The following is a 140705-nucleotide window of genomic DNA, read 5'->3' on the forward strand; positions in this document are numbered from 1 at the left end:
GTGATCAAAATGACTCAAAATCAACATGCACACCAACTCCTCCGGATCCCAATCTTAATTGATCATACCAATAATTTTGAACTCATCAAAATGCTACCAAAATCTTATGAATGCGCCTAATATAATTCTGTCTGCTTGCTTTTGACTCATTGTGCACGCAATCATATGATGAGCTTCAGAGCTTGACACAGACCACCCCCCCTCTTTATCTCTTCACTCTATTCTATATATATATCCTTAGCTCAACAATATGTCACATTTTATGAGAGCCATATGTTGAAAACTTTTATTCATCAAAGTCCCTTTCCATCCCTCCATTATTAGTGGGTAGAAAGAGAAAATTCTCACCGTGTGGAAGACGATAAATAAACCCCACCCCCAAACCAAACCATCCAAAATTCCTAATAATCCCCACCCTAGCTACTACAGCTCCACCAATTTTAGCTACATCCATCTAGTAGGAGGTTTGCAGCTAAAATGATTAACAGTATTTATCAATGCATCTAAGATCTTAAGTTCGATTCTCCCCTGCCTATCCTAATATCATTTGTGCATTTCTTTTATAAACCCACGAAGCCCATGTAGGCCCCATTCACCAACCTTCCTAAGTGGGACCACTCGTAAATAATGGAAGCAACATTTCATCACATTCAATATAACTGTATTACTACTGATTAATCTATGTTTCATATTCTTCTCCTTTTCCTTACTCATCCCATGTGAGAGAAGAAAAAAAAGTTGAATTCTATAAAAGTTATAAGTTTATAAATTTTAAATTGATGACGAAGACTTCTCCAGCTAAGTGCTACAACTAAATAATGAAGGGGGAGGACGGATGAAGTCCATATAGCTTGAGGAATACGAAATTGACATCATTTATTTAAGTAATTCCTCAAAAGAAAATAAAATTATTAGATGAGAGAGAAAAAGAAAACTATAAATTGAAAGAAAATGACACCCCAACCTCCACTATAAATTTAAATTATACAATTTAAAATCAATTAGCACCGACCGACTGCAATTTTGCTATACGTTGTATCATAATCCTCCGTTTTTATTCTATAGCAAAATGTACAATTCCAAACACCAAAGCGTATATATAATTATATAACCAGACGCAAAGACTCCGACTAAAAATTCAAATTAAGAAGAAAAAAGAAGAAGAAATTTGAGAAAAATTAAAGAAAATGAAGTAACGGCGTTACTTAATGGTAACATTTAGCCTCCAGTTCCCGTCCATCATCTTCTTCACACGCTCACTTTGCAATGCTGCAGCAGCTGGTACTTGATGGCGTTATTTCCGACCACAACCCCGTTGTTCTTCGGACCCAAAGGGATAAAAGCGGGGCACCGAACGTAGAAATGGTACCTGCCCGAGATAAAAGTCCCGACCTTCCACCTCACCCGGCCGTCCATCTTCAGCAGCAAAAAAACCGACCCGGCATTCTTGTCCTGGTCCAGCGCCAGGGAATTGTACGGCGCGATGGGGACTTCGGTGCCGTAGATGAACGGCGACCAGACGTTGACGTCCTTGTGACCCTGGTACACCGGCGGGATGAGCGTGATGAAGGTGATCTGCTGGTTACGGTATGTCGCGTAGATGTTGAGCTTGTCGTAGTAGATGCCGATCTTGTCGTTGGGATTGCGGGAGGACACGGTGACCTGGAAGCTGGAGGAGAAGACGTTGGGTACGGAGTTGTTGAAGTTGAAGACGGTGACGTCTTGGAGGACGAAGCGGGGTTTGGAGGGCTGGAGGATGGCCCACACGATGAGGATGGTGACGAGCAGGATGAAGTTGAAGATTAGGAGCCCGGCGCAGCAGCGGCGAAACCTCTTCCGCCACTTGTTGTGTCTATGTTGGCCGCAGTCCTTGGACGACATGGCGGCGGCCGCGGTAGTTTGCGGTGGAGAGAGAGAGAGAGAGGAAGGATGGTTGGAGTTGAGTTAGAGTTGGGTTGGAGAGTTGACCCTCTAGTAAATGAGCTTTGGTTGGGGATGTGTGGGGGGTATATATATATTACATGGTTTTTAACGAAGATGATGATGATCTATGTGATCATGTATGTATGGTGGAAAAGCAAGTATGCTAAAGTAGGTGTAATGTGTTTAGGGTCATTTCATAGTACCTTCACTAATTATGAGGAAAATTAGTTTTTTATTCGCGTAAAAAAAATATTTAATACTAGATTACGGTCTAATTCCAAAATTACTCTGAATCTCTATTTTTTATATGAGCAACTGTCTATTGAAGTTAATATTTGTAATATAAATAAGATAATTGACAATGAATCAAATGCTGTAAATCTTTAGTCAGCACTAACCAATAACTTTATTTTTGAGAGAGCTTTTTGGTTGCTTTTGAATTGTTTGGTGGTAGTGTAGCAAGGTAGTGGAAATTGGTGACCTATCAATTTTCAGTACCAAGGCATTATTTGGGTTTTCTTATTACTCAATCATAACCATGGGCATTAACCGATTAAATTACACAAATACCTTATGTCATCATGTGCCACTTGACAAGGCTCATCAATTATATCTACTGATTGGGTTTATTATTTATATGATTTGATCTAAATAACTTAGATGAAATTTGTTGGGTTTTTGTTCACTGCATGATGTGTCCTAGTTAAGATGCCCATATGGTGTGATGGGTTAAGACCAATCGCTTTCTATGCTTGGCTTTATTCAACAAACAGGGTTCAAATTGTTTGTCGAGCTCACCCACATGTTATCTCAATGCTTGGTTCATATCTTTTCTTCATAATTCTCTCCCAAAACCTCATGTGTTTCAGTATTTCAAAACAAGTAATTAATCTTCTTTAAACTAATCAAAATAAAGTCCATTGAATAAACTATATGTCACTAAGCGACATCTTGTTGCTCAAACCCTAATTCTTTTCAAAACCTGATCCAAGTAATACGCTCTTGGCACTAGCTTCAAGATATATATAATAAAATATGATTCATATTGTCTGCCATCGATCTTCATTGTTAATATAAGTGAGTTTTAGTATACATGAGCTTACTGTCAGCATTCGAGTTTGAATACCCGTTCATGTAGTTTAGATTAAATTAAAGTAGAATATCGTTTGTATAAAAAAATAATATAAATGAGTTCTAATGAGTAAGATTGTATTAATCCATGACCCCCAGTTGTATTGTGCTCGCTTAGTCAAAAAGTGGAGCTCACTGATTTTTCTTAATCAACTCAGAAAGACAAAAAGCCTAAAGAAAATAACATATTTTTTTATTTCTTTCTATACTAGAATTTAGAATGTGAACGGGCCGATGGTGACTTGAATAAAGTGTTTGGAAAAGCAAGACTCTTCACCACCGTCCGATTGAATATGGATACATGGGAAAAGTCTAAATGACACGTCTCTTGCAACCACTTGGCCCCACTTATCATGACAGAGGAAACCTCTGGGTTCCAGAATATTACTTCTCCCACCAGCTAAAGCCTAAAGCCTAACAATGATGCAACAAAAAAGGAAAAAAAAAGGAAAAAAAAAGGAAAAAAAACATGATTTGGATGTGGATACTCTGATGACTGAGAAACAAGACTTTGTTTGGGTTGATTAAAAGCTTAAACCCTTTTTCATAAAGAACCCATTGCTTTCCCAGAAAGAAAATTGTTAGCCTTTCTTTCATCAGTTTTGTTTCTTTAATTATTTTGTTTTGCTTTTTAAAAATCCTAAAATGTTACTTAGAAAACAACATTGAGAAAGGTTTTTTTTACCTTTTTATTTTTTTAAAATAATTTTTAAATCAAGGAAAAGTAGGGTTAGCTGCACTTTCCCAGCAGATGGTAAAAGGGTACGTGGGCAACAAAAAAAGAGAGCAATAATTTACAAACATTAGTTAAAAGCACCAAACCAAACTATACTCCAATACATTATTGATGGTAGAAACTAGGAATTGATTATGTCGGTTGGCAAGTGTGAATATGAACTACAAGACCCTGATGTGTTCTTTCAGACATCAAGCTCTAAAAGTCTCCTCAACCACCAATGACCAAACCAATGACCAATTTTTATCTACCTCTTAATTTTATACACTTTTTTTCCTCTCTCTCCCTCTCAAATGGTGATAGAAGCTTAGATTACGTTGGATGAAAATTATTGATATGTGTACGGTCGATGAGTCGCTGAATGAGGTGAATCTCTCGTTATCAGGTCGATAATCTTAATCACTATATAAAATTTTCTCTTCCTTTAATTTTCTTTTCTGAAGGTGTTGTTCTTTTCCTTTTGTTGTTCTCTTTATCCTCTCTCTAAAATATATTACAAACACCAGCTTACTTTAAGTTCTTAACCTGGATGTTTTCCCATGAAACAATTTTCTTTTAATGAAAGTCATTGTCGTTTGCAACAGAATGACTAGATATTAACAAGTGAGAAGAAAAAACATAGGGAATCAAATTTCTTCTATGCACCATCAATTTGCTCAAAGTTAAGCAATTCACAAAAGTTGAATAAAAGTTGTCTTATTTCTTGGCTTAAAGCCACACATGGGTTAGAAATTGGTTGTTGCTGAGTCAAATTCTAGCAGAGTCTTATGAAATCAAATAACTAATTCTGACATAGGCCTCTTGCAGAAAAGTCTTGGATCAAATGAAAGAAACACAGCTAAAAAAAGACTAACTTTCTACTAATTTAGCATTATTAGATGGTGGGTGGATATAATACACTATTTGTCATTTACTTGGGTTTTCTTTAAGTGTTATAATATTAGACAAAAGAAATGCAGTATAAAATATGACTGGTGTATAAATTTGGGTGTTTTAAATGTTGTTTTTAATATTTTATTTAGTTATTAAATTAATAATATATGAAGAGTTGTCATCTATAAATCCAAAAGAGAAGAAAATAACATCCAGATGAGACTTGAGATCAAACCATGGAAAGATAATATTAGTTGGCACACCTAAAAGCACATGACTCTTTTGTTCTTCATCACTCATTTGACAACTACAATGACATCCACTTTGCATACTTGGCTCATGATTCAATTGCCATGTATTTAGCTATTGAACCTCAAAGTTTATATTTTTATGTGATTGAAGCATTAAAAAAGAAAGCCTGAATTTTCCACAGAAGCCGGCTCGAAATATTTGATCTTAGGTGCATTTCCCTTTAGAATATTACTGTTTGGGTACGACCAAACCCAAAATTTGAATCATTGGAGCCTTACTCCTAGATATGTTGAAGTTCAATTATTTGGTACTTGGTGCTGTAGAGCTTATTTGATTGTTTTTTTTTTTCCTCTTGTTGCATCTCTTATGTACTGAGGCCAAAGAAACCAAGTACACTTGGTGCAGTTTCCAGAGAATGCAGAGGGCCCTTTACCAAATTCTTTGCTGCTGATTCTCTCAATTTTCTCATAAAAACAAGAAGAAAATGCCTTGGGTAAAAGCACTTTTACAAAACATGGAAGCCGCAAAAAGAAGCCAAGGATATCCCCAAATGTCCATAAAGAAGGGTGGGGTGGTTTGTGGCCTATGCTTACTAGATTCTACGCACACAAAGGTATTCTCTTCTGCACTTGCACTGACATCCATGCTGATTCTTTATCCCTACTTTGGGAATTACAAATGTCCCTACAAGATCATCTTTGAAACCACCAAATCCCAATTTCCTGTTTAAATCTCTGTTAAGTAAATCACAATTAGCTTTTAACCTAATCTTTGTGGTTAACATGAATGCCCAAAGCCAAAATTGTTCTATGCAACTTGCACCCAATGGATTGGGTGGTTGTTGTCTTCATGCGCTTTGCTGCTAAAATCTGACTAGAATCTGTGGCTATGCTCCTTTCTGGTAACCATGGGTTAATGAAAGAGACAAAAACAAAAAGTTGGTGGAATAAAGCATTGGGGGAGAGAGAAGAAAGAAACCCTTTTGATTGGTGGGTCATTCTAAGAAGGGGAAAGTTCCAAAAACAACGAGAAGAAAAACGGGGAAGAGAAGACATGGAGGTGAAGGAAAGGGATAATATTCTTGGTAGCACAAAATGATGACTATCTAATTGGGTTGATTAAGCTGTCTTGAATTGGTTTGAGGGGTAATTGATCACCCTATTAATAAAAAAGTGAAACTAATAGTGGGTGATGATGAGCCAATGAACCCTAAATAGTCATTTGGATGCATCTATGATTTATGATGGTAGAAGTATCTTGAAGAAAAGGAGTTGGAATATATATGATGGAAAATGAACTTTGAAAGCAAGTTTTGAGAAGGAAAAAAAGAAGGGGATCATCCAAGCACTTTCCTTTAAATGGAGATCAAAATTATCATAAGTAATTACGCAAGCAATCACTTTCCTTTTAAGTGTTTTCCTGCATTATGAATGAATTATGAAAAGCCTTAAGATCAAACTGACTTGCCAAGCTAACCGACTCAACATGGAAATATCTTAAAAGCCCCTAAATCTGTTTTGTTTTTTTTTTTTTGCATCAGTTCATGCACTGCTTTGAGTTTTGAATATAAATATAAAATGGTGCCTAATAGTAACGATGCAGGTGTAAACGCCACCAAGTAGAGCCTTTCGTTACGTATTTTCCACATGCCATCACATGGCCAGTGAGAAGCTTCCTATCCTTTGCACCCTCCTAGAGGACTATTTCGCCTACAAAGGAAGAAACAGATGCAATACTGTTGGGTTTGTAGCTTAGTGGTAAGTTATACCCCTAACAAAATTTAATGCTTTGCAGTGTAATTTTGTTTGTGTGAAATAATCGTTTCTTCGAGTAAATTTTGCTTCATAGTACTAGTACCTCTACCTTCACGTCCCCATCCCGATAAAAGTTATATATCCACGATCCCGCCTCAAATCCTATTGGATATCGTCTTCTTTATTGAGATTCGAATTCCACATCCCATTCATAAAAGTTTAAATTTAAGAGTCAATAAAACAATTATCATTCTTTAACATGATAGTTTTAAAACGGAATGAGGATGGAGAAAGGGCGGGAACCTCAATCCCCATCCGATTTGGGACGGATCAATGTGGAGATTGGGTGTGACAGGAAAAATTGCCATCCCCACCTTTTGGTCAAGTGAAGTCAGTCAATTGCTAGTAGGACGACTTTGTTTTCTTACTAAAATAAATCTGGATTTAGCTTTCATTGCGCGAGACTGGTAGATTTGTGTCTCTTCTTTTATTACGTAAACTTCACAACAGATAATTTGATTAGTTTCTTATGTTCAATCATCAATCAAATAGCTCCCTCTACATTCTAATTGTCCTAATCAGCAGTAGAAAATGACAAAGGACAACCATGTCTCATCCCTCACACGTTTCTAATTTGGACACAGAATTTCCATTCCAATGCTGTTTCTTCACGGGCCCATAAATTTTGCTGGAAAACAGAAAAAAAAAAAAAAAAAGAAAAAGAAAAAAAGAAGAAAAATCCCAGATATTTACACAATTACTTTTACGTGCATTAAAAATCAATGTCAATCTCTCTCAATCCACCAGCGTCCTAATCATGTCCAACTGGAAATATACAAATATGCACTCTTATCGTGTCTGAGAATCTTATCATGTTTATAAGATATCATCAAAGTATTATTAGTTTATATATAATTCCATTGCCAATGCCATCTGCATAACATAGGTTTTCATAAAGTTATTTAGGCCACCCCAAAAAGCTCTGTCGGCCAAGCAACCACTTCATCCCACTGCCTCCTTACTTAAACAACAGGTCGAACCAAAGATACCTATACAATTGCTAATACTTATATATAGGAGGGAGGATTGGACTCTTTCTAGTCCGAGTTTTTAGGGTCGTTAAGGTGTCACGTCACGATAGACACATGATTCTGTACAACCGGTGAAATAGAGAAGAAAATTTCCAAAAGTTAAACCATTTCAGCCAGCAAATCAGAGCTCTAAGCATGGACCAGCTAAATACATCTTCAACCTATCTCAAGTCAATACACCCAAGACCAAATTCTACACATCAATTGTTGAACTGATGATGGAATAGTTCAAAAGCAAAGTAGATGCAAGTAATGACGAGGAACTTGTAAGGCTTTATTTCTTCGCTGAAAACCTAATTTCGCCTAACTGAAACTGATGCCTCATACCTTGAATAATCATAACTCTTTAATAGATGAAGCCTACTGCATAAATGCCAGCAAAAGAAAACCGCAGAGTGAAGGCTTGCCTGATAACAGCTTTTAAAGAAAATTAAAGTGACGGAGGAGATGAAAGAGATGAACAAGACAGGAGAAGTATAGGGAATTAAAAGTAACAGGCTAAAAGCTAAAAGCCATTTAAATTGCTTTTTACTTTTTAGAACTTTTGAAGTATTTTTTCTCTCCTTTTTCCCTCACCTTTCTCCTAAGAACCGTCCACCTCTCCCCCTCTACCTCGTTAAAGAAAAGCTTAAAAGTTAAAAACAAAAATGCCACTAAAAGGACCTTTAAAATAAAAAGTTCTTTTAAAATTAGGAAAATATGAATCACCTGACGAGCTACAACTATTTCACCAATCATAGGAACTACAGTACCAACCAGAAATACTGAATTCAATATTTTGGAAACTGATTCTATGTTTCAAGTTTCAACCACAAACAGAAAATAAAAGAGCAGACAAACAATCTCAACACGCATTAACCTCTAACACCTATAAACATCAGAAATGAAATCATCAAAATCATAGTAAAACTAAAACCACTTCAGCATCAAGGACAAAAGGACAATGTTTGCCATCACTAGATTAATAGTTTAAAACCAGTACTAAAATTCAAGTATCATAAGAGGCTTCAGAAGCACATAATAGCTTCCCTTAAGTATTAAAAACAAGTAACATCAACGCATAGGGCAAGACGAGCAATGCCCCTTTTCGAATCACCAACCTCGCATGGCTTCTGAGCCCAAAATTCTGAATTTGTCAAAATCAAAACTTCAACAATAACAAAGCAACTACATCAGATCAGAACTATACTGAAAGTGTGAAAGCTAATACAGGCAAGTTTTGACATGGTAGTACAGAGCAACATAAAAAGTTCCCTGTTTGGCCAACTTAACAGCATATTGACACAGTTAAAATGGAGCAGAAAACATGCAATACAGTATGACGTAATTAAAATGTTGCCAGAACAAAAGTTTGGTGTTTTTTCTCCTACGAGAAGACATGCAGCTGAGTTTCAAAGGAAAAAACCTAAATGGAAAGCAGCCAGGAAGTGAGTAAATGCAAAATCAGAAAGAGAATGACTTTACATTTGACAACAGCTCTATTATTATCATATATCAAATGAACCCAAATCATAACCTACTATGAAACTTAACATTGTAGTAGAAATGGTTTGGCAACTGCAACTACATTCTTTACCTAGCCACTCCTCTTAATCGTTACTGGTACAGTAGTGTCTAAAGCACAATTCGACCATTACAAGCAAACATTCAATACCACATTTACATGAGCATAAATTCAGAGTCTGAAAAGATAAACATTATGATGTTATCCTATGAAAAGAGGGAGGGGGGAACAAATAACACCAAACTCCTATAAAAAGAATTTATCTCTAAGATGACGAAGTAAGTAGAGAGATTCATTTTAATTCTTCGAGAGCAAAACAATAAACAATTTCTCAATACATAGGTAAAATACACTACTTGCTAGTTCCTAGTAGACCAAGCTCCCCTTCCCCAGGAAAACCTTGTACTGTTCCAATACTACTGACTTGAATCACAAGAAAACAGCTTGAATCACAACCCTAGACTTACAACCAGCATTAAGCACAATCAAACAGACATCCTAACATAGAGGCTTAGTAGCCACTACCACAAATCCAATGCTTAAAAAAAAGTCTTTACCATTCTTCTCAGGCGCATAATCTTTGAAGGCATGAACAATGGTTTGATATCATTAAAAACAATAGGGATGAGTTTCTTCAAATGTTATGCTTGGAGACAGCTATGGTTGGTGCGCACTTACTTTTTTCCTTGTGACTGTGTGAATGGTAAGTGGAATTCAAGGGTGAAGGGAAAACCCTATAATCCATTCAGAATGCATTTATGCATCTCTACCAAATGAGTCAACACTCAATTAAAGCTTCACCAAGCAACACTCAATACCCTACAGTCTCTGGCTCTGGAGTTTGAATCACAATGACAAAGCCCCAGAACACTAAAAACAATCACATTGCTCTTTATTCTAACACAAATACAAAACCCAAAGTATCATCTAACCCATCTCAACACTTCAAATGCCAATTCCTACAGCATATGCAAAACAGGGAAAATGGTATTTACCTCCAAAACAAAGAAAACTAGTAGAAATCATAATATACAAAAATGAAAAAATAATAATACTATTATTAGCTAGCATAAAAGAACAGAGACAAATTGGATTCAGAAGATCACGAATTATATTCCATAACCCAAAATCATAAACAACGACTAAATATAACATTTACCAATTTGTGTTAATCCAATGGACTAATTATACTCAGTCACAAGTCAACCACACACGGACTTGACTGACCCGTCAAAGTCCCCGTCCCATTCTTCTGGGCAAACCCGAAATCGACCCGCTCGCAGAAGACCCGCAACACGCGAGGCCTCGACTGGAACACTCCAGACCTAAACCGAACCGAAGCAAAAACTCCTAGCCCGAACCTCACCGACCCACGATCCCTCTCGTCGGAGATCCGCTTGGCCACGTAATCGCCGACGTACTCCCCCACCGTCGCCAGCTTGAACCCGACACGCGTCTGGTTCCTCTTGGTCAAAACAAAGGGAGGCAACGACGTCGTGGCGATTCGGTCATCGTTGCCGTAGAAGAGTGAGGCCTGGATGCTGTCGTAGTAAATTCTGAGCTTGTGGTTGGGGTTGTTGGCGAGGAGGGTGAGGTCCCAGGTGGCGGTGAGCTCAGAGCCAGTGGCGTTGAGCGGGAAGACTGAGGCCGATTCGACCCGGAACTCGGGGAGGCGAGGGCGGAGGGCGAGCCAGGCGATGAAGAAGACGAGGGACATGATGGCGAAGACGGCGACGGCGGCAATGAGGAGGCGGCAGAGGAGGGTGGGCCTATTGGGCGAGATGGGCCCAGTGGGCTGAGGGGCGTAGTGAGGAGGTGGGCCCATGGGCCGGTAGGTGTTGGTGTGAGGAGGCGGGGGTGGGGCCACGTAGGGGTAGGCTCCGGCGGCTGGGTAGCCGGCTGCGAATTGACCCGGCTCAACTGGGTAGCCGGTCACCGTCTTGTTACGACCATCATCGGCGCCGGCGGCTGAGGTAGCCATTTGAGAGCGGATAGAGCTAATTGAGTTTTTGGTTTCCAAGAGACACAGAAATAATGAAAAAATAAAGGGTAGGCGTAGAGGTAGAGGAGGGTGTGTTTGGTCGGTCGATAGGTACTATGCGAAAAAAAAAAAGATTTCCGAGATCACAAAGTTGTCTTCAACTACAGTTTGATTGTTGATAGAATTGCTTGGCGTAATTCTGTTTTCTATTTAATTACAAGTGTTTAGGAGATAATTAATTAATTAATTGGCTAATAATAGCTGTCATCTCTGGCTCCATTTTGAGATATTTGTTTCTTTTTTGTTTTTGTATTCTTTTTTGTTTGGCAGAGGGCGTAGACTTAAGTTGAAGCGCCGTACTGAGGAATCTCTCCCGCCTTCTACGGTGGTGACACTTGTCGGATCGTCGTTGTCCCTATCTGCTTCTTATGCGAGGCGGGTTCGGGTTCGCGGTTACCCGCTCCGCGTATTTGAATCGATAAAGCCCAAATGGACATATGGGTGTTTGTTGGACTTCTATCTACTTCGTTATTATTTTTTCTGGTGGCCTTTGCTTTAAGCATAATGTTGTATCTGGCCTAACACTTTTTATTGATGTTTGTCAACTTGTTTAATGAAGCTTTTTCACGAAGAAAAAACACAATTAGTGTAATACACATCCTAATGTTGGTGATAATAGTCTAAACTACATAATTATTCTCTGTCAATATCATTTTACAGTGAGCTAGACTGTTTATCAATTGGTATTATTGGATTCAATAATAGTTGGGTCTAAAGGTTTTTTTTTCCTTTCAATTTTGATTATGAAGTGGAATTTGGAGAGACTTAATTTGCAAAGCGCCTCAAAAACAATAGACATGAAGGGACGATCGCGGATCACATTGTGCAGTGTTCTCCACATCTTTGGTCAATAACAAAAGCTAAAATTTATACAAACATATTCAACTGAATATCAACCATATATATGTTTTTATCAAAGAATGAGTAATTAACTTATGTTAAAGCTGAGAAATTTTGCATTTAGATCATCATACATGATTAATGAATGGGTTAAGAATCTTCTAACTTAGGTTAGTGTTGTGTGAAATATGAAGTAATATGATTAATGTCGTTTAATATTGAAAAGAAAAATACGATCAGACTCCGAGTTAGTCATTATGTGTCACTATATAGCTATAACGAAATTAAAATTAAATGAAGTACAAGAAATCCTAGAAAAATAGCATAAAATTTTTCTACAATAAAATTAACAGATTTAAGGGTTTCTAAAATTATGAACATATGACTCCCTATAAGTTAGCCAAATACACAATCCCCACATATGGAGGAGACATGGGAAGAAAGTCAATGAGACCGTGAGACAGATAACCAAACAAAAATATCCGACCCATTTCTCGTCTATGACTAAATAATCAGAAACCATCGGAGATATCGCATGCCTTCGAGCTCCCACTGGGCATGCTCCCAGTATTTGACCCCGCCGGCAGAGGCACCTTCAAATCTGAGCATTTCACCCGGAGGGTCCCACTTCTGTAGTTACTGTAGTGATTATAAAAAAAACCACCGGCTTTCATGTCGTACGAAAGCGTCAACCTCAAATTGAAGCTCACGTTCCCGCCCTCCTTCTGCTCCTTCTCCATGTCCTCCACCGCGCTGCTCGCCGTTGTATTGTACGTCTCCATCTTCATGTGCATGGTGCCTTTTGCCCGAGAGTCGAGATTCATGGAATGCATGACCGAGCCCATCGCGAGATAGTTGTCCTTGTGGTACAGGGAGGTCTCCCACCTGTCTATGTCCAACTTCATCCTGTAGCTGGGGTTGTCCACGTAGATGGAGGCCTCCCATTTCCCGGAGAGCACTTTGCTTCCTGGGACGAGGTTGAAGTTGGAGACGCTGAAGGACTCGACCTTGAAGGCCGGGGTTTCGGGGCGGACCACGACAAACATGACGATGCTGGCGAGGAGGGTGAAGATGACGAGGAGGAACATGATGATGCAGAAGCACCGGAAGCAGCTGCTGGCGGCCTCGTCAGCTTGGTTGTAGGAGGTGGTGGTGTAGTAGGGGTCCTGGTAATAAGGGTTGTAGGCACTCGCATGGTACCCGTGGTAGGGGGGCGCTACGGTGGGGTATCCTTGTGGGTGCGCGTAGCTCATGTTGGATGGCGGATAGGTGCCCCCGGCGGGCGGGGGGTAGGGGTCAGTGGGGGCTCGAGGTTGGTGGGCTTCTGATGATTGTATTGCGGGTTGGTCGGAGGAGCGGGGTTGATTGGTTTCGGTTGTGGAAGCCATATGTGTTGCTATTAATTATATATATGGAATGTTCGTTCTCTCTCTCAAGAATCTTCCGGGAGAGAGAGAAAGAAGAGAGAGAGAAGAAGGGAGTTTTGGGGGTAGGGGATTAAAATGTGAATTGGAGGGAGATTGATTATTGAAGGAAATGAGAGTGTAAAAATAGGTGGGTGTGCTGTGAAAAGCCGCGGAAAGAGCGTAGGACAAGGTAATTAATTAGGAGTTGTAATCTATGTTAAGGAAATAAGTGATGAAGACAAAAGAATTATAGCTAGCAAAATTGGCATATTAGCACCTCCATGTCAATCTTCTCACACAGCTCTCCATAATAAAACTAGCCCTATATTGTGGCCACTATACGCACACATTAAAGATCATGTGTTGCAATGCAAGCATGAGTTTATTTAGGGGAATACTTTCTGGGTGCCTATGTGTTTGCTCCCGCGTGTTAACAAATGTTCACCATACACATGTCATGAATTATAATACTATTCCCGGCTCTACCCGAAACACCGTACTTGAAATTTTTCCCAAATCCGTCACCGTATGTTCAATTGCTTATCTCCTTCATGCTCAACTATTAGAGGAGAAGCTATGTGGGGAGAATATAATTTTCCCATGGAAAATTGTACAATTTTTTCAAGTCCCTATTACATACATGAACATGACGTGACCCTCATTCCCTCACTCCCATATATGAAATTATCTCTTGATATATTTGTCGCCCCCCCATGGAAAACTAAAAATACAAGAGATTTATACTAAAAATGGTAAACTAGAATATTTAAAGGAAACAATCAAGGGAGAAAATGAAGGGATTAAGAAATTAATCGAACATGGAAATAAAAGCCAAAGAATTGTAAACAACGCATGATGAATCATGATCGTGATAATCGAGGACATTTAACATTGAAACGATGAAAGTGAGAAAATCTTGGCATTATTTGACCCTTTTCAAACTTCACTAGGGAAACAGCAAAGTCATGAAACCTCGTCTCCTTCAGTATGAATGGAGGGTGATGCTGTCAGTTTCATATTTTTCTTTCTTGTGTATTAAAAAAAAAAAAACAGAAGAGAGTGGAGACTCAAACTCTTTTCTTTGCGTCTGTCTGCTTGCTTGATGCCTAATTCTGTGAGGTAATTTAAAGGAGAAACAAAACAAAATTAAATAAAGGGGGAAGCAAAAACAAAGATTATTAGATTGGCATAAGTTGATCATAACTCAAAATTACTCAGGCAATGGAACAAAGCACCATCCTCCCTCACCAATCAGCTTCCCCTCTCCAACCGAAGACACAAACTCAACTCTCAACTCAGAACAAGATTCTTCAACACTCAATCCCCAAAGCCAGGCCCAAATTCTGGTCTTTCCAAACTGGTAAGGAACAACCAGGTCCATTTTCATTTCCAAACGAACCTCCTTCAGAGCTTCCTCTGTTGAAACCCCGGGCCCTTCCTCCCCACACTCTCTCATATCAAATCTTATGTGCAGCCCATTTGGCCTCCTGAACTCAACGTCCGCTGGCTTCACTGAGGCACACCACAGCGGTTCGAATTTTGGGTAGTACACGAAGCCCTGAAAGTGTTTGATGTGAACTTGCAGATCACTGTTTTGGCTGAACTTCAACTCTGCATCCCAAACAGCGCTCTGCAGTTCAGAGACGGGTTTCGTTGTGTTTGAGACAGAGAAAGAGTGCTGAGCAATGGCGATGGGATATGTTCGAATGCCGCCGTTCAACGACAAACATACGGTGGTGACAAATGCAAGTAATGTGATGAGGATTGTAGCAGCAGCCAATTTCAAGGACATTTCTTCTGCCAGTGCCTTGTGGCGACGAGACCACAAAGGGCCCATTTTTGTTTTTCTGCAATGAGTTAAGGTGTGAATGAGAGAGTATTGGGAGCAGCTAATATTGAAATGGCAGTCAAATTCAGAGAATCAGTGCACATTTGGGTACAAAATTTATGTCATTAATTCATGGAGGTCAAAAATGGATAAACCCAGTGTTAATGCTAATTGGCATTCTTGGGCATAAACTCAATGATTTAATGCAAGGGTGCTTAAAATTTAAAATGGGAAGAAAACCAGAAAATTAAATCACATTGATTTGTTTTCCTTTTACTTGACATCCGTTACTTGTTGAGTTAATAATTCCTTATATAGCAAAACCTGCTACTTTTAAATCACAAGAATTTCTCACAAGTTGGGCTTTGCCTACTTTTCTCAAGTGCTCTGGCCCAAGTAAAAAGGACTAAATTTTTTGAAATAAACAACTTATTTATACGAAATTTACATTAGTCGCATTTCATGAGCTTATCTTCGCCTGCTATAATCCCTTAAAATTTCAGAGTCGGCCCTTATCAGAGGTAAGAACTGCATGATCATTTAGGTAATGGAATGGTGCACTTGCGGCCCCCATTTATCTTTCCCTCCCCTTTTGCACCCTCAAACTGAACCTTCAACCCTGAACAGTTAGGATTTAACGTCACTTGGGTTCCCATTCCCAAAAGCTCCCTCATACTATAAGAAGCATCTATGCGCATTTTCAAACTAAAGCTAAGGTGACCACTCTTTCGATCTTCACTCAACTCCTTCATCACTCGATCCTCCACATACGGCTGTTCTCCTCCGCAACTTGTTGGATCAAATTTGATCTGCAGAGTTTTCTGTTTCCTTGGAGGAACATGCAGCATTGCATCCACAGAAGCACATGATAGAGCCTCACGTTCTTTATAGTACACATAACTCTCAAAGGGGTTGAGGGTAACAGTTAGGCCACCGTTTTGGTTCCCAAATGTCAACTTGGCCTCCCATTCAGATGAGAATGACGAATTCGAAACCTCGAAATTCAATAAAGAAAATGCATCCAAACGAAGCACAAGGGGGTCTGTTCCTGGGCCGGACTTTGAATCCACATAGTTGCCTAACAACCAGAGAGAACATCCGATGGCTGTTGCTAGACTCACCACTATTACAAAAAGCAGGATGTATCCACGAATTTTACTGCAATCTGGAGACTTTTTGCACCACAAAGAAGCCATGCATAACTCTTCCTGAAAGAGAGAATACAAAGTTCAAGGTGGATATGTTAGGGAAATTTTCACTGGTTATTCGGTGAAAGAGAATACTCGTGGTTCATAGTCTAGCAATATATAACACGTTAGAACATCATTTTTTTTCTTTCTAATCTATAGACCAAATTAAAGTTGCTAATTCCTCAATTTAAAATTACTATTTTACTAATTTCACCAAAAAAAAAATTAGTATCGGCCAAAGCTATAAAAAGTCTAACAAGAAATTAGAAATAAAATGTAGCATAGGTAAGTTCAATAATTTTTTTCTTTTTCAGTGCAAAAGTGATAGTTTAAACTACAGGGGGAGAGGGATTTCTCACACGCACACTACTATGATGCCGTGGGATTCGAACCTGAAACCTCTGATATGCAAGTCAATCCTTTATCACTAGGCTAGACCCCGTTGGAAATAGGTAGTTTGTTCTTAAATGCGGTACTGCAGGGTAAGATATATTTGTTGCTACAAACGTACTTGTAAGACACTCTCCAAATAGATTATTCACTTGGTATAATTAATCAAATAAGAAGCTTCAAGAGGACAAATCAAAGAGACAATTTGCGAGACTTGGATTTTATAATCGTTCACCAAATTAGATAACACTGATTTTGACAATTTAATTTCACCCAGAAGAAGTTTATAACAATTTAAAGATAGAGAAAGAAAACCGTACCTTGTGATGCTAAGTTTTCTTGGTCTTGAATCAATCCAATATGTGAAGCAAAATTCCCAGTACTAATTATAAGGATTTATACTGGATGGGAGAAAGGTGGAGATGATGAGGGAGAAGAGAGAGGAACAAATGAGGGAAGATGGCAGCGGTTAAAATCAAGTTATTTTATTTGTTTGGAAGGATATATATGTGTGGCGGTTGAAGGCCTTTTTCTGGCTTTGGTGAAACGAAGTGACGTTTGCAGTTCGTGCCCTTTCACAAGTGCAAATAGTTTGGAAAGAGTCAAGTACATCTGAAATGATAGACCCAATATTAATATTTTTTGTCTAAACTATAGAGGAAGGGGGTTTCTCGCATACTACTACGGTGCCATGAGATTCAAACTTGAGACCAATAGTCTGCAAATCAAGGCATTTTTTAACTGGACTAGACCCCATTGAGATAAATTACAATTATAACGGAAGTGGAGGATCCAACCAAAAAACAATGAGTGGAGGAAATATACAAGGACGATTAGTTGTTTTTAATGGAAAAAAAAGGAGATTTAAATTTGAGTTATGTCCTGATAATTATTTTATTTTCAGGGTGACTCTAGTCAATTAATAAAAATTCATTTGCACACCCAATATTTAATGAAATTTCTATAAGAATTTATCTACACAGCACGTGTAAATTCTAGAAATCTTCTGTTTATTTCATTTATGTAGTGAAACATTTTCTATTTACCCAGGTCCAGACAAAGATCATCAAAGAATTTCATAACATCACGTTCATATTCTCCTACGTCGATCAAATTAACAATCTAAAACTAAAAACCTCTAGATGAAAAAATAAAGAAAAAGTCTAATTTGGTCAATTAATTAATATAGGAACCGAGCATATCATAGGCCCTCCACTAATCCAACTCCCGAACCCAATTCCACGCGAGAACCCAACCTTCAAATCCATACACTGAGGGCTTATCACAACATCTTGTGTCCCCCACCAACCAGTCCTATACGTAGCCCAAACAAACATTTGCATGCTAAAATGCACAGCTCCATTCTCACGTCTCCTGCTCATCATTTCATCCAAAACCCTGTTCTTCACCACCAGCTGATGATCACGATCCTCTTCTCCCAACCCCATTGTCGATATCTTCACCCGCACCGTTCTTCGTTCCTTCAATCCCAACATGAATGGCTCGACGGAGCTTATCGCGAGGATGTTATCTTTGTACGAAATTGAACCCTTGATGTGGTTGAAACGAACCCATGTGACCAGGTTGGGGTTGTCTATTGTAAGGGTCATGTCCCAATTAGCCCCCAGTGTTGTGTTGGAGATGTTAAATTTGGACATGAAGAGCGAGTTTAGTTGGACATTTGGGGCTTTTGGATGAACTTGGGACAATAAGGACATGAAAATGCACAGCAATGCCAAGGTCCCAAATATTAATAATGTAGGTGATAATAGAATAATGGGTTGGAAGACGGATAATTTGGAAATGCGTCTTGATTTAACAGACTGCGAAACGTTGTCGTTTGACGGGCTATATGAAACTGGGAGTAGTAGAGGCATGGTGGCTGAGTGCTGATCAGCTTTTGCATTAATTTCCATGGCTGATGATAGGAAATTGAGAGAGAAAGAGAGATGGGATTGAGGGAAATGTGTGAAAGAGAGTTGGGATATAAAGTAGAAGGACATAGAAACTGTATAACCACTAGAGATTGTTAAAAAAAAAACTAAATAACTACCAAAATCGGTTAAAAACCTGAATAACTATATTCTAACAAACATGCGAAAGAAGATTTATGAACTCCATTAATTTGATAACCGATAAAACTGTTAGTTTGCTCGAATGGTGATATCCATTAAACATCATTATTTAAAGCAAATGAAATGAATTCACGGTGATTTCGCAACGGTTCACCGTAGGGGAGTGGCCGGTGGTGGCAGCAGTGTGACACTGGGACGAAATTGTTGCGGTGGCTCTTGAATTACCACAAGTACTAAATTAGAAAGTTGAGGGTGTTAAAAATAAATATGATGTGACAAGTGAAAATTGGTAAATTAATTGGTGAACGTAACATTCAATATATTATCTAATTAAATTACATATATATATTAATGAATCGATTGACTTAAAATTACTAAACATAACTTCGATTGACTTAAAATTAATCAAAATTTATTCAATCGCACGTGTATGAGAGCAAAAAAGTATGAACACAACTATATTCAACCTGCCAAAGGCCTTCAAATGATCAAAAGTGCATTTGATTGGACTGGATTAGTCAGTTTAAACATTTTGATTGGATTTTAAGCAAGAGCGGAACCATGAATTTTTCAACGGGTGGGCTAGCTAAAGTTATTAGCTTTAAAATTTAGTGATTTTTTTTTTGGTACTTACAATTTCTATAGTCTTTCTAGAAATAAAAGTAAACATTAAATCATATAAACCAAGCTAGTTCATAGCTCCATAGACTAATTTTCAATAAGTTTTAACATAAACCAAATAGGATTTAACATACTATAGTGGATTGAACATCTAATATTTTTTACCTAGATTGACCTTAGGTTCTTTCATGCATTCATATTATAGATGAAAAGTTATTTTATGTAAAAATATTGATTAAGTATGAAAAATGGGTTTTCGAAATAATCATTTTCTCAAGATAATTTTTGGCGGCTTTTATTCCTCACACATCAAATAAGAAAACTTGATTTTATGGGATTTTAGTATGAAATATATATTGACTTAATGAGCCATCATTTTTAGCCTAAATCGTATTTGGCACTAAAACCGATTTTTCATATTTTGATTTGGTGAGAATTTGGTTTTCTAGTATTTTTATTTGAATCCAAATGGGGGGTACTTCCTTATTTACATTGTAAACTTAAATAAATAGAGTAATATAAAAAATAAATAAAAGTAAAATGACAAAGACATTTACTTAAATGTTGAAAATAGAAATAAGGTAATCTGTACTGCTAATATTGAAAATAAGTTAAATATATAAGTTTTATATTTTTTCTTAAAAAACCACACTGGGCTACATCCCACTGTAGCCCTTGGTGTGGTTCCGCCCTTGATTTTAAGCAACCATAGTCATTTTAAAGCCAAATTTCTTTATGAAGTGTCCAAACTTAAGTTTCAACCTCAACTTTCTTCAAAGCTATTTACTTCCAAGTAATTCGACATCAAACTACGTCACGCGAGTATTTCCACATCTCTAGAGTGCACAACAAAACACCCCAAAAACGGTTTCATTTTGAGAGTTCATCTAAAGTTTATTGTGCCAATTTAAAACTTGAAGTGCTTATACAGAAACGAATATAATAGAATTAGATGTCCAAATTCCACAAATCCATCTGTTCCTTTTTTAAATTTTGGCATGTGTAGTGAAAGCCTCTATTTAGTTAACTATATTTTGAAGGCATCTAGTTAAAATATTTCTTAGTATGTGCATAAAAAGCATCCTCGATCATGTTTAGGTAATACATCTGCGTAGAAGAGGTTTTTCACAAGCATCTAAAAATTTCACAGAGACACGGTTTTATGCGTCTTCCATGCGAAAATATCACCAAAATATTTGTACGTATATAACTTTACTTCTACTCTGATAGATTCCCGTTGGAAGCAAAGCTCAACTCTACTTTTAATTTGCAAGATCCTTCTACATCGTAACATTACATTACAACCTCCAATTAAAAAGCTTAATTTAGGCTCCCTTGTAACTAAAACCAAAAAGCCTAACTAGGTTACTTGAAAAAGGAAAAAGAAATTCAAATTTAGTCATCAATTAGCATGGGAACTGCGCAAGTCATAGGCCCTCCACTATTATTCCAGCTTCCGAAACCAACTTTAGGCAAGAAGCCAACCCTCAAATCAAACATTGAGGGTTCATTAAAACAGACTTTGTCCCCACCAACCGGTCCTATACGTAGCCCGTGCAAACATTTCCAGGCTGAAATTCACAGCACCATCTTCACGTTGCCTATGGATTTCTTCCAAAACCCTCTCCTTCACAACCGGCTGATCTTCCTGTAATCCATTCACGGATATCTTCACACGCATCATTCTATGTTCCTTCAATCCCAGTATGAAAGGGTCCAACGAGTATGTCACGAGAGCGTTATCTTTGTAAGAAATCGAACCATCTATGCGGTCAAACCAAATCCACGAGACTAGATTAGGGTTCTCTATTGTGAAGGCCACGTCAAAGTTAGCCACTAGCTTTGTGTTTGAGACATTAATTTTCGACATGAAGAGAGAGTTGAGTTTGATTTTCAGGGGCTGTGGAACTAAGGATGTGGCCATGGCTACGCATAGCAACGTGACGATCCCTAACACGAACAACAAAATCCGGTGGAGAAGTACTAGTTTCACAGTGAATCGAGATGTGATAGACATAGACATGTGGGGGTTTGAAATTGAAGGGTTGTATGAAACTGGGAGTAGTGGCATTGTGGCTGAGCGCTGTGCTGTTCTATTAGAATCCATGGTTAATAGAAACTTATGCTTGTGATGCAATAATCAAGCTTACTAGGGTTTCGGGGAGAAAGAGAGATGGGTATGAAGAAATGGGGGAAGGAAAGTTGATATAAAGGAGAAGGGTAAAACTAATTAACTACTAGAGAATAGAAGGTTATAAACTGAAACTGAGTCCAACTAACATTTGCTAAAAGGGAGTAACGAATAACTACTGGATTTTCTAAATGTCAGTCATTTGATAACAAAAAAAATGGTTAGCTGAGCGAAAAATCTAGAAATAGAAGGTTGTTCAAGTGTCAACATACATACTTAATCATACGACGAATATATTCGTACATGATTTACCCGAGTTGCAAGGTTTGTTGAAGTATCAAGGGGGCCATCTCTGAGATTTATAAGCCGCCTTAAAAAAAAAGAAAAAAAAAAAACTTATTTTATCCCTTCAATTTATTAGACAAAATAGTGCATGGAAGATCTAAACCAAGTCAAACACATATAATTAGGAGCGAGAGAGTCTTTACCTCTAATCTGAGTAAAAAGTAGACCAAACACTATCATTAAGGTTGTTTTTCCTATCAATGTAGAAAGTTCGGCACCATTTTTTGGAAATGTTTTCACAAAATCTTTTCGAAAGTGAAAACGAAAGAATGAAATTGTGTTTCCAAAATTGGAGAATCTGTTCAGCCAAAACATTTCCCAACATCTCTCTCTCTCTCTCTCACAGATTGGTTGGTTGGGTTTGGTGAGAGTTTATCTCACATTGAAAAATTACCCAGCCAGCCTGAGTTTATAAGAGTTTATGGTGAGTTCGATTGGATGAGGTTTGACTGGGTGGTGGGGCCACCTAAGTTTTTTCGTTCGTGCATTTTTAAAATTTTATAATCTACGTCTTTTTGTTAAATTTTATAATAAAAAAGAGTTTTATATATAATATATTCTCGAAATACGGAAGTATACACCATTCTAGACATCTTATATATGTTTACTTTGTTTGTGTGTGGTGAATTTTTTTCTTATGATTTGATTACAAAAATATACAAATTTATAAATAAACCAAATCCTAGACATGTATTTATAAAAAAATCCAAACACTATTTAAACATAGAAACACACCCAAAATGAACCCCAAAATCAACAATTGTATATTTTTTGGGTGTGTTTATAAATGGGTTTTGGGTGTGTTTATAAAGTGTTTTGGGTGTTGGGTTTTTTTATAATTTCAGCCCACATTTTGGGTGTTTTAGTGATTGTGATATCCTTTTCAATTTACACATGGATAAAGATAAAAAGGAATGTTCACATTATTGTCTCCAATTTTGATGCATGCATTCCCTTGAGAAGAAAAGACAAGTTCTTCCTTGTTCATAATTTACAAGCTTCATCTACATCCATCAAATTACAGACTAAAAACCCTAGTCCTGCCTAAAAAAAAAAAATTTCAACAACTTTCCGATTTCATCAACTAGCATACGAACTAGTCGAGCAAGTCATCGGCCCTCCGCTGATCCAGCTACCGAACCCAACTTTAGGCAAGAAACCAACCCTCAAATCCAAACAGTGAGCCTCCATCATGGCATCTTCTGTTCCCCACCAACCCTTCTTATACGTAGCCCATGCAAACATTTCCATCTTCAAACTCACAACACCATCTTCACGTTGCCTATTCATTTCTTCCAAATCTGACACCTTCATCTTCGGCTGATCCTGTAATCCGGTCCTCGATATCTTCACACGCATCAATCTTTGTTCCTTCAATCCCAAGTCAAATGGCTCAACAGAGTATATAGCGAGAGGGTTGTCCTTGTACAGAATTGAACCCTCTATGCGGTCGAATTGAACCCAAGAGACCATATTGGGGTTTTCTACGGTGAAGGCCATGTCCCAGTTGGCCCCTAGTGACATGTTTGAGACGTTAAGCTTGGGCATGAAGAGTGAGTCGAGTTGGATTTTTGGGTTCTGTGTGGGCGTGAGCATGAAGACACATAACAATGTGAATGTCCCTAATGCAAGTAATAGAATGCGGTGGACGTGTACTAATCTTGCAATGGATTGGGATGCGACTGATTGGGACACGATGGGGTTTGAAGGGTTGCTTGAAATTGGGAGCAATGGCTCTGTGGTTGAGTGGTGGTGAGCTTTTGCATTAATTTCCATGGTGAATTAATCAAAGCTTGTAATGTGGTATAGAAAGTTGCCAGGGTGATTATGAGAGAGAGAGAGAGAGAGAGAGAGAGAGAGAGATGGGAATGAAGAATGGATGAAAGAGAGTTAATATAAACGAGAGGGGTAAAACTAAATAACTACTAGAGAGTAGAGGTCGTTGTAACTTGAAATTGATTTCAACTAACATTAGCTAAATGGGAGTAATGAATAACTGCTAGAATTTGATAACCAGAAAATATAACTACTAGAAGTTCTCAACAACAGTGGTTTGATAGCAGATAGAATATGATTAACTGAATGATAACAGGAACAGTCTTTCACAAAGACATTATTGAGCCTTTATAGATACTTCTTATTGCGGACCATTTTGGTGGTTTGCTCTTGTTGTGGAAACTTGTGGTACATGTTATGACTCACATTAGCATATTGCTAAAAATGGGTATGGACTATTTTGAATGTATTGCATGCTTAATGTTCTTTTGTTGAATGATAAAGCAAATTTATCATACGGACCAAGTGGGAGAATGTAAGAATATTTTTATAATATGTTATGTGGCTATGTGTTATGTGGGAATTATTTGCTATATTACAATTGTTTGATAAATATTAGTCTCTTTGCACGTGCTTCCGCGCTTGCGAGAGGTTTTTTATTATTTAATTTATTTATAAATAAATTTAAATTTATTTAAGAATTAAAAAATATAATGGGTAGTTGTGTTCCATAAAAATAGGATTCATTATCTGATTTTTCTTTTAATTTTAATTTTTTTAATATAAAAAAGTGTGAATTTACCATATTATCTTCATTTAATTAATAATTTTAATTCTTAATGTTTGGATTAACCAAGGGCATTTTTTAGTATTTTGAATGTTTCACCATTCTCTGCCTTTTGTTGTATATATATATATATATATATATAGATTATTTAGATCATTTTAAAAGGTCAAATAACAATAAGGCTTAATATCACAAAACGTCCATAAGATTTACGAAACTATCAAATTGCATCATTAAGGACGTTTTGTGATGTTAAGCCTAAAAATAATAGTAATTTCTTTTCTATTACCGTGGCTGGTGTTGGTGAGACAAGTTTCATTTTCATGTGGGTGGATTTAACTTTTTATTTTGAGGAATAAGAGATAATACTACTTAATACATTAAAAAGCATATCACACGATTTCATGGCATCATTGTGCCATCACTTTCTACGGCTCATTTGCCCACCATTTATCTATTTTCGGCATCACTTTCATGGAACTAATTCTGAAGCAATCACTTCCATGGTTGTGTGTTCGTTCCACAAATTAGTTCAAAGCCTGAGAAGGATCAACCCAAAAGCTTAGCAATCAAATATAATCAAATATGCTTGGTGGTGAAAACCTCTTTATTCAACGAATCAAATTTCATTTAATCACTGACTTTATCTGGGGGAGATTTGAAATCTCAAGTAAAGTAGCCAAACTATAGAACATAATCGAAAAATAAAGACAATCACAATAACCGTATTATATTAGTTCGAACGTTACAAATCTAGAACAAATTATCAAAATTAGGGAGAGGTAGGGGTTTTTTTTCACACGCGCACTGCTAAGGTGCCATGGGGGTTCGAACTTGAGACTACTAATATGCAAACCAAGACCTAGAACAACATAAGCTCATGGCATAACAAAATTACTTCAGTTTTAACACTTGGAAAGAACATACGTGCATACACAAGGCCTTAATCTTAATTTCTGGCCGTGGACCTAATTAAGCTATACGGATAAGATGGAGCATATGGTTTGTATGAGTGTGAGCACAAGGAGTATAATTGCTGCAATGGTGGAAGCAAGTTTCCATGGAGTGTTGAAATAGTCGCGCTTCAAATTTGCTTTCCATTTGTGCCAAGGGACCTTGCAGTAGGCACTGAGATTTTCTGAAAGGCTTAGGTAATAATCAGTTCGCCCATCGATGTAAACCCCTTGGCCAATTCGTTTAATTAGAGCTGACAATTCATCGTTAATCTCCAACAGGCTAGATATAATTTCGTGTTCAGTGAGCAAGTCCACGTCCTTTGAAGTCGTGACACCCCATGAGGACTATAAATTGTGAAATGTACCTCATGTGGTGATCGTGGCACTGTTCAAAGACGAGTAGGTTCCTGAACAGAGTTTCCGTCCAATCATCTACTCTAAAATTCGGAATTACAAGACGTCGGTTGTCGAACTGTATGTCAAGCAAGAAGGTTTTTCTTGTCCTCAAAACTTAACTCCAGCGTCGTCTAGCATTGTCACGCTTGGTGGGATAGAGAATTCATAAACCCCTTCGTGATATACATCCTCTCTAGGCGGCGGGGGCACGTAGTAGTATCGTATAAAATCAACAAAATGATATAGTCCATGGTCAACTCCAGGCACAGGTGCATGATCAGCACCAAATGCGTCGATTTTGGCGTTACACTTTAAGAACTCGTGCGTAAGCTCGACCAACTTGAGATTTCCTGTGGAGTTGCTATCAACTAGGTCATACAAACCCTCAAGAACAAAGAAGGGAATTTGGTTCTCAATCAACATGACATCATGCACAACATCGAAAATCATACACTGCTTTCTATATTGGATCGCAATCATCTACATATTCGGAAAACTGTGCCCTAAGCAAAAGCTCCAAGACAAAAATTGCATCCACCAGCATCAGCTCTGCAAACTCATCACTGCTTAGGTCAATGGGGTCGGCGTAATAACGCCTGGCTGTTCCTTCCCACGTCCTCACAAGGCCAAGGCATTGGTCTAAGCTGAGATGGTTTGGGCTCAAGAAGGCCTCTAAGTATTTGAGTTTAAAGATTTGCATTTGTGGGAAACTGCCTTGGTGAAAGTGGTAAGGTCCGATTGAGAACACCGAGGGTTTGTAGAATTCTTCATTTCCTTCGCGAAATCTCTCGGGGACTTTGTAAATACAACAATCTGACCAAAATGAGGGCATTTCTCGCACTTTACCCTCGATTAGAATCGCCACTTGATCGCGCGGTTTCTCAACTGCTGGTAGCATGTTTGCTGTATGGATATGGAGGTGCTATGAAACTAGTTCAAAAGGCTTCTTCTTCTTCCACAGCCTCAGCTGGCGCAAAACTTAGATTACCGCATCTCCTCTTTCTGTTCATCCTTCAAATTCAAAACATTTCAATTAAAGTTAAGCATTTTCTTTTTTGAAAAAATTTGGTCACAACATATATATTTCTAATATGTAGAAAGAAAATGTAGAAACAAATTTGCATACATGATTAAAATCCATAAGCCTTACCAGTTTGAGTTCACCTCTGAAGTCAAGATTAGGAAGAAGAAAACGTTAACAAAGCAATCTCCCTGTTCTCGACCCAAAAGAAGAAAAGAAAAAGAACAAAACAAGCAGCTTGGGAAGTGGGAGGAGAGGAGCAGGTGAAAGCCATTTTAAATTATTATTTATTAAAGCCACTTCGGTAAAGCTGAGTGCCCCAAATTATTGGCTTCTTTATTCATTCTCATATTCCTTCTTTTTCTTTACAGTTGCACTACTTTGTACAAAGGAAAAACTACAAAAGACCTCCGAAATTATAGGGTCACCAGTCACCACCCTCACTAGAATGCCAACAAAATCAAAAGTGGGTATAAACTTGAAAATGATACTATAATTTGGGAGGTCTTTTATAATTTGTCCAAATTAATGAAGTTTCCCTTTCTTTAATTTTTTTTATAAAAAAAGACTTATAATAAGAATCCTAACCACATCAAATATATGTTTGATGTGGGTAATAGATGAAAGTTTTGCGTCAGTGTGTGGTTAGCCTCTGCATTCCGAATAGGTGGTCTTAGTTTTTAAATCTGTTATTAATTTAAGTTAATTGAAGTTCCAGATTACAAACTTCTTAGAACCAAAATTTTATATTTAATTATTATATTTGTTATATTTATTCTTCTGCAAATCCATATCTTCTATAATGAAAGGTTTTGTGTTGTCTCTCCGCTGATTAGTGTCATGGGATTTGCCATGTGTCCCTAATATAATTTTCTACTTAGCATTATAATCAAGTTTCAGAGCAGGCTTTTAATTAGCAAGTAGCGCTGGGCATGGTCAGGTTCGATTCGTTTCTCATTCAATTTTAGAACCAAAATTGTACTGTTTATCTGGTTCGGTCCTGTTCAATTTTGATGAAAAATTAACAACTCAATCGAACCAACCCGAATGGTTTAGATCCGATTCGGTTCCAATTTTCCCAGTTTGAACCAGCAAACAATTCTAACTTTTTTTTTTTTTTTTTCAATCTTCTCCATTCTGATAATATTCTCTTATTGCAGAATTTCAATGGCAACATATATGCACACCAAAAATAAAAAAATAAAAAAATCAACCACCACAAACAACCTCTAAAAACCCAATTGTTGATACCCCAAAATACAATCAATTGATATACATAAAAACATATATAGCCACATCCCAACAAACCCAAATCTCAGCAATCAGTGAAAAAACATAATTTTTGTAGCTTCTCTGGCTGCCTTTTTCCAGCAATTAGATCCAGCAAAATGAAAAACATATCCTCCAATCTATCGAGCAAAACAAAAGGAGAAATCAGACAGAGCAAAGGAGAGGAAGAGGAGAAGAAGAGAAGAAGAAGTTGAGGCTAGGTTTTCTTTTGGAGAGAAAGAGGGAAGAAAAAAGAAAAAGAGAGAGAAGAAGGGATGGAAAAAAAAAGGAGGAAGAAGAAGAGAGAGAGAGAGAGTCGGCACATGGAAGAGAGAAAAGAAGTAGAAGAAAGAAGAAGAGAGGGATAGAAAAAAACAAAAGAAAAAGGAGGAAGAAGAAGAGAGAGAGAGAGAGAGACTGTCGGCACAGGCACAAGGAAGAGAAAAAAGAAGAAAGAAGAAAAAAGAGAGGAAGAAAGAAGAAAAAGAGGGAAGAAGAAGGGAGGGATAGAAAAAAGAAGAAGAGAGAGAGAGTGTCCGCACAAGCACATGGAAGAGAGAAAAGAAGAGAGAGAGAGAGAAGAAAGAAGAAAAAGAGAAAGGAAGAGAGAGAGAAGATGGACTTAAAGCTTTTGGATTTTGGCTGAGGTATAAGGTGTTAGGCTTCAAGTTGGAATTGGCTGAGGTAAAAATTAAAACATAAAAATTAATTATATTTAAGTCGGTTTGGTTTGGTTTGGTTCGGTTTTTGGAGGCATGGAATAGAAACTAAAACCTGTCAAATCGGTTTGGTTCGGTTTTTTTATTGGATGTTGACTTTTTGGTCAACTCGATTTTTTCTGATACGATTTGGTTCAGGTTTCTGATTTGCCGGTTTGAATGCCCACCCTATTAGCAAGTGCATAATAAGCGATTGTACAGAGCGCTACACTTAAAGGGGACTTCACATTAATTATTATATTCCATTAATATAATGTTGTAGCTTAGTAATAGTATATTAATTTAATAATCAATGCCAAACCGACATTAGGAACACAACCTGATAGTGTTATAGTCACATTAAAAGATTACTCATTGTGATGGCATTTAAACATGGGTAAAGATCAAAAGAAGGTTCCCATATTACCTTCACTTTTCATGCATTAATCCCTAGAGAAAGACACACAAGTTCCTCTTGTTCATAATTTACAAGAATCTTCTACATCGATCAAATTACAACTTCAACCCTAGTACTACCAAAAAAAAAAATTACAAATTTCCGATATAATCAACTGTCATACAAACCAGTCGAGCAAGTGATTGGCCCTACTGATCTAGCTACCGAACCCAACTTTAGGCAAGAAGCCAATCCTCAAACCCAAACAATGAGCCTCCATCATGACATCTTGTGTTCCCCACCAACCCCTTCTTATAAGTAGCCCATGCATACATTTCCATCTTCAAACCCACAACACCATCTTCACATTGCCTATTCATTTCTTCCAAATTTGACACCTTCATCGCCGGCTGATTCTGTAATCCAATCATCGATATCTTCACATGCATCATTCTTTGCTCCTTCAAACCCAAGTCAAATGGCTTGACAAAATATATCGCCAGAGGGCTATCTTTGTATAAAATTGAACCCTCTATCCGATCGAAGTGAACCCATGAGACCATGTTGGGGTTGTCTATGGTGAAGGCCACGTCCCAACTGGCACCTAGTGATGTGTTTGAGACGTCAAGCTTGGACATAAAGACGTATAACAATGTGAATGTCCCTAATGCAAGTGCTAGAATGTGGTGGACGTACTAATCTTGAAATGGATTGGGATGCAATTGACTGGGACACGATGGGGTTTGAAGGGTTGCTTGAGCAATGGCTCTGTGGTTGAGTGGTGATAACCTTTTGCATTAATTTCCATGCTTAATTAAGAGGAATTAATTAACGCAAGTAATGTAATAGAAGGTTACTAGGGTGATTGCAAGAGAGATGGGAATGAAGAAATGAATGAAAGCGAGTTAATATAAAGGGGAAGGGTAAAACTGAATAACTACTAGAGAGTAGAGGTTGTTGTAACTTGAAAGTGATTACAACTAACATTTGCTAAATGAGAGTAAAATGAATAACTAGTAGAATTTGATAATAGAAAATATAACTACTAGAAGTTCTCAACAACACTCGTTTGATAGCAGATAGAATATGGTTAAACTTCGAGAATCAGAAGTTCGTTGAAATGCCAAAAATAAATTAGGCTATAATGGTAAAATTTTCAAAAATCCAAATTGCCCATGTTTAAGAATTTTATGTTTTTGCCAATGGGGTATACCTTTGTTAGTTAAGCTTTTTTGCATCCACCTATGTGGGCAAAGGTTCGAAACCCTCAAGTACCCAATGAATATTTGTGTAAACCCCTTCCCCCAAATCGCTTGTACTGAAGAAAAATTCTTTAGGAACTTGCAATAAAGACAATGTAATTCTAACATCTGGGCCTAATTAATTAAGATAGTCCTTGGGAAGATGCATTTGAACTTTTATTTAATTTACTGTCACTGCATTTTTTTTCTTCAAAAATGAAAAATATTATAAGGGTACTAAACATAAATGGAACTAAAACACTTTGTTGTTATATATGGAGATTCATAAACAATGAGTGCTTATGAGGATGAAACTTAATGAGTATGGTGAAAAGATTGTTCTTGGTTGTCGATCTGTAATGTCTCCTCTTAGAGGGATAAGATAGAGCATATGGTTTGGATGAGTGTGAGCACAAGGAGTATAATTGCAGCAATAGTAGAAGCAAGTTTCCATGGAGTGTTGAAATAGTCGCGTTTCAGAATTGCTTTCCATCTGTGCCAAGGAGCCTTGCAGTAGGCATTGAGTCTTTGGGAAAGGATAAGGTAACGATAAGTTTGCGAATTGACTGCAACCCCTTGGCCAATGCGGTTAAATAGAGCGGACAGATCATCGTTACTCCCCAGCGTACTAGATATAATTCCATGTTCAATGAGCAAGTCCACGTCCTTTGAAGTCTTGATCATGCCCCCCATGAGGAACATAAATTGCGAAATGTACTTCATTTGGTGATCGTGGCAGTGGCCCTGCTCAAAGGCGATGAGGTTCCTGAAGAGAGTTTCCGTCCAATCGTCAACTCTAAAATTCGGAATTATGAGACTTCCGTTGTTGAATTGTATGTCTAAGAAGGTTGTTGTTCTTGTCACAAACTGAACCCCGGCATCGTCTAGCACTGTCATGCTTGGTGGGATTTCTTCAACCCTAGGATGACTATTGGGATTTTCACCCTCCACAGGCGACATGGGCAAGTAGTAGTATCGTATAAAATCAATAAAATGCTTCACTCCATGGTTAACTTGAGGCACAGGTGCATGATCAGCACCAAACTCATCGATTTTGACGTAACCCTTCAAGAACTCATGCGTAAGATCCACAAAGAAGCTGAGATTTGCTTTGTAGCTACTATCAACAAGGTCATACAAACCCTCAAGAAGAAAGAAGGGAATTTGGTTCTCATCAACAACACGACATCAAGGAAAACATCTATTATCATCCGCGGCTTATGATATATTCGATCGCTGTCGTCTATATATTGGGCATACTGATGCCTAAGCATAAGCTCCAAGACAAAATTGCGTCCACCAAAGATCAGCCGGCGAAGTCATCACTGCTAGGTCAATGGGCTCGACATAATATCTCTTGGCTTTTATCTCGCAACTTCTCACAAAGCCAAGGCATTGGTCTATGAATCCGAGCTCGTTTCGGCTGGTGAAGGCCTCTATGTATTTGAGCTTATAGCTTTGCATTTGTGGGAAACTTCCGTGGTAGGAGTGATAGGGTCCGATTGGGACCACCCGGGGTTTGTAGTGTTGTTCATTTCCATTCGCGAAATCTCTCGGGGACTTGGTAAATAGCACAATCTGGCGAAAACGGCGGCGTTCTTCGCATCTTATCCTCAATTAGAATCGCCACTTGATCGCGCGGGTTTGGGTTCTCCATCTGCTGCAGCAGCTGCTGGTCCAAGCAGCATTGGTTGATTCCTTTGGACTTGGAGCACCTCGTGTTGTTAAAGTCTCCTTGGCCGGCCCAGATAACGGCGTTTCTCGCGACGCTAAACCCTTAGATGGAATCGCGCTTGATCGCGCGGGTTTGGGTTCTCTACTTCTGGTCCAAAGATTTGTGGATGCACTTGGAACATCCGTCGTTGATGAAATTTCCTTTGGAGAAGACGACGCCTTGTGTTGCCCTTTCCATGGAAATAGTCGCGCCCATTGACATGGCCCTTTTTTAATTGTTGTCGCAGCACCCAACCTCTTTGAGTCAAGAGGACGAACGTCTGGTCCAAACCGGGTCATTAAACCTTTTAAATAATCCATAAAAAAATTATGTCGTTAAGTTGTCATCGATTACATAAAATAAATAAAAGAACATATAATTTAAAGTTGTATTTGGATCAAGACAATTGCTAGTTAAGTTATCATATTTTAAGATTTTAAGTTTAACACAAATAAATAATTTCTACCTGGTTCTTGGAAGAAAAAAGATTATTTGATGGAAAAAAAAAAAAGATTCACAAACATCAAGGGTGTGTGCAATTGCCACCCAAAGAAATTATTTTAACGTACGTATGGCACCTAAACTTCACTTTTGGTGTGAATCTATCACCTCCATCTATTTTCATCCATATTTCCATTAGAAATATTTCTAAGGACACTCTTAAAAATTCTCTAGGCACTAGCATTACTTGACTCGTTTGTTGTTGAGATAAAATACCTCTAGAATACAAGTGACGGAGTTAAGCTGAGCTGATATAAGCCTAATTTACGTAGTATCCACTAAAAGGACTTCTAGTCCTAAGCGAGCTACGATGCTTTAGGTTGATCAAGATATGTCTACTTGAAAGGAATCCTAGAACAAGGAGGACTAGGTTGTTCTTGAGTTTTACTCTTACAAGGATTGGGTCGTGTTGGATACCACAACTTATTGTGCATTTTACTCTCAAACACTAGACTTGTGGCATAAAAGATGAACCCACAAGGTGAGAGAAAGAGAATTGGTGATTTTTTATTTATTTTTAATTTTTTAAAAAAATCTATTTTTAACATTTAAATTGTCTTCTAAGTGTTTTTTTTACACACATTGCACTTAGGTGATATACATTTGAGCAAGATAATAAGCTCCATTCGTGCCACATCAATATTTGTAACAAACTTTTTTAAAAACATGATAATGGAAAGCAAAGTGAGATGCAAAACATTAGTAAGAAAGTGGATATAATTTTGTTGTAGTAAATAACATCCTTCCCCCAGTGGTTGGGTTTGATGGTTTTTGGGTTCATTTCAACATCTTATCAGAATACAAAAGAGTATGTTAAGTGATTATGTTCGGGTAGCTAAAAAGATCAAAATTTAATCATGAAATCTTTCTACACATGTAAATTTTGCATAATATATTATTAAAAAGACATTAGGCGTACCAGTTTGGGTGGATGATTTTCACTAGATGACTCCACCTCTGCAATCAAGATATATTATTTTCAGGTAGGCATTTGAGACAAGCTCTGAAAGTGGCTGATCATGATAATTAATGTGTATATAACAGAATGTAAAGTTCCATATTATTCTTTCACATTATTACAAGAAATTAACAAAGTATTATTCTTCATATTCTTTGACATTATTACAAGCAATTAACAAAGTATTATTCATCGACATTATTACAAGAAATTATAACAAAGTATTATCTAAGTTGTGGGAACACATATTTTGGCAATCAATAGATGGGTGGCATGTGGAAAGGGAATATTCCTTAAGCCAACTGATTACCCTAATTAATTCTATTTAATTAGAGAAATTATCTTTGATTTAAGATGAGAATATCACCTCAAATCAAATCTCCTTGATTAATTCCAATCTCTTATTTACGGGTAAGAATAATCTTAAACAAATAAGGATTATTCTTCAAACCCTAGCCTACAAGGGTTCATAAATACATGGCTACACAACACACAAGAGGTAATTTTGAAACTCTACACAAAAAGCTCTCTTTCTCTCACGCCACTCTTGGATCTCTCTCCCTCACGACTCCGACCACCCACATACACGGTTCTGGCCACTTGACTCTCTCCGTGAGAGAAGACCTCCATCCTTTCCGTTATCTCCACATCTTTTTTAAGATCATTTAACTGACTTAGTCATCGAATGGCCTTTGGCAGACACGCCATGAATGTGGTCTATTTACTCCAACCTTTTTCACAAGGATCAAGGAAGAAAGAGAGAAAATGAAGCTCAAAGGGTTGAAGACTCAACCCACGAAAATTCCCCATGCAGAAATTTGCTCAAACATAAGTCTTCTGTATAAAAATTTAAAAAAAGAAAAAAGAGAAAGATCCCTTGCAAGATAGCTGCTTCGTAAGGGTTGTCTATGGTGAAGGCCACGTCTTGATTGGCCCTTAGTGATGTGTTTGAGACGTTAAGCTTGGACACGAACATCTAGTAAAGATGAACTTTTAGGGTTTGTGGAAGTCTGTACATGAGGACGCATAATAATGTGATGTCCTTAATGCAAGCAATAGAATGCGGTGGACAAGTCCTAATTTCGCAATGCATCGCGATGCGAAAGACTGCAATATCATGGGGTTAAAGAGTTGCTTGCACCGCGGACCCATTAAGGCGCAATGAGGTGCAACTCACCTCCCCTCACTGGAAAAACCCAGGAGGCGCTAGATTTGCCCCTCGGCTATGCTGCCTACGAACTATATGAGTAAATGCCACAACCATGTTCTTCTTTGTTTGTTGCCCTGTGCGAAGCATGCCTTTTTTCTTTTTCTTTTTCAAAGTCCTGGGCAAAACGACTCATTTTGGACCATACCAAAAAGAAATAAATAATTAAGGGAAGGGCTAACTGTCGATTTACCCCCTGAACTTGTACGCTACTTTCAATTTGCACCATCAACTTTTTTTTCTTCCTAGAAAATTAAGTACAAGAACTAATTTTTATTTCCAATTCCCCTACCGTCGAAATCTCAACATTTCATCAAATTTTCCGTTAAATATGAGGGCAAATTGGTCATTTTAAATGTTAAAATAATATAAAATCTCAAATAAATAAATAAAAGCATTTTAATAAACAAAGGGGCTCCACCCATGCCTTCCCTTTGTTGTAATTAAAAAAACAGGAGAGAGAGAGAGAGAGAGAGAGAGAGAGAGAAAAGGTCTATTGGGAGGGAACAATGGTGGTCATGGGGAATGGGGAGAAGAAAATGTTAGATATATGCCATAGAAGCAAATATAAAATGAATAATTCTAAGGAAATAATATATAATAATAAAAAAGACAAGAACGTTGCTTTAGATACATAACGTACACAAAGTAACAAGTCCATGGATTAAGATATAAATGAAAAATGGTCTAAAGAAGTTAGATGCAAGAGACCTTATACATATGAATATCGTATCCTAAAATGTTCCTGGTCGTAGGATCACCATTGGACAACGATGACCCACAAAGACTGGTACACATTATGTCTGCTCAATTAGGAGGATGACTAGTCTCAAGAAGAGGAATAAGCTACGCGACAAACGATTGTATGATCAATTATGATTTATTTGTTTAATTGATAATTTGATATATATTTCAATTAGATTAATTGATATTGCTTTTCGCTAGGTTAATTGTTATTTGGTATGAATTTTAGTTGATCTTCCCCTGAATATTGCCCCTCCATTCAAAAATTTCTAGGTCGCCAATTGGTTGTCTGAAACTGGGAGTAGCGGCAGGGTGGCTGAGTGTTGAGTTATTGCATTAATTTCCATGGTTGATAAATTAATAGGGAATTAATGCTTGTGATGTAATATGAAGCTTTTTATGCTCCGTTTGGTGTTGTGGTGCGTTGAAAATAACTAAAGAACAGCTTATTGTAAAAATTAAGGGTCGTTAGCAGCAATTTTTGGAAGCAGATGGGAAGGTGCTTTAAGAAGTTGATGTCATGAGAAGCAAGCGGGTGCAGTTAAAGAAATTTTCAAGTTAGCCATAATGCCCTCGTGCTTTTAAATAAATGAGAGTCTTATACCCCGCTTTACTCTTCTTCTTTCTCGTTGAGAGCTGAAATCCTCAGCCCATCATCTAGGTCATCTCTAGATCTCATTATTTGAAGAACGTTTTGGGTTCTCTAAACTTTTTCGACCACAAGGCACAGTTACATTTACATCTCTCCTCATCCAAGATTCTTATTCTTTGAGAGGCTGTGTGTTTTGCTGTTCTAATCTTCTGCATCTTTTGGTTCTTGAACTTTTGATTTGGGTTTTTTGAACTTTAATTTCGTGACATTTAAAACAACAAATTGCAATTACTGAAGTTCTATTTTTGTGTACACTAAAGTTCTATTTCGTGACATTTATACAATAAAGACACTTTTAGGTCTTAGGGAGGGATAAAATAGAGCATACTGTTTGTGTGAAGGTGAGTACAAGGAGTACAATTGCAGCAATAGTAGAAGCAATCTTCCATGGAGTGTTGAAATAGTCTCGCTTTAGACTTGCCTTCCACCGGTGCCGACGGGTCTTGCAGTATGCATTTAGATTTGCACAAATCTGAAAGTAATAAAAAGGCTTTTCGAAGCCAACGTCTCTGCTGATATGGTTAAACAGAATGGAGAGGTCTTTGCCACTCCCTAGCATGCTAGATATGACTCCGTAGTCCATGAGTAAATCTGCGTCCTTTGAAGTCCTGATCATGCACATCATGAGGAACATAAACTGGGAAATGTACTTCTCCGTGCCGTGGCACTGCTCAAAAGCGATCAGGTTCTGAAGAGAGTTTCTGTCCAGTCGTCTACTACGAAATTTGGAATTTTGAGACAACCATTCTTGAAAGATATGTTCAAGCAAGGAGGCACTGCCTTTAATTGTCTCAAACTTAACTCCGGCCTCATCAAGTGCCGTCACGCTTGGTGGAATTTCATGAACCATAGCGTTATGTTTCTGCTCATCCTTTTGAGGCGGTGGCAGCGCCAAGTAGTGGCGTCGTATAAAATCAACAAAATGATTCACTTGATCAAGGTTAGCGGGACACTCATCAATTTGCAAGAAACCCTTGAAGAAGTCATGAGTTAGCTCGGTGAAAGAAAGATGATGATCTCCTGTACTCGCACCGATTTGCATGTACAAATACAAACCCTCGAGCACGAAGAAAGGAAGTTGATTTTCTATCAACAAGATGTCGTGGTAAACGTCTTCAATTATCCTCGGCTTGTGAAATATCGGATCACAATTACCTCTGTATCTAGAAAAGTGATGCCTAAGCATGAGTTCCAAAACAAAAGTTGCATCCATCAGCATTGTAAAAGTAAATTGATCACTACTTAGTTCAATAGGCTCCACATAATAGCTCCTCGCTTTTGCTTCCCATGCTCTCACTAATCTAAGACAATCGTCCAAGTTGAGCTTGTACCGGCGGAAAAAGGCGTCCACGTATTTGGTCTTGACATAGCTTGTACTCTTCCGAAGTAAGGTCCGATTCCGACTACACAAGGTTTGTAGAATTCTTCATTCCCTTTGAGAAATCTCTCCGGGACTCTGTAGATGCAACACTCAGGCGACAGATCAGGCGTGCCTTGGATACATTCCTGTATGGCAATCGCCACTAAATCACTCGAATTTCCAATTATACTTGTATGGACGTGTGGAGGAGTAGGTATCGGATGTGGAGGCATCGGAACTAGACCACGTTGTTCATGTATCGGACCACCTTGTGGAGGATCAAAATCCGCGCCAGCTGGAGCAGTCTGCTTATGTATCGGATCTATATCTCTAACGCCATTCCCATCGGATGGGGGGGGATCCCTACTACTATGTGCTTTCTGTCATCATGTGTATGGCAGAGCCAAAATTTTACTTTAGTTAGTAAGCCAGCATCAGACAGTATATGTGCTTTTTAAATTTATAATATTGCATGTCAAAAACTCTAGAGTTAATTGATAAAGTTTGTAGGTCAGAGGATGATGAAGCTTACATATTCATATCCACGGGTTAACCTGAACATGGCTCCTTCTTCGTATAAGATATTATTTTCAGGCAGGGACGTTTGACCTTGTTACAAGAAATTCACAAAATGTCATCCAAGGTATTCTTCAATATTTCCAAAAAGAAAAGTTTCCTTGCAACCTGCTTCCCATTCAAGCCCTGATTATTCAATTAAAAATGTATAGCTTCCTCTATTTCTTTTTTGGTTCCCATTAACAAAAGGGTTAATTATGGCTAAAGATATTTAATGAGTATGTTGAAAGGATTATTGACAGTTTTAGCTTAATATAATTGGTTATATTTTTGGAAGTTGATATTCCCACTCATCTTTTGTTCACTTACACTTCCTTATATGTTATAGTAAAAAGTATTTTAAAAAAACAAAAGGAAGTGTATGTGGACAAAAAGAGAGTGAAAAAATCAGCACCCATATGTTTTTATGTTTCATGTTTTCCAATAATGTATGTAAACATGTATGAGATTAGATGAATGATAACATGAACAGTCTTTGACAAAGACATTATTGGCCTTCATAGATACATCTCATTACGGACCATTTTGGTGGTTTGCTATTGTTGTTGTACATGGAGGCGACTATGTCACTCGTTGGGGTGGAGATAGAATCATAAAGTTGGGGGGCTGAAGTAGAAAATACAAGTATATAAAGCACCTAAGTATTCAATAGTTACATGTTTATAGCTAAATATTTCTAATTTGGTCATGTGTCTAATTTGTTTTAGAGAAAATTTTAACTTAAATTATAAGTTCTTTATTACAAATTCTACATGTTACATATAATTTAATAGAGGAGATACCAAAATCAGGGGAGGTAGGGCCACTCCAGGCCTAAGAATGGCTCCGCCAACCGCTATGACACATGATACATTAGCATATTGCTAAAACTTGGTTTTTTGAATGTATTGCGCATCTATGTTTCTCACATGATATGGCTATGCATTACGGAAATTATTTGCTATATTAAATTGTTTAGTAAATATTATCAAGATAATCTAAACAGGGAAATTATTACAAATAAATAAAAGGGTAATTTCTTTTCTATTAACGTGGTGAGTGAGAAAATTTTCATTTTTATGTCTTTTTTCTTTCGATGTTGTGCGACATGTGGATTGGACTAATTCTGAAACAATCACTCTAATTATTATATGAATATTGTTTACTTATTATTTCAGGTAGGTGACAAGACCAAAACTAATCATGAAATCTTTCAACAAATGTACAAAGAAATTTTGCATATTGCATATACGATTAAAAAGATACATACCAGTTTGGGTGGATGATTTGGCCACCTCTGTAATCGAGATATATTATTTTCAGGCAGGGACAAGCTGACTGATTGTTATTATAATTGATGCCTCTGTGTGTGTGTATATATATATACAAAATCAAAAGTGCCCATATTGTTCTTTGACATTGTTACAAGAAACTAACAAAGTATTATCTAATTCTTCTTCATAACAAAAGAAAAAGGTTCATTGCAAGATGCTTCCCATTAAAGGCAAGGCATGATTATCTACAATAGGAAAAGGTTTCCTCATAATATCTATTCCTTTTTCTACTTCTTTTCATGGCCACAAAATTCAACAAATCATAATTTACAAGAATCTTCTACATCCATTAAATTACAATGTCAACCTAAACACTCTAGTGCTATGTAAAAAAAATATATATTATATACAAGTTCCCGATTTAATCAACTATCATACAAACCAGTCGAGCATGTCATTGGCCCTCCGCTGATCAAGCTACCCAACCCAACCCTCAAACCCAAACGAGCCTCTATCCTGACATCTTGTGTTCCTTACCAACCGCTCTTATACATAGCCCATGCAAACATCTCCATGTTCAAACTCACACCACCATCTTCACGTTGCCTATTGATTTCTTCCAAAACCCCCTCCTTCATCTCCAGCCTCCTGTAAGTCGGTCATCAATATCTTCACACGAATCATTCTTTGTTCCTTCAACCCCAAGTCAAACGGCTCGACAGAGTATATCGCGATTTGCAAGAGGGTTGTTCTTGTACAAAATTGAAACCCGTTATGTGGTCGAATTGAACCCACAATATCATATTGGGGTTTTCTTTGTGAACGCCGCGTTCCAATTGGCCCTAATGCAAGCAATAGAACGTGGATTTTTGGGGTTTGTGGAAGTCTGGACATGAAGACTCATAACAATGTGAATGTCCCTATTGCAAGCAATAGAATGTGCGGTGATGCGATCGACTTGTGATTGAGTGGTGAGCTTTTGCATTAATCTCCATGGTTAATTATAAGAGGAATTAATTAATGCATGTTACGTAATATCTGGTTACTAGGATTTGGGCCAATAAAAAAAGGTTACTAGGCTGATTGCGAGCGAGAGATGGGAATGAAGAAACGGGTGAAAGAAAGGTAATATAAAGGAGGTCAAACTGAATAAACTAGTACTAGACTACCTCACTCTCAAACTTATTCCAACATATCATTTGCTAATGCTATAGAGTTTGATAACCAGAAAATATAACTATTTTTCCACCGCAGTCGTTTAATATAGCAGATAAAATGGTTAACTGAGCTAGACTTTGAGAACCAAAATGTTTAGGGTTTAGGAACTTGCAATGATGACAAAAATTTAAGTAATAATTCTAAGATAGTCATTAGCTAGAGCATAATAATATACCTTATAAATGAAGGTGAGCATGATGAGTATATTGCAATAGTAGACATAATCCTCCACAGAGTTTGGAAATAGTTGCTCTTGAGAGTTGTTGTCCACCTCTTCTGCCGAGGGTATGCATTGATTTCTTGTTTCTTCATTTTTCTGGGTCACATATGCATTCAAATTTTTACAGAGACTAAAGTAACAATTTGTCTCACCCAAGCCAACATCTTTTCCAATGTGGTCAAGCAGAGTTAACAGATCTCTGCTACTGCCTGGCCTGCTGGATATAATTTTGTTCTGGACGAGTAAATCCACGTCTTTTGAAGTTCTGATCATGCACCTCATAAGAAAAATAATATAATGGGAGATGTACTTCACAGCGTGTTCGTGGCAATGCTCGAAGGCGATGAGATTCAAGAATAGAGTTGTTGTCCAGTCATCCATTGCAAACCCAGGAATCCGCAAAACGCCATCTGTGAATTGTATGTCAAGGAATGATGATGAGGTGCATGTCTTGGTCACAAACTTAATTCCAGCCTCGTCAAGCGTTGTCACACTGGGGCATTCGCAAACAACATTGTTGTTATCTTTTCGCTGCTCCTCGTCAAGTGGAAGTGAGGGCAAGTAGTAGAAGTGCCGTACAAAATCAACAAAATGTTTCACTTCATGACAGACAACATGGCCAGGAAACTTTTCAATTTTCACCAACTGCTTGAAGAACTCATGTGTAAGGTCGGGAAAGGAAACATCTAGAGTTCCTCCAATCTGCGTAAACAAACCCTCAAGCACGAACAAGGGAAGCTGATTTTCAATCAAAATCATGTCATGGTAAACGTCCTCAATCATCCTCGGCTTGCCATATATGGGATCCCGCATGTCTATATAACTGGGAAAGAAATTCCTATCATCAGCTCCAACACAAAAGTTGCGTCCACTAGAAGCAAAAGTACAAAATCATTACTGCTTAGTTCAAAGGGCTGCGCATAACTACTCCTGGCCTTTGCTTCCCAGGTTCTCACTGTCTGAACACAGAGGTCTAAGTTCATCTTGTTGTACCGATCCAGAAAGGCCTTCACGTAGTTGAATTTAAAGGCTTGCATGACTTCGAGCCCTCCTCCAGCACTAAGGTGGTAAGGTCCGATAGGGACAGCCCAAGGTTTGTAGTATGATTGTTTATTTCCTTTACGAAAGCTCTTTGGGACTCTGTATATACAGCAGTTGGACTCCCCCGACGATTTTGGGATGCCTTGTAATTTACCTTGTATTAAATTTGCAACTGGATCTCTCTCACTTGTACGGACGCTTGGAGCCGGAAAATCCTTGAGCTCCCCACTTGATATGGACGATGTATCAGTCTTGTTTGTCTTTCCATCTTCTGAAGTACGTTTCTGATCATATTGTCCTCGCGGTTTAACTAACATGCGGGCCACTTGCAGAAGTATGCATATGTATCGGAGGCTTAGAATGCGCGCCAGCTGGAGCAGTATCTTCTGGAGACTTAGAAAGTGCTACAGCTGGAGCGGCATGCATATGTATCGGAGGCTTAAAATGCACGTCAGCTGGAACAGTACGTGTATGTCTGTCAAGGTAGAACTAATATGCCAACAAAGGAAACTTGTGCTAGAAATTTATTTATTCGCATCCAAAGATCCAGATCTAAGAATAATCCTTTAAATTTCCAGTTTCTAAAATCAATAGTAAATTGAGTTTAGATTCATAAAATTCATTTTTAATCATCTACAGCTCTTTCCTTTATTTTTCTATTTAAAATACCTAATTGTTCAAATAAAACCCGATGACTAGTATTCAAGTAAGCAAGTTACCTAATGTAGCTTAAAATTTAATTTTTTTTTTTTAATTTCAAAACTACCCTTATTTATAAGTTAACGTATTATGTGGGGGAGTGTAATTAATGAGACAGGTTGAATTTGGAAAGATCTCTAAATGGTTGTAATAATGGATGTAGGAATTAATTTAGAAACTTATTTCAAATTAAATATTAAATTCAAAATTAACGTATTAGTAATCTATAGGTGATTAAAGTTTTGGTTTTTATTTAATATAAAAAAATTATGTTGTTTTCCTTTTATGAATTATACAACTACTAATCTATTTTATTATAGTTTTATGAATAATAGTGTACATTCTAATTATGTTGAAAAATAATTTGATAATCTATTTATTGTTTCTTTTATGAATTTTTTTAAATGAACCTATTTTTTCTCTAAATAATATACCTATTTTTTTTCTCTAAATAGTGTACCCTTTTTTTCTTTAAAAAAAAAGTACCTATTACTTGTTTTATGAAAAATAATTTGATCATCTTTTTATTGTTCGTTTTATGAAAAAACCTTTTTTTTTTAATTAACCTATTTTTTCTCTAATAATGTACCTAGTAAAACAATTTGCCTAGTACAATGAAGCTATAGGTATTTTTTCTCTAAATTTTGTATCTATTTTTTCTCTAAATAATGTACCTATCACTTGTTTTATGAAAAAATAATTTGATAATCTATTTGTTGTTTGTTTTACGAAATTTTTTTATCTAAATAATGTACCTATTTTTTTCTCTAATAATGTACCTAGTAAAAAAAATTTACCTAATATAACGAACCTATTTTTTTCTTCTAAATAATGTACCTATTTTTATTTATGAAAAATGTGCATAAATTTCAATTATACAACATACCTATTTTCTGGGGGAAAAAAAAGTACATAAATGTCAATTACGAAAGTAACTGACTTTTTTGTGTAAATAATGTACTTATATATATATATATATATGTATATTATAGGTAAATTATTTATTGGAAAAGTAATTTTGGGATTTTTATTTTATTTTTTGGATTCAAATTTTTTTAGAAATTGCCGATGGGTTAGAGGGAGTACCAACCAAAAGAAATGAGGTGATTGATATGCAATTAATAGGGAGTATTAATCTACATATATAAAGCAAAAAACAGAGAATAGTGAAACATTCAAAATACCAGAAAATGCCGTTTGTTAATGCAAACATTAAGAATTGAAATTATTAATTAAATGAGGATAATATGGTAAATTCACACTTTTTCATATTAAAAAAATTAAAAATAAAAGAAAATCATATAATGAATCCTATTTTTATGGAATACAACTACCCATTATCTTTTTAATTCTAAAATAAATTTAAAATATTTTAAAAAAAGCCTCTCGCAGGCGCGAAAGCTCGTGCAAAGAGGCTAGTTATAATTAAGGCTTTTAATGACATGCTTGAAAATAAATATGAAAGTGTAGATGGCATTCATTGTAATTTAGTTAATAATACTAGGATACATCTATCTTACATGGCAACCTATTTTAAATTTGTGTTTGCAGTAAAGATTTAAAAGTAGGTGGGTATGTGTCTATGATATAGTAGTTATAATGGCCTATATTGGAACAACCTTTGTATCAATTATCCTTTTGGAAAAAAGGTTTAGGTGGAAATGAGGAATGCTTGCTGGATATGTAAGGTAAATGAAGAAAGAAAATCTGCAATAATGACCCTCTAATTAGCTTATGGTTATATATAATTGAAGACACAAAAAATTAGCTTACCTTGAGTATCCATCTTCCTGAGATTATCTTATCTTCAGGCACCCCTTTCGTTCGGCAAATGTGGGACTAATTGTTTTTGCTTTGCAATTTGTATTCGGTTATAAGGTTTAGCAGATTATGTTGATGCCACACGTTGAAAAGGCATCCATATTGTTCTTTGACCTTGTTACAAGAAATTAACAAAGTATCAACAAAGTATTCTCCATTGTAAAGAGTAGGTTCCGTGCAAGTTGCTTTCCATTCATGAAGCCATGATGATTATCAAATTAATTAAAAGAAAAAAAGTAACTAAAGTTTGCTCTTATTTATTCTTCCATTTTTTACTTTTTTTCCTTTTAGCTTATCCTTTTTTAAATGGAAGATATTTAACTCCTTGCACATAAGGAGTTCTTCCTTCTCTGCAAAACAAACTACAGTCTGACATGTTTAGAAATTTTTCACACACACTGTAAAGATGTCATGGGGTTCGAACTTGACCACTGGTCTGTAAGCCAATACCATTTTTCAACTGGGCTAGATCTCGTTGGCTCTTTTATAGTTTTAAATGAGTTAGTTTTGTATTTGTATCATACCGTGATTTGTTTGTAAAGAAAAAGGGCTCCTTACATGTAAAGAGCAAAGCAACTCCTTACCTGTAAAGAGTAGAGCAATATTCTTTTGCAATTGAATGAGTGGTATTGATTGTATGATTGTAGAACCACAAAAGATATAAATGCGACCGCAACCAACGCCCTTTTCACTTTTCCATGAAACTTAATCCTAGAACGCTGTTAGAGAGAGGATATAGAAAAGCCTGGACTCTGTTTTTCTCCAGTTGAATGAAAAGCCTCCTCCAAATTATGCCAAAATAACAACGGATTTCGCTGCATAAGCAACATCATGTGTAAACTGATAGAAAAGAAGTTGGGAAAGAGTACAAGTATAATAATGCACTGGGAATTGCTTGTACCTCATGATTAAAACGAATGCTCGTGGAAAAGAATGCTGAAAACATTTAGTTTTATGGTTTCACTTAGATTGGTTACAAGGGCTCTTCCCAATAATGGAAGTGCCTATTTTTGGGATCTATCCCCTCCCTCTTTGGTCACGGAGAAAAACTTAGATGCAATGCGGATAGCATTGTTTTGCTATTCCAGTCCAATAATGTTATGCTACGTGAAAGTATTATCACGTGTGTCAATGTTATTCACTGGGGATGGCAAAATACTGTTGTCTCCGTTTCATGGAAGTCTTTCTCCTTATCAGGATCCTCACATTGGATGGCCTTCCTAGTCCTCCTTCAGATAAATGAGTTTTCAAACAAAATGCATGTGGCCATGGCATTTTCAGTTTTCAAACTAGATGATGTGGTATAATTTTCAGTTTTGCTGCTGCATTTTTTTTCTTTTTCCTATAAGTTTGTTGTGGGTTTTGTTTGTATAATTTTGTTTCTTGAATAATTTTGAGTTTGGTTTGTTCTTTTCTTTTTTCTTTTTTCCTAAAACTGATGCTTCCACTTTCTAGTCCCTCTCTATAAACTGTGGAAAGACATATACAACTATGACCTTACAACAAATTATCGTTATCATTCAAGGATTCGTCATTAAAAGGGAGAGAGAGATTATCTTTGACGCTAACACTTCCCCTCCAATGATTGTTTTCTCCTAATCTTTTCATGGAGACAAAATTCTAGAAGTGAAAAACATCCTTCCAAATTACACATTTTTCTCATTTTAGTAGCTGAAAAAACAAATAGTAAAATAAATTGGAAGAAAAATGCAAGCTTTACATGGGACATATAATTTTGGACTATTATTTAACCTCATCATTGTACAAAGAATACCAATTGCAAAGCCAGACCCTAGTTTTCAAAACAGGCCTGGCAACTATATATATCTACCGCTTCGGTTCAGTCCAGGTCTTACTTTCAAAGAATTCATTCAGCATGGACTCGATAGTCTCAGGACGAAACCTTATATACTTCTGTGGGTTCTTCCCATTCTCGATCATAGGCCTGCAACACAGATCAAATCCATATTAATGCTGAAAAAAATAAGATTATGAATTTTATTTTTTGAAGGAACGTTTGCAAATGTGAGAAAAACATGCCCGAAACGCTTGACGAATGATCTGTAAGCAGGCAAGAGGACTTCAGCAACAGCCAGCCTCAAAGACTCTCGCAACTCGCTATCGGGAACCGTCCACTGAGATTGCCTTTGATGAAGCTCCTCAAATTGGACGTTAAAGGTCTTGAACCGATCTTTCACCATTGCTCTTGAAAGTGAACTACTGTCACTACCTGATGAATTTCCTCCTTGGACGGTAAGACACTGCAGAATCTGCATCTCACCAACAAAAACAAAAACAAAAAGGCCAAAAATAACAGAGCAGCTGAGAATGATTTTCAGCTAACATCCACAATCAGAAAGATTATAATGGAGAACAAGATTGATCAAATAATCAAAACCTTTGCCCAAGAAACCCTCTTGTACTGATTTGCATGCTGCTGCACGATCCTTCGGTGTATCTGCACCCAGTCATCCCCCAACAAGTCCTTCGCTTCTGACCTGTATATAATTACTTAACCGGCAATGTTAGGATGCAGATAGGATCAGAATCTATCAAAGAGCAAGACTAGTACGAACCTCCGCACAGATCTCACTATATAGTGAATGTTGTTCATGAGAAATAACTGAGTGAGTGCAGGATCTTTATACTGCTTCGATTTACCATCCAGATTGTTCTGAAGAGCCTGCATAATCCTTGTAGTTACGGCTGTTAGCTGAGACTCTGAATCACCGTCATCAAACTCTTGAAAAAGTTGCTTAAGTGTAGACTGATAACTGCAAACATTAAAACAGTCATGTGTGATTGTTGCACAGTTAATACCGACAAAGGCCAAGGTAGCTAGAAAGAAAACCAAATTTGGAACTGGGGAAAAGGAAGAAATATAAATAATAATCAAAAGTAATAACCTAGCTAATATAGAAATTATTGTAATAATGAACTTGATAAACTAAATATTACCCTCATAAATAAAGCAGATGAATTTACTATAAGATTGGATCGAGCAATTGATACCGTTTATCAGATCATCCAGAAAGACATCAGCTATCATGATTACTTCAAATTTATAAATATATTTGTGAGCTCCTCAGACTGGGGACCAAATAGCAAGAAGAAGAAAGAGCAGGAATCATTACTTACTCGAAGAGAAACTTTACATAGTTTATCACATAGCTTGTCAACGGATGGACAGTTCCATCAAGAACGGTAGTTTTTGTGGCATCTTTTTCAACAGCTTCTTCAAAGTCACCAAAGGTTTCCTGGGCTGTCTGAGCTAGACGTTTTGTCAAACTTACTGCAGATTCCCGCATTTCCATACAAGCTTTACTTCCGAAAAGTAATTCAATCTGAAAAATAAGATCTAAAATTTATATTTAAACCATCAATTTGTTTTCTTAGAAGTATTAAACCAACATTTGATCAACATAAAAAGACAAAGACGAGCCTGCTATGACACCATCAATCCATAGCATCTTGAGCTTCTACGTTTCTGTAAAAGTTCTAATTCCCTTGCAAACTAAATTAATATATGAATTCTGCTTGCCACTACTAATTATTGCCATGTTACCACTTTTCTACATTTTGGCCTTCAATTTACTCCAGTGATCATCTTATGGAATTAAACGCATGAACTTGTTAATCTGAATGCTATTCCTCAAAGAGTTTTAAGGTAACTTACACAGTTCCCCAATGATTTTAGAAAACGAACAGGAAGGTCATAACCTTGATTCATATCATCACAATAGCATAATTTTCACATTCATAATAAAACCAACACTACACTATGCATTGTATGCTGCAAGAGACTAAGATATTAATGTGAAGAGTGAACAACGGTATAGTGACAGTTCACTAAGCATATAAACAGAGCTTTTCCAAGATGACATGAACTTGATAAACTCCATGTTTTGACCCAAATTAATATAAATAGAGTAACTTCAGAAACTTTTTCTTCAACTTGAAGTGCTTTCACAAAAAAGAACTGGTGCATAAAACTAGAAACTGTTTGTGTGTGTGCGTGTAAAGTTAATTTCCCATAGGCCCCATACCTTAAATACCTGTCATGATGTCATCAATCCCTAATAAATTATCACCCAAAATATATCACAAGAAACTCTCGAAATTTAAAATTAATTAAACAACTAACCATTTCCAAACAAGTTTGGTCATGCATGAACTAGTTTTTATGTAGTTACTAAAATTTCAATACCTCTGACTGCAGTTCTCTCATTATCTCATACATGTCTAAAAGCACGAATAATTTTTCAGGTGACCTCTTGCTTCTGGCAATGGCCTCCCCAAAACTGAGAAGCACAGCCATACTGTTTGCAGTAACTTCAGCAAAACATGGATTCTTAAGTGAATCGGCACCTTCAAATATTTGATCACAGATTTTCTTTTCCCCAGCAAACAGCAGCTTCACCTGTATAAAAAGAAAATAAATAAATGTATATATTATATGATAATAATTGTAAATAAAAACGCAACAGAAAACAACAAACAAACAATTTACAATCAACCGAGTCAAAGTCAAAGAAATCCTTACAGCTATCCGCATATAATGTATCCAATTCCCAATCTTAGCCTCTAAAACCTCCCACTGCATTTTCTGAACATCATCCTTACTAAGTCTTTCCACACCTAGTTTCCTCAGGCTCTGCTCCATAACAGCTGCACGAGTATCCCTGATAGATAAATAAAATTTTGTCAGTTTATGAATAAAATGTGAAACAAAGATCACAATGGTTTAAAGCAATGAACTTACACTAGACTCAACCAAGCCTTAAATTCAAATAAGTGGGGTTGGCTACAGGAATCCTTTTTCTCCAATTTTTTCTATCTACAGTTATCCTTCATTACCTTTTTGATATTCATGTAACAAAGAAAAAGAGCAAATGGAAATAATTCGTATTCTATCTGGAGAATAAAAATAATAACTGCAAACTCTCCTCCACCATTTTCTTCTTTTTCTAACTTAAGCAATGGTGCAATATACGATTAACCACACAAAAGAAAATAAAAATCACCTGTAGATCCTAAATAGCTGTTGTTGATGGCCAGCTAGAATCATTTGTTGGGCTAAATCATGCAGTAATGGCAGAACCCTTGGAGGAATAAGCGTTAGTGGTGTGTAAATGACAGGTTGTAAGCTTTTGTTTTGGTGCTCTGAACCCTTTCCATCACTTTTCTGTCCAGCTGGATCTGATGACGGCCGTAGAGAGTCAGGAAGACAATCAAATAGACGATCAGGCTCCACAGGCTTACTGAAATACAAAAGAGATAAATTACAGAGTTAATTTGTTATCAGACCTGATTTCCTATGTTAGGATTGGCATGTCATGGTTTTCAGTTTTAAATTGCGTTTCATTTTTCATCTATTTCAAACTCTGCTTCTGTACAAAAATTAATATTTCAGATCAAACATTGCAGACAATCATCTTCTCTAAGAAGGAAAGGGATACAAAAAAACACAAACTTAATACACTTAATTAGATATAATGGAAATAGTATATAAATCTTCAGGAAAGCTGGTGCTTGCTTGTCATGTTTATTAATGCAATTCTAATACCAGAGAGAGAGAAAGAGCGAGAGGGATTAGTATGTAGACTGACAATTTCTAAGCAGGAAGTGGTAATTGGAATTTGGAAAAAGATGTTTTCTCTTACATGCCTAAAGTTCAATCAGAAAATTAAAACGAACCTGTAATTTGTAAGCAGCTGTCTAAATTCATCTTCAAGCTTTGAGATGGCTTTTGAAAGCAAGGCATTAGCATGGTTAAGCACCCCATCACCGCTCTTAACAGTCTTGTTTTTACTGAAGAACTGAATGATGCTCCTCAACTGATCAATTGCTTCCAAATAGCTCTCCAGGTCCTCATGTGGCCCTCTCAGTATTTTAGCCTCTGCCTAAACAAACACCACAGTTTCCAATCAAATTCTTCACATAAAAACAAGACCAAGTTACAAATCCTAATGCCATGAGTTGATGAAGAGAAAGAGAGCTAATTAACCTTGCGTGTGAGGTCGAATTGCCCCAATATCACCTCTGCAGCCTTCAATGTCTTATCAATGTTCTCATGGGCCCTCCGAATCGAATGCGTTCGTATCTGCCATCCACAATTACCACAAATTCACAAGGGGCACAAGGAAAAAAACAAATCGGAAGCCTAAATTTCTGTAAACTAAAGCTAAAGCGTTAAGCAGATCTCTTCAGCTCCAGCTACATATATACATATATGCGAAATGCGAAAAGCAGAGATTTTTCACCGAAAGAGAGACGTAAATTACAGGAGGCGAAACGAAACGCAGTAGATTTTGGAAACATAATGAAGAAGCGTGACATTGTCGTGAGGTTTCTCGGGAAACAAACAGAGAGAGAGAGAGAGAGGTACCTGAGTAGGACGCATGGCGGTCTCCAGAGCGGAGAGACGGTGGTCAAAGGAGCCGAGAATGGCGACCATGCTGTCGGTGATGGTCTGGCTCTTGTGCAGCGCGTCTCTTATGGACGATGCTCTCGCTTCCACGGCCGCCATTGCTTGCGGAACCCCCATCTTTTTCAAATTTTCTTTTTCTCGCCGGATTTTCTCTCTGTGTTTGGCCGGAGAGAAAATTAAAAGTGAAATCGCGAAATTCGTGTGGAGAAATCTGATCAGCGTGGCTTGCGTAAGTCATTCATAAAGAGGATCGTGTTGGTGGATGGCTATTCTATATAAATCTTGTTCCGCCATGTCTCTCTCTCTCTAATATTTTTGCATTGCACTGCATTCTGTCGCGTTACACTATACGTTGCTTAATACGCACATGCTAATCAAACTTTCTATATTTGAAAAAAGAAAAAAAAAGTAAATTTTGTCCAACCACTTAAACAAGTACATACAAGAAAAGTAATTTTTTGTCATTCCCTTTAATTAATTACTTCTAAGTTCTAACATTTTTATGTGGGTAGAAAAAAAAAAAAAAAATTAGCTCGAATACAACATTGGAATTCACAATTTATAGGGAATATAATAAATAATTGGGACTTCAATAGATGACACCTAAGCTAATAAAGAGTTTGGATTCCGAGTTTTTGCATTTAGAGCCTCTGCATTTAGTTTCATCGTAGTCATTGTAAAAATCCAACAACTCAAAACATGACATCTAAGCTAATAAAGAGTTTTCTTTTATATTTTTCTAAAACTCTAAACTCCCCTACTTCTCTCTTTGTGACGTTTCCAGTCTGTCTTTTCCGCTTTGCATTAGTTTCTTTCCATCCAAACATAGAGTGCAGCTTCTTTTCATGAATTTTGGCTGAATTCCAAATGACAACCAATTGACAGGTAGTGGCTGTAATCGATGGATATTGCAATGAATTGGGTATTTTTCATGAAAATTGAAAGTTATCAATTTGAAAAATTTTATGAAATGCGGATAAATGGAGGGGCTCGGGATCCTTATGAGTATTTGAATTGAATCGTTGGCTGACTAGATGGCTCTTTCTTGGAATAAGATAATATTTTCAGGCACGCCTAGCTCGTTCTACAACTAACTGATGAAAGACCCATATTTCTCTTTGAACTTGTTACACGAAATACACGAAGTGTGTGCTGCAAGTATTCTTCAATATTTGCAAAAAGAAAAGGTTATTTGCAAGCTGCTTCCCATTCAAGTCTTGATTATTCAATGAAAAAGGTAAATTGTAAATTGTAAATTGATGATTTTATGGCAACAAAATGACTACATAAAAGGGATTCTTCTTTGACCTTGTCATCAGAAACTAATTCGGTGCCACTTTACTTCCTCAGTTTTAACACTTTGAAAAAGCATATAAATAATGTAAAGCTATAGGGATAAGATAGAACATATCGTTTGTACGAGTGTGAGCACAAGGAGTACAATTGCAGCAATTGTAGAAACAACTTTCCATGGAGTGTTGAAATAGTCGCGCTTCAGAATAGCTTTCCATCTGTGCCAAGGGGCCTTGCAGTAGGCATTGAGTTTTTTGCAAAGACTCAAGTAATACTTTGGCTGACTGAAACCAACCCCTTGGCCAATATGGTTAAACAGAGTGGACACATCAACGTTGCTCCCCAGCATGCTAGATATAATTTCATGTTCAATGAGCAAGTCCACGTCCTTTGAAGTCTTGATCATGCACCCCATGAGGAACATCAATTCTGAAATGTACTTCACTTGGTGATCATGGCACTGTTCGAAGGCAATCAGGTTCTTGAAGACAGTTTCCGTCCAATCGTCTACCCTAAAATTCGGAATTTTGAGACATCCTCTGTTGAATTGTATGTCAAGTAAGGACCTCGTGCTTGTTGTGGCAAACTTAACTCCAGCATCCTCTAGCGCTGTCACGCTTGGTGGGATTTCATAAACCCTATGGCCATATTCATGCTTTTCGTCCTCCGTAGGCAAGTAGTAGCACCGAATAAAATCAACAAAATGCTTCACTCCGTGGTTAACTCCATGCACAGGTGCACGATCGGCACCAAACTTGTCGATTTTGACAGAAGCCTTGAAGAACTCATGCGTAAGCTCGACAAAGAATTTGAGAGTTCTTTTGGAGCCATTATCAACTAGGTTATACAAACCCTCAAGAACAAAGAAGGGAATTTGGTTCTCAATCAACAAGACATCATGGAAAACATCTTCGATCATCCGCGGCTTTCTATAAATCCGATCGCAATCGTCTACATATTCGAAAAACTGGTGCCTGATCATAAGCTCTAAGACAAAAATTGCATCCACCAGCATCAGCTCGGCAAATTCATCACTGCTTAGGTCAATGCGGTCTACATAAAAACGCCTGGCCTTTGCTTCCCACGTTCTCACAAGGCCAAGGCATTGGTCTAAGCTGAGCTCGTTTCGGCTCAAGAAGGCCTCTAAGTATTTGAGTTTAAAGATTTGCATTTCTGAGAAACTTCCTTGGTGAAAGTGATAAGGTCCGATTGAGACCACCCGGGGTTCATAGAACTCTTCATTTCCTCTGCGAAATCTCTGGGGGACTTTGTAAATACAACAATCCGGCCAAAACGACAGCGTGTCTCGCACTTTACCCTCGATTAGAATCGCCACTTCATCCCTCGGTTTCTCAACTATTACTGCTGGTGCAGCATTGGTTGATGAAGTCTCCTCTTCCTCTTCCGTAGGGGAGAAGCCAGCGCCATCCAATAACCTTCGACAAGAATTTAAAAACAAACAAAAAAAAGTCAACTCATATCCAAACAACACTAAAACATTCCAATATACATACATGTTACCATAACCAATTTCTCCGTGAAAAGCTGATGTGCCTGTCCCCAAAAAAAAAACAAACAAAAAAACAAAAAAAAAATTATCTGGTTAAGTTTTCATCGACTACATAAAAAATTAAATAAATTTGTAACTGCTAGAATGCACAGTGAGTCTCACTCTCACTCAAACTAGAGAAGTCGGTAAAAATTAATTATTAGATTTTGCCTAAGGTTGTGAAGGGGTCTAGCACTAAATCGAGTACAATGTTGTGGAGGTTTCGAACTTGGGACTTGTTTCAATATATGGGAGAAGAAGTACCATGAAACTAACTGTTAGTTGATGCAAACAGCTTGTTAGATCTGGTAATAATAAGGGAATGATATCTACTCTTAGTTATTGGAATCTCAATTATGATGAGGGATATTTGTTAAATGTCACCTGAACTTACATCAGTTTCAATTTGTCACCTTAAAGAAAAATTTAAGCAAAATGTCACTTTAAGTTTTCAAAATCCATTATTTGTCACTTGACTTTAACATCATCCAATTTTCCATCCATTTTGAAGGGTATTTTAGTCTTTCCAATATGTAAACCCTCTTTTTTATATAATATAAAGCTATGTAAACCCTCTTGCTTGGAAAAACTAAAATACCCTTCAAAATAGATGGAAAATTGGATGATGTTAAAGTCAAGTGCCAAATCATGCATTTTGAAAACTTAAGGTGACATTTCGCTTAAATTTTTCTTTAAGGCAACAAATTAAAACTGATGTATAATTTCAGGTGACATTTCTACAATTATCCCTTACGATGAATGTTGTACTCTTTCGGATTTATTCAACAAGAAAAATAAAATGTCAATATGTTAATTTATGAAACACCCTCATCACGCCTCGTACCTTTTTCGGGTTTTGGTTGGAACATCTTTGCTGTATATGAAGATGCTCAAACTATGTCCAAGGCTTCCTGCACAGCCTCAGCTATTACCGCTTCTCCTCTTTCCCTTCATCCTTCAAATTCAAAACATTTTAATAATGAAATATTTCAACAAATTAATGTACAAAGAAATTTTGCACATATAGGCTTACCAGTTTGGCTCACTAGATGAGTCCACCTCTGTAATCAAGATATATTATTTTCAGGCATGGCCTTTAGACAAGCTGTGGAAGTGACTGACCTTCTTATAATGGATGGCTACTATATATACACAACGAAAAGTTCCATATTATTCTTTGACATTGTTACAAGAAACAAAGAAAGTATTATCTCAGTCGTCTTCATAACAAAAGAGAAAGGTTCCTTGCAAGATAGCTGCCTTCGAATTTGGAACATTTTCTTCCAAAATTGTAAAGAGAAATACTGCCAGACTAGCAGAGAGTTAATTGGTTACTTCTTTGCTTTCAAATTTGGATCCATTTTGTCCAAAAAAGAAATAAAATAAAATTTGGATCCATGGAGATCGACCTATATGAACATTTTTAGCAACACTACAGTAAATCCAACACTCATCCGTGGCCGAATTCGGGTTGAACCCGGGTTATCCAAATTGATCATGTTAGGATCAAAGTTTATGTTATAATTAAGGCTAATGTGATTAGTGAACAACATAAACAAGAACTTGAATGTAAATCTCCCACTATTAACAATGTCATGTGCTTGATATTGCTTTTACAGCCCATCCGTACGTGTCCTCAGGCCCTCATGAAATGACTCATAATCACTTTAGAGGATCCTTACAATAGTATGTGCAAAAACAAACTGTATTTTGGCACATTCCTTAATGCAACTATGTAGCTCGCATCTGCTTGATTGATCAATCAGCTTATGGCACCAGTGCTCCGGGAACCACTGAGCAAGTGCCGAATTCAACTGCCCAATTAAAAGGGGGGGGAAAAAACCAATAGCTGAATTATGCAAGTTATGTAACCATGAGACCCCCTGAAATAAAGAAGAAGAAAAGAATTGAAAACAATAGGCTAATGGTGTTAAGAGAGATGGTACCTGAGACAAGAAGAAAAGGCAGGAGAAAACTGGGCTGTATTTATTTATCTGAGAGACAGAGAATCAGTTCTAAAAAAAATACCATGAATAATTACAATCAGAGAAAGATCTTCTTTTGGTAAGCAACAAACGTAAAGGTACCCATTTTCCTTCTCTCTTTTTATTTTTTATTTTGGCTACAAAACCAATTTTGCTTTGGGTGGAGAGAAAACAAAATTAACAAGAGTAATTGGAAATCAAGGTTTCTCTGTTTGAAGTTGGAACCGCAGCCCAGCGCACCTTATATTCTTTTCTTAAACCAATACATGGTAGACTTTAGATTAAATGCTTCTGATTCTATCTTATAGGGAGTTCATCTAGTGTCACATTTAATATGAATTGTCTAGTAGAAAACACCACCTTAAAAAAACAACTTTTATCCTATAACTTTGTTCAACTTTTGGCCAATTCAACAAAAATGTAGACTTGAGCCTATCAGAAATGTTGCCACGCTACAAGAATTTCTCCGAACTGGACAAAGACGATTTCTATAAACCATGGTTATGAGTTCAAATCCCATAACACGATAGAGGACGAAACATTACGGTTAAAACATGGTCTTTGGTCATGCATTCAAATCCCGTAAGACCATAGAGGGTGAAAAATTTGAACCATACATATACATTGCAAACAATGCCAGCTGAATCCAAAAATCTAAAAATTCACATAACTTACACGGAGTAAATAGTTTAAGATTTGCTCATTAATCCAAAAGAACCATTTGAATCTCAAGTTCATACTTGCATAGAAGGTAAGCAATGTAGGATTTATGAACTTTTAAAAAAATTCACATGACTTCAGACAAACCATGTGTCAGTGTTTAGATTAAGACAATTAACATAGACACGGTAGAGCCCAGAATTTAGTCCAATCTAAAACAAAATATAGGTGTAAAAGTGACTGATATAATTAAACTTCGATCATTAGAAAAACCATGAGGTGCTAATTTTTTAATGCAAAAAAAGGGCAAGGTTGAACCTGAAAAATAAGCATTTCTAAAAACCCAGCCACAGCTTTAAGCCAGCCAAGTGCTGGGAATAATCAGAAAAAACTTAAGCACAACACCACTAATAATATAGGTAATTCCAGACGATTTCCACATTCGCACAAAATTGTACTTGAAAACATCATGTATCATAAAACATTAAACTAAGCAATTTCTGCTGCAGCAGATGAAAGTACCTCAAACTAAAGAAGCACTTGAATAAACTAGACCAGTCCTTGAGGATAACCAACACAACCGTAAAATAGATCTAGTAGCCTCCTTTAAGATCATTGACGACATCATAAGGAATGGGAGTAACAGTTTCCATGACTGCCCCTTCAACCCTGAAACCTGGCTTGGGTCCCTTTGGCTGCCTCTTGGTGCTAATAACCTCACCCTTTGCCTTGGCCTCAGCCTTCAACTGATCATTCTTTATCTTCCTCAAACAGAATTCCTCAGTGCACCTTGAAGGCTGCACATGCTCCACACGCACATGGATCCTCTTCCTGATAATCCTGTTGCCAACCTGATATCATGCACAAGCATACAACTTGTAAACCTTCCAATAATCGATTGCAAAATAAAACATACAACAATCATTTAGCATCAGGGCAAAAGCAGGATAGAATTCCTCAAATCATGAGACAAAAGGAAACTAGATTTATGACAATGATCAAAATTACAGTGCTCAAATCAAAGCTCCTGATTGATCCAAGTAAAGGATTAACCTACATTATCTCCATTGTACAAAAATGGTTCTTCCTAGAATCACTAACCTACATAATCTTTTATTTCCACAAGTGAAAATAAATTAAAAACCTAATTTCCCGATCCATAAAGGAAAAACTGAATCAAACAAGTCATAACACATCCAGCAGACATGCATAAACTATATATAATCTGCACATAGCTTTCTATAGCTATTATTTCCCAATAGAAGCTGAACATTATTGACAACTTTTCTCGATCTTCCTTGCAGTGAGTTATAAACATCTGGCATACAGTAAGCCATTCTCTAACAGGGTGTATTACCCAGCTTCCCATTCAGCATAATCTAGACATCAACAGTACAATTAGCAGCTATAAACTAAAACCATCTGAAACCCACAAACCACATAAACATATACATATACATAAAATCCCCATTTCCACCTAACAACAACCACAACAATGATAGCTATAATGTACCCAGATGTCACTGAACACTGTTAAGTCGAAATCAAACCAAAAGTTTGGAAATTTCAACAAGAACCCACAAATCCAGACAACCATTCCACAGAAGCAAATCATCAAACACCATTCAAACAACAACTCAGAGTCCAAAAATGAAAATACAGAAAACCCAACGAAATGAATCACCTGCTTGTTTATCTCCACACCGATGGCGCGCTTGGTGACGTTCCAGACGCGACCAGTACGTCCATGGTAGAATTTGTGGGGCATACCCTTGTGCACGGCGCCGTTAACCTTGACATCGACATAGTCGCCGATCCTGTAGGTCTTCAGATAGGTTGAGAGAGGGATGTAACCCTTCTTCCTGAAGGCCCGCGAGAAGAGATCGCGAGTACGAGACCTGAGACCGTGTCCAGCCGGCATTTTGAGCCGCTCTCTCTCTAAGGTTTGGAGGTTTCTTTCAGAGAGTGGCTGCTAAAGCCCAAGACGATGAGAGTGTAGAGTTTTAACTCCAATTCAAAACACCGGCAAGGAGAGATGCTGGAAAGCTTAATTGTATATTGATAATGTTGAACTTAAATACAACGTTACAACTTCAGACTATGTTATCCTAAAGACTTGGTAATACAAAATAACGTGAAACATAACTCCTAATAGAATAGGATAATTAGTTTATTTAATTAAAAACAACTGCAGTAACTAGGTAAATATTTCTTGAACAATTAGTTTAGCGAGAAACCTTCAACATGCGCTACAGCTTCTGTCTTCAAGCACCATCCTTTATAGAGCAAACTCCAAACAATTTCCTTAGCTTCGAGAACACCGATAATTTGAGAGGTTTGATTAGAACACCGTTTTCATGAAGTGGTTGCAGTCCTACATTGGCTGCTTAGACAAATCTCAACTCTTTTCTCCTCTACAAAATGTTTCATATCTTATCCATGTTATCGCAGACATGAAGTACAACCCTCTCCTTTAATTGGGCTTCAAATTTCTGTCAATTGGGTCTTTCTAAAGAAGGACCACTTGGAATTTTTCTTGAGTGTTTAGAGTTTTTAATCAGTGTTAGATATTTAAAATTGAAATTTTTCAGAATTTTTTATTGTTTATAATCTAAGATTTGGGAATTTCTGAAATTTATTGGAATGGAGTAATTATATTCCGAATTTTCGGAATTGGCATCGAAATTGATTTCCAGTTTCGAACATGTTTCGGATGGAATTCGGATTGCCCGTTTCTCATCCGTTCCGGAGGAATTACAGGCCTATGAAATTTTTCATTTTGAAGTCTCATTGTGTATTGAACTTGTTTTGAAGAATATCGACTGAGAATGAACTTCTCTACACACTTTTTTCCTTCTCACTCTCTCCATTTATTTTTCATTTGAATGGTATTCAGAATCACTTTCATCAGCCTCTCACATTATGTTTTGTTCAATATGCATAATTGAACCTCATTTTGTCCAATATGGAGTGATATAAATATAAGAAAAAGAGCAAGCTTTTCATTCCCAATACAAAGTTTCTTAAACTTTTACTTATTTCAACAAAGCCCATCTTACAAAATGAGGTTTAAAAAAACCTTTCTAGGGAACCTATCTTACAAAATGAGGGGAAAAAACACAACTTTCTAGGGGACTTTCTTACATTTTCTTTAGTCCTACTGCACAAACCCCAAACGACAACTGACCTTCTATTCTTCAATGAGGCTTTTATTCTAATAACATTTCAAGAAACAAGACTCTACTTTATAGCAAAGAAAGGTGACCTCTCAGAGCTCTCAGTAAGTCCATTCTTGGGGCAAACGAACATCAGAACGAAGCTGGTTATAGCAATCCCCTCTGCCCATGCCCACGCTTTCGATAGGTTTCCTTTGCTGGGTGGCTTTAATCTGCTGGATATTTCTCAACCCTGCAACAAAAACATATAACCAATAAGGAAATCCACAACTGCAAAAAGAAAAATTGACAATTGACAGCCGTTGATCAATGGGGCTGCGGCCAGTCTTGGCTTTGTAGTTTTCTTGTAACAATGCAGCACTCAAACAGTTCAATGGATTTCTAATTTTGCTTACTAATTCCAAGCAGTGAAAACAAACATTCAACCTATCTAGAGGTCAGCACATGCAATATTACTCAGTTCATATATATATATATATATATATATATATTATATATAAGTGGACAGAACAGACCCATCAGTCCATATTCCAATAGAGATTAACATTAATGAATAGGTCCACCCAAAATATAAACAATGGGTTACTATTCTGCCTAAACAAGGTGCTTCAAGCATATGAAGAACCACTCAACAATCTTTCTCAATTAAAAACAAGATGTTCACATTTCAACTTTTAACTACAAGTGGAAATATATAGCATCAAAGAAAGGATAAAACTTCCATTTTTGTATAAAAGACACACCCTTTGTTTGGAGAAAAACTTCCATGAAAGGCTAATAATGCTATGACACGCGTGATAATACTTTCACGTGGCATAACATTATTGCTTGGTCGGAGATAACAATGCAACTAAGTTTTTCTCCTTTGTTTCAGATTGACACAAAACTTTGCAGAATTGGTACCAGAAAATATACAAAAACAAAAGTGTGCCAGAAACGCATCAATACAAATGCCGTTACGAAAGTACGAAAAGAATAAGGATAAAGTTGACGAAAATTTAAAAAAAAATCAAAATCAAAACTCCGAACAGCAGAACAAAGAAATAATAACTCACCCTGTTTCTTTTTGACCTGAGGATTACTGGTGGTGGTTGTGGTATTCAAAACCCTGGGATGAAACACACCTGTGCCTCCAGAAACCTTCTCAAAACCACCCATTGATCCAATCCCACTTCCCTGATACGTCCAAAGACGGTTTTGCTGTCTATTCAAAACCCTCTTCCTAGTTTCCAGAAAGCTACAGACCTGCCAAAAATGACAGCACATTACCATTAGCAACTCTCGAAACTCTGCCACTCCATTTATTGAAAGCTGGGAAAAAGCAAAAGGCTTGAAAAGACAGACCAAGAGTAAAAATAAATAAATAAATACATGACAGAGAAAGAAGGAAAACCCGGTTCAAGTTTTTTGGTTCATTGTTTACCTGAAGTTGAGCCGGTTTCAGAAACTGATTGTGGTAATGGAGTTCAGCCCCATACCCATGAAAGCTTGCACCTTTCTCTTCAAGACCATGACTGAGGCTGAGATTAAGAGACCTCTGAGGCAGAGAACCAAGCTGGTTGTACTGAACCGGCGGTCTGAACGGCTGCAAACCCAGTACAAGCAAAGACAAAATAGACCATGTCAGTGTTAGCTAGCTCTGTGTGTGTGTGTGTGGGAGAGAGAGAGAGAGAGAGAGAGAGAGAACCTCCATGGGTATATGTAGCAGAGATTTTGAAAGGCATTGACGTTGTCTGAGGAAAGAAAGAGCAGCCAAGTGTTGGGCGAGCTCGTCCATGGAAAGAAAATGGTGGGGGTTAAGTTTGGAGGTTGAGTTGGCTACTTCGTTGAGGAAAATGTCTGAGGGAAGCCATCGTTCACCATCATTCAGATTTGGAGGAAACCCAGCCATTTTAAGCATAACCCACCAAACTTCAATTCAAACACCCAAAAAAAAACAAGAAGAACAACAACCAAAAAAAAGCAAGTTCTTTTTGCAAGAAGAAAACAGAGAACAGAGAAAACACAGAAAACAGAGAAATAATTTATTTTTTTCAATAAAACAGAGAAAGATAGAGAAGGAAAAACAGTTTCAAGGGTCTGAAAAGCGGGACTGCCATGGTCTTACTTTCAAAACAACATTGTACTCTCTCTCTCCTCTATAAAGAAGATAGAGACAAGTGTATTATGTTGCGGCCCGTTTGGTTCTCAAGGAAAACGAGTTTTTGGAAACTGATTAATGACTCAATGAGCAGTTGTCAATTTCAAGACTCAATGGAATTGGGAAATTTAAAAAACTGGGTATTTATTACAATGTTGTCAAAAAATACTACTTTCCCAAGAATTTATTCACAAAAATAAAAAATAATTTTAAAATAGGAATATCTAGGTGCCAAACAAGCCCTTAGAGCCCAGCTTGGGCTTAGGCCCGTACTCACACAACCTCTTGAGCTTGGCCCGTACTGGTCGGCTCGTTCGCGTTCCACTACTCGGCCGTTTTGGTCTTTGTTGCACAACGCAAAACCTCCTTTCCTCTATACTCACACGCGTGGGAAAATGCGTACTACTTGCAATAGAAAGCCGACGCGTGTCCCCTGGGACACGTGGCGCTGTATTGATTTCAGGTAGATAAAAGGTCTACAGGGGAGTGAGTGTGCCGTTGCCCGGGAAAGGCTGATACGTTTTTGCAGGCACAAATCAACGCAATGGATGTCACCACCTGCTAAGACTCGTCCCTTTCGCTGAAACGTGTCTTATGAAGGATGGGATATATTGTGTGCGTGCATTCACAATAGTTATCGCGTCCCTCTCCCTTTTCTTGTACTATCATCTTCTCTTCTTCTTTCTTTTGGGTACTTCTTCTAGTCTTTTAATTTTTAAATTGTGTTTTATGTTTTTAATCTTTACAATTGTTAATTAGAATATAATATAGTAAATTCACATTTTTTTCATATTTAAAAAATTAAAAAGCAATTCTCATTATCTTTATTAATTCTAAAATAAATTTAAATTTTAGTTTCACTTATTTAAAAGTGTTTGGACAAAAATGATGTTTCCAATTTCAATTTTATTGACGAAACTGGTGGAATGAACGAAATAAAACATCTACAAGAGTACGAGAATTTCCTAGCGAAACTAGCTGAATGAACGAAAATAAAACATCAATAAGAGTAGGAGAATTGCAAGGGCATTGAAGGGCCAGCTTCAGTACAAATTCATTGGCAATTACACTTACCAATCCAGTAAACTAGTTTCCACTAATCAACATGGGAGAAATGTTGGATACCACCACAGGATTTCAGTACGCAAATTTATATGGAAAGAAATGTGTAAGAAATGTAATAAAAGGCAACAGATTTCCGCCAAACTTCTCATTTCAGATTGGTACCATAATGCGAAATCCAGGCACTTATGAACAACCACCCACACTCGCATATTGGGGGATTTGTAGGAAATTCTCAATCACTCAGCATGTAGCCAAAATTCCATCTCTTCACAAAACATGAAAAAGGAAATTTTCTTTTCCCCATTCAAGCTTGGAAACACTCAAAGATCAATCCTTTTAAGAAATCTTCAAAAGGCCCTACAACCATTCCCACTATTCTAAATTTAATTCTCACACTGCATATGTTCCCAAATTCAATTGCAGGCTTCAGACAAAAGGACCCATGCCCAAAAAATTTACCTCCAAACTTTGACAATTGCAGTTCCTAACTAAACGACATCGTTTTCTCTATTAGCCAAGCCTTCCAGCTCCAAAAGGGTATCAAAATGTGCTGTATTATATACCCATAAAGTATGCCATAGTAAGGTATACCTTCCTTAGCGTATACCAAACCGCATACTATCAATCACTATCACCATCCTCTCTCTCTGTTCACACTTTCTCTTCAAAACTTGGCCATGGAGTGGGGAAATGTTCCTGCTCACATGCCTTGAAAGCAAAGAGTTCAATAAGTGAATGTAGTGGAAGTTATTTGTCCTCTGCAGCCATCCTTCTGCGTATCTCATGAGCCGTATTGAATATGCCAAGAGTAGGCTTGTCGCACACAAAGCACTTCTTGTTCTTTGAATGATGCTGTGAATGAAAAAGCAGATTAACGTTACAAAAAGCTTAAAAGAAACTCAACATTGAAACACAATGACTATTATACTTGATCCGCAAGTCTAAAACGACATTGAATTCCATAGAGCTATCGCAGCCACAGGAATTAAGATGATACATTAAGAAAGAGAACTCACCTTTAGTGCACAGTGCTCGCAGAAGTAGTGTTGCATTTAGTCACAACAGGATCAACAAATGGTTGCCGGCAGATGAAACATGCAAACGGTAACGAGCCATCCTCATCATCATCGTCATCATCTTCCTCTGTCTGGTCCACATCATCCTCACCCAAAGCTAAATTTCTCTTCCTTATTTTCTCTGCTTCGTCCCACTCCCTTTCCATCTGCCACCCAGACTTGTAGTCTCCACGATCATGCATAAACTTGCAAGAATCTCCATACCCACAATAACCAGTCTCTTTGTAATCCTTACATATGTCTGGCTGATAATCAAATCTTGTGGTAACTCTGATGTGAGCAGAAGCCCTGAGAGGCCCATGGGAACCTCCCGCTTTCTCACTGGCCACTGTTAGCTCTCTTCGGAACCCAGCCTTGTAATCAGTATATCCATGGATCCCTTTATACAACTTTTCGTCTCCAATACCTTTGCTCTTCCCCTTCAAAGCCTCCTCTGCCAGCTTAAGAACTCTCTCACGAACTGCTCGGGCATCTCTAGAGAACTCAGTCTCAATCTCCAAAGTCGCAGTTGCTTTACTATCATGTTCAACTTGGATTTCTTTTGAAGACTTGAACTCAAATATTGCACTGCTATCAGGCGTAGAGCTCTTAGAGAGTCCACTAGAAAAATACAGCTTGCCATCAAGCTTTGAGGCTTTTCTTTGACTTGGTAATGATGTACCCCCAGATTTTGAGGAGTCTTCCTCCTCATCTTCATCAACCCTTCGCTTTCTAATGTTTTGCTTCTTCAATGGCTTCCAGAAGAAGTTGCAAACTGGAAATGCAAAAGAACAATGTCACAAAGTTACAGTGCACACAATGGAAACAGATATACAAAATTCAAACAATAGCACACATACCTGCACCAGGTTCTGCATTTCCATCCGAATCTGTTATATAGGCACAAGCAACCAAAGCAAGGGGGCGAATTCAATCACCGTTACTTGGTTATTGCAGCTGAGTTGCCGAATTAGGGTTTTGAGGGGTAATTCTTCCTTTTTTTTTGGCCACTGCTGACAAACAAAATTCACTTAATAATTTAACCAAAAAACTCATACATGGATTTATACAAGAATGTCATAAAATACAGTGAAACTCAACGAACTTAAAATTTCTCAGAAAAAAGAGAAAACAAATGTATAAATTCCATTATATTATGTGGTCGATAATAAATTTAGTGTTTGTTTCCCAAGCAACCTATGAAATAACAGAGAAAAGATCCATGAATGCTTGATCCAGATATACTGTTATTCCAAAGCTTCAATGAAAATCAGCACCAAAAAGTGATGATTTGGTGCAACCCTAGTGCTGAATTTCACCAAATTAGTTCCCTTGACATTTTACAATACTCCATTATCACATTTTAATATGTCCATTGTGCATGGGAATCTGCTTGCAATGAAGACCCAGGAAGCTAAACTTTGTAGCACTCAAATGGATTCAGGCTAACAAAGTATGAGTACATAAAATATATACACTTCACAATTCATAGGTTATTGATCATAGACCACACGACAGTCTGTTAATTTGATCAACATAATTAATCTCATAAAGAGCAATCACATTTCTTACTTTGTTAATTTGATCAACATTTCTATATATAGGTACTAATATCACAAGATTGATATATAACAGGGTATTAGAAAAATGAAAATTCTTGAGCTATAGTTGAACTCCTTTCACAGGATAGCTAGGGTTTCAACAGTGCAACATATTGCTGCTAACAATTAGAGAGCCATTCTAGTTGAAATTTAAGATAATAGTAAGATGAATCTCAAAGTTTGATTCATTTTTCAGACTAACTAATCTTGATTTGGAAAAAACTAGAAAGAGCTATAACATGCAACTCAAAACAGATTTGCAATGAGGACTTAATGTTAATATAAAGAAGATAAACATGATGTTGAAAGCATTACATTGGAAACATGATCACAATGACAGCAAGACTTGAGCCAGAACGCAACTCTTTTTTTCCCTTTGACTACTAACCTTTTATTAACATGATCACAATGACAGCAAGACTTGAGCAAGACTTGAGCCAAAACATGATCACAATGACAGCAAAATTCTTTTTTTAATGTAATAAAGCATTCACCTAATATGTCATGCTGCATCCCTTTAAGAGCGAGTAAAGTGAAATACGCAAAACATGGAAGCTATGCTACCATTCCTGCTGCCTAATCTTTATCAATGATGGGGTCATGCTTAATTCATATTTAACTCCAAACCCTTCGTTGAAAAATGGGAAAATCACTGGTTCATGTCACATAGCAAGGAAGATCCAACATTGAATTTTTTAATTTTTTTTCTCTTTTATTTTTAAAAGAGGTAAGAATTAAATTCCCAACTCGCTCCACACGCCACAAACAAATCAATTAACTCAATCTTCTCTTTTAAACCCTACCAACACATGCCATGAATGAGATCGTTCTGTCTTAAATTTCTTGTCTGTTAACTAATAAGTAGTGAATTACATAGTTACAAAATATGCATATCCATTACAAGGTTTGAAGAAAAGGAAAAACTACGTAATCTTAAGAAAAATGTGAAGAAATTTATCGGCAGTCAATGGAAACAGGTTTTGATTATCTAATGGCTTATGTTTGTGATGATATTTAAATAAGTTGAATGGTTCAAACTATTATTTTTATGAGGAAATTTGTGCAAGAAATAAAAATGGTGATGATCCATTTTGTGCAAGCATCTGCTTTAGCCTTTACAAACTACAAGCATAAATAGGGCCTCTGCATTATCATAAATAACTGGTTTGTTTGTAACATAATGCAAAGTTTAAGGATATGGTACAAGCCTATAGATGCCCTATTTCATTGTACCGTTGCCACTTGAAGGAACTCTTAACACATGTTCACAGGCACTAATCTACTGTTGCCTTATTGCACCCTCCTAGCCCACCTAGCTCTCTAGCTTTTGCTGATACATATCTATCCATCTCCTTTGTAATATTGTCACTTTACACCAGTAGTTCTGAATTTCCATCAGAAGAAAAAGCCTGAAATCTGTTAAGATCAGTCTCTTTTGCCCAATTTGACTTCCAAATTCCATTCGCTTTCTCTTTTTTCCCCTTTTGGGGATGGGAGTTTCAATCCTCCTGATCAGTCCCTTTTCATTCCCCATGTCAAGAACAAGAACCACCAACACCAATATTTAGTCAGTCCCTCACAAAATAAAAAAATAAAAGCTGAACCCTCTATTTTGTTTTCATCCTCCTACCGGTGAATTCAATGCAAACCTAGTCACTTGAAATGAATATCCAATAAGCCTCTCCTGTCTATGATTCTATCTCTATATATATTTGAAGTTAGAGAGCAACAAGGGAAATTATGAAGAGGAATTTCAGTACTCTGTAGCAGACTAGGGAACTAATTTTAGAATGCAGAGCAGAACCAAACAAACAAAAATCACAAAATACAGTAGTAGAACCAAACAACAGAATTTTTTTCCCTTTGACTACTAACCTTCACAGCAATCACCAAATCCAATCTTTGTCCAATCTCAAAGGAAATCGGAATTTTTAAACAGAACCTGCCAAATTAATTAAACACAAACAGCTGAAATCAAACCCTATCGTTCAAAAAACTTCAATGAAAAACCCACAAAAAAATTTAAAGATTTTGCAAATCAAATTCCCTAGGTTAAATAAGGGCTTCTGACTTTATTTAATTGGCGACGGCGCAGCAGCAGACGGCGTTCGCAGCCAACGGCGTCACCGACTCACCGGAACCACCAGCACACGGCGACGAATGGCAGATGAGTTACACAGCCCTAAGCTTTTGTCCGGGAGAATAGAATGCCAAAACGAGCGTTTTGTTTAAGTGAGAACTCAAAACGGTGTCGTTTTGCGAATGCCAATTGAAGAAAAAACTAGGGGTGGGCACGGTTCGGTTTGGACCGATTTTTGTCTCAATTAGAACCGATCTAATACTTTTCATTCGGTTTGGTTCGGTTTGGTTTTAATTAAAAAAATTCAAAAACTATCTGGTTCATGTTGAACCAGTTTCAGTCCGATTCGGTTTTGGTTCGGTTTGGTTTTGAATCGGATTATTAAAATTATTATTTTTTAATTATTTTTTCAACTGAAATTTTATTTTTTTGACTTGAAAATTAATAAATTATTTAATTTCATATAAAAATAAATATTAAAGTTAGAAGAGAGAGATGTTTTGAAATTGAACTTGAATAAATATTAGTTATGAAATTAAAAATATAACATTAAATATAAATAAATATTGAAATTATATATATTTTAATTTGACCGGTCCGGTTTGGTTTTTGACTATTTGGTCAACTAGATTTTGTTTCGATTTTTTTCGGTGAGATTTGGCTCGGCTTTCCGGTTTGCCGGTTTGAATGCCCACCCGTAGAAAAAACATATAGCTTCTCTCCTTCTTTGCCCTCTTTCTATTTTTTATTTTCAATTTCTCTTCGTTTACCATGAAATCAAATATGTGAAATTATTATTTTAGACCCAAAGACACTGACACACACACCTTTCATATGCTGACACGTGTCAATCTCTTTAATTTTTTTCTTATTTTTTTCTTAAGAATTCCTTGTTACACCCTAAACCTCCACAAATCTACTTTCAACTTGTAAAACCCAAAGAGATAAGAATAACTCAGCTTTGTTTATAAACAAATCAAAACAAGAATTAATGTTCTATATCCTAACACTCTTGTTTCTTTGATCCAATAATTATTATCAACTAAAAATGGTGGAATCATGATTTTATACTTCCATATAAAAGGTTATGTTGTAAGGAGTTTGTAACAATTTTTAATGTACTTTTCTAATTTTTAATTAGTTTTCTATGAATTTATTAAATTATAAACACACAAAAAGTAAAATAAAAGGACACATGGCACTATCGGAAGGCGTTATCTGTCATAAATAGTGATGGCGCACTAGTTAAAAATTATAATAAATAGTGAATTTGTTATTATATTTTCATATTTTAACTTCCAAAATTCGTAATAAATACATCCAAAAAATACAAATTCGTAGAAACTCCTTGTAACATTTTCTTCGTGATAATCCAAAATTATCATTTTGATTAATAAAAGTAATTACCCAAACTCAATTTGTTATACTAATTATAACAATAACCTAAAGATGATTAGACTTCCTCGTTACAAATCTTGTTTCAATTGGTACTTTAAAATTTCTATAACTCATAAGTTTATGTTGGCACTTTATTATCGAATATAAGATTGTAAAGAATTTGTAGTAATTTTCCATGTATTTTTCTTATTGAATACCACCGCAGGATTTAGGCAACTTTATATGGCAAAAAATGTGTACGAAATGTAATAAAAGGCAACAGATTTCCGCCAAACTTCTTCTCATCTCAGATTAGTACCATAATGAGAAATCAAGGCACTAATCATGATCAAACAACTACACTCGCATATTGGGGGCTTTGTAGGAAATTCTGCAATCACTCAGCTTGTATGACCACATCTATAACTTAATCTATATATATAATTTTTTATTTATTTAAGTATATTATATTATAATAATAGGGACAAAAGCAAAGCTTTCAACCTGGAAAAAGGAGCAAAATGGGAAAATCCAAACCCAGAAGCAAAGGAACAAAGAAAGAAAGAAATCCAGTTAGGTACTGTGGAGCCCCATCCTCCAATATCAATGAATTCATTCTGGATGGAAATTGGAAATTGGAAAATACAAAATGAGACAAAACCAAAACCACACCCAAAATTCCATCCCTTCCCCAAACATGAAAAAGGAAATTTATTTTTCCCCAATCAAGCAACTACACATTAGTTTCAATTGCAGCTTGGAAACACTCAAAGATCAACCCTTTTAAGCAATCTTCAAAAACCCTACAAACATTCCCACTACCCTTAATTTAATTCTCACACTGCATATGTTCCCAAACTCAATTGCAGGCTTCAGACTAAAAGGACCCGTATGCCCTGAAGATTCACCTCCAAACTTTGACAATGGCAGCTCCTAGCTAAACGACATCGATTTCTCTTATATACCCATAAATTATGTCATAGTAAGGTATATCTTCCTTGTCGTATACCAAACCGCATACTATCAATCACTATCACCATCTTCTCTCTCTGTTCACAATATCAACAAGTCCAGCAAATCAAAAAAGGGAAAACCCCATAAAGCCCCGATTTTCATGAGCTTTACCCTTTGGCGGGTCGGGAAATCGGACCCGCCGGAGACCTGAACCCGAAAGTCACAGCGTCGTAAGCGCACCAGTGGAATCCGACTTCTCTCCCCATCGCTTTTGCTCTTGAACACTCCTCGCACACCACCGCTACGCCACCTCCCCGGCCCAGCCCAAGCCCAAGCCCATCGGATCTTCCCAGGCCCATGTTCATCAAATACCTCTCCTTCTCCATCTGCAACTCCCTGATCCGATTCTCGTACTCGACCCGACCCGCAAACGGAAAACCCAAACCGGCAACGTTTTCGATCTCCATACCCCGCCTCAATAGCATAACGTTCTCAAGACTGAGGCTCTTGTTGACCGGATTGTGAGCTCCGAACGACGCCGTGTTGTCGTACTCGTTTTCTTGAAAATCTTGGGGGTGGTGGTGTTGAATCTGGCTATTCTTGGAACGCCGCTTCTCGCGTCTCGACCGCTTTAGCTCCACGAGAAAGAAGCAGTTCTTCTCGCGAGAAATCGCGCCGAAGTTGACCTTGCCGGTGATGGGGATTCGCCGGCGAGTATCCGGCGAGGAGAGGAAGACCGTGAACTGGTGCGGCGAGATTCCGATCTTGTTGCTCAGGAGCGACAGGAACAGCTTGAACTCTAGGGCGTCGTTAACGACGACGTTTCCGATATCGGTCTCAGTCTCGCCGTCGGAGAAGACGATCGGAAACGAGACGCCTCTTGCTCTGGGGTCCTCCACCATCTTCGCAGCGGTTTCCGGCAAGATGACGTCAGATTCCGGAGCTTGAATTCGTCAAAGTTTGAAGGTCGAAATGAAAATCAGAATAAATTTTGGTGTTTGTGGAAGGAAGAAATGAACAGGAGTAAGGGGTTTTATATAGAGGTGTGGGGTTTAGGACGGAAGTAGTAAATACGGTAAGGCGGTAGGGGTATTTGAGGAATAAAAGTTTTGATGTTTCGTGAGGAGCCAGGGTGATCGTATCTTCCCGAGCACACACATGCCTTTTATGTAATAACTGAAGGCTTGGGGCCCAAGCAATCGAAAACGGCGCGTTTCGGCTCCTGTTTCAGAAATTAACTTTTTTAGTACCTACATTTAATTTAACTCTGACAATTCCGTTTTTCTTTTTTTTATGCACTGACAATTTTTATTATTATAATAAACTAGCAGAAAAATACAATCAAAATAATCAGGTCCTGATTTTTTCTTTTTCCTTTTTCTACAACGAAAATATAAAATATATATATATATTACCATTTATTTATTTTCTTGCTTCTCCCATTTCTTTCTACCGGTCACGTCACCTCTTTCCTCGTCTCATCTCGTCTGTCTATCCTGCAAGCCAACGATGATGTACGTCATAGGTCCTAATGGCCAACATTGGTCAGTCTGATGATGATAGCAAATCTATTTTTTTTTTCTGACCCAATAAAAAAGACTATCTTTTTCAGTTTGAAGCAAATTTTAAAAATGTATGACATTGAATTAGAAGACTTAGCACCTACGGAATTCATCATCACATTCAATTTCATTTCTCAAATTTATCACAAATTTAAAATTTTACATAAGTTGTACTGATTTACTCATGATTTACTATTTTCTTATTTTATATCAGTGTTAAGAGAAGATGTCTCAAATTCAAGTGTCCTTACTATGTTGATAAAAAATGAGCTCCAATGTTACTTGCGCAAGAGCTCTTAGACTTTGAAAGTTACCATTTTACGCTTTGTGTGTTGAGTTTGGTCAAAAGTCTAACTCCAATTATTTCACCGAAATAACATGAGAGTTGAAGCAAGGTGCACCATTTAGAGGTTCTAAATTCAAGTTCCTATTGGATGAGAAGAACTTACATGTAATATGGATGCCCCTGTGGCGTTATTTCAAGCTAATCACGTATTGTCATGTTGAAAAGTTTAAATACACGACAATAAATAATTGGCTTGCGATAGCACCACAATGGTATCCCCAGTATAAGTAAGTTTTTCTTCTCTTGGATTGATTAAACAAAACTTAAGCAAGAGTGTATGTGTTGGTTCCTAACCTAATCCCCACCTTCCAACCCTTTCCATATCCATTTGCAAAACCAATTCATGCCATTTCTATACACTTCCATATCTCCACGTTCTTCTCCTGTCTGCTAGTTTAAATAGAAGAACGACAATCCTCATGTTGCCGTTGAAGTTTTGCCAACCACTGACGTTCAAATGAGACCTAAACTTGACAACAATCCTGAATTGAACAACATTGGCCAGCATGGGTCAAACGACACTTATCAGAAATTTGGCCCTAATCAATTTGTTGTTCTTGGTTTTCATCAATTACAACATAGGAAAATTTTGAAACTCCCTAAAGAAAAATTAAAATATAAAAATGAAAACTATAAGTTATAACCACCCTTTTTTCAAGAAAATATTATTTATTCTTTTATTAATCGAAAGAAATTCAAATTTGAAATTTCTAACAATAATAATAAGGAGAAATTTCACTAGACGAAGCGTTAGTTAGTCATAAAGCTGAGAGAGATAAGGCCTAGTAAGGGTCAATTGTTGTTGAAAAGTTCTATATAGATAGCTTGCACGAGTAAAAGTTACATATCTTTACCAAAGTTAGACTTTTTTTCAGTAACTTGAATGATATTTTGTTAGGCTAACCGCTTTACATTTAAACATCATTTCACGTGTTGGCCACGTGATAAATAAACAACGTTTTATTGCTTAACGGGACTTAATTGCCCTCCTAGTTTGGAAAAACGCAGGCACTTGCCCATTCATGTCAATGAAGTTGTTCAAACATCTCTTTTGGTAATTGGTCGTCATCCATGGAGGAGGCTGCTCCTCCCAATGGGTACGGAAGAAATGAGGGGAAACTTTTTTCTCATTTTTAAAAATCCCTTTGGAAACTTGTAAGGGTCTAAATTAATAAAGCTTTTTGGGCCTCTCTTTCTCTCTGTATTTGATCATAAATATGCTCAAGGTTTGCAGCCTCCAAGGCATCATGGGGTCCCTAAAACATTTAACAAATGCCTCAGGAAATATCAATGTGTAGCCTTCTCTGGGTGTTATCTAATCATTAAATATACACTATTAAAAGTAATTTGGTTTTATTATTATGAATTATTCATTCTGTATTTGAAATGTTCAAGGAGGGAGAAATCATTGTCTTTTTATCTAGCTTGACCGAGCATTTACCCCTGCATTCTAGGTCCTAGATTCGATTCCGTCAAAAAAAGATGAAAAATTGGGAATAAGTTTAATTTCGTACGTTCATAATTGAACAAGCATGTAAATTGTAATGAAGATTCATTTAAATAGAATCTGGACCTTTAAGATTGTTGGTTTTGTACACCAAAAAATATCCACCACCAATATAATTGGATGCCAAAGCCTTTCCAGCTGATGTTGGTTGAGAGAATGCCAATTGAGAGTGTTCAAGGACAAATCCCATGCAGAAACTTTTCCTGTGAGAGAGAAAGCGTAAGAAAACAGCAAAATGTTAATCAAACAAATATCAAGAAAAGCAAGCAATTCAATGTCAATTGTCCAGCAAACGGAACTTGCATTTCTGTTTAAGAAACTTGGACAAGTTATTGTGCTAAAATCTACTTAAAGTTAGCTGACATGATTTGGCTTGCAGGTTGGGATCCAAACCACAACATTACCATATCATACATTTGGTTTCCATTTGATGAGAATATAAAGAAACTACCCACCAAGAGGAAAAGCCAGAGGAAATAATACCAAGGAGTTGAAGTTACCTCAGGGCATCCAGTAACTGGGTGGCTATGTGTTTTCTTCTGTTAGCTTGAGTGACCCAAATGGCTCTGATGCCGCAGACAGCAGGCACTGCTTCCTCTTCACAAAATATAGCACCGTTGAGATTCTCGTTCAAAGCTTCAGGAACAGAAGGGGCTTTTCGCATGACTTCCCTTTGAAATCTGATATCCCCAAATTGGAGAGTGGTTAGTTTTGGTTCATTTGTAGTAGTACCATCGGAACTTCCATTAACTGCACATGAGAGGACTTTGTGTGCTTCTTTTATTGGCTCTGCAACTAGACACCCAACAATCCTTTGGGACAAAATGAACAGGTACACCTGCAAACATAAGGGTGAGATACCACACCGAAAATGGAGCTAATGGCTGAATCATACCATATATATAGATATATATATATAGAGAGAGAGAGAGAGAGAGAGAGAGAGAGAGAGAGAAAGAGATACCAAGGCATTATTGTAATCCTAAATTGTCAAAAGAGAGATGGGTTTATTACAAAACAAAATTTTGGAAAATAAATCCAAAGCATTCAACATTGTCCTGGTCCGGGAAAACATAATCATACAGACTAGCCATTTGTACTATTGTGGAATTACAAGGCCCCACTGTGTTCGTAAAAGTCCTATGGAAGTGTGAAATGAACCAACACAATGAAAAAACAAATAGTAGTTCAAGAATTTTCTAGACATTTGATGCAGCAACGATTCTGGTAGCGTTTTTCTGATTCATTAAGTAGAAGACTAAAAGTTATTGTCAGTCACCTTACACAACTTGTGCAAAATCCATCCACTTCCAAGTTCACTCTCCATCATCTTCACAACTTCCCCAACCTGCCAGTACAAAACAGCAGCTTAGTTAAGCAAATCTTTGAGTTTCCTTGAAACAGTGCCCCCATTTACATAAAGTATCAGATTCAAGAAAACGGAATGTTGAGTTTGAACCTTGTTTCTCTGAGCAGGAGGGTCACAATCTAACACCAAAACAATCCGACCTCCTTCAGCTGAAGGCGTATGAACAACCCTTTCATTGCACCATCCCTGCAAAACATAGTCAGCAACTTTGACAAAATAAGCACCCAAATGGACCTAAGAAACTCGTGGAGACACATAATCTAAAACCATTTGCACCTTGAATTGAATTCCACGGGTATAGTCCTTGTGAAATGCCTTGTGAGCCTTCTCATCCTCTTCATCTCCAGCCGTATACTTGACCCCACAGGTGGAACATGTGTGCAGATTAAAATCAGACTGACCGAACTCTAAATAGAACTGAGCATAACTTCTCTTCTTGTTCTTCACCACTGTTCTTCCCAATGTGGATGATTTTGGCTTCCCAGAATTATTATAAAAAATGGGTCTCTCCGCCAACTGGTTAACTGAACCTTTGTCACTTTCACCCCTTCATTACACAAAGAAAATATTGGAAAGGGGAAAAAAACAAATAAGAAAAAGGGTCAGTAAATCATTACTGATATTCCTACAAAATCCTAGATTTTCTGCTAGAAAAACCCCAGAAATTAAATCCACGCTAAACCCAATTCCTAATTTCTTAATTGAAGCTACTGGTGTTTTAGCTTTCGTCTTTGTAGATTCAATAACCCAGAAACGAAATATTAAAAAAGATAAACTGAAAAGCGAAAAATCCATTTTCGCCCTCTGCCTTTTCTCTCAGCCACCCAAACAACAACCAGCCCAAGTAAAAACCAAAAAACAAAATACCTTTGAAGGTTTCGATCTCTTCGCTTGTAAGTGTTGCAATATTGGTGGTGCGTCTTTTCCCAGATGGCCAATTCGTCGTCGTCTCCGTCGCTCAAAGTCGGAGGTGCGTCTGCTAATTTTATTGAAAAAGAAGGAGAGGGTTTGAAGAAGGCACTGATCTTAGATTGCATTGCATGAATTGCGTGGAATTTGATTTGGGGTTCGATCTGATTGCATTACGCCTCAATCATCATTTACTTTGATTTTGGCGCCCAGAAATTTGGTAGACTCCAGAATGAATTTAATTTTCCCTCCTAATTATTGTAGCCTCCAATTTTTTCTTGGGCCTGTCCGTTGGCGATGAACCCTAAATATTTCTTCCGTGGACCCCTACAAAGGAGGCCCAATAAGTTAATTTGATAAGTTGATTTGATTTGTGGCTTGTTTGGGAATGATTCTGCCCATAATCACTTATGGGTAGAAGTAACTTGTACGTGCTTCTCCATCTCCATATAAGTGATTTTTAGCTTATCCAAAATCACTTTTAAAGGAGCCCTAAGTTGATCTACAACAATTAATTAAATGAAAATTAAAAACATAAAACAGTTTAGAAGTCCAATTGATTAAGTAATCATATAATATATATTTTTATAAATATTAATATATTTTACATATATTCGAATATTTAACACTATCATCAACCACTATGTCTTCTTCAGCTGCCGAGTTCTAAGCCCCATACTCTCAGGACCGACAAATTCAACATTCTCCAGCACTTCCTTTTCAGATTCGTTGCTGCCATTATCTTCTCACAAAATAAAGAATATCAAAATTGGGAAAAACAACACAATTAAAACTAAAACTTTGCTCAACTTAAAAAGGAAAATAAAAACATTAAGGCCCCGTTTGGTTTATAAGAAAAGAGGCTTGAGAATGGCTTTCCCATGTTTGGTAAGTCCAGACATGGAAAATGGTTGGCTTGCACATATAAAAGTAAGAGAGAAAGTGAAGCCCTCCTCCAAACTTGGGTTTTGTTTTCCCTCCTCATGGGAAAGTTCGGGAAAATAAGCCAACATTAAATGCACATTTTTCATGACTATTTTGTCTCATTAACAATGTAGAATTACAATATATCATTAAATACATTCTTTTTTTTATTTGATTTAATATGGATATAATTAGAAAATTATACAAACTTTGTTTTCCATTCCTACTCAAAACAAACATGAGAAATGAAATAAAGTGATATCTCCCGATTACTTTCCCACCATTACCAAGCGTCGAAAAGGAATCTTCCATTTCTCATCCCTTAGGAAATGACATGGGAAGTAATTTCCTCTCAAATATGTTACGTGAACCAAATGGGGCCTAAAACTAAAATTAAACATCCGAATAGCACCTCTTCCAAGTGCAAGTGACATGCTACTGCGTGCTTCAAAATTTTGAAGCAAAATAATCATTGTATAGGGCTAGGTCAAGTCATCTCTCTTCATCATCAAATACCGACTACTCTAGGCTCATCAAGCAACGGTTCATGCAAAAGGAAATAAATAGAACCTCTTTAATTGGCTTCAAAACTTTCCTTAATTCACAAGGTTTTGGGCCTCAAGATATAACCTAATTTAAACTCTTATCAAACTTCAATAAGTTAATGACTCAGCAAAATATAACCTAGTATCTAGTGCACTGATCTAAATAGAAATATAACATTCTCCCAGTAGATCAAGCATTAGAGCACTAAGTTTCTGTAAAAGTTTGATCATCTTTATTGGCCATGAGTTTTAAACAGTTAAGTCTTTCCCTTTAAGCTACCGTGAAAAACGATTAGACAAAACGAACTATAGAAGCATTGCTCTACTTTATCAAAACATGTCATCTATAATCACATAATGCAATCTCAAATCACATGAATACTGATTCATAATCTAAATCTTTATGATTTTCAGTACATATACCTCTTTACGACTTAGCAAGAGTCAATCCACAATGTTATTAAAACAATAGTATCTCAATATAGATCATAAACTCACATGCATAAACAAAATGCATAATAAGTTTAAAGAGCTAAATAGTCAAAATGGTAAAAAATAAATAAAAATTCAACAATAACAACTGTCAACCAAAATAACACCCTTAAATGCAAATCTCTCAATACAAAAAACTGCAAAATTAAACATACTAGAAATCTATCAGAATGAGAACAAGACTCCCACTAAATTTTAGCATAAAAAAAAAGGAAATAATCTCATGCTCACAACACTGGAAAAATGAGAAAGTAACATCAAGAAGCAATATGTTAGGATATGCTTGACTTTTATTATTTACATGTCCGAGCCTAATCGAGTCCTTAGTATTCCAAAAGTGGTTTTTAGCCTCCAAACCCTAAATCCAAGTCACAACGTGATTTAATAATAAACTACTTATTGGAGTTTGAATGAAATACATGAACTTGAGCCCCATATTGGAAAAGAAGAGAAAGTCTCAACACCTATGAGTGGGAGTCTTCCCACACGTGCTAAAACTATTTTTAAAATATATTCAGAACTTAAATATAATTTTAAAGTCCAAAAAATTATTTAAGAAAGTAAATATAATTGATTAAAATACTTAAATACTAATTATTCATTCAATCAAGAATAATTAAAATATAATTAATAATTAATATAATTAAACAAGGCTAAGATATTACTTAATTGTAAATATTAAACTAAACAAACTAATTTTCTATAAAAAATAAAAAACAAAGTCCACAAAAAATAATTTAAAATAAATAATTACTATTAATTAAGTAATTTATGTAATTAGTAAAATATTTAATTAATAATTATTCTCAAAAAATTAATAAGATATTACTTAATTATAAAATATAAAACAATTTTGTGCAGTATAGCCGTGCGGCTATACTATTAAAATATTCGAATAAATTTAAATAGTACAGCCATGCGGCTATATCTTTAAATAAAAGTAATTAGGTCTAGAAATTAGGAAAATGCATTAAACCATATCATTAGCATAACGTCCACACAAGTAGATTCATGATTGTTCTCATGATGAAATATTATATAACACAACTCATTGCCAAATGGAGGAGCATAGGGACTAAGAATAGGATCTTTCTGCTTCTTGGTTAAACCAACAAGTTTCGTGTTTTCTACTATCTGATCTATTGCACACCCACTGAAACTAATAAAAGAAAAATCCAAAATAAATTATAGACTCCGGCTAGATAAGAGCTTGCCTTTCAATCGACTCCGCTACATACTCCAATTAATCACTAAGGGAAGCTAACAATATCAGTTTGTTATCATCACGAATTAAGTTATCTTAAGAGAGGCAAAGTTGAAAAATAAAGTCAATCCATAATCTTAACATTCAATGAATAAATCAATTACTTCATTCGTAAAGAGAAGCTAATCAAAATTCTTTTACTAAACAACTAAAAACAAAAGACAAGATACAAATGACATGTTGATCATTCAAGTGGAAAGAATAACTTGGAATATCAAACAACAATTGAAATACATGCTTAATAGGACGTAAATTCAATAACAAATCACTTAGTTCTAATTCAACCTCAAGATTTTCAGAATCCGAAGCATGGTACAGAAATAATAATTAAAACGTAATTACTAATTAAAGTAATTAAAAAAGCCTAAGATATTACTTAATTTAAAAAAAAACCATTTTGTGCAGTATAGCCGTGCGGCTATAGTTTTAAAATATTCGAATATATTTCATGGGTACAGCCGCACGGCTATACATTTTAAATATTAATATATGTTAACTGTACAGCCCCCTCGGCTATACTGTTAAAATATTCGCATATATTTAAGACGTACAGCCGCACGGCTATACTCTTTAAATAAGTGTACTTTATAATATATAATTTTCCATTTTAATTATGCGTTTGTCTTTAAAAAAAATATTAAATAATGAGTTGAAACATTCAAGTACATCATAGAGATGAAACTAATTTGTATATACAAATCAAAGTTATATTACCTTAGCACCAAAAAAATGTTTAGATTACCTTAGTTACTTTTAATATAAAGTTGAGTTGAGCTGGACTCCCAACTACTAGGACTTCATAATTTGTTATTTCTAAGAAATTGATTTTGTTATTTTATTAAGATAAAAAGTGAAACTATAACACTCGGATAGGGATGGCAACGGGCCAGTTCGGCCCAGTTCAGTCTCAGATAAAATTATTTCTAAACAGTTAGTCTGTTTCAAACTTTCTACAAGAAAATCTGACTCCCAACATAACCCAAAACCCCAAAAATATGCTAGGCGTCCGAGTCTCAGATAAAATTATTTCTAAACAGTTAAGTCCGTTCCAAACTTTCTACAACAAAATCTGACTCCCAACATAACCCAAAACCCCAAAAATATGCTAGGTGTTCGAGACTCTTTTTCTTCTTTTCCTTTTGATCTGCTTAGCATGATAATCATGGCTTTGCTCTAGCTCATGAGGAAGACAAGCCGGCCATCGGAGACGTGCATTCAGTTCGTTTCTTCGGGTACCTAACCTCAACCAAGTCAAGGATCGTCGACCAACATTGATCCAGAAGCCATTCCCTAAACTACTGTCAGGATCTTGATCATCTCCTTCTCTTCCCATTCCTTGCACTTCCACCACAATTAGATAGTGCTGCAATGTTGGGAATCAAAATGTAAAGAGATGTCGAAAAACATGATATAAATCATTTATCTAAAATGTCCACCTACAAAATAAAACATTTAGCTATAAACCTATAAAATTTGTCTTTTTATTTTACCACTTGTCCCCTGATGGACGATGATATCGTACCATTCTGACTTCGTATAGTCTTTGTTTCTTATAATTTAAAATGAAAATTATATATATAAAGCACACATAATTTATTTATGTATGTACCCAAGTATGTGCACCTGCAAGTATGAAAAGAACATCCCAGAAACAGGGGCTCCATATACCCTAAACAAGAATGAATTATGGGAGCCCTATCAATATATGAATGAAACAAGCACGCGAAAACTAAAGATGGTTATGAAGTAGAAGACTCACAAGGCACCTACTTAGATTAGGAACGTCCCTCTAGACTGACTGCATGCCACTGTGCAATGTCCTTAGTCGACCAAGTGCACATTGCACCATGTGCCTTTCTTCGATGGTCATGCTGATTTCTTTTGAGGACTGCATAAATAAAGTAGGAAAATACGACGGATAATAATTAAAGATCTCACTATGATGCACATAGGTATGCCGCCAAAAAAAGAAACAAGATTCTCTGGATATACAAGCCTGAGGGTGCAAATGAAAGTACCTGTAAAACGATGATGCTTTCCAAGATACAGTCAATCTCCGCCTTGAATGAAGATATGATTTGCCAAATTTTGTCATCCTTGTGCATCAATTGAAGCAAGGAAACGACTGCATCTACCCTACTTGAAATTTCTGTTGTGTAGCGGGTTTGATCAGGAGTTAAACATGCCAAACTACTTTTAGTTATCCATGACCTCAATGTTTTCAATACAACATTCAGAAGTTCGTGACTTTTATCAAATAAGACAAAGCAAGGAGTAAGATAATAACAGCATGCACTTGAACAAATGGAACCCGAGACCTTCTTATCCTCTTCAGCTGTGCACTGCATCAGAAGGCAGAAAACTGAGAGAGCGATAAAACTCAACAAGGCAAAGGACCTTAATTATTTGGAAAAGAAACACTATGCAGAGGCATTATGCAACAATTTAAAAGTTCATGCAGAGGGGGCAGAAAATGTGAGACAACTGCAAACATATAGAAATCTGCACAGCAAGATATCTTAGTAATGTCAAATTGATAATTATACAGACATCTTGTCCTCATCTCCGTCCCCTAGACCAGCCTTAGTATGCGATTAAAAACAATATATAATTTTGTTGGCTTTTTATTTATAGATCCTAATTCATCGATTCTTGTGTCACAACATGTAACCATGAGACTATGACAAGGGATCTAGCAACTTACAACACAAAGATAAGTTCAAAGGTTCTTATTTAATTTGTTTCAAACTAAAAAAGATATGCTCTATTTACTATGACGAAATAACAATGTAACATGAACCCATAAACCAAAACATCTTTGTTAGATGTCTTTTCTTTTTCCCAAGGATAACGAGTGCATGCATGAATTACCATAAGGGTTATAAAACCAGAAAGATAATAAATATCCTATATGGTAGACGAATATTGGTACCATATCTTGTTGCCTTGCATCTTCATTGCTACTGACATTTGTAAACATGATATGGTAGCAAGAAAAGAAAACAAACTTACATGCACAATGTCTATCAGATACCACGGAAGGATATTGCCTAGGCTGATAAAAGCTTGTTGAGAAATTATTGTGGCTTTAGAGTCCAGTGTAATAAGCATCCTAAGCATAGCACAAACATTGTCTAGAGGAGGAATTTGTAACTGCAACATAAACAAAACCATAATCAGGAAGAAAAAAAAAACAATTAAGTGTAAATTTCAAATAGAAAATACAGGAAAAGTATCCCAAATAATAAAAATTAGGAAGACATCCATGTAAAAAACATGAGAAATTAAGTTATTTAGTCAACTTGCCATTTGCTCAAGTATCACTTTCTCTAGCATCAGAAAAACAAGAGAATTATCACCCATCTCTGACAGGCATGACTGAACAATGCGAGTGAGTGACTTCAAAGCCTTCCGATTTAAGATAATCACATCACTCTCTTTTGAGATATTCACATCACTCTCTATAACAGGATAAATTTCTTCTGCAAGGACGAAGCCATTTTAGGTTTAGAAACCAAATAATTACAATAAAACTGTATTTAAATAATGAATTGGTTCTTCAGGAATTAATACCAAGGCATCAGATATCTTGGTAACAAAAAGAATAAATAGTTTAAAATTGTCCCGAGCAACATCTTTTTGAGTCCAAAATCTAAGAGCAAGCTAACAAGCTCTTAAGTAGAGCAAGATAATTTTTGTTCTCAATCAGCTTTTTAAAACATAAGTTAACAATATCTCACACTTCCAATTTAATTACCTTTACGATAAAGCATGCAAAAGGATAAGCATTGGTAAATGGAAAAACAAACAAATCATTAATAGAAAATCAGAAAATTGAAACTTGAGACAAGATGTGAATCAATACAAAGAGAATGCTTCCTGGTAATTAATTATATACATAACATGAATAGGCCAGACTTACTTTTGTCAGATGTACCTGGGAAAACACTGAAACTGGAGAGCAAGGTGATAAGGAAACTAATGTGATCAGCAATCTGGATATGCCCAGATTTATAAGATGAATGCAGGACCTCTATGATTCGAAATAATACATGATGTTCCAGATGCGGACCTGCAATGAATTGGCAAGAAATAAAAACGTCAATTTTAAAAAATCCAATATTGCAAGTAACTCTTCATACATAAAAAATGTTCATACATCTCCTGGAAAGCAGAAAAGAGAACATTTATATTTACTTCATATTGTTAGAAAATAATATGAATCACCCTTTGATGTTTAATGGCACATCTCACCCCTTTTATATTTTGACCAAATCACAGAATAAAAATACAATTTCGACCACAAAATAAATAAATAAAAAGACAGTTACATAGAGACTTGAATGACGAGCATCTATCCTCCAGTTGAATGAGACTCCTTTTGAGCGTTGTTTCTATCTACTATTATCTAGAAAATTGCCTTCATTCAGCCACAGTAATGTCCACCAAAATGGTTTTCTACATCAGTTTTTGAAAAATATACTTGTTCAACAAAGAAACTAAAGCAGATAGGGCGCTTTCCTGATTCTTGCAGCAAAGATAACTCTACCACCAAACAACACTACCACTGAGGAACATATTTGATACCCAAGTCTCTTCAACTCAGAATACTTTTGGAATTACAAGGTTCCTTTATGAGTGTTATAATAAAAACAAGAGTAGTTTGCATATTAAGTTGACCAATTTAGTTGTGTAGCGCATGAAACTTATAAAAAAACGTCTAAAGATGATATGAACTGCTTACAGCATACCAAACCCTAAGCTGTCAAATCGATCCAGAATCTAACCGAGGCAGACATGAGAAACTTACAAAGGCAACAATCAGCTATTGACTTCAGCAAAAGTGAATCCAAATGAGAGAAATAAAACAGGCAGCAAAGAGAGAGTTCCTGAGAATCTCTGGGAAGCTTTACAAAGGGACCATATGATATATTTCCTGCAAGAACAAAAGAGAGTACCATAAGAAGCTGAATTGTATGCTGATGGATGATTAATCCATAAAAAAGAACACAAGTGTCTCTATTGAATTGGGCTCTTTACCATCATTTTGATTGCTGAAAAATGGTTGCAGTGAGAATTGCACGTTGTCATATTCCCATGCAAAGGAAGAGTTCATTAATGAACGTTGTCCCATGCGAAGTAGAAGGTGCAACACAACCTGAAAAGGCATCTAATTTTAAAGGGGGGAAAAAGCATATGTGAATGCAAAAAATAAAACGATAAATAATGAAATATTGCAGATCAGGTCATGACACAGAGATACAAGATGCAAAAAAATTCAGGCGTTTTAATCTTTAGCACTGGCAACACCTAGTGTCTTGTTTCTGCTGTGTCGCTACTGTTGTTTTACAATGTTAAGGAAATAATCACCTGGGAACAGGATGGGTTTTTATCACCCATCAGGATCAGCAACATAGGAAGCTCTCTTATCCAGGCAATCTGAAAGTCTAATATCTCAGGAACACTAGGATCCAGGTACAGCACGTCTTGTCTCTATGATTTGTAGAAAAATATATCAAAATTCAAATTGAGAGAGATATAGATAGATAGACAGTCTGAATTTTATTTTTTTTATTTTTATTTTTGGGTAGTAAGAAATGCCAACTGGTATACTGAGAAAGAATCTTGGAGAAACTGCAAACAGAAGGTATACAATCAAGCTTACAGGAACTAGCATCTCCTCCATAATGGAAAGGCAAGCCAACTTCAAAGGGCACTCATGATTGCAGTCCTTGAATGCCTTAGTAAAAGCCTGCAATCAAAGACAATTAGATAACATCATTTTCATAATTCAAAAGAAGTTAATCAATTACCACTACCATAATGGTTTATGTATAACTTCTCTTTTTGGGTCGAAGGTTTATGTGTAATTTAGGAACCTATAATTCTTTGAAGAACAAAATCCAGAGTTACACAACCTTATAAAGAAAAAGGGCAGCTGACAGAATACGCTGATGATAAGCTCTTGGGATTCAAATTATTATTAAGCACGAGTCACACCTGAAGAAGGCGAGACTTCCAGTCATCTGGCACTTGGGAAACAAGTTTTGGAACAAAAGGAAGAAGTGAAATTAAATGCTTCTCCTGCTTCTCCTGCTTCTTCTGCTTCTCCTGCTTCTCCCGCTTCTCCCGCTTCTCCCTTCTCCCGCTTCTCCCACTTCTCCCGCTTCTCCCAAGCTTCTCCCGCTTCTCCCGCTTCTCCCAAGCTTTACCAATACGTGTGTCAGGGCAGACCTGGAAAATAACAAATTCCCAACTATTTAAAAGAAGCTTTACAAAGAGTATCTGGACGTTATAATAACCTGAAACATTGTACAGTACAATTCCACTAACTTACTGTCTATACCTCCCAAAATACTACATACAGTAACTAAAATAGGATGCATTGTGTTTTCTAAGCTATCATGGCAAGATGAGCATAAAAAATTTCCTAAAAAGATTAATACTACAAATAACAATCTCACAGTTGTATTGTTCTATCAAACACATTAACTGTAACTTTTCCTTCTGTACAATAGCGCTACAAAATGCATCAGCTCATTACATTAGAAAAAACAGAAAAACAAACCACAACTGCACTCCCTCTTTTTGGGTCAGAACTGTGTCCCTCTTTCCCATTTTTATTAAAAATAATCAAGCATAAAATGTTATCACGCCTAAATCAGTGCCTTCGAGAAAATACAGAGTGCATGACACAGAATTTTGAAGAGCAAGCAATGTAACTTCATAATAAAATATTATGGTACAAGAAATCTGACCTTTCGAAGCAGAGAATTTTCCAGAAATTCTAAAACTTTTCCCAATAAAATAGCAGGAGGGCAGATCCATTTGCTTAAGTACAAAAATATTTCTGTCAACTCAGTGTTCAAGCCAAAATATTCAACATCATCCTGCCAAACAGAATTTGGAAAGAACCAATTCAAGTTACAAAAAGAGCAAGAACATTTAGTAGAGAACTTTTAATACTGGTAATGAAAGATCCCACATGAACAGGGGTATGAGCTACTACACAGAGAGAGAGAGAGAGAGAGAGAGAGAAAGAGATTATTAAGAATCAGCCTCACATAGACACCCTGAATAGGATAATTGATGACCATATATAGCACCTGCCCAGATCCTAAACTTTGCTTTTAGTTTTTTGATATCATAGAATGGGGTTCTTATACACTTGAGTTTCAAGAATGTGAGAGCTGCCAAGGTGTTGGCTTAATATAATACTTCCATAGCACAAGACAAGACTTCTTTCTGGAAACATTCTACAACCTTCTATGAAAAGGTCAACATGTTATGATACTAATAAATTGTAATGGACTCAAGATACAGAACAGAAATGTAAAGGTCAAACACACATTATTCATGTCATTAGTACTATAGTCTATAACAAATTTATGATTTTCACAATGTATTAAACATCAATGCTAACGAAATATCCAGGGTCTGAAAATATGGATATATCGATGAAAATATGGATATATCAATGAAAATATTGAGAAAACATCAATATTGAGAGAAATTGGACGCACATGATGAAAACATTGCAGCCAAAAAGAGAAACATCAAAAATATCATTAATATTCAACAGTACAGGCCCATGTTTGCTGAAAAATTTAAACAGGAAGGCTATAAAACAGATGTAAAATAAAGTGACACCAACCATGAGTCTCTAAAGGAAGTCATTTGCAGTAACAATGATGAGTTTAAAAGTTATATTAAGGTCATACCTTTTCTGAAAGTTGATTTGTCATGTTAAGGGGAAACAAAACTAGTAACTTCTTCAATAGTGTCATAGAGATAGTCAACATAGTCACATCAAGCCCCTCTTGAGAAGGTCGTGATTCCAATTTACCCTCATCAGTCATATAGAAAAAGAACTTCACTGCAAGGTTGATACTGTGAAGTATGGACAACATACAATCAAATGATTGTTTATCAAGAAGTGAACCCATCTGAACTTCCGGAATAAAATCCTGGAAACAATTGACTAGAACTGGCACAAGGTCTTTTAGTTTTGGGATGATGACAGAACAACCTACAAAGAAAGCAAGAAGATGATAGGCCAATAAGAAAAGAAGAAAAAAAAAATTAAATAAATAAAATGGAGGTGCTTGGATTGTGGATTGCTTTGTCCCACTAAACCATAACTTATTAGCAGAATATAAAGAATAAGCTATTTGATAATATTATTATCAGAGAGAACTTTCATTTCTCCCGCTCTGAGAATACATCCAAATGCAAGGCATTTGAACCTAAGAAGTACAAAACTAATAAAATTATATAACTGAAGAAGTACTATCATGTAAAAGTTCAGGCACTTCAACTATCAAAGTCATATTGATATATGCAGTGACATGAGCCATGACTAAACAAATGGTGCCATCAGTAGAACATAACCGATAGCAGCATATACACACAAGGCACCAGTGTTTCACATACCAGCAGATTTTGCAGGCAAATCGGGCTCAAAAGCATGCAGTATCCTTTGTCCAGCATCATTCTATTAAGAACAAGAAATGATATCAGAGACAGAGAGCCATTTGCATAACAAAGGCAAAAGCACAATTCAAAACAGTTTCTCCCTGGCTACTGTGAACAACTGATCTTTCATGATGTAATTGAGGATACTAGGGCCTGAACTATTCCAAGATTATTTTTTCCTTTCCTTTTGGCCTCTGGCCACCACTTTTACCGAGTTAAAAGAAGAAGAAGAAGAAAAAATCTTTCTCCCATTCAAAATGGTTCATCCAGCTTCAGAAGTCAGATCATGCATTTTTTTTTTTTTTTTTTTGACAAGCATATCATGCATAGTATTAGTGAGTATAAAAAGAATATTTATTCAAAACTTTCACATGTCTAAAGTAACTAAGTAAAGGAAAATATAGTTTAAAATTTGGATGTGTGAGAGACACTCCCTTTTAAGTTTAACTTTACATAGACAAGTTTCTACTACACTAACGCGGTGCGCCCCCCCGGCCCCCCAAGTGCAAATCGAATCCATTGCAAACTAATACATAAATTAAGATTCACTCAATTCATGTGCATGTTCCTGGTGCCATGTATCCATCCCCTGCAACGTGACAGTCTTTATACGTCTTAAGCTAGCAACATGATTGGTGAATTATTCATTGCAAACATCATGCTTCCCCACGACTCCAGAAAAAAATATCACAAGTTCAATAACAGGACCAAAGTAAAACCAGCTAAATCATCTACATATAGAGATTTATATTGGTGAAAATTTTATGCGACCAATAAAACAATGATGATAATAACAAAATTTAGCAGCAGAAGTTCCACCAGTAAATGCAATGAAGGAATACAGATAAAGAAATCCAAGGAAACACGCAGGTTCATGCCACACAATACAATCAATAAAAGAAAACATGCAAAACAGTTAGTAGTCTTCCAAGTTTAAAAAAACTAAAAAGTACCTTTTCTAATGAGCTGACTTCTCTCTTGTTACATGGCAACAGCGAAAAGCAATGCTCCAACCCGGCAAGAGCAGTCTCGAGCTTCTTCTTGTCCTCTAAATAAAACTGGTTCCGCCGCAGAATATCCTCAAAGTTTTGAAGAATCTGTTAATAAAGCGATCATTGAAACAGCCTTAAAAGTTATCCCTAAATACAAAAGAGAACAATAACACGGAAAGAGTCTCTTTTGAGTTCATCTAAACTTTAGACTGATTAGCATCCAAAACAAAATATTTAAATCACCAAGTGACAGGAAACACACATGCACAAAGGACTAAGCCATAATTGATTGATGAGAAATAAAGCAATGACCAACGAAACAAATTAGATCACACATGCAATGGATAAAAATTCAATTAAGAATATCTGCTTATAGGGAAAAGAGGTTAAGTAATCTAAAGCTGAACATCTATATGAAAAACCCAGTAACTTGCCTAATATTGATCAAAATGTAAGCAAAGAACATACCAAGAATTACAGAAAGACAAGTTATCCATCAGTCTTGGAGAAAAAGAATGTCATTGAATAAGGCAACAATCAGTAATACATGACCACAGAGAAGTACCAAAACTCTAAGTCATTAATTTCCATTAAATATTAGTAAGGGGTTTTTAGGAGCAGTAGTCCCTGAATTATAACCCGATTTGCATTTCAGTCCTTCAATTTCCAAAATGGTTGTCATGGTCCTTCAACTCCACTTTTGATGGCATTGTTGGTCCCGACATTAGTTCTATTATCTTTTTCGTTAAACGTAAGCGTACAATGGTCTTTTTAAGTTATTTTTAGTTCCCAGCACTCTAAAACCCATATTCCCTTTTTTTTTTTTTTTTTTTTTTTTTGAGAAGAAACGAAATTTATTGAAGCAAAGGCAAAAACACAGAAGCGGATAAGGCATCCACAAGCCAACCAAACAACACAAAAACAAAAAGAAACAGCACCAACACATCCCAAACTAACAGGGAAAAGAAAACCCCAAACAACCAAATACAACACACACCAAAGCCCTTATTTAACCGCAGCTGCCATATCCCTCATAATTGTGGAGTAAGAGTAGTCTTTAAAATCTTTTGTAACAGATGCCCAAAGAGCTGCCCAGAACTTAACTCTGTCCCAAAGCTCACTCTCACTCTCACTCCCTCTCATCCCACCACCCATATTCCCATTCACCAAAAACAAAAACAAAACCCTATCTCCTCTTTCACCCGGAAAAAAAAACCCCCTTCATCCCATCGTCGCCAGAACCACTCCAACCCAACCCAACCTAAACCACAACCCACACAACTGCCAACCCCTCCCCACTGTCACCCTCACCACCCCACCCAAATCCCAATTCTCCCCAGGCTTTCTCTGCTGACCTCATTCCCCTCCCGCCCCACACCCATTCCCACATTCTTAGCTCCCACCCCATCCCCCCATCCCACCGCTAACCTTCACCCTCACTGTCTCATTTTTATTTTGAAAACAATTTGAGCACACATGGGGATGTTGGTGTTCTCCATGACCAACCACCCAATTATTGGGGATCAACCTTTTGTTTTGGGTCAGGGAATTTGGGATTAGTGAGGTTGAAAGATTCAATTCGAGGAAAGGGAGGGTGGGTATGGAGTGTTGGGTGCCTATGGAGCACTCTGGTGGAGGATCCTCATGGGTGGCTATGGCTGGTGCTCCGGTGGGGAGAACATTTTGGCAGAGGTTCAAGTCGCTGGTATCTTGCTGATTGGAAATACAGAGAGAAAGCCTGAGTTAAAAAACCAATTGAAACAAAAATAAAATACACGTGTTACCTTGTTAGTGGGCCATGTCATCCTTCAAGAGGAGACACATCATGAGCCAAGTAATTTCTGTTCTTGACCCTCAACAGTACACCATGTGCCATGTGCATTCTCAAAATTGACAGAAAAAGTTAACAAAATTGACGCCATGACCTTTATTGCTAACGAAAGTAGAGATGAAGGATCATGACAACCATTTTGGAAATTGAAGGACCAAAATGCAAATCGGGTTATAGTTTAAGGACTATTGCTCCTAAAAACTCTATTAGTAAGAGACAATGTGCAGTTTCAAAAGATGATGATGCGACATCCAAATTTTGTGACAGGTACGAGCAGATGCCCCAAACTCCACCCCACTAGAACAATAAAATAAAAGCATAGGAGAACAACAAATCATATAACAGTTCATAGTTAATGACCAAAACATAAATCAGAAATTCTTAGGTTGCATTCATCAGAAGAACACATCTAATAAAAAAAAATCCAATAAAAACATTGGATACCTTTTCAGCATACAAGAAAAAGGAAGGTGGATGATACTGGATGACAAGCTCCAAATATTTGAAAGCCATCAACCGAACATCAATTGCTAAATGTGTCATTGCATTAAATATGTAGGGCATCACCAAGGAGACGAAAAGCTCTTGATTATCCTGGACAAGAAAATAAGGAAACAAATGTCACATTAAATTCATTGGCTATAAACATCAACAAATTTAACGATAATAGAGATGATAACACCAAAATAAGTCAAACAACGTTGTAACTGAGTTGAATCCATAAGTGCAGCAAAAGAAGCAGCACAGATTTGAAACTATCAAATTGTCCTACGGTACTGAAGATCTAACTGTTCTACAGTACTGAAGATGCATAACAATAAGAAAAGAAAAGAAAAGAATAGGAAGTAAAAAGAATAAGCATTATAAAGATAATTTATGTGAAGCTCTATAAACTGAAACAGAATTAATTCCATTTCACCCAGCTAGGAACAGCTTCGCAGATCCAGAATTCTGGCCTGGCTCTTTAAAATCTTAAAATAAGTGATGTTTTACATGGCAACAATTGAAATTCGTTATTGGGAAAAACATCTATCATGAAAGTATTATGCAGAAAAACAGTATAATCAACCACCCAAATGTTTCTTTAACTGAGATTAATCAAATATAATCGTCTTTCTTTTGCATTTATACATTTAATGCAGAACCAAGTTTTCACCTGCTGCATTCAGACAAAAAAAAAAAAAACAAAAACAAAAATTACCTCCTGACAACCAGCGTCAATTGCTGACTTAAAAAGTTCATGTAGTGTTTTTTGAGCTACTCTATCATCATCACCAATGCGTTCACGCAGTTTTTCAATAACAGCATACTTGTGCAGCCTCAACTCTTCTGGATACTTTTCGAATAAATCCTTAATACCCAACAATGCCTCTTCACAAAGAAATAAAGCTTAAGAACATTAGATACAGTAGAAAAAATCACAATTGGAAACAGCTTCCAAGACAATATAATTATTGAAAAGGAAGTGACTTCTACAATTAACACATTAAAAACCCAATGAATGTGCAGAAATACATGATCAACAATTAATCTATTCAGGTTAAAAATAGATTAATGCTCATATTTTGGAAGGCACTACTAAATTTTGCATCAAACTGATATTATAAAATAACAACAAATACCTTTACGAACTTTTGAGCTGTAATGGGATGTTTGCTGAAGAAGTTCTTTCAATGTTAAACCTCTCTTATTCACTGCTAATCCTGCCTTCTCTGATGCCACACTCTGCTCAGGAAGAATAATTGCTGCTCACAGTAACCATTACTTAATATTCATTAGAGATGCTAGTTCACAACAATATTTGACAACTCAAAATAGGAGCACACAGGCTACTCATTCATTTTGGTGGGAAAAAAAAATTTAAAAACTAATTCAAATAATCAAGAGAAAGAATTTTCACCTTAATTCCTCTCATCATCCCAAAAAAAAAAAACCTTTTCAGTTTGGACCGAGCCACTTTGAGAAAAAAATAATAATAATTCTAAATGAATTCACCAACAAAAATAAAAAAATTTATGTTGAACAGGTGACAGAATTTTCCTTTTGATTAATTTAGAGTCTTGTGTAATTATCCAGGGAAACAGCAGAATCAATGAACAAATGAAACAGCTGTACAAAGAAATAATAGGAACATATGAATGCAAAAACAGATTCAGTACCTTTGGATTTAATTTCAGTATTTGTAGCATTCTTTGCTGGTGGCAATTTTTTACCAATCTTTCGCTTTATTTTCTGAGGAAAATATAAAAGAAAAATAAACAACAGATGCAAACAACGGTTTCACATGTTGAATTTCCAAAACATAGCAGACTCATAATATCAAAAAGTTTATTACTTTGAAGTCAACACCGCGCTTTTGCTGCTTCTTTCCCTTAGGGCCTGCCATTTATAACTACAGCTTACACAAAGAAAAACAACAAAACAAGTTTATTTAGTTTCTGAATAAAAACCCATTACACTGGTACTGGTAATGCTTAAACTGCAATACGGCGACGTTTCCAGGAGCACTGAATCAGCTCCTGTTTGGCAGCTGAGAAAACTAGGGGAAGTTAAAAAAAGAAAGAACAAGAACTCTACGTATCTAAGCAACATACTGTTCAGGTTTTCATGACAAGAAAATAAAAGTCGAAGTAAGCTCAAAATCAATTGAAACATGTACGCTGACAGCAAGCATTCGAGGCACAGAGAAAAATAAAAATCAATGAAATTATATTTGGTATCTACCTTTTCTCGGCAACCAAACAGACGGGTGTATCTCGGAGATGCGAGTTCTCTTGACGAGGACCAAAACGGCGTCGTGCTTGCACTGAATGGACTTGAAGAGGGGCCTATAACCTTTTCGAAGGTTTGCCGTCGGGGAGGTGGGAACTTTGGGTGGCTGCGTTTGTTCTTTTTTTTTTATTTTTTATTTTGTATATTTTTGTTAACTTTTTCTCAGGGTTTTTTTATAAATAAAATGTCATGTTTGAATGAGGCTTTTTTCACACAAGAGAGCCTTTGGTTAGAAGAAAGGGGATTTTTACTGTGATCTTACCAGCCCATCTTCGATGGGGATTTTTAAAATACAAATGTATAAATAAACTCAATTCTAGATATATATTTATAAAAAAATTTAAGTACTATTTAAACATAAAAATACACCTAAAATCAATCCCAAAGTCAACTTTTTGGGTATATTTATAAATGGGTTTTGAGTGTGTGTAATGATGGGTTTTGGGTGTGTTTATATGTTTAAATAGTGCTTGGGTTTTTTTATAATTTCAACCCCTATTTTGGGTGTTTTACTGAAACTCCCTTTTTAAAATTCGGTTCTCGATTTTTCCCGAAATCTTTTTTTATTAGAGTTGGCACTCAGCTCGACGGGTATTTATGTTAGTCACTTGGTTAAATATATTCTTTGTTCTTAAATTATATACGAAATTTCAATTTGATTATTTAAAAAAAATTAACCAAATTAATTACTGTATGACTCAGCCTTTGCAATATATTAATATTTATAAATTATAAATGTTGAGTTATATATTGACCAATTTGGTTAAGTTTTTCTACTTAGTAATTAAATTGTAATTTAATGTAAAATTCAATGACCAAATATCACATATGAGCCAGCTAACAAAAAATAATTGCATGTCTAATTGAAAATTTTAAATAATACATGATAAATGTGATAAAAAATTTTGTTCGTGACAAAATTGAAATTTTCATGTAAAATTTAAGGGAGCTAAAGGAAAATGAGAAAATCATCACCAAAAAAAAAAAAAAAGATTATATTTAATCCTAAATTATTTATTAGGGTTCTTAACAAGGCACCGGGTTTCAAAAATGAATCGGGTAAAAGAGTCAAGTAGATTGCCTAGTCGGAGTCCTGACAGAACCATCTACTTTAATTAGACTACACTTTCCTCGGCAACCAAAACGCTAGTACACCACAGAGAATGCAACAACAGCAACCGCAGGCGACGATTCAAAACCACACTCCGCCATCTTCCTCTGCAGGGCCCACCACGGCGGAGGCGCCGCCGAAGCGGGTGGCGCTGGCAATGGAGCGGCTTTCTGACGCCGGCCGCCTGATCGCTGACATAAGGCTTGGCGCCGACCGCCTCCTCGAAGCTCTATTCGTGGCGGCTCAGCCTCACCAAAGCACCAAGCCTCTCCACTTGTTCCTCAACGAAGACGCCTCCATGCGTCAACACCTCCTTGACCTCCGCTCCGTCGGTACCTTCTCTCTCTCTCTACCTAGGTTCACTGTAAGCAGGCATTGGAAAAGCCACAATTTTTTTAGGGTTTTTGTGCTAATTTTTGTTAGGAAGGCAGCTAGAAGAGTCTGGGGTTCTGAACGAGTCTCTGAGATCGCGAAGCAATTCTTGGGGATTGCACATGCCCTTGGTATGTCCAGACGGCGCCGTTGTTGCGTATGCCTGGAAGCGCCAGCTCGCCGGCCAAGCCGGTGCGTCTGCAGTTGACAGGACCAGGTTGGTGTTAAATTCATAGAATTGGTCCTCCTGCTTGTTACATTGGCTCTCTATTGCCTATACTCAACAATTATTGATTACAGGGAAGTTATTTTTAGCAATATTTTAGCTTGTGTTCCAAAGAAGTCTAAATTTTGCATAAGCATGGTTAGAATTATAGCATATCCCAACTGAGTATTGTTTTTAAGAAGCCATTTCTTGAATTCTGTTATTCAATATTATAGGTTAGCTCTCAAAGCCTTCACTGATCAGAAAAGGAGGTTTTTTCCTCACCTTGATGAGGGGTCGAGTGGTCAGTCTAATGAATCAGCTACGAAGAAGCAATGTGTTTCGCCAGTACCAGCAGCACATGATCAAGAAGAGGCTCTAGAGTGCAAAACGCTATCAGAGGTCTTGGCACGTTTGGAAAAGGTTCCTAATTTGAAAATTTTCACGTATGAGCGATTGGATTGGTTGAAAAGGGCATCTTCACTGCCAGAAAACGAGAGTCCCAGTGAAACATTAAAGGATCATAATTTTCACAGTTCAAGCAAGTTACGAGCAGGTCCTCTGGGTGATGTTGCACCAGATAAGGTTGCCGTCATTGAGCTGCTGTTTCCTTCTCTCTTTAGGGCTGTAGTATCGCTGCATCCTGCTGGTTCTACAGACCCAGATGCAGTAGCTTTCTTTTCTCCAGATGAGGTAATCTTGGCCACCACCATGCATATTGTTCCTTAATCATAATCTTTATTTTTTATATTGTTTGATTCTTTTACATAGTTGTCCCATGCTAAACTAGGCAGCTGCTACATTGTAACCTTACAGCTGAACATCATGTGTGCAGTTGTAGAACTGATACTTGCATCAAAGATCAAAATAAGACGATATATCAGAAACTCTGGTTCCTTTTTTATTAACTTGAATCATTTGTTGTAATCATTACTTGTCCAACCTTCCCATAGATCCCAATTTCATACTATTTTAGATCTGTCATGTATTATGTGTTCTGTTGTGGTGCCTTTTAGATTTTCACTGGCTTTCAGATTATAGAGACTATTCTTTCTCTTTCCATTCCCATCACATGGAGCATATTTGTATCTTTTTTCTATTTCTTGTCTTTTATTCTAAAATATGATTCTCTTTACTCTGCTACAGTTTACATTCCTCATTTCATTCTGTAACAGGGAGGCAGCTACTTACATGCAAGAGGTTTTTCAATTTATCATGTCTATAAGCATATCACGGTAAAACCTTTAATAATCCATTTAAGTTTATTATAGTTCAAATAATGGCCTTTCTATTAAATCACTTATCATTTCTTATTACAGGAACATGCTGCTATGGCTTTGCAGTATTTTATTGGAGTTCGAGCTGAAACAGCTCTCTATACTCTTTTGGTACCATCTCTAGCATGTTCATGAGAACTCACTGGATTATTAAGTTATTCACATGCATCATGTTGTACACATTTAATGTTCTAACTTTCTCTTTCTATTCCTAGCATTGGATCTGCAGCTATCAAACTCTCTTTACAAAAGTTTGCAGGTACAACCTTCTCATGTATACCTATCTGCAATTCTTTACTGGCTTCAGAGTCATTAACTTTATATATTTGGTGCAGTAAGTGTGGACGGCTGCTATCAATGGACCGACAATCAGCTTTACTTTTACCTCCAGTTTATCGTCCTTACCGGCAGTTCTCCACATCAAATATATCGTCAAATTTAAATCTTGCCCGGGCTTACCATGTAGGTTGTTATTCAGAGGAATCGTGATCTACATTGTTGACAGGTAAAAAGAATAGCACATCATTCAAAAAACCTCTCTTGAATGTTAAATTGTATGCCTTATCTGCACTTTTCTCTGAATAATTTGCTGGAGCACAAGATTTTTTTATTTTTGCTTCTGCTAACCTAGTATACAAGAATTAAGTATATCATGTTGTCTGAGTTGACCGTATGTTTTGGTAGTGCATAAGAAATATGTTGGTCACTGCTTAGAAATTGTACTTTATTTGACCCCTCCCTCTCTCTTTTTCATTTTTTGTAAGTGAAGTATCCATGCTGCCTTTCTTCCTTTTTCCTTTTTATTTTTTTATTATTCTGTTATTCACAGAAAAGTATAGGTGTAGTTGTTTTTATTTTAATATATTGTGTCCTGGTTAAATTTCACTAGAATGCGTCGTCCTTTGAATCAGGTGTTTTTATCATCAGTCAGCATAAATCTCAGCTGTGCAACGGGAAATTCCATATCTGGTGTTGCAATAGATGTTGCTTGTAGAAGAAGATGCGTGCAATGCTCACACAAAATTCGTGGAATTCCTGTATGTGATCATATTTCGAGAACAATGCCAAATGCTTTTAGTTTTTGACATCTGAGAAAAATCTCTGTTGTAATTCTATTGCTAGGAGGAAAAAAAGGAGAATTTAGTACATAAGTTCTGGGATTCTTTGTTTAGCAGGTAGGCATGCAAACCTTCTAGGGTTGATGCTACTTAGTAACTTACATGCTATTCTATGATTTTAATTGCAATAGTTGTATGAATCACCTTGAATCTAATATGATTGTAGTTTGACATTGGGATCAGATTGAAATCTTTCTGTTTTACTAGTTACAATGGTAAAACACGGGATGGAGTAACAAGTATAGATATTTAGTCATATACCTATTCTTCGCACTAATAATATAGATAAACCATACACCATTTAATTTTTATTAAAAAAAACTCAAAAAATGACAGTTGGTCCTATTGAATTTACTTTTGATTATTAAATTACTTTAATGCCCTATTGAATGCTTTGGGTTTTTTTATGTCGTTTTAGAGTTGGGTTTATTTTAAAAATCAATATCAGTTTTGCAATTTAAAAGAACTTAAAAGCCTTTTTGTTATGTTATAAATGGGTTTTGATGTGTTTCTAAAATTCATTTTATATAGGGTTTTTTATAATTTGGGCTCTCATATATGGGTATAATAGTGAATTTCCCGCAAAAATAATAATTTTGAAGAGAGTTGTTTAGCCCCAAAAGAGTAGGGTGTGCTTCTGGAAAAGATGATTTAGATTTCCATGAGGAGCCTTATGGGCTTTTGGGCAGAGAAAAGAAGATAGTAAGCGAGAGGGTTTTTGGGCTTCTAGTCTGTAATTAACCTTGACTAAGTCAGAAAGGTAGGTGAGGTTGCCTAAAGCGGAAATGCTATAATGAGAGGTTGTGGCTGACGGGTTGCCAGAGGGGTTTAATCCCACTATCCAACGTGAGAGGAAAAATATTCGACTTGAACTTTTTTAACGATTGAATGGTTCAATTGAACACCTTGAATCACTCATGGTAGAATCTCCCCAACCAAAGTAGTTAGGATTATTGCATAATGACCATCTTTGGTCAATTGATTTATAATAGAAGTCGTCTTAAAATTATTATAATATTAAAAACAAAATAATTTTATTTAATAATAACTAAAAAAAATTATGTATGCCCAATGCATGTGCAATGTCATAGTGGTTAAACTATGAAGAGAGGGAACGAAGATGAGATATATTTTCTCTTTATCATTGGATTACTTACTCATGGAGAACATGAATTTTGGCTGGATTAAAAGGAAGAAAACATAAAAGTTCCTTTTGGGGGATAGTAATGTTACGGTTGATTGCCTAATAACACTCCTTTCTCTTGTTGAATGAGGTCTCGAATTATTTATCTTAAGTACCAAAAAAGACTTGTCCGTCATGTAATTTCTTTTTATTATTTCTCTTATCACGTGACAAGATAGAATAAAGAGATGAGTTACATGAAACTGTGACAGACCAGTTTTTCTCTTCAGTTTGCATGATCTGATTGAGAATGAAGGCAGCTTCAGAATTAGGAAAGAGACATAAATAAAGAGTAGTGTATATTTTCATGTGTTTGTCTCTTTCCTTTCCTTGCGTAAAGAGCTTACCCGTTCATGGTAAGTTCTACCTCGATAATAAGACCAAACCAAACAAGACAGTGCGACCTGTAAAACAAGAAAGAGTAACCAAGTGTCATGCGGCAGCAATCATGTCACGTAGCTCCTGCCTTGGTTGGGCTCAGCACTAATAATGCTCACCACTTCTTTGGCCCTTTCAATTGAAAATGGCTTGCACGTTACAGAAAGGGACCCCTCAAAGACATATCATCTTCCTTAATGTTAGGGACACTGATAGACCCTAGGTCTCAATCGGACTGATCCACCGCTAACAAACAACACAGTGAGCAAATTGCATATGCCAATGTGTCATTGCCACTTGACAGCCCCCATGAGCAATCTATAATTGCCATCTGGACCCACAAACTTCAACAGCGTGGTGGGGTCCAAATGTTCATACATGGATCCAGGGAGTCTAATTTAAGATTGATGAATGCTGTTTGGACTTTTCTGCTTTTGTAGGAAGAAGTTGTTTGGTAGTGCACTTGTATGTGACATGCGTTTAATGGACGGTCGCAGACTCACAAGTTCAATACTATAAAAATAGAGGCTGACATTGAATCCCAAGATACTTAAAACATCTGATAGATGAGGTTGGAGGGATTTGTAGTTTCAGTGATTAAAAGCATTTATCTTTCATTTGAAACTTTAAATTCGATTATCTCCTCCTTAAATATCGCTTGTTTAAAAGAAAAATCAATATGTGTGTTATTATTATTATTATTATTTATTTTGAATTTACTTTATATATATAATTATTGACCAAATTCAATAATTTAATTTTTTGTTTTGGCTAAGAGTACCTCTCCATTTATTGGTTAGGCTAGAGACCATCCATTAAAATAGTTCTTGAAACCCAAATCAGCCATGTGGATCTGTTTTTGCTTTTTAAACTCAATCAGGCAACAATCTATCCTCATTCCCTCTACCTAACCTTCTCCATAGAAATTTGATCAAACCAGCATGTCAACACAAAACTATCATAAGCAAATTTTCCTTCATCTTATTCTCAAATGAAGCAATGTGACCCTGTATGAATATATTTATTCCTCCTGGCTTGTAATTGTTGATAAGTCAACAAAAAATTGTTTGGTGAGAACACCAACCTGAGAACTAGTTTTAAAATGGGATGACAAGAAGCTCCTTTTTCATCAACCTCAAACTGGTTCAGGCCATATATGATTTGGAAAATACTTGCATTCTTCCTGAAAGCAGGACTCCTACTTTCCTACCAATCACAATATGACATGTGTATTTTTGTGTTTTTGATGTGATTTGTAAAATGTAGGAATGCCTCCTTTCAGGAAAGCAATGTCCATATAAGTTAGATCACTTTAGTTTCAAACCTATATACATGATAGGTTTTAGGTTCATAGCTGGTACCAAAATCTGCTTTTGTTTATTCAGCCTTTGCCAAAAGAATGCGAACATTCTTATGAAACTCAGATGTGGAGTATAAAGCGCACTTGAGTAATTGGGAACCAGTTCTCATTAATAACTGCTCTTATCTACACCACTAGCATGTAAAATCTTAATGCAGAAAGTATCATAGCTTACACTTGAGATCTCTACTGAAATCTTCAACTCAAGCCAGCACAAAAACATATTGACATTGATTCCCAAGCAGAGAACACAGACATACTATCTACACCTACCAAAGAAGGAAAACAACCTCTAAAAAGGAAGGTGAAATGAAACACAAAAGCAACAGAAAAAACACTTCTTTACCGGCCATCAGCAGAAGTAAAAGACTCTGCAAACCCTGTTGGCCTTGCTGGGATACTGCCCTTGCTGTCTTCTAGGTCCAGATAACTGGAGTCCTTTCCTTCGGCTTCCTGCCAACCCTTCACCATCTGGGTAAGGGGAAGGCTGTAATCTATCCCAGAGTATTCCTCATTCTCGTCATCCAACGGTTTCCATTTTTCAACAAGCGGGGACAACACATTCACAGCATGGCCCATATCTGGTCTTTGGCTGGGTTCCCTTGCAGTGCAGTGCCCAGCTAGCTCTGCAATTGTGGCGATGCTCTCAAATGTTTCTTCTTTTTTGTCAAGGGCCGGGTCAATGGCGGCCATGAGTTTCTCCTTATTAGATTTTATGTGCCAGAACCATGCAGCCAAGTACTGGCTTTCTTCAGGCCTATCCTCATCCAGTGCCATCATTCCAGTTAATAGTTCCATTAACACAACACCAAAACTGAAGACATCTGCTTTGGTTGTAATTTTTCCCGTCACTGAATCAATCAGCATATGAGAGAGAGAGAGAGAGAGAGAGAGAGAGAGAGAGAGAGTTAGTAGTATCATTCGCAAGAATCAAAGAAAGATAACAGAAAACAAAGATGTACCATGCTGCAGAATTAAGAAAACTATCTGATTTTCATATATGTTCAGGATATGATAGATGCTCTTGTAATAGTCTAACCGGTCTAAGAACACGATTAAATCCATATTAATTCCTCTTACATGCTGTGTGTAATGCTGCTAATCTCAATGCCTATAAGCTAACAGGGGTCAGCTATGTATATGAAATTTAAACAATCTGTAATATGTTGGAAAGGTCTTAGAAAGCTTACCGGCATACTCTGGTGCTAAGTAACCAAAAGTCCCAGCAAGCCTGGTCACAACAGATTTTTCACCATCAGGAGCCAGTTTCACCAATCCGAAATCTGATACTTTTGCTTTAAAATCGTCACCAAGTAAGATATTTGATGATTTAAGATCTCTGTGTATGAAGCTTTTGTGAGCAAGATTGTGAAGATACTCCATCCCCCTAGCAACATCCAAGGCAATATTTAGCCTCCTCTTCCAAGAGAGAGGCTCTACTTTGAAGGTTTTCCAATGGAAAAGATGCCTGCTTAGAGCCCCTTGAGGCATATATTCATAGACAAGCATTCTCTCATTTCCTTCAATGCAATAACCCAAAAGTGATACCAAATGACGGTGCCGGACCTTTGAAAGAACTGCAATTTCAGCCTGGAATTCATCCAAGGCTTTGTTGCAAATCACGCCCGCCTCCATCCTTTTCACTGCTATTTTTGTCCCATCATCCAATTCTCCCTTATAAACCACCCCAAATCCACCACGGCCAAGTTCATTTTCTGGGGCAAAATTCTTTGTCACGTTCCGAAGAACTTGAACTGATATGATGAGATTTCCAGCTTCAATAACATGAGACTCACCTATCCCACTGCTGTTTCTGCTTGCAGAACCACTCCCTGTTACGGTTGAAGCGCTTCCATTGGTATTACTAGCAACAACAACCTTAACCATATTATCTGAATCAGATGGATCTCTTGGGTGAATTACAAGGGAACTTGTAGTCTGGAAGGCAGCTCTTCTCTTCTTACAGTAGTACATGGATAAAGGAATTACAAGCAACGCAGCAATAACAGCAACACTTGTGACAGGGGCTACAATTAAAACCAAGCTGGCCCGTTTCGATCCTTTTGGTTGGGTTGATTGAGAGGTACCATTGACATGAGAACCTGAGCCTGTGGATGAGGAAGATGAATTGTTTGCTGAGGAAGGGCTATTCTCTGGTGCTGCTGCCGCCGCAGATGGATTACCATGAAATAAAGGATTGTCATCAACGGCAACGTTGATAGTTTTACTGAATTTTGGCAATGGAGGGGAAATATTGTTCCCACTAAGATCCAACACAGTCAGGGATTTCAAGCTAGTCCAGTTTTCAGGAACTGAACCCCTCAAGTTGTTATTCTGAAGCCTAATTTGAACAAGAGAATCTAACTTAGCAACTGAAGGACTCAATGTACCATTCAGATTGTACTTCGGAAGATTTATAACAGAGACCTTTCCATTGTTGCCACAACTAACGCCCAACCATGAACCACAAGGATCATTACCAGACCATTTAGAAACAAGTGTGGAAGGGTAATTCAACCCATCAAGGAACTCTACAAGTGCCATAACCTCTGGGGCGCAAGGAAGCCCCGGAGTGGATTGACAAAATGAATTTGAAGTAAAAGTCACATTCTGTGCTTTAAATTTTGGGATTGGACCCATCAGATGGTTATTGTTCAAATTCAAACTGTCAAGTGCCAAATTGGCCAAGCTATCAGGAACAAGACCAACAAGTTGGTTTTGATTGAGATTAAGATCCTTCAAAGAAGTTAAATTACCAATGCTTCCTGGGATTGTGCCTGTGAACTGATTCCCATGAAGCCACACACTGTTAAGCTGTAACATTGTAGTCAGAATATCAATTGGACCAGTCAAGCCAAGGCCTGTTGGATTGTTCAACCAAAGTATCTGCAAATTCAGGCCAGTAAAACTTCCAGGAATTCCACCAGTTAAGCCATTGCCTGAGAGTTGCAAAACTGTCAGAGAGGACAAGTTCCCAAGAAAATCAGGCAATGGACCAACCAAATTGCAACTCATACAAGAAATATTCTTCAATTGTGCTGAGTTTGCCAAATGAGGAGGAAATGTCCACCCTGAAGTAGCATTCAAATTATTGCTATCCAAGGCCAAAACTTCCAAAGCATCAAGGCCATCAAAGAAGTCAACAGGAATTGAACTGAAATCATTGAAATCCAAATAAGCATACCGCAGCTTTGACAGCCCTTTGAGAGATGGTAATGGCCCACTAAATTTGTTCCTCTGGAGGCCTATGTTGGTGAGCTCAGTGAGCTGGTTGAAGTTCTGAGGCAGAGGACCCTTCAAGCCCAGATTTTGAACCTGAATCTGAGACACCCTCTGATCATCACAGAACACATGCTCCCATTTATCCCCACATGGGTCTTCACCATTCTCAGGCCACTTCAAGAGCTCTGGGTTCTCCATGTTTTTTCTGAACTGGTTGAGAATAGCCAAGTCATTAGGGTCTGTGGCACAGAGAACAACTGAAACAAGTGAGAGAAGAAGTGCTACTAGCACAAGCTTTGCACTATGGTCTTCCATGGCAGATCTGTGATGATGTCCCCTGCTTCATAAGAAACATTGAAGCCTCAAAAAGCTGTAGCAGAGAAGCTTCATAAGACCATCAATGGCGGTTTACCCTTATGAAATCTTGGACCCAACGGTGAGAGAAAACTTCGTTTTTTTTTCAGATTACTTGAAGACCACGACCAGAAAAGATGAGAGAAGAGGGAAGTGACACACAAACACTCACAGAGTCCAAGGAATTGAAAACAGTAATATAAAAAACCAAAAAGGTTTCAGCTTTTTTTTTTTTCGAGCCAAAACAAAATAAGCTTTAAGACCAAGTCACAGCCCCAAAAGGCGGATCCTTTATGAGAAAATACTCAATCAATTAGAAATTAAAGACAACGTGGGTGTTGGATACATGTCTTTAAGAACATACAATGTGGTATGCAACCGAATCCTAATTGACAATTAATGTTTCGTTATGCATGTCTCATCCATATTATGGAAGGTCACTTGACATACAACCACACTTTCCTTTCCAACTACGAAGGGTTTTATTGTCATTCAAACATGTGTTGAATGCTGGTAGCTACACAAGTACTGTGTCCACTTTTGACCAAATTATGTTGCCGCGTTCTGAAATTTTGAGCCAACCGAAAGGTTATGACTAGACTACTAAAAAGACGGAATGAATGGGATGTATACGGTCGAGAGCTCTGGCTGACCCATGAATATACGGTAGAGAGACGATGAAGGTATAATTAAATTTTAGTATATATGAATTAATAATCTAACCTACCAAACAAAATGTTCATAAATAGTTTTATTTGTTGGTTAATAAATTTTATAGCGAATATTTCTTTGGTGGGTTTAGACTGGACCGAGCCATGGCTGCTTCTGATCCCTCTGATCTGGATTTTGTCTCATGGAATGCTTGTGATTAGAAGCTACTCTACAGCTTCTGTCTGACAGAAGCAAACTTTTCTTTAATCTTATAATTTTTCTTTATATGGGAATTTTGTTTTTCATTATGGTAGTTAATATTGTTATTATTATTGTGGTGTCATTGTCAAAGGTTTCTTCTTCTTCTTCTTTTTTCTGTTTTCGTTTGAATAATTGTCAAATTTAAACGTAAGCGAGAATGAGTCATGCGAAAATTTATAGTTTTTTTATGCGGAAAATAAAATTACAAAGCAAAACTTCTTGGTCACCTAGTTACAAAAAAGTCAATAAAAAAGAAAGCGTTTGAAGTAGACAACTCTGACTCCCAAAGCCTAAAAGAAAGCTCAATAGTTGCGTATCGTGCTCAAAAATTGTGAGAAGATATTTCTTGGCTTATTGACACGTATATAATTCAATCTTGAGATGCAAGCTTAAGTAATAATAAGACGATCCAAAAGTTTTGTGTTCAATTATTATAGTTTTTTCCCCATAGTTTGTTGGGACAATAATTTTCTATATTCATTTTTTTGCTAGATTTGCGTCGACAATATTGATTGCACAATCTCTATTCAGCTGCCAACTCATAATCCATGGAAGAATTAGTGGGACAGGGAAAAAAAAAATTTCCAAAAGCATCACGTGTACAGAAGTTTGAAAAAAGTAAGACTTTCAACTCTAAAAATCACAATGAACAAAAAAAACTCATGATATCATACAAAGCTTGAGGATTTTGAGGCTTGATATTTACCAACTCTAAAAGCCAAACTTCCTTGCGTATACTTGTGAATAGCTTTTAAATTTGATATAAGCATCAATCATAGACATATCGCATGCTCAATCCGATCAAAATACAACTTTGAAAATTTATTTTCTACAAGCAAATCATGTATTCTATGTACTACATTCTCAGCACGCGCTTCTGAGCTTGTGAGAGGCTTTTTAAAAAAAATTAAATTTATTTTAGAATTAAAAAAGATAATGGGTAGTTGTGTTTTATAAAAAATAAGATTCATTATCTGATTTTTATTTTTATTTTTATTTTTATTTTAATATAAAAAAGTGTGAATTTATCATATTATCCTCATTTAATTAATAATTTCAATTATTAATGTTTTCATTAATCAATGGCATTTTATGGTATTTTGAATGTTTTACCATTCTATATCTTTTGTATATATATATATATATAAGATATAGATAATTCACTAGAGCCAAACTACTTAGGCTTGATATTTTTGTATTATTTAACTGGATACCTAGACGGCCTTAAAAAGATCATGGCTTGTTTTTAATTGATTTTGGAACATGTTTCAGCATTGGAAAAAAAAATATTATTAAACTCATAGTTAATTTGGTGTTAAAAACATGACTTATAAGCTATAATTTAGTGTGAACCGTCACATTCTGTATGTTAAATATGAATGACATAAATCAAAAGGTGGCCCTACCTGTCTCTACAACTACAATGTTTTCTTGTCAAATTACCAAGCCTAGAATTTTGCATATTACCTTCAAGACGTGTAATAGTTGAGAATTACACATGCGTCAATCAAATTATCAAAAGGAGACGTGCTATTTGGGGAAAAAAAAAAGTGCAAAAAGAAAATTACAAGAAAAAAAGAAGAAGAAGAAAAGCTAGACAAGACAAGTCAAACGCAAAATCAAAGAAAAATAATGAAATTATGTGAGACGTGGCCACGTGTATAGCGATAATTACGGAGAGAAGCTTATGCCGGTGACAAGGGTAGTGGGCACGACCGCTTTTGGCTGCCGGCTTCCTGCGGGTCTGCGACCTCCTCAAATCTTTGAATTTGCGGCGTAAATCCCGTGAGCTTTTTAAATAAATAAAGCTCTAAACGTAATAAAAAAGCAAAAGAAAAAGAAAAAGAAAAATGATGGCTTAAAGAACAACCAAAATGATCATAATGGTAATGTTTTCCCAAAAACACAGTTCAAATTTTATTTAGTTTTATAGGAAAAATCAGTTGAAATTAAATGTGAATAATCAACTGCATGGAATTTATTTATGAGTAATATTGATATTATTTTTCAATATTAGAAACAGTTTCTAAATCCTTTATCAAACGAGCCCTAAATCTAAGAAAATGTTTAAGCTAATGCTGTACATTAAACAATGTTCTTAGGGGCAATAATTAATTAATTAATTTAATCAAGCATGGCTTAACTTGCAAGCAAATCTTTGCGGTGGTCTAAAGCTCTCCATCTTTAATTTATGTTTATGTTTCGAATAGTGCTTAACAATGGATTCCAGCTACACAATAATAATATTAATCATATTAAATGTTGAGAGTCACATCGGGTAATTTTTTTATTTTTAATTCAAGCGATTTGCAGATAAGGGTTTACATAAATATTCATTGAGTGTCTGAGGGTTTCGAATTTTGCCTACATCATATTGGTAGAGGTGAAAAAGTTCAACCAACTGAGACATCATTGACCACATCATGCAATTTTAAGATAATACAAAATGTAAGAGAATTTTACTATATATACCAAAGATATTACCAACACATAGATAATATATTCTGATAGGGTGGAACTATAAATGTTTTCACGGGTGGGTTAACTAAAGTTATTAGCTTAAAATTTAATTATCACTTTTTTGGTACTTGCAGATTCTATACTCTTTCTAAAAATAAAAGTATACATTAAATCATATAAACCACACTAGTTCACCAACGAGGTTCTAGCCCAGTGGATAATGGCCTTGACTTCCAAACCATTGGTCTTAGGTCTAGCCCAATGGATGTGTCATACCATGTCAATTAACGAATGTTACCAGTGTATTATATTTTTTATTTATTCTCTGTTCAATAATTCTTTTTAAAAAATTTTAAAAAACTCTAGTGTCCAAGTGGCCTCACATATGTTCTCAACTATTTCTCGCGTCTCCAGCACCTCCAGCACTTCCTTCCTCCATTGTTGTTGCATTGTGATAGGAGTATCGCTAGAACATAGCTGCGAGTTGGAGTCCCCTCAATTACCCAATATATAACTGATGCTTTTAGCCACAGAAAGATACATTGAAATTGTAGTGATGAGGAACTTAATCTTGAAGAAACCTGAGAGAGAGAGAGAGAGAGAGAGAGAGAGGTTATGGGTAAAGAGGAGATGAAGATAATTGGTTATAAAGGAGCACCGTCCGATTTTCTTAAATCATATTCTTCCCTCCCATTTTCTTCATCCTGATCCAGATCAACTTTCCCAATAACATAAACACACACTATAAATATAAATATAAATAATTCATTCATCCAACCTAGTTAGATGATCTTCAGAACTAATCACTGTTTTGCTGGAAACCAATTATTAATTGTTAGTTCTATTACTTTGGAGGAAGGGAGTGCTGGAGGTGCTGAAGATGCGAGGAAGAGTTGAAAACAGATGTGAGGCCACTTGAAGAGACACTAGGGTTTTTATTTTATTTTAAATATATTGAAAAGAGAATAAATTCAAAATATACACATGACAACATTAATTAATTGATATGACATGACCGTATGATTTGGTTAGCTAAGATGGTCAATATTGTGTGTCTAAATAACATGTATTTAGTCTAAAACCAATTGGAAGTGTATGGAGAGGCTCAAGTGCATGCATGAACTAATATAAAGTAATATTTTTTTTAACCATATTTATGTTACATCATTATCACTAATTAGTGTCAGCAAATTGCATTGCTTAGACATGAGAAATTTTAAAAAAGTTAATCTGTCGGTGGGCAGAAGAAAAGATGGCACAAATTATTCAATGCATTTACATTATTTAGTTCCCTGATCAACTAATAATCACGATTGACTGATTGACAATGTTGAAAATCCAAGGAATCATAAGCAACGATTTTTAGGGTAAGTTCCAAAATGCAAACAGTAAAAGTTGGTTTCCTACATCTAATATAGAATTGTATGTAACAATTTTTGTTCGGATGTTAAAAAAAGTCTCGAGCTCGAATCTTCTTCTTTCACTAAATATAATGAAAAAGAAAGTACTACAAATAAAAATTTGACAACATAAAACGCTAAACCATACAAGGGGGGATCAGAGTGAGGACCACATTTTGTGAAATATGAACGTGATCCATTATCCAAGCCGAACCTCGAATGATGAAACTACATATCCATAGAAGAAATGTTTGAAGCTTGTACCCATTAGACCAATCATTATTCTTCCACAAACACGCCGACAAAAGGTGGGTTCCATGTATTCTATTCCAACCCATCTTTTACTTTTTCTAACTTTAAATTTTTTTTTTTTTTTTGGGGCCAAAAATATGCATAATTTTCTAATGTCTGTGGGGTTAACATTTACAATGATTCTATAATTTGGTGAGGCCTGGCGGTGCAAAGGCAGCTTTTGATTGAGTCACAAAGCAGAGACAAAGATAAATGGTATCTTATTCCTTACTCTTCTTTTTTATTTATTTATTATTATAGAGAGAGAAGCAACTTGGGTCGATAGAGTCGAAAAGATTAAGGCCCCTCTCTCACTTTCACCATGCCCACTTGCCTCATCAAGTATAGTGGAATAGGAGAGAAATTTTTTTACCTTTTCCTCACCCAAAAATCAAAGTCATTAGTGTTAACTCGATATACATTCAAATTTAGTGACTGCCAAAAAATACCCCGAACATCTTGTTTGAGCTCACTCGAAATACCATTTTGTTAATCAACAAAGCAATAAACTTTCGTTCATAAGATTTTGTTAACTTCTTTTAACAACTTAAACTATAGGTTCCCAATGGATAAAAATAGTTGGATATTTTTTTTTGGGTCATAAAAAAAAATTAGTTGGAATTTGTTAAAGTAGTAGAGTACAAAGCAATTCTCAGAGAGAATAATTTCCACGTTGTATTTTTCTGACAAAGCTTCTACCCTTTCTTGCTTAAGGTGCGGTAGTTTATACAGACAGGATAAAAAATAAAAAAGACCAAGAGATAAATATCTGATTTTCTTTTGAAAACTCCAACAAGGACCAAAACCACAAGTTCTTATTTTCTCAATAATCTAAAGTGACAAGTCTCATCCAGATAACATCATGTTTTGTTGTGAAGCCAGACTGCCAACCAGCAGAGGTTGCATTATGCATGGCTGTCAAACAAGGGCATCTACATATATAATAATGATTGATTATATGATTTTTGGTCTTTTCTTGGGTTTGCTCATGGAACCTGCCATGCAAGTATTATGCAATACTTCACCTGCCCTTTTGTTGTTGTTCTTCTTATTCCATAGTATCTTATGGTTCAGTCAATTTGACTAAACCTGGATTATGAAGATATTTACTAACCTAAACCAATTTTCCTATGATTTAATTGATTCCCAGAAAGTGTTACTTCAACTTTTTGAAAAGTTTGTATCTGTTTCTCTAAGATCACATGCATCCTATCCTCAACGAGTTTGAGACCTGTCAATCCTCAATCCCCACTTCTTAGGGAATCATACGTTATGCATACATGGGATCATATTGCTTGCAATTATTCCCAATCCTAAATTCATCGTGTAAATTTGGATAACGTTACCATACGAAGGTTTTATAGCTTTAGTAGTAAAATTTTTACTAATACATTCACAACAAAAGTTCGACTTTTACCTTCGCCTATGTCCTCTCCCCTACCCCCTCTCTCAAAACTTACATGTTCGAATCGGCACTAAATTTTTTAGCATGTTTAATAAGCTATAAGATCTAAATAACAAATATGAAAAAAAACCAGTTCAAATAGAGAAGTGATCAATATTGTTGAATATTGATCAGTTTCAACAACATAAAACGTTCACACTATTGCCATGATCATCTTAATGAGAGCACCAATCTACAACTAAATGCCATGAGAGCCACAAGAGTCGGACAGCTACATGCACCACCACCCTCTTTATCACTACCATCACTAACTAGACCCCTGTCATTAGGACCAGCACAAGAGTCGGATGGCTATACCAGAGTCATTGGGACCAGCTCACAACAACATTGGTAGCTGCTGTCACAATTGCCTAGTGCTTCCGCCACTATTAAATAGTAATACTACTGCCGTCGTTGTCCCGGTCCTCTTCATATCGTCATTGCAACTATGCTCGTAGACAAGGAAACTATGTATCCGGTAGCCTTCGCTGCCACCATTTTTTGCACCATTATTATCTCCGACAGTAGCTATTTTACGTTTTCTAGCATGCATTTGAAGATTTTATCAAAATACAAATACTAAAATTACTTTTTCAGCTCTTAGAAATTTAGCAATCATAAGTCAGTATTCAATGTTTAATTTTCATTTTTGTCAAACAAACTCTAAGACTTTGGTCATCTGGGACCTCTTGACATACTTTGACAGACATTTGGTGCTTACATCTACTTGTTTCGGCAGACAAACCCTGTTGTTATCCACCTAAGGCCCTTCAGAACAACCGCTCTTCAATTCTACAGGGCCCAAAGTTATTGGACCAGCAACTGCTTATGTTTTGTCTCATATTTTTTTGTATTATTGGACCACTAACTGCTTATGTTTCCTCAATTTCAACATTTGCAGCCAAGTATACCTTCATTTTCAAGCTGGCCCTAGATTTTATTTTCAACATGGAGTAAGTACATGACTCCAGTCACCAAGCTAGCATACAAAATAAAAGGAATTAATGTTTGTCCTTCAAATCCATATATCATGGTGAACATGAATGCTCTTAAAGAAAATAACAGATGTTCTCTTTTATGATAGTACTAGATTTCAGACACAACCACACATAACAACAAAGTTCAATCACATTAGGGAATAGACCATGGACCACCTTAAATAGCAGATGCATAAGTACTTAATTCAATAAAAACCTTTGCCAAAGAACTATTGAGTGACAAGGTCGGAAGAACCTATTATAGGGGCCAATACAATTTGGGCCTCCGCCACCCGGAGCAAGCCAGTTGCCAATCTGCTTGTCATATCCTCCACAGACACCTTCACTACATCCCTCCTCATGCCAATGTCCGCAGCGTACCTACTAGCGCAGTACATTGTAACGGCTGTTGCTGCCATCCCATAAACATTGGTGGTAACAAGACGCAATGGTGTGGATAAAACGGCTGCCAGAGGTCCCCCTATTATAGATACCGCTTGTCCGCTTTGACCAATTGTTCCTTTATCCAGAACAAGAAGCCCCGTTTTGCAGTAAATAGCAAAGTCTTCACAATTTTTCTTAAATACATTATAACAACCAAAGCCATTGTTGAGCAAGTATTTTGCTCGATGGACGACGACATCATCTGGATCTGAGACTGCAAGAGTGCAGGTTCCACCACGTGCCTTTGCAATAAAGAGAGCAGCGCTGACAGCATATTCAAAACGATACAAGACACCCCCTGCAAGAAAGCAGTTCAGGCACGAGGAGAGAACCCCACTTCCCTCTTCCCGTGGAGTGCAAACTTGGCAGGGCTGTTGAGGTCGGGCTGGCCCTGAGCTAACCAAGAGAGCATCCAGCATTGTCCCTGTTCCTACTTCTTGCCCACGCCTGGTGAAATGAACGACTGTGTCATCCCCTACATAGATGCCTGTTCTTGCACAAATAGGATATTTATCAACAAATAGATATAAAGAACACGTAATTAAGCAAACTGTTCATATTATAACTGAGTTGTATCAGAAAATTAGAGGTAATGGACAATTCCTGAACTCCAAATGAGTTTTGCCTACCCTTGATAAAGAAAATGGGCCCTCTTTAATAATGAATCTTTACTTGTAAACACACACAGACACCCCCTTGCACAAAACGATCCATGACAATTCTTACACACCCAATTTCTGAATGAATAACCTACTGCATCAGCCATCAGGCATTGCCCTTACTCTTCAATCTATTGAGCAAATCACTTAAAAAGATCTGACATAGCTCAAATTAAAAGAGGCAGGTAGTTGCTTGGGAAATTAAACTATTGTCACATTATCAAATCATTTATCTTTTCAAAAAATCTTTATTAGAAAGCTTATGGGGCTCAAAGTTCCCATCTTTCCCATGCTTCAGCCTTCAGCTACCCCAAAACTTGAAACTGGGACTTGGGTTACCAACTACATCTGCCATTGCAGCATATGATCATTACCTATACCTCATCTACCTCCTTTAGATATATATTGCCTTTTAATTACACAAAAGCCTTAGATTCCACAATCATTGCATATGAAGTTGAAACAAACTAATCGCTCTAACATGCAAACCAAATAATTTATATGCTTAAAAAAAAGGAAACTTGACACATTTAATCAATGAAGAAAAATGGGGTAGGTAAGGAAACGAGAGATAACCATGATGAGCATAGATATAGGCAGTCCTCCAAGAGTAGATGTGATCCCCAGGCTTCAGGCTCCCCTTATCCACTCTGCATCAAATTATTTCACAACACAAAAGCATTTCACTTCCATTTCCTACGAATTCTCAGCACCCAAAACAGAAATTGCAATCTTTACTTAAAAAAATTAAAAATTATATAAAAAAAGATGGAACATACCTGTTGGAGAGCAGACCCATCTCTCTCTTTTCCCTTCTATTTTCTCAGAAAAGCAAGAAATGAAATCCTTCCCGGGGAATTTGATTCTTCAAATCGATTGGGAGTTACAGGAGAAAAGGAAGAAGGGATAAAAACCGACACGAGTACGATCCTTTTCGAAACGAGCAACTCGAATACTTGTTAAGGTTCGAGAACGGGGACAGCTGTGGCGGGTTTTCCACGTGTCCGACACGGTCTGATGGCGCAAGCAGCCTCTGCAGCACAATCTTCGGAACAATGCCGACAGAGGCCCATGAAGGCTTTCATTTCCAGCCCAAGTTTTTTTGGTCAATTCCAGCCCAAGTTCATGTTGGGTTATTTTTTGCTGGGACTCTTTTAGGTCATTGCTTTGGGCCAATGGATCTACATCCTTAACAGCTTTTGGAAATACTCAAAAGTGTGCAAGCCACAATTGGCTAAGGTATTGTGCCTGCTCCTTGTACTCAAGCTTGATCACCTTCTCCATACATTAGAGTAGTTAGAATATCATTTTGTCAATAATATATATATATATATATATATATAGCGTTTCCATTGAGAGATCTCTCAAATAACCTTATTTGATGGACACCCTTTGTAGGACTCACTCCGAATTTTATTTCACTAATCCAAACCATCTATTTTGTAGATACTCATTCAAAGATCATCTCTACAAAAAAATCACTTGAATATGATATTATTTGACTACTCAATTGAGTTGTTGAAATTTTAGTACTTTCTTGAAGCACAGTTTTCATTGATTTTGTAGGACACAATTGGATGTCGAAACGGTTTCCGATTTGTCTAATTTTTTGCAAAGATGATCTATGAATATAGACTTAAAAAATAGATGGTTTGGATCGTTGAAAATAAATTTGTAAGGTATCCTAAAGTGTGTCCTTCAAATAAAATTATTTGAGGGATCCCTCAATAGAAGGGAATGATATATATATATATATATATCTTTATAAGATCCACTCCGTATTGTATTTCACTAATTCAAACCATCTATTTTGTAGATATTGATTCAAAGATCATCTCTACAAAAAAATCACTTGTATCCGATATCATTTGATCACTCAATTGAATTATTGAAATTTTAGTACTTTCTTGTAGTGTGTTTATTAATTTTATAGGACACAATTAGATATCGAAACGGTTTCCAATTTGTCTAAATTTTTGCAAGGATAATCTATGAATGTAGACTTAAAAAAATATGGTTTGGATCGTTAAAAAAAATTTGTAGGGAAACCTATAGGGTATCCCTCAAATAAAATTATTTGAGAGATCCCTCAAGTTAACAAACTTTAGGAGTGGGGCAATATTGTGGTGTTGGCTAAGGACATTCTAACTGTCAAGTTACAAACTTAGTAAAATTGAACTAAAACGATAGATTTAGAGCTCTAAGGCCTCATTTGGTGGCTTGACTTGGACTGGCATGGAGTTCAGGTCAGCCTAAGTCCTTATGAGTCCCACATATCTAAATGGAACTAAACACAGTATGTTGAAGTCCCAACATTTATAAGTACACGGTACAACAGCAAACCCACTTGTTCAATTTAATTGAAATAATTCACTCGAATCACACCACCAAACGTGACCTCAATATTACGTGGAACGGAAGAATCCTTGTTTAACCAAGAGATTGTATAGACTTTTCAGTTTGCACTATGAATGAGGAGTAAAAGGAGACCAATGCGGACAAGTTTCTTGCAAGAGGGGGATAAGTCCGAAACAAGTAACCTCCTCCCCTAAAGTTCCAAAATATCTTCCTTCTTTTGGTTGGGGGCTCTCAACCCTTTTACCTTGGGTCCAAAATGATGTTTAGTATGCACAAATCCAAATAAAATAGTAATTAGGTTATTTTTCTTTCCCAACCTCATTGCATCGAAAAATAACAACTTTGTCGACCTAATCTAAATCTACGGCATGAGTTGAAGTCGGCCTTGAGGTCAACAAGTGATGATCAGGTCCACAAGTGATGGATTATGGAACATCCACGATATTATGACATCATTGACATGGGTGGTGAAGAACACAGGGGACAAATAATGGTGGGTTCACACTTACAGCAGCCCACAGAGTCAATAGAGAGAGACAGCAAGCCATTCATTTTTATATGCGATTTTCAACAGTTCGGGGATGACTAAGAAAACTTCCTGCTAGGCGGTCATCTCTTTCAAAGTTGTCATGCAATTATTATCCAGTGAAGGAGCTAGAAATAAATTTATATTTAGGATGTCGACAACATAGATTTTACAATATTTACCCAAATAATTACATAAATTTAATACAAATTTATAACACTACCACTTCAGGCCGAAGTGTGACTCTGCACTTTGAATGACCATAAGCTTTGTCACATGATTCAAACATTTTGTACCTAGAATTTCTGTGGGACGTAAGGCGCAGCATGGCGCATGCCATATCTACAATGCCAAATAGTTTGGGAAGAGTCAAATTGAGCACATGCAAATAACAAAAAGACGTACGAAAATGGGTGGTTCTTTCTTCTTTGTTGTCAAGTTGCTTGTACACATTTCGTATCTACCACTTCAAGCTACAGCCAACATTAGGTTAGATAAGATGGCGCTCACATTTTGATTTGAGGAGAACTTTTCTCATTCTTTGCATGTTTCTCATTCAAATTGAGCACATGCAATCATGTTATGTTTGTGATCAAATTTTATTTATTTCTAAATAAGGGTTAGTCTAAGTGGTGATGGCTTGTTTTTCTTTTTTTGGGTTGTTGTTGTTTTTTGTGTGTATGGTTGTTGTCAAAGTTAAGAAGGAGAGAGGGAAACTTATACATACGGGTACTATGGGGCTTGAACTTAAGACAATTTAAGAGCACATCAAAAGCTTGAGCAAATCCAACTAACACCCAATTGGTGATTGTGCTATAATTAATTAGAATGAATATGTAGTTCTACGAGTCGATTTTCTCAAATGTAACGAACCAAAAAAGTAAACAAGCGATTTATTTTGAACTTTGGTGTTTTTTTTTATAACGTAATTTGGAACATCGAGAAGATAAGCATCATTAAATTAATAATTAATTGATAACTTACTGATAAATATTTTTTTAAAGTAAGATCCATGTAATTCTCCCATGCAACAAAATTTGGACATTAACTTTACTCGATCCAAAACCGTCTTATAGCTAATTCTCCCACCAAATTTCGTTTTTCCTTTCTTCAAGTCATAATTAACTGGGGCCCCTTCCAGTCTTCGTAGGCCATGGGTACTTGAGTTGAAGAACAAAGACAGAACCGGCGGGATAAGAAATTAGGCCACCGAAGAAAATGTTCCTCCCAATCAGTTCCCGCCACATGGTCTTGATAACCCCTCCTACGCGAATCACAGTGCACGCAAATCCCAACCCTCAATTTCCTTTCCAGCCCTCAGCATATTCTTCCCTCCAGCATATTCTCATCGCGAACCCAAGCCGGCCAATCACACCTCGCTACCTTACTACATCACGTGCCCCCATCCACGTCATCACCCTCAAGTTTTGTCGTCACGTGCACATCTTACTTGGAAAGTACACGTGTGCCAGCAGGTTCCAGAAACAGAAAGCCCCGAAAATAGCAACCGTTAAATTCTCAGCCCCCCAGACTCTTCTCTGTGGCCTTTTCTTTTTATCCGTAGCTTCGCAAATTCGCATATAGAAGAAGATTCACGAATCAAATTCTCAGAAAACCCTAATTCAATTCGAAGCCTGTGGAATTTTGACACGTGAAAACGAACACTACAGTCAAAACCCTAGCTTGGACTCCGCCATGGCCAGCGAAGGTCAAGCTTCAACCTCCTCCAACGCCTTCTCCTTCATTTCAAAGGGGTGGAGGGAGGTGAAGGACTCGGCTGACGCGGATCTCCAATTGATGAAGCACCGGGCCAACGAGTTTAAGAACCTAGCGACGTCGTTCGACCGCGAGCTCGAAAACCTGTTCAAATTCAACTCGGCGTCGGCGATTCGGTCGTCGCCGCGGTCGGAGATAGACTTCGTCAAGAAGCTGCAGCCGAAGCTCTCCGAGTTTCGGAGGGTGTACTCGTCGCCGGACTTCAGTAAGAAGGTGCTGGAGAGGTGGGGCCCAAGGTCCAGGATTCGGATCGATTTATCGGCGATAAAGAATGCTTTGGTATCGGAGGGGGAGAACAGGGATGGGGTTATGGAATTTGATAGGGTTAGGAGGGGGAGGCCTCTGAAGTTTAGTGAGTTTTGGGGTGAGTGGAAAGGAGACGGTGAGGCTGAGGATGAGGAAAGGCAGTCTAATAAGGATTGGGAACCAATTCGGGCGTTGAAGACGAGATTGAAAGAGTTCGAGAAGCGAGAATTTCTTGGTGGGTTTAAGAATAGTGAGTTTGTTGAGAAATTCAAATCCAGCTTGGTATGTTCTCTCTAGCTTCCTTTCCTAATATGTTGCTTTTGGCTCTGAGCACTTGAATTTGTTAACTTGTATTCTGGTTCTATCGATTTTTTCCCTGTTCGTTTTAGATTTGATTTGGTTCATGTTCGTGCTTCAACTTCAGCAGGAATTTATTTTTGGTAGTAGTCAGGAGGAAAATTTGAAAAAAATGAAATCTTGACTGGAGTTGTATTGGAATCATTTATAGGATTCAGGTGGAAGCAAATATTACTGATACAAATAGGTGAGATGCTGTGTTTTGGTTGTGTATGCTTACTACCCTTGTACATTTTGGGGGGAGTATATTAAGGTTGCCTACTTTGAATAAGGGTAGAGACCAATGGGTGGTTGAATATGCTTGGACCCCATGAGGCATAACATAGAACCTCTGGATAGCTAATTACTAAGTTCTCCTGTACAAAAGAGACAGAGCTGACTCATTTTTTATAATCGTTTGTTCATAAGAAGGTATAGAACAAAATCCTTCAGAGAGGGTTCTGAAATTATGGAAGAGAGTTTTGCATTCAAATTTTATTTTATTTATTTATTTATTTATATAAAAAGACTCCTATTTGCATACCTCAGTTTGGCTGGAACTGGTATGGCGTTTTGATCAACTACTTTGAATTTTGTAATGCTAAACACTATTAGGGTAGTTCTTTGTTATGCATATATGTTGGGAGTCCAATGTCATTCAGAGCCACAGTTGGCACATTAGATCCTTTAAGTTTTACTTTAAAAAAAACTGTGTGTGTCAATGCCTATGCACTGTGTGATTAGGAATAAATGCTTCAACTTGAGTGTCTAGTGTGAGACGATGCTCCCATCTAGCAAGTGAGGTGTAATTTGATTTGCAATTAATGTATTCTTCTGCACAATTTCATGAAAGGCATGCTAATGATGCCCAACAAATTATATATTGCTTGTCCTCTGAAAGCCATTCTTTTTATTGAATAAGACACTACATTTCTTGTAGTTGACATCTTAATTTTCCGAGTCTTTTTGTGCTTGTGTTCCATGATCAATGTTTATTTCTTGGTATGCGGTAATAAACATGAGCAGTACATATTCTTACAGCTACACGTTTCTTCTTCTATTTTCAGAAATCAATGTACAAGGAACCTGAGGAGTCAAAGGTTGGTATTTACCCTGCATTTCTTTTTTGGTTGTCTTGTGTTTTCTTTTGATATGCGGTAATGTCTATGCTAATTTTCCCCCCCTTCTTTTTTTCGACATGATAGGCAGTACCTCCATTGGATGTGACAGAACTTTTGGCATGCTTGGTTAGGCAATCTGAGCCTTTTCTGGATCAACTTGGTGTTAGAAGAAGTAAGTAATTCTGTAAGTTCTGTTTAAAGCTGTTACTGTATAAATGTCTGGGTTCATTTTGGTTTTGTATTTTTTGTAATTTATTCTGCTAGAGTGAAACTTTCATGCTTCTATGAAGTCATTAGATGGGTATTGAAACTTCGAAGTTTGTGTAATTGTTTGGGGTAGTTTATGAAACTTATGGATTCAAACCTTAATTGGACTATTTCCAAGTGAAAAAAAATATGACATCAATCATGGGGTAAACACTGTTCTTTACTCATATCGTGAATATCCTTATCATGAACATGAATCTATCTTGCATATAAATTTAGGTAGCCCAGGATCTATCACTGTCTAACAACAGTACCCACAAAGGAATATAAAAACAAAGACAATGAAGAAACAAAGATTCAAATGGCTTGGTTGGCTGCCCAAATATTTCCTGTTGAGAATTAGATTTCAATTTTCTTGAAGTAATGACTGCTGAACATGTACAATTGGAAAATGACTGCAGATGTATGTGAGAAAATAGTGGAAAGCTTGTGTAGCAAAAGCAAGAACCAACTTCTGCACCCCCTTTCTTCCGGAGAGTCATCTGTTCTAGACAGTGAAAACATAAATGATGAATTAGACTTAAGGATAGCCAGCGTCCTCCAGAGCACAGGGCATTCTTATGATGGTGGGTTTTGGACAGACCATGCAAAGAATGACCCATCAGACCAGAAACGACATGTTGCTATTGTCACAACTGCTAGTCTTCCTTGGATGACTGGAACTGCAGTGAATCCGCTGTTTCGGGCTGCATATCTTGCAGAGTCTGCAAAACAAAATGTTACATTATTAGTTCCGTGGCTTTGTAAATCAGATCAAGAACTAGTATATCCTAGTGACGTCACTTTTACTTCACCAGAAGAGCAGGAAACTTATATCCGTAACTGGCTTGAGGAAAGAGTTGGCTTTAAGGCTGACTTTAAGATCTCTTTTTATCCAGGAAAGGTAATTATTTTAATGACTTTAACCATGCAACTGACATTTTTGCTCATATCAAATTATGGTTGCTAATGGATATGTGGTATTGCTATATATCAGTTTTCAAAAGAAAGGCGAAGCATTATACCAGCTGGAGACACTTCTCAGTTTATTCCGTCCAAGGATGCTGACATTGCTATCCTCGAAGAACCAGAACACTTGAATTGGTACCATCATGGTAAGCGTTGGACTGATAAATTTAACCATGTTGTTGGTGTTGTTCACACAAATTACTTGGAATATATCAAGAGGGAGAAGAATGGAGCTCTCCAAGCATTCTTTGTGAAGCACATAAACAATTGGGTTACAAGAGCATATTGCGACAAGGTATTAGTCAATTCATTGGATTACATGGGCATTCTTTCTCGATTGTGTTGTAGCATTGTTACTGCTAACTTTATTAGGTGCCTAAGTTTTCAGAAAGATATTTTAGACCAAGGGATGCTTCTCTTGATTTGATGAATAAACTGTTTATATGGTTTTTGTCCAGGTTCTTCGCCTTTCAGCTGCCACACAGGATTTACCTAGGTCTGTGATTTGCAATGTCCACGGTGTGAATCCCAAGTTCTTGAGAATTGGAGAAAAGGTGGCCACAGATAGGGAACTTGGACAGGAAACATTCTCAAAAGGAGCATATTTCTTAGGGAAGATGGTATGGGCAAAGGGATACCGTGAGCTGATAGATTTGTTGGCAAAGCATAAGAATAACCTTGATGGTTTCAAGTTGGACGTGTATGGGAATGGAGAGGATGCCAATGAAGTTCAGAGTACAGCTAAAAGCTTGGATTTGAATCTCAATTTTCTGAAAGGAAGAGACCATGCAGATGATTCTCTTCACGGGTAAGGATCTTTTAGGTCTCCGCTGTACAAAAGCATAATCTCCATGCATAATGCATTGTCCCCTTACTTTTGGGCCTAAAGGAATCAATTCTTAAAATCTTTTACCTTTGACTAAGTGCAGAAATAAACATAAACATACAATTTAGTTATTTGTTTCCCCTTCTCCTGCTAATAATGTTCTCTTTTTTACTTCAAGGTACAAAGTCTTCATAAATCCCAGTGTTAGTGATGTACTCTGCACGGCTACTGCTGAGGCGCTTGCCATGGGCAAATTTGTAGTTTGTGCGAATCATCCATCAAATGAGTTCTTCAGATCATTTCCTAATTGTTTGACCTATGAAACACCTGAGGACTTTGTTGCGAAAGTGAAGGAAGCAATGGAAAGTGACCCTAAGCCCCTTACTCCGGAGCAAAGATACAATCTATCATGGGAAGCTGCTACCCACAGATTCATGGAGTACTCCGATCTTGATAAAGTCTTGAATAAAGACAACAACGGTGCAAAATCAAGCATAGGCAATGGAAAGAAGATCTCAAAGTCGGCATCAGTGCCTAGCTTGACGGGTATGGTTGATGGTGGTTTGGCATTTGCCCACTACTGTCTCACTGGGAATGAATTCCTTCGACTCTGCACAGGGGCAATACCCGGAACCCGTGACTACGACAAGCAACACTGTAAAGACCTTCATCTCTTGCCGCCTCATGTAGAAAATCCAATTTATGGCTGGTAAGTAGATTAGTGGTCCAATCTGACTGTATAATACTAACACATAGTATTTTAGGAGCCTGTTACGCTTATTAGGTAGGAAGGTTTGTTTTCTGTAGGGATGGGATGTATGCACTATTGGAGCACGGATTTTGGTAGATAGTATCCAAGTCCAAGTTTTGTTATCTCATGTTAGTTGATAGAAAATAATTGCCAGTATATATAGTAATGTCATCAAATTGTACTATGCTCTGCTGAGCTGATAAAGACACTTGAGCGCTGCATGTATATTATCAAATATAAGATAATTAATTTCTTCACATTCTTTCGTAGATGGAAAATTGCTTTGAGGGGCGTTATTGCCATCCTCTCACCCTATTCAATTTTACATTTGAAAAATAAAATAAACTTAAAATAGTTGAAACCTTTGTAAAAGTACTTTCAAGAACGGCACCGCATTAGGGCTTTTCTGTAATGCATCTATTGGCTATGTGGCCCAGATTGCAGACCCAAACTCCGGCCTAAAAGCCCATTGCCAAGAACCATATGGGTACAGTATATTCTAACCTATACGTGCGTTGCACGTGCGCCTTAACTATTAAAATGTAGACTGAAGTGGAATGGAGTTCGAGTTCAGAATGACCAAACTAAATTAAAGACTGAAAAGGTGACGCCTTGTTCTTCATGTGATCCCCATTTCCTTATTCTATGAATACTGACTCTTCCTGCAGCTGAAACTACTAGAACTTTCTAGGGCGATTTCTGACCTCTAATTTGATAAGAATAATATAACAAAATACAACAGACAATAATTAATTTATTATATGCTTGCTTTGTGTGATCAAAATTAGTCTAGCAAAGGGCTTACACATCATCATCATATGGGATGGCATTACAGTGAAAAAGTAGGTTAAACTATCTCCTTCCTCTTAAGTGCATCCACAATCGATTCACGTAAAAGACAATCTTGAAGCAACTCAATATAATACATATTCTCCCATTCCTCTCCCTATCGAATGGCCCCAAAAAGAAAGCCCTCCCGCATCAGCACCACGTCATTGGTTCTTATGAATCTGCCCTATTTCCATGATTATATTAATTACTCTCTCTAATGGGTCTGAATAATCAATCTTAAATAATGTAATACACTGCTGCAACATGTCATCTTCCCAAACTCTGCAATATGGGACAAAGAAGAACATAATTTATCTGCTGAAGACTGAGCTGAACTGATTATTCCTCTGATGGTGCTTTCTGAAATGTCTTTTAGCTGTGGGATTGCAGCCACTTTGTCCCAGCCTCCTCTGATAACTTATGCTAAAGATCTATTATATATTAATACAAGTCAATCACATGCTGCAGATGTACCAAGCTCATATTTAATTTATTTGGTAATGGGAATATTTATTTTGCTTGATATAATATACGTCATCACTAGTACAACACTAGCTTTTCCTAATGAGGAATGAAAGCATGATCTTGATAAGTGGTGGGGGAGCTACGTTTTTAGCTATTATCACATTGTCTGGATTCATATTAAAAATTAAGCAAGTTGCATTAGGTTAGACAACACAACGATATTAAATTGAGATGGTTAGGGTAGATTTATGTGTAGTGCTAATTGTGACTTAATTAACTTTCTAGTGATGGTATATTCTGGTTAAGGAATCTTTTGGTAGTGAGTGAAGCACTTGAAATGGAAAAAATAAAATATTATGGTTCATATATGTTTATATATCTATTTGACTTTCGTGTTTATGGATCAAACATCAACTAGGATTTGTGGTGGTGGTGATTCCAATTCCATATAATATTTAGTTATACAAGGTAGATAAAAAATAGACTTTCTGTATTGAATGGTTTTCATTGTAGAGTAAGAGTATGATTTTCTCATTTAAAAAGAAAGAAGCATGTGATAAATTAAGAAAATGATGAAGATTTAGGGCCTGTTTAGGAGTGTGTTTGGAAGGGGATAAAGTACTTCTGACAGCATTTGATAAAAAAGTTTAGAAGACTTCTGAGTCATAGAAGCGCTTTTTGAAGAAGCACTTGAATTTTTTATATAAAAATTTCAATATCTTTATAATAAAAGCGCTTTTGTTAGTGCTTATGAGCAGAAGTGTTTCCTAGAGAAGTAGTCCCAAACAAGGCCTTAGTTGTTTGTTAAATAAAAAAGGCATGGATTTCAATGACTATATCTCAAATTTGATTATCCAACCTAGGAAGTATGGTTAACTACAAGAAATTAAACATGTTCAATATAAAGAATCTGATTATAAGTCAATGATTTAGGATATAAAAAACATGAACACACACACACCAGTCTTAACTAATCCCCTTCTCTCTCGGAAGGGGACAAGACAACAACACCCACTTGTATGGGAGTGAAAAACAACTCATGCCTCCAAATCCCACCATGATCTCAAACTCTTATGTTGTTTTAATGTTTGAGAGGTGTACTATGGATATGTTTTCATCACCTCAAATTCAAGTATTTTTAAAAAGTAGTAGAGCCTTCCGATAAGCACTATTGTTAATTTTCTTTCTCTTTTTCTTTTGTTGGTCATTGGGCCAACATCTTTTGAAGATTCTAGATTTTGAGTTCGATTCGGCGATTTTAGGGTGCGAATTGATATTTTAATTTATTTTGATCAAAGAAATGAAGATTTCATTTCATTACTTAAGCAAGTTACAAACAAACCCGATACAACAAACAGAAAAATAAAATAAAAGCACAACCAAATTAGACCTACTAGAAAAGTTGGACCCTCAAAATGATGTTTTGGGCCCTTCTCGTGTTTATCACGTGACAAAAACATGGTTTTCTTCCGAGTGTATAGAACATGGTTTTTTCACCGAGTGCATTTGTGTGTTCAAATAAATTCAGGATGCATGCCTTTGGTCAGAAATTGCTAGGCAATTAAGAACCAACCAAGAGCCATCTAGCCCACAATACGAACCCACTAACTATATATAAAGATATATGCAGTTTGGCCTTTAGGAATTTGGATGGACATTTCTCTACCCCAGTTTCTTCATCTGGTTCACTTCCACTTAGTCAGGGTGTTAACTGTTAAAGCTCATAGATCTCTACCACTTTGCTTTCATGATTCTCAGAACTAAGACTACCATGAAGGAAGTTGAGGGTCCACTTTTGAACCAAAGCTCCCTTAATCTTATGGTCCAGCATTACCCAAAATTAGACTCTTCTCGAGAGTCTTTTTTTTAACTTTTAGCTTTCACTGTTCATAGACATTGCGAGGTAAGAATGACAAATTCAGTTTATTTTGAACTCTTCTTTTCAACTAATATTAAAATCAAAGTTCTTTTTTTAATTTTATTTTTAAAAGTACCTTTCTGAAAGGAGGAAGACATCAGATAGCAAAGAGCAATAGTGGCAGGCTTTTGTTACAAAAGATTGAATACAAAAATGGGGAAATATTGATAATATGCCTTCCCCATGAAAATCCCACAATTTCTTTTGTGAAATTACAACAGAGTTGATCATCATACTCAACAAATAAAAGTATACAAGTTGAGTATTTTCAACCCAATTACATGCCAGAGTAACAAAATATTTACACTTCCTCACTTTGGTTCTGGGCCTTTAGGTGCCATGTTTAATATTTCCTGTACTGTGATTATAACATGGGCACTTTCACCATCTAAAAGCACAGGATTTACACTTCCCCTGTGAAGTAACTGTGGCTTCTCTGCTGAGACAGTGGGCTCCACTACTTTTTTGAAACGTGCCAGTTCAGAAAGCTCATGAACTGATTTGGAAATTTTTTCTGCACCTTTGACAATCTCAACAAGAATTGAGGCAACTGCTGCAGCTGGCACAATTGCAAGGATGTCTGCATTTTCCAATGATGCAGCTTTCAGAGCAGTTTTGAGGTCTTTGACTGCAGTTTTGGACTTCTCCAAATGTTCACAAGCATGTTTTGGTTCCTTCATGGTTTTGATTGCTATGGCTAATGCTTTTAGGGCCTTTCCAGTCTCAATACTCATTGTTCTGCAGGAGTCTTGAATTATCTGTAAAAATTCTGGTGGAACCTGCAAGGATCATATAATTAATATTGATTTTTCTTTTGTTAAATATTTTAATTAAATCATGGATCCTTAAGAGTATGAAGATTTGATACATACTTGTACATTTGAGTTGACGTGGCCATTTAGAGTTTCGATCTGGTAGGCGCATTGCCGGGCAAGAGCACCTATCTTCAAGTATTGCTTCCATGGATGGCGAAATTTAAAACGGCCATGTCCTGGTTCCCATGCTGCAAAATTTGCCTGTACATGTATACAATTGCTATATATCAGAAATGGCTAGCTAGATATACCCATATATATGTTAGTGGCTTTCATGCCAAGGTAAAGAATAAAAATGATGCTTTATTACTCACCAAGGATTCTTCAGTGGTTTTCGAGTTGAGGACACTCTTATATCCTTGAAGAAATGAGTCCTCATTTTTGGGGACCATGCCACAATTTCCATCCTTAGGTGTTTGAAAATATTCACCTCCAAATCCTGTAATTAATTTCCTCATTCTCAGTTAATCTTTGAACGTGTTGAACACCAAAAAAGGAAAAAAGGAACTAGAGCCAATTATAGAATTTAGCTTACCTTCTAGGCAGTTTGCAAGCTTTTCTGTATTGGAAGCTATCAGCTTGTGCAGATCTTCGCCAGCCCATACTGGACAAAGAAAAACTGATATGATCATGCAAGTTCCTCCACCTATTATGATTGTCAGGAGTCTTTCATGAGCCATTTCCAAGAGCTCTTCAACACGATACCCCGATATGGTTACCATACTAAATGTCAAGATGAATATCAACACTCCATAGTCATATCTGGCCTTGATCCTTGGGAAGAACCGAGAGAATGTAGATGCTGCAGCTGCAACCATAAAAACACTTGCATGCATTAGTAAGCAATATCTGTTTCTGTATGCACAAAGCCTATAACATGAGAAATATTCTTGCCAGGTCATCTGACAGGTTAGTTATGTTGTGAGATAGTGATTAGGACCATCAATTAGATAAAATTTTGTCTGAATATGTCCTCCGTCTAGTAACATAACATGTCAGATATCTGGCAATATAACCATTACCCAACGTAATCAATTTTTTTTTTCATGTGTACAAATATATATACCTAGCAGGAAGACAAAGATCCCAAGCACAATAGGCTCTCCTTTCTCTCCAAAGAGACTAGCTAAGTGTTGGGCTCCAACGCCTAGAGCACCAGCCAGTAATGTTGCAAAACCTCTATTTAAACTTTTGCTGAGGGTTGCACCTACACAGGAAAACAGAAATAATAAGTACACTTTTTAGTTTAACATGATCAATAAGTTGAAAGAAATTTCAATCAATATCTTTTTCATTTTCATTTTTTAACTTACCTACAGTGAATTCAAACACCACTACCACTGTTAGAACAGCCCAGATTCCAGCAACCCCGAAATCATCGAAAAGGGCTCTCCAGTAGTACAATAAGGACACCAATGTGAGAGCCAGAGCCACTTTTAGAGAGTGAATGACTCTTCTTGGGTCATCTCTGCCTAGCTTTATAGTGCCCTTTACAACTTTGACAACCTTGGTATTGAACTTCCCCGGCAAGGCCTTAAGCCAGCCCCACCATCGCTCGAAAAGCCCGGCCTTCGCTTCCCCTGCAGCTGCTAACTCATTGATCTCCATGTCTCTAGTTCAGGGACAAGTTGTATGAACTTATGTAAGGAAAAGCCTAACAAGTTAAGCTAACCAAAGCCTTTGCTAGCTAGATGACTTTCCTTTTCTAAGCACTTCACAAATGGGAGAAAGGGTGGAAGAGAGAGAGAGAGAGAAGGTTGGCAAAGAAAATTGAAAAACCTTTGATGGGTTTAATTGTCTCACAACTGGCCTTAATTTATAAGGCAAAGACTTTGGTGTGAGTCGAGAATATTTTCTGGGTACACGTCTTTGTGTCTCTTGTAGGAAGAGAGACAAAGATTTTGCTTGAGAAAAAGGTAGAGTTTGAAAAAATCGTGGGCTGACTAAGCTTTTACTTGGATCTGAGCTAAATATTTATAATTAAAAAAACCCACAAACTGCAGAGAGCATAAAGTTTAGCCCACTACTCAGAAACAGAGAATCAAGAGTACTTGAGCCCACTATAGGCCTCTCTCTCAACTCAACTGCTCACCACCCAAGGTTAAAAAACCAGCTTTTGATGATCAAGTGGGGTAAGTGTATATTCTAGCTTCTATGAAAATTAATGGCCACTCTCTCTCTCTCTCTCTCTCTCTCTCTCTCTCTCTCTCACACACACACACACACACACATGGTGTGCGATCACTGTACGTAAACCATGGTGTGTGATCACTGTAAAGTCTTTGGCATGCACTGTATCCCACTGTTTCTGCATATATATATATATATATAGAGAGAGAGAGAGAGAGAGAGAGAGTAATTGTTCAGAATTAGCTCTGTGGCTTGACTCAGTTTTGAAGTTACTTAACTGAGCTTGTATATTATATGAATTGACTTTGTTTAGAATATGCGCTTTCACCATACCACTAACCGCCGCTTTATTTAATTAAAGTGAAGTTTCATCAGGTTTTGCATTGTTTAATTAACTCAACTCAGAAAGTGGAAGAACGATGATGCTCTAGTTCTATGCTTATAAAATATGGTTTATACTTTTTTGTCAAAGAATCCATAGAGCCAATGGTATTCACACACCTGAGTAAAAAGTTTATATGCTTTGCAGCCCTGAACTATATAAGATGAAAGATGATCAAGGTAAAGAAAACACTGAAATTAACAAAGGTGAAAAACTGTGGTCATTGGAAGAATTGGTTCACCTGGACAATTTGACGTAATATTTCTTGGAAGATTTATCAAGCACTGTTCTAACTAGATGTACGTTATAGAACTTCCCATTAATTAACACCGTTAGCATACCACAACTACCTTGATTTAGTGATATTTTTCTTTGCATTGTTAGTAGAAGTCCTAAATTCGAATCATATAGTTGGAAAGATGATCCGTTTGAATTTGAAGTTGAAGGGAGGCATAGTGTTAGAATAGTATGTTTGGATCCATATGTAAGTGCTTAGGCATTGGGGGAATTTGCATGAAACGACAAATTAAGGAACCAAAGAATGTAGCAATTAAAATATTAATTAATGTGTTATCCAACAAAACTTAGTGTGTGCCTTGAGTTCATTACAAAAGGGAATTTTTATTAGGTCACCACTACTATTGCGATGAGTTTAACTTTTAAGAGGTACATGATGCAGCATCACATTGGGGTCATAGTGACAACAGGATGACAAAGAAAAAAGGGATAAAGACAAGGCTGACAAGAGATTTGTAGTTCAAGTGGTTAAGAGTAGTTATTCTTGCATCTGACGTTCTGTGTTCAAATCATCCTCCCTAATGATCTCATGCAACTCCATTTCTTATATCTGTTGTTTTATCTTTAGATATATGTTGAGTCTTTATTCTTGACTATCTTAAAACTGATCAAAAACTTGCTTATATCATACTGATAGTGATCATCAACCACTAGTTAAGTAGAATCTGACTCAATCTGTCTATAGTCCTTTCATTTTATCTACCTAACCCTATAGAGCACACCATATTTAAGATTTCCAAATGCGAATTTGTACCATAAAAGGCATGAATGATATGCTTACAATTTTATTTATTTTTGATTGATCTTAACACATTTCTAAGTTTAGGTCGAGATGACATTTATCCAACACAAAATTAATGCGTTACAGTTAACAACAAAAACAAAGTATTATTTCATACTAACTAAGACAGGTGTTTTAACAAGAATTTTCATCTGATTTTCCCTTTTTTTCTTTTCTTTAATCTTCTTATTCCAAAAAGATGCTTGCTACTTAGATAGGGTTTCTATATATGTACATGCCTTTAATTGATCAGTCACTTCAATCTGTTGTGAGTTTACTCTGAAACGAAAACGGGAACATTCTTTTCACTTTTTGTTCATCCATACTCATGGCTTGCCAAAATTTTGAGCAACTTGCATGGAGGAGGGTACAAGGCGCATCAACAAATAGATGGGACCTTTAGAGCTCGAGAGGGAAACAGCAAAGCAAGCCAGTGCTTCTGATATCTATGCATGCCTCCTTTAATTTTCCTTTATTTCTATGTATGCCTTATCCACTAAATCTATCTCTTTTTTACTACCAACCGTTCATAGCTATGCAAATTGTTGAATGGTTTAAAATCCACAATTCCACGTGATATAGCGTTATTGATCGGGGATAGCACAACCGATTGCAACTAAGTTTTTCTCTTTCTTCTTTTGTCGGGGTGCTTGTTTTGATTACGATGGCTGAAGTGTTGAGGGCTTCACATACTGCTGTTAGAATATGTGAACTTGATTTAAGATTATTGTCTTGAGCTTGTCCATTTTGTGCTTCAAAATTCCTTTCTTGGAACCTTATTCGATCGGGGAAAGTGGATACAAGTTATCTGCTCGTACCTTTCTAAGTTCCATTCAAAATGGTGAAGTATTTCAGCATATAGTTGTTAGATTGACCCAACAATATTTTGATATGCCTCTGATAGGCTCTTGCTAATTTCACAGAAAAGTTATAACTTTTTATTAGCAAAAAACTTTGGTTTAGTTTACATTTTTGTGACCATATCAAATTTTGGTTGATAGTTGTTCTACATTTACAATTTGACTTGGTCAACATCCGTTAACAATTTGATAATGATGCCCACCATCAACAGGTTGGATTGCAATCATTGTGATTAGGGGCGCTTGAACTTAACATTGTGAAGGCACTCATCCTCCAATTTAATAATAAAATTAAAAACTAATGTTGTGAAGGCAAACAATTGGAGAATGAGTGCCTTCCAAATTAAAATTTCCCGTAGGCAAAATATTCTAAAACATCTTATCACGTGATTAGATTAGATTGGATAACTCACTAATTTTAAGGTTTGTTGATCGAAGAAATGGAGGACAACTTCAGTTTTATCCAAATTGAAAGTAGATGATGAATTAGTAATGAAGGAAACTTATCTCTACCAGTATCTACATGAAAAATTTCATGCATTATTTGGGCAATATATCGCGATATTATTGATAATATCGATAACTCACGATATGAAACCAAAAAATACATGAAAAATGTTGAAAAGTCTCACTCTTGAGAGTAGAGGGATTCGAACCCCTCCCTTTCTCAATTAACCACAACGCCTTATCCAACTCGCTGCGGCTAAATTTGTGTTTATATCTTCAGCTTTTAATATTTATAAGGTCTTTAAAAATGTCTGCAAGCTAATATTATCTAATATAAATTTCCTTATTAAAAAAATTCCCTAAGAATAAATTTAAGCATATATTTAATGTCATTTATTATTTTATAATGGAGTAGTATTTTGTTGTTGTTATATATTATGGAGTTTTATTATTATTCACTTCAAGTTTTAATATTGTTCATTATTGTTTGCCCGTTTTGCGTTCACTCCTGTGATGGAAGGGCAAAGTTCCCCACTGCCTTGAGAACCATAGACTGGTTGACAAGTCAGCTTTCTTTGGTGTGCGAGCGTGCCACTGCTAGCAAAACAAATTCTAGCAGACTTAGTTTGGAGTAGATAACTTGCGCCCCAAGTTACTGATTTCTGCAAACAAACGATTGTGAATTTGGGTGAGGAATATCTCCCAAGTAAGTTCTTTTTCTTGCCTCAGACGGGTGAGGACTTTAACAATTTATCTCAAGTATAAACAGGCTGTTCGCCGAATGGTTGATGGAATTTAAACTGTTTGTGCAGAATCGATGGGATTTAAACTGCTTTTAGTAATCGATGGAATTTGAATCGCTTTTAGCGTAATCGCCTTTTACAAAACTATAACAATAAATACTTATGCTAGAGAGATGAAGATACAATTGGAACTCCATTTCTGCCTGGATGGGAGGCTCATATGGGTCGGATGAAATGTCCGGCCGACCGAACTCGCCCGCCGATTGGAAATGTCCGGGCCTGGATGGAATGTTGACAACTCTGATTGCTAAGTTTCAACTTTAAATCGATACCAAAGGTTGGTTCTGGCAGAGCTTCAATGTACTTTAAGCTTTTGTGAAGTTTCGAGTGGGCGAATCGCGCTTGGGCGTATGGTCGTTTTCGAGGATTTCAGTGGGCTAGAGACTGCACTGTGAAATTTGAATGACTTATTTTCTAAGTCGAACCTTGGGAATTCTAATCTAAAGCTGGTTTTCACTTGGAATTCAAGTGAGCTTCTGGCTGAGTTGTTTGTTTGTGTCTTGGCTCAATGAGCTTTGGTTGCTTCAGTGTTTTGAAGTCATTTTGAGTTTTTATTTTTGATTGATTTTCTGGTTTTTTGAGTGTCCTCTACCCTGTCCACTCCTCCTTGTATTTATAGAAAAACTGTTTCTTCTCTGGAGTAGGGTGATTATGTTTTTTATTGGGCGGCAAAGATATTTTCCCCCCTTTTCCTCCTCTTCTTCAATTCGCCGATAGGCTTTGGATAGGTGATCACTGTTTTTAGCCGCCCTTCCGGATGACTCCTCGCTCTCGCTTATCCTCTCTCGAGATTGTAACTCTGCAGATCTATCTTGGGAGATTTACCTTCTCTGTAAAAGAGAAAAAATCTCTGATATACATATATAAGGGGACTTAATCTTCATTCTTCTTGATGTCACGAACCCTTCACCACTTCTTCTATGGCGATTGTTATGCGACTTTTTCATTTCAGGTCGCTGTGACTTTTCATCCTCACTGACTTCGCCATTGTTGACTTTTATCCCAGAGGCGCCATGTGGGATTGTTCCCTCTTCCGGACTCTCTTCTATTATGTTGGGCCTGTGAGGCCCAACTCATTTGTTTGTTCATGGGCCTTGGGCTGGATGTGTCAATTTTTGGCCCAAACAATTATATGTGATACTAAATTTGAATTTTAATAGGAATTCTTTCTATGTGGTACTAACTCATACATTTTATCTTTGTTTTTTTGGTTAAGCTCATATATATTATCATATGTATCAAGTGTAATATATTGAAGTAAATTATTATAACTAAAAAATTATGGTGTGTTTAATTTTCTTTCACTAATTACTACATATTTTCTAAAGTCACAGTATTTGTTAGATCGTTGCATAATCAACTTAAATCACTCAAACCCGCCATGCTATGCAATTCCTTCCAATTTTTTTGTGATAAAATAATAGACAATTGACTAAGTAAACATCCTCTAAAGTTTCAATAAAATTTTTCAAGTTTTTCTCACAATTTTCGTGATTTTTATTCAATTTTATTGATATCGATATTTCCTCGATATTTCCATCGATATATCTGTGTTTTTGGACCGCTGATATTTCCGAAATTCCCGATATTTTAGACCTTGCTCTTAACCTTATACATTTTGGTCGAAAATCATAGGCTTGGACCTGTTGCATTGCAGCTGGCATACATTTTGGTCGAAAATAAAATAAAATAAAATAAAATAAAATTATTTTAGCTAACATTCTCAACAAAATTCAACATCGAAAACTGAACAAAATAAAATACAATATGTGGCTCCATTATTAATATCATAAAGATATTTTGGGATAAAACTCAATATCTTCCGAACTATACATATGGTAAAGTTGAGAACAATGAACATTATCGATATCAGGCAAATTATAGTAGTGTATCATCGGCCCATCTCTCTTAAATCTTGACGTTATGTCATAGTGGGCTATTCATTTAAAGCTTGATTATATTATTTGAAGCCTTGTAGGTTGTGTAACGGATGGAGTATCTCCATACATTATATGGGCTTCATTTTGCTACCCCTTGTAGGCCTATCAGCTTACGCTATATAGCCTTCCTTACAACAAAGTCGAGTGATTGTGGACTAACTAATGGGCTTCAATTTTTTATGTTTTATTTTTTGCAACAGAATGGGCTTCAACGTAATTTCCTCTTTGATGCACGAAATTAACTGTTTTTGACTTGAGCTGACCAAATTCTGTTATTCTAATTTATTTTGCATGTGAAGTGACTCAAATACCTTGAGCCAAATAAATGGTCGAACATATATTTATAAGGTCAAATAAGGGGCATTTTGGTCCAAGAATAGTCTAACTTAAGGTTCTACATTCAAAATAGCTTATCACTTATTGAACGAGATCACTCGATGTAATTCCTCATTAAAAAAACACCACGGGATCCCCTTCCGCCTTATTTTTTTGGTGAGATCGTAACATTGACGTATGATTTTAAATTTGTGTAGCACACATATTATCCATTAATACTACATTGTAAAAGTATCAACTTATTATATACTCATGTTATAACACGTGAATTAATTGTGGGAGCATATATTTTCGTCTCCAATCAGGGCACGCCACGTGAAAAAAAAGATTATATCTTAAATTAATTAATTGAACTAATTTATCTGACTAATTAATTAATTGGGATAAATATCTGAATTAATGAGATATTATCTTTATTTAATAAGATAATACCATTAATTTAAATATTATCCTAATAAAGAGAAGATAATATCATTAATTCAGATATTATCTTCATAAAAAGAGATAATATCATTTAATTCAGATATTATCTTAAATAAAGAGAAGATAATATTATTAAATTAGATATTATCTAAGTCCGACTCGATCCTTACGAATTTGGGTAGAAAATAAACTCAGCATATTCTCTACGAAACCCTAGCCCCGAAGCTCCTATAAATAGACCACCTCATTCATTATTCAAGGTGCATCTAAACCTACTCCTAAACCCGAGAAAAATACCCGAAGCTCTCTCTCCACTCTCCATATTTTCTCCACACGGCTCCGGCCTCCCGGTTCACACCGTACATACAACTCCGTACCCTTTGTTTAGCTATTGTTTTCCTACAAACACTCGAACTAAATTAGGCATCGAAGGGTCTTTGGCCAACACCCCTCAGGTGTGATCTATTTACTCCAGTCTTTTTTACATGAAACGAGAAAGAGGGAGAAGAAAGATCGAATGTTGAAGAATCTAGAAGTAAATATTCTCCCGCGACATTAATGATGTCATATAGATATACAGTATCATACAGTAATTTCTACCTTTACAATGTGGTGGCTACTCGTCAATGGTGCCTCCATCTAATGTTTTTCCTTCTTATCGCATATATGGAAATTTGTGGCCGATGATGGGCTTGCGTGTAATATATGGGCCTAAATCTGATTTTGGTTGTTTATGCCTGCTGTTGGTCTCCTTCAGTTGTTGGGCTCTGGTTCCCACCATAACCAGAATGTACAAAAAACGAAGGACAAAGAAACAATGCTAGGACATGGAAGTTAAATCATGCCGTGGGCCTTTTTCAGATACCACTGCCCTAATAAGATATGGAAATCTAATGATTTTTATATTTTTAAAGTTAGGAATGGGAGTGAGGTAGCGTGACAATTGAATGACTAATATTATAGCCTAAAACACATCAAGAAAAATCCATCAAGAAAAATAAGGGAACCTCAAGTTTATTGATAATCTGAAATAACATAACATAACCCTAGTCGCGGGTTTAAAGTTGATTTAAATAGGGAGCCTTAGGAATTCGAAAGGAATTAAAATAGGAAAATTAACAAAATTTTCAAAATTTGATAAAACATAACAAGGCACTTTTGGGTTGCTAAATGATCTCAGATGTACTTTTACTTGTGACACTATTCTCTTCGAAACGACCGGTTATGGGCCCAAACATGCAGTTTTGGCCCAAACACGCAGTTTTTAAATTTGTCATTGTGCTCGTGACTCTTTAACTCCTCTTCAATTGTTTCCGTCATCTGTTCTACATCATGAAGGGGAAATTGACATAAACAGGTACTATGGGGGCTTGAATTCGGCACCATTTAATAGCACACTAAAGGTCTAAGTCCATTCAATTAACACTCTATTGGTGAAAATCTAATGATTGAACAACACAAAGAATGATGGAAGAAGAGGAGAAGAGAGACAGGAGGATTACTTGCCCGTATTTATAGGTAGAATCCATAGTGGAGTTTTGGGAGCTTTTTTCTTTATAAATTAACATATAGACAAGACATGAAGCTTGATTTTAATATTAATATTATGATTGCCATAGAGAAACACAAAAGAAGACTTACTGAAAGGACAGTAGTGAAGCATATTACGTAGGGCTCGGGATTGCCCATACTTTCTGGGGCACCGAAACCTGTCCAGAGCCCCAACCCCAAGCATCCATTTCAAAAGAGAGAATCAATATCAGCATTCATGCATGCATTCAGACCAATTAAATAAAAATAATAATGTGCCTAGTGCTCTAATAATATCAGCATTATATTCATTCATGGTCAATTAGTCAAAAAATAAAAGCAAAAGGCAAAACAACCCCCAATTAAATAATGTGCCTAGTGCTCTAAAACAACACAAGAACAAAGCACCAAATATTGTAGGAGCTTAGCTACCTTGCTGCCTTTGGATTAAAAATTGCAATTGAATTAGGTTTGTAGACAACTTTGTGGACCTTGAGATGCCTCGACATCTGCAACACAATCCAGTTGCATGTACTAAAGCTCCTACAATCTAACATATGTGAGGACATGTCCATTTGTTTTTTTTTATTATCTTATCCAATAAGTTGCTCATCATTATGCAGAAATGAATTAGTTCAATTGGTTAGGATAGTGCGTTGTCTTCTTTTCATTCAAGTTCGAATCCCCCTCTTGATAAATTAAATTAATTTATAATAAATTAGAATATCGCTTGTATTAAAAAATAAGGTGTTCATCATAACTTCAACAGTAGAACATTTATCGCTTAAAAATTAGATTCTTCTGCATATTATTCTTTGAACCAAAAAGCAATTATGTGTATAATATATATATGTATTTTAGGAGCTGGTGTAGCCAAAAAGTTGGTAAAAGCACCATCCCAGTCACTAATAGTCTTTAAAGCAATGAATTAAATTATGCCTAGAGAAAGGACTAGTCTAAGAGATTGCTAATTTAATTATAGGTGTCATTTGCTTTCCAGAAACACTAGATAAAATTTGGCACGAGTACTTTTGTTATATACTTTTGTAGGGCACTTGGATTCTGAAAGTATAGTGTTATACGCTGTGCAAGTGCTGTCTATCGTTTCATTAAATAATAATTTCTTTCTTCCCAAAGTTCGCCTATAAGGATATATAGCATCATCCCTGTCACAATCCAATCTTTTTATTAGGACATGGATGATCTTTGCACAACATGATCTGGACAGTTCTCTCTCTCTCTCTCTCTCTCTCTCTCTCTCTCTCTCTCCCCATATGTATTATATGCGAAACAGAAACAGAAACATATCAGTGTCACATAGAAAAATTAAAATTAAAACCATTGATTGAATCTAAAGTAGTTTTGGTTTGGACCTCAACAAGAAATGTTTGGCAAGTCCAAATTAATGGGTTTTTCCGATGGAAAAATTTGTTTGTCGAGACTGAAGAAGAAAAGGTCAATATCTTTATTGGTAAAGAGGAGTCAAAGTGAAGATTATGTTACCTACTGGCTCCTGTAGACGCTTGCTTGCCATCACCTTTCAAACAATGCGCCTAACAAACCACTTGTTGCTAGTCCCTTGGACGCAGAAAGGCCACGTTCGTGATGAAGACTGGCTTTCACAATTATTATATATACACCTACGCTATTGTAGTTGGAGAAGGAACTTCATCATTAATTAATCAAGTTTTGTTATAATCTGAGAAGAATTTAATTGAAAATCACTGCATCATGTTCAAGAAGAGCAGCCACTGGGGGACCCAAATTTTTATTTATTTCAGAAACACAAGTAGATAACTAACTTGTAAATTTGAGAGTGACAATAATAAGAGTTGAGATTTTTTCTTGTTTTCATTTTTCCTTTTATGGGTCATTTTTGAGGTAGTAGAACCACAAATGAGTGAACAAAAAAATTGGAGAGATGGAGTGAAGACTGAAATACGTACTAAAATGAGTTTTCTTTATCTTGTTGTTTTGGGTATTAATATGAGAAACTTTCTTTCTCTTGTAGTTTAGACTATCGCTTATAATTTTAAAAAAAAAAAAATCAAATGTTTGCATGTGCTTAACCTATACTCATCAGAATACAAAGAAAATTTGATATAATATTCAAAACAAACTCTTTCTTAATTTTTATAGAATATTCAAATCTTGTTTTAAAATTTGATATGTGATATTTATTCAAAGTTGAAGGCATGATTTGAAGGGAGCCCCCCCAAGATCACTCCAAACGACTTTAGTTGGGTCATAATATGAATTGGTGAGAAGGCAAAGAGGACCTAACTATTTCTTTATTTTCTTTCTATATGCGGTGGTCTGCTTGCCTCCAAGCACAAGGAACACTTAGGTCACTGTGGTCCGTGCCATCTATCTGGTTAGGGCCAATCTACCCTCGCTGGCTTGTTGGCACAGACAAGACTGGGCTCCGGCAGGGGCAGTGGGCACTATATACTCAGGTGATTGTCTGAGTTCAAGTTGAGAAATTTTTCCAAGTGGTCATAACGTGTCAGGTGGTTTTACAAATTCATAAATTGGTTTTCTAGTCATATTGTAACACATGAATTAGTAAGATATATTATTACTATCACACGCCCAAAAAAGATTTAAAATTTTTAGTACTTGTGAGATTTTAAGGACCAATTATTTGTCTATCATCCAACTGTTTAATTATTTTAATGCTAACTCAAAAACGTCGGCAAAGAGAGGATTACTCTTATAATTCAAAGTTGATTGTTGGTTTCATTTCATTATCCTTCTTTAAAACACATAATTTGAAGTGAGGGTTCAACAACCTAGCTACAGTATACGTACCCTTGGATCCAATTAATGAAATTAAGTAACGCCTTAATTTGATTGAGGGAGAGATACTACCACATACTAGCTAGAAAAGCCACAATAATTAAGATCTGATTTTAATCGCCCTTATGAACAAAATGTTACTTGCCCATTTGAAAATAAATGACTTGCTCGCTATAATTTTGTGGGGGATCTCATGAGGAGAACTACGCTTTTATAGTGTAGTTGAGGTTTCCCCCCCTTTTTTTTACCCTGCTCTTTTCTTCCACCGGTTGTACAGGCAATGATTTCTTTACTTAGCAGAAAAGAACTCTCACAACAAAGTGTGCCCTCTCCTTGTAAGGTAGTCCTACATGGATTGGGATGAAAATGTGAATTATGACCAAATGGGTAGCCCTATATGATGTCCCTATGAGTCAAACTCTTTTTAGGGCTACTGTTTTCCCACCATATTCATCTTCTGCAGCTCTCCAATTCCATATGCCCAAATGGGGAGGACCAGTTCTGGCCTTCGCTTTCAATTCAAAGGGCCACCCCATTTGTATGATTAGGTGGTTTTGTAAAGTACCCAATTGTCCCTATGAGTACTTTGGGAAATTATGCCTTATTATGGCCATGTATTCCTATTTGAGCATCTAACTCGTCATCGGTGACATCTTAGATTTTTTTCTTGTGATCAGGTGGAAAACTTTTCTAAGGGTGCATGAATGATAAAATATCTAGTTCCTCTCCAAATTCATATGAAATGAGTATGAAATGAACATGGTCGATTATTTGTCTTTTCAAAAAGGGTTTCACTGTTGCAATCCGTACTTTATTACGCCACTGAAATAACAAATTATGTTAACGTATTTATCTTCACGGACAGAGAAATTATGCTAAAAACATGCGTTGACGCGGTCAATTTTCCTTCTATTATTTAGTTGGCGCTCTAAATTATTGGTGCACATCAATTTCTTGCTACTATGTGCAACAACAAAAACTATGGAGAATTCAAAAGCCACCAAAACATGTAACAGCTAATTTCTGTGAGGGTGACTTAAAATTTGCCCTTTATCCGCCAAGGGAGAGGGAGTGAGCAGCCACACACACAACACAGGTGAATAATCAATGCTCTCGTTCAAATTGGAGATGATATTACTGTAGGATTTTTGTCCTGTTCTAGAGAGATATATGATTGCGGCCTCTGCGTACCGCTTACGTCACCCTCCAATCCCTTCTCTACACGCCATCCCACCCCCCATCCGAATAATCAATCACCTACATACTGTTCTATCCCATCCCATCCATTCCTCCACGTCCACACCCACACCACTCTCTCTCTCTCTCTCCCAAATGTCCGTACACTATTCCCCTTCAATCTTCATCTAAAATTCTCAACGCACTCGCTTCATCAATGGTTTGAATGCAACCATCTGAAGCTGACAGATTTAAAAGCAAAATATTTGTCAACTTATGTGTAAAAAATTATTTTTTATTTCATACAAATCACAGTCTGATATATTTACATCGTAATTGGTTTCGTTCAGACAAATTACAATATGATAGATTTTTTTGTAAATTTAATAAGTTACTTTTGCATATGTATCGGACTGATTCTGTGAGAGGTCACTTAGTGTTTAAAAAACAAATTGAAAAAAAGAAAGAAAAAAAGAGGTGGGTGTTTTGAGTATGAGCGTAGTGCGTGTATGAGTGAGGGGCAAATTCGTCATTTTAGTATGCAAGGGGGGTGGGGAGAAAGGAGAGAGGGGGCAGATGGTCACGTGGGCTCATAGAGCGCCACGTGTTCAATCATTCCAGCCGACAACGACAAGCTGGGAGATATATCCGCAAAACAAATATAAAGAAAAAGGCAGTTGCGGAGCAACCCAGCTCTCCTCCCATTGGCTGCTTTCTTGACTTATCAACACGTGGGGCCCTCCAATTCGTGGAATTACACGCCCCAGAAATTATAGCATTGGACGGTTTTTGCTTTGGGCGGGGCCCATCGGCGCGAATCTTCGTTAAAGCGCCCCAAAGGCGCCAAAAAGGCAAGTAGAGAGGGAGTAGGGTATGGGGGTAGGCGTGCTGTTCGGTTGACGCGTGTACAGTGGTGGAGGTGGGGACCACCTCGTGTTTTGGCCAAACAAAGCCAAAGGACCCTAAAAGTCCAACGCTCAAACCCTCAACCGAATTTCCTTTTTATTTTTCGGGGGCCAAAAAAAAAAAGGACCCCCGACGAACTGCTTTATTACGCTGTAGGAGTTGCACGTGGGATCCACACGTTTGGGACGCAGTGGGGCCCGCTTTCCTGCCTAACTCTTTTGCATTTAAGTGGTGTCTTTGACGTGCCACTCTCTCCTCCACCACTACTACGCTACCCCTCGGCTTTTCTTTTTCTTGTATTTGTCGCCTATCGGGAAAATTGCTTGGGATGATACGGCAACTAACGCTGTCGTATTGGCGAAGTGACATGTTTTGGTTCTTTACAGAATTGTAGGTAATGGTTGTAAATCACAAAGCACAAATCACCTAAGGGCAGGTTAGGGCAACTTGACGATTATTATTTAGTAATCGTAATTAGTTACATTAAACCTTAATCTATATATATATATATATAAAGCAAAAAGTAGAGAATGGTGAAACATTTAAAATACCAAA

At 36.7% G+C, this 140705-nt stretch overlaps 18 protein-coding genes and 5 pseudogenes across 30 annotated transcripts; 2 read left to right on the top strand and 21 right to left on the bottom strand.

The window, feature by feature from the left end:
• Positions 1-941: 941 nt before the first annotated feature.
• Positions 942-1996, bottom strand: LOC103341699 (NDR1/HIN1-like protein 1). The gene has a single exon (XM_008245234.2). The coding sequence runs from the start codon at positions 1879-1881 to the stop codon at positions 1249-1251; it is 633 nt and encodes a 210-aa protein (XP_008243456.2). The 5' UTR covers positions 1882-1996; the 3' UTR covers positions 942-1248.
• A 5088-nt stretch (positions 1997-7084) lies between these two features.
• LOC103341698 (NDR1/HIN1-like protein 26) lies at positions 7085-11519 on the bottom strand. The gene is made up of 2 exons (XM_008245233.3): positions 10424-11519; positions 7085-7357 (listed from the first exon to the last, which is right to left on the bottom strand). The coding sequence occupies exon 1, from the start codon at positions 11243-11245 to the stop codon at positions 10460-10462; it is 786 nt and encodes a 261-aa protein (XP_008243455.2). The 5' UTR covers positions 11246-11519; the 3' UTR covers positions 7085-7357; positions 10424-10459.
• A 912-nt stretch (positions 11520-12431) lies between these two features.
• LOC103341868 (uncharacterized) lies at positions 12432-13626 on the bottom strand. The gene has a single exon (XM_008245424.3). It carries the CDS (start codon positions 13531-13533, stop codon positions 12658-12660), a length of 876 nt encoding a protein of 291 aa, XP_008243646.1. The 5' UTR covers positions 13534-13626; the 3' UTR covers positions 12432-12657.
• Positions 13627-15863: 2237 nt separating this feature from the next.
• Positions 15864-16577, bottom strand: LOC107881809 (uncharacterized). Its single transcript, XM_016796629.2, has one exon. The coding sequence runs from the start codon at positions 16573-16575 to the stop codon at positions 15916-15918; it is 660 nt and encodes a 219-aa protein (XP_016652115.2). The 5' UTR covers positions 16576-16577; the 3' UTR covers positions 15864-15915.
• A 1554-nt stretch (positions 16578-18131) lies between these two features.
• On the bottom strand, positions 18132-18875 carry LOC103341867 (uncharacterized). The gene has a single exon (XM_016796590.2). It carries the CDS (start codon positions 18873-18875, stop codon positions 18132-18134), a length of 744 nt encoding a protein of 247 aa, XP_016652076.2.
• Positions 18876-23211: 4336 nt separating this feature from the next.
• LOC103341864 (uncharacterized) lies at positions 23212-23907 on the bottom strand. The gene has a single exon (XM_008245421.2). It carries the CDS (start codon positions 23905-23907, stop codon positions 23212-23214), a length of 696 nt encoding a protein of 231 aa, XP_008243643.1.
• Positions 23908-25557: 1650 nt separating this feature from the next.
• Positions 25558-27328, bottom strand: LOC103341863 (UPF0481 protein At3g47200-like; annotated as a pseudogene). The gene is made up of 2 exons (XR_016122467.1): positions 27197-27328; positions 25558-27057 (listed from the first exon to the last, which is right to left on the bottom strand). The product of XR_016122467.1 is annotated as a UPF0481 protein At3g47200-like (transcript).
• A 3503-nt stretch (positions 27329-30831) lies between these two features.
• LOC103341862 (UPF0481 protein At3g47200-like) lies at positions 30832-32442 on the bottom strand (annotated as a pseudogene).
• A 4221-nt stretch (positions 32443-36663) lies between these two features.
• On the bottom strand, positions 36664-38412 carry LOC103341697 (UPF0481 protein At3g47200-like; annotated as a pseudogene). Its single transcript, XR_016122798.1, has 2 exons — positions 38341-38412; positions 36664-38188 (listed from the first exon to the last, which is right to left on the bottom strand). The product of XR_016122798.1 is annotated as a UPF0481 protein At3g47200-like (transcript).
• A 1529-nt stretch (positions 38413-39941) lies between these two features.
• LOC148914714 (UPF0481 protein At3g47200-like) lies at positions 39942-42621 on the bottom strand (annotated as a pseudogene).
• A 3654-nt stretch (positions 42622-46275) lies between these two features.
• On the bottom strand, positions 46276-51319 carry EXO70A2 (exocyst subunit exo70 family protein A2). The gene is made up of 11 exons (XM_008242819.3): positions 51025-51319; positions 50644-50739; positions 50334-50539; positions 49661-49897; positions 49180-49318; positions 48844-49056; positions 47775-47980; positions 47213-47410; positions 47035-47134; positions 46677-46906; positions 46276-46581 (listed from the first exon to the last, which is right to left on the bottom strand). The coding sequence occupies exons 1-11, from the start codon at positions 51181-51183 to the stop codon at positions 46464-46466; spliced, it is 1902 nt and encodes a 633-aa protein (XP_008241041.2). The 5' UTR covers positions 51184-51319; the 3' UTR covers positions 46276-46463.
• A 1049-nt stretch (positions 51320-52368) lies between these two features.
• Positions 52369-56798, bottom strand: LOC103339633 (UPF0481 protein At3g47200-like). Of its 2 annotated transcripts, XM_016796329.2 has the most exons (5): positions 55855-56798; positions 54942-55722; positions 54753-54863; positions 53874-53913; positions 52369-53795 (listed from the first exon to the last, which is right to left on the bottom strand). In XM_016796329.2, the coding sequence occupies exons 3-5, from the start codon at positions 54775-54777 to the stop codon at positions 52454-52456; spliced, it is 1407 nt and encodes a 468-aa protein (XP_016651815.2). In that variant the 5' UTR covers positions 54778-54863; positions 54942-55722; positions 55855-56798; the 3' UTR covers positions 52369-52453. The 2 variants fall into 2 exon arrangements, with proteins under 2 accessions (XP_016651815.2, XP_088899290.1); XM_089043164.1 differs by having other exon boundaries at positions 52369-53913.
• A 147-nt stretch (positions 56799-56945) lies between these two features.
• On the bottom strand, positions 56946-58641 carry LOC103339525 (large ribosomal subunit protein eL21z/eL21y-like). The gene is made up of 2 exons (XM_089043165.1): positions 58238-58641; positions 56946-57404 (listed from the first exon to the last, which is right to left on the bottom strand). The coding sequence occupies exons 1-2, from the start codon at positions 58472-58474 to the stop codon at positions 57147-57149; spliced, it is 495 nt and encodes a 164-aa protein (XP_088899291.1). The 5' UTR covers positions 58475-58641; the 3' UTR covers positions 56946-57146.
• An 894-nt stretch (positions 58642-59535) lies between these two features.
• Positions 59536-61845, bottom strand: EDA12 (embryo sac development arrest 12). The gene is made up of 4 exons (XM_008242821.3): positions 61417-61845; positions 61153-61314; positions 60785-60974; positions 59536-59961 (listed from the first exon to the last, which is right to left on the bottom strand). Exons 1-4 carry the CDS (start codon positions 61627-61629, stop codon positions 59831-59833), a joined length of 696 nt encoding a protein of 231 aa, XP_008241043.1. The 5' UTR covers positions 61630-61845; the 3' UTR covers positions 59536-59830.
• A 1007-nt stretch (positions 61846-62852) lies between these two features.
• Positions 62853-64919, bottom strand: LOC103339634 (zinc finger CCCH domain-containing protein 1 pseudogene; annotated as a pseudogene). Its single transcript, XR_016122907.1, has 3 exons — positions 64850-64919; positions 63951-64764; positions 62853-63786 (listed from the first exon to the last, which is right to left on the bottom strand). The product of XR_016122907.1 is annotated as a zinc finger CCCH domain-containing protein 1 pseudogene (transcript).
• Positions 64920-69620: 4701 nt separating this feature from the next.
• On the bottom strand, positions 69621-71109 carry LOC103339528 (uncharacterized). The gene has a single exon (XM_008242822.3). It carries the CDS (start codon positions 70901-70903, stop codon positions 70169-70171), a length of 735 nt encoding a protein of 244 aa, XP_008241044.2. The 5' UTR covers positions 70904-71109; the 3' UTR covers positions 69621-70168.
• A 2292-nt stretch (positions 71110-73401) lies between these two features.
• CTF7 (protein) lies at positions 73402-75965 on the bottom strand. Its single transcript, XM_008242967.2, has 6 exons — positions 75653-75965; positions 75062-75332; positions 74876-74971; positions 74696-74764; positions 73917-74254; positions 73402-73619 (listed from the first exon to the last, which is right to left on the bottom strand). The coding sequence occupies exons 1-6, from the start codon at positions 75820-75822 to the stop codon at positions 73466-73468; spliced, it is 1098 nt and encodes a 365-aa protein (XP_008241189.1). The 5' UTR covers positions 75823-75965; the 3' UTR covers positions 73402-73465.
• Positions 75966-79789: 3824 nt separating this feature from the next.
• LOC103339529 (uncharacterized) lies at positions 79790-93135 on the bottom strand. Of its 9 annotated transcripts, none has more exons than XR_016122577.1 (22): positions 92942-93133; positions 92553-92609; positions 92377-92449; positions 91840-91962; positions 91419-91588; positions 90662-90811; positions 88348-88491; positions 87353-87413; positions 86641-86948; positions 85678-85809; positions 84920-85153; positions 84585-84671; positions 84290-84412; positions 83960-84077; positions 83730-83855; positions 82842-82991; positions 82226-82401; positions 81932-82072; positions 80938-81261; positions 80690-80807; positions 80543-80588; positions 80147-80282 (listed from the first exon to the last, which is right to left on the bottom strand). XR_016122577.1 is itself a non-coding variant. In XM_089042446.1 (21 exons), the coding sequence occupies exons 2-20, from the start codon at positions 92601-92603 to the stop codon at positions 80709-80711; spliced, it is 2775 nt and encodes a 924-aa protein (XP_088898572.1). In that variant the 5' UTR covers positions 92604-92609; positions 92942-93135; the 3' UTR covers positions 79790-80282; positions 80679-80708. The 9 variants fall into 9 exon arrangements, 7 of the variants coding, with proteins under 7 accessions (XP_088898572.1, XP_008241050.2, XP_008241046.2 ...); XR_016122576.1 differs by having other exon boundaries at positions 80679-80807; XM_089042446.1 differs by lacking the exon at positions 80543-80588 and having other exon boundaries at positions 79790-80282; positions 80679-80807; positions 82857-82991; positions 92942-93135.
• Positions 93136-94046: 911 nt separating this feature from the next.
• On the top strand, positions 94047-97254 carry LOC103339530 (mediator of RNA polymerase II transcription subunit). The gene is made up of 8 exons (XM_008242829.3): positions 94047-94432; positions 94524-94689; positions 94914-95370; positions 95853-95912; positions 95997-96065; positions 96170-96213; positions 96290-96459; positions 96866-97254. The coding sequence occupies exons 1-7, from the start codon at positions 94153-94155 to the stop codon at positions 96441-96443; spliced, it is 1230 nt and encodes a 409-aa protein (XP_008241051.2). The 5' UTR covers positions 94047-94152; the 3' UTR covers positions 96444-96459; positions 96866-97254.
• Positions 97255-100077: 2823 nt separating this feature from the next.
• Positions 100078-103891, bottom strand: LOC103339531 (receptor protein kinase TMK1-like). The gene is made up of 2 exons (XM_008242830.2): positions 101184-103891; positions 100078-100844 (listed from the first exon to the last, which is right to left on the bottom strand). Exons 1-2 carry the CDS (start codon positions 103528-103530, stop codon positions 100336-100338), a joined length of 2856 nt encoding a protein of 951 aa, XP_008241052.2. The 5' UTR covers positions 103531-103891; the 3' UTR covers positions 100078-100335.
• Positions 103892-111125: 7234 nt separating this feature from the next.
• Positions 111126-113069, bottom strand: LOC103339532 (protein LEAD-SENSITIVE 1). The gene is made up of 3 exons (XM_008242831.3): positions 112936-113069; positions 112733-112806; positions 111126-111984 (listed from the first exon to the last, which is right to left on the bottom strand). The coding sequence occupies exons 1-3, from the start codon at positions 112953-112955 to the stop codon at positions 111284-111286; spliced, it is 795 nt and encodes a 264-aa protein (XP_008241053.1). The 5' UTR covers positions 112956-113069; the 3' UTR covers positions 111126-111283.
• A 3475-nt stretch (positions 113070-116544) lies between these two features.
• DGD1 (UDP-Glycosyltransferase superfamily protein) lies at positions 116545-121568 on the top strand. The gene is made up of 7 exons (XM_008242833.2): positions 116545-117344; positions 118466-118498; positions 118604-118691; positions 119188-119669; positions 119763-120029; positions 120193-120542; positions 120739-121568. Exons 1-7 carry the CDS (start codon positions 116736-116738, stop codon positions 121271-121273), a joined length of 2364 nt encoding a protein of 787 aa, XP_008241055.2. The 5' UTR covers positions 116545-116735; the 3' UTR covers positions 121274-121568.
• A 3056-nt stretch (positions 121569-124624) lies between these two features.
• LOC103339535 (aluminum activated malate transporter family protein) lies at positions 124625-127241 on the bottom strand. Its single transcript, XM_008242835.2, has 6 exons — positions 126654-127241; positions 126407-126547; positions 125876-126148; positions 125655-125779; positions 125398-125541; positions 124625-125304 (listed from the first exon to the last, which is right to left on the bottom strand). The coding sequence occupies exons 1-6, from the start codon at positions 126946-126948 to the stop codon at positions 124837-124839; spliced, it is 1446 nt and encodes a 481-aa protein (XP_008241057.1). The 5' UTR covers positions 126949-127241; the 3' UTR covers positions 124625-124836.
• Positions 127242-140705: the final 13464 nt, after the last annotated feature.

Source organism: Prunus mume, linkage group LG8 (genome assembly GCF_029339155.1).
Source record: "Prunus mume cultivar Tortuosa linkage group LG8, ASM2933915v1, whole genome shotgun sequence".
Classification (NCBI taxonomy): Eukaryota; Viridiplantae; Streptophyta; class Magnoliopsida; order Rosales; family Rosaceae; genus Prunus; species Prunus mume.

Coding starts and splice junctions, on each gene's coding strand:
- LOC103339530 (XM_008242829.3), top strand. CDS start 94,153: ATGCAACAACAGCAACCGCAGGCGACGATTCAAAACCACACTCCGCCA. Junction 95,371..95,852: donor CTTTCTTTTCTCCAGATGAG/GTAATCTTGGCC, acceptor ATTCTGTAACAG/GGAGGCAGCTACTTACATGC. Junction 95,913..95,996: donor ATGTCTATAAGCATATCACG/GTAAAACCTTTA, acceptor TTCTTATTACAG/GAACATGCTGCTATGGCTTT.
- LOC103339531 (XM_008242830.2), bottom strand. CDS start 103,530: ATGGAAGACCATAGTGCAAAGCTTGTGCTAGTAGCACTTCTTCTCTCA. Junction 100,845..101,183: donor CTTAGCACCAGAGTATGCCG/GTAAGCTTTCTA, acceptor TGATTGATTCAG/TGACGGGAAAAATTACAACC.
- LOC103341699 (XM_008245234.2), bottom strand. CDS start 1,881: ATGTCGTCCAAGGACTGCGGCCAACATAGACACAACAAGTGGCGGAAG.
- CTF7 (XM_008242967.2), bottom strand. CDS start 75,822: ATGCAATCTAAGATCAGTGCCTTCTTCAAACCCTCTCCTTCTTTTTCA. Junction 75,333..75,652: donor AGAGATCGAAACCTTCAAAG/GTATTTTGTTTT, acceptor TGTGTAATGAAG/GGGTGAAAGTGACAAAGGTT. Junction 74,765..74,875: donor CTCCTGCTCAGAGAAACAAG/GTTCAAACTCAA, acceptor TTGTACTGGCAG/GTTGGGGAAGTTGTGAAGAT.
- LOC103339633 (XM_089043164.1), bottom strand. CDS start 54,777: ATGTTCCAACCAAAACCCGAAAAAG. Junction 53,914..54,752: donor CCAACCAAAACCCGAAAAAG/GTACGAGGCGTG, acceptor TTTTGGGGACAG/GCACATCAGCTTTTCACGGA.
- LOC103341864 (XM_008245421.2), bottom strand. CDS start 23,907: ATGGAAATTAATGCAAAAGCTCACCACCACTCAACCACAGAGCCATTG.
- LOC103341868 (XM_008245424.3), bottom strand. CDS start 13,533: ATGGCTTCCACAACCGAAACCAATCAACCCCGCTCCTCCGACCAACCC.
- LOC103339535 (XM_008242835.2), bottom strand. CDS start 126,948: ATGGAGATCAATGAGTTAGCAGCTGCAGGGGAAGCGAAGGCCGGGCTT. Junction 126,149..126,406: donor GATCTTTGTCTTCCTGCTAG/GTATATATATTT, acceptor TTATGGTTGCAG/CTGCAGCATCTACATTCTCT. Junction 125,305..125,397: donor ACGTCAACTCAAATGTACAA/GTATGTATCAAA, acceptor TGATCCTTGCAG/GTTCCACCAGAATTTTTACA.
- LOC103339528 (XM_008242822.3), bottom strand. CDS start 70,903: ATGGTGGAGGACCCCAGAGCAAGAGGCGTCTCGTTTCCGATCGTCTTC.
- LOC103341698 (XM_008245233.3), bottom strand. CDS start 11,245: ATGGCTACCTCAGCCGCCGGCGCCGATGATGGTCGTAACAAGACGGTG.
- LOC107881809 (XM_016796629.2), bottom strand. CDS start 16,575: ATGGCTTCTTTGTGGTGCAAAAAGTCTCCAGATTGCAGTAAAATTCGT.
- LOC103341867 (XM_016796590.2), bottom strand. CDS start 18,875: ATGGAAATTAATGCAAAAGCTGATCAGCACTCAGCCACCATGCCTCTA.
- EDA12 (XM_008242821.3), bottom strand. CDS start 61,629: ATGCTTAAAATGGCTGGGTTTCCTCCAAATCTGAATGATGGTGAACGA. Junction 61,315..61,416: donor TGCTACATATACCCATGGAG/GTTCTCTCTCTC, acceptor CTGGGTTTGCAG/CCGTTCAGACCGCCGGTTCA. Junction 60,975..61,152: donor TGAAACCGGCTCAACTTCAG/GTAAACAATGAA, acceptor CATTTTTGGCAG/GTCTGTAGCTTTCTGGAAAC.
- LOC103339525 (XM_089043165.1), bottom strand. CDS start 58,474: ATGCCGGCTGGACACGGTCTCAGGTCTCGTACTCGCGATCTCTTCTCG. Junction 57,405..58,237: donor GTGTGGAGATAAACAAGCAG/GTGATTCATTTC, acceptor GCATGATATCAG/GTTGGCAACAGGATTATCAG.
- DGD1 (XM_008242833.2), top strand. CDS start 116,736: ATGGCCAGCGAAGGTCAAGCTTCAACCTCCTCCAACGCCTTCTCCTTC. Junction 118,499..118,603: donor AGGAACCTGAGGAGTCAAAG/GTTGGTATTTAC, acceptor TCGACATGATAG/GCAGTACCTCCATTGGATGT. Junction 119,670..119,762: donor TCTCTTTTTATCCAGGAAAG/GTAATTATTTTA, acceptor GCTATATATCAG/TTTTCAAAAGAAAGGCGAAG.
- EXO70A2 (XM_008242819.3), bottom strand. CDS start 51,183: ATGGGGGTTCCGCAAGCAATGGCGGCCGTGGAAGCGAGAGCATCGTCC. Junction 50,740..51,024: donor CCGCCATGCGTCCTACTCAG/GTACCTCTCTCT, acceptor TGTGGATGGCAG/ATACGAACGCATTCGATTCG. Junction 49,319..49,660: donor CAGCTATTTAGGATCTACAG/GTGATTTTTATT, acceptor TTTATCTATCAG/GGATACTCGTGCAGCTGTTA.
- LOC103339532 (XM_008242831.3), bottom strand. CDS start 112,955: ATGGGTCTGCTCTCCAACAG. Junction 112,807..112,935: donor ATGGGTCTGCTCTCCAACAG/GTATGTTCCATC, acceptor AATTTGATGCAG/AGTGGATAAGGGGAGCCTGA. Junction 111,985..112,732: donor CTATATCTATGCTCATCATG/GTTATCTCTCGT, acceptor GTGCAAGAACAG/GCATCTATGTAGGGGATGAC.
- LOC103339529 (XM_008242824.2), bottom strand. CDS start 92,603: ATGGCAGGCCCTAAGGGAAAGAAGCAGCAAAAGCGCGGTGTTGACTTC. Junction 92,450..92,552: donor AGCGCGGTGTTGACTTCAAA/GTAATAAACTTT, acceptor TATTTTCCTCAG/AAAATAAAGCGAAAGATTGG. Junction 84,078..84,289: donor AAAACCCATCCTGTTCCCAG/GTGATTATTTCC, acceptor ATGCCTTTTCAG/GTTGTGTTGCACCTTCTACT.